Source organism: Pongo pygmaeus, chromosome 2 (genome assembly GCF_028885625.2).
Source record: "Pongo pygmaeus isolate AG05252 chromosome 2, NHGRI_mPonPyg2-v2.0_pri, whole genome shotgun sequence".
Taxonomy (NCBI): Eukaryota; Metazoa; Chordata; class Mammalia; order Primates; family Hominidae; genus Pongo; species Pongo pygmaeus.
In genome coordinates, this window is record NC_085930.1 from 206,002,308 (window position 1) to 206,104,916 (window position 102,609).

The 102,609-nt window shown below is 43.3% G+C and overlaps 1 protein-coding gene, 2 long non-coding RNA genes and 1 other non-coding gene across 4 annotated transcripts; 1 reads left to right on the forward strand and 3 right to left on the reverse strand.

The window, feature by feature from the left end:
* Window positions 1-10,035: 10,035 nt before the first annotated feature.
* On the reverse strand, window positions 10,036-19,433 carry LOC134739107 (uncharacterized). The gene is made up of 3 exons (XR_010125617.1): window positions 19,065-19,433; window positions 13,271-13,505; window positions 10,036-10,460 (listed from the first exon to the last, which is right to left on the reverse strand). It is a non-coding gene; the product is annotated as an uncharacterized LOC134739107 (long non-coding RNA).
* Window positions 12,540-12,643, reverse strand: LOC129034353 (U6 spliceosomal RNA). Its single transcript, XR_008501853.1, has one exon. It is a non-coding gene; the product is annotated as a U6 spliceosomal RNA (small nuclear RNA).
* A 12,970-nt stretch (window positions 19,434-32,403) lies between the features above and the next one.
* Window positions 32,404-91,826, forward strand: LOC129032744 (uncharacterized). Its single transcript, XM_063661429.1, has 7 exons — window positions 32,404-32,436; window positions 32,982-33,086; window positions 33,275-33,642; window positions 87,998-88,061; window positions 90,297-90,467; window positions 90,806-90,910; window positions 91,173-91,826. The coding sequence occupies exons 1-7, from the start codon at window positions 32,404-32,406 to the stop codon at window positions 91,266-91,268; spliced, it is 942 nt and encodes a 313-aa protein (XP_063517499.1). The 3' UTR covers window positions 91,269-91,826.
* On the reverse strand, window positions 35,591-86,452 carry LOC134739109 (uncharacterized). Its single transcript, XR_010125619.1, has 3 exons — window positions 85,873-86,452; window positions 55,684-55,757; window positions 35,591-40,831 (listed from the first exon to the last, which is right to left on the reverse strand). It is a non-coding gene; the product is annotated as an uncharacterized LOC134739109 (long non-coding RNA).
* Window positions 91,827-102,609: the final 10,783 nt, after the last annotated feature.

Below are 102,609 nucleotides of genomic sequence, written 5' to 3' on the forward strand. Positions count from 1 at the left end.
TAAATTACTCAAACTTCTTCTGTTTAAAAAACCTCTCCCTAAACTCAGTGAGAGGTCTCCTGCACACCCATTGAGCCATCCGCTCTCCCTGGTGCCTTCTCTACAGCAGCCTGAGCCATGTCTCTAATCCATGAATCTCATCATGTTACTCCCCCATTTACATCACTTCTCCTTGCCTCAGGGATTAAGTCCAAACTCCTTAACAGCCCCTGCTCTGCCCTGCCTTGCAAGGCAGCCTCACTGCTTGCCCCTCTCCATTTCATCTGCTGTGGAGTCCAACTGAGCCTCATCTGCCCCTTCAATGCAAACTCTTTCTCCTCTGGGAGTCTCTGAAGTGGGTGATATCCTCTGCTTATAATATGTTTCCCCTTAAACCTCTACTCTCTTCCTAGCTAGCTTTGACTCCTCTGTCACTTGTCCGCTTTGGCATCACCTCCTCATGGAAGACTTCTTTGACTCCCCAGATTCTCAGGAGCATGGCAGGTGAGGTGCTCCTCCCAAGAATGGATGGAGATTAGGGAGTGTGTGTTATTCATGCTTAATTCACCAGTGCTTAGCTGAGTACCTGGCATAAAATAGTTACTGTGGTGGCCAAAGTAATAACCCCCACCCCCACCAATTGCTCATGTCCTATGTTACACAGCACAATTACATAGAAAGGTGGAATTAAGAGTGCAGATAAAATTAATGTTGCTCGTCAGCTGACCTTAAAACAAGATTATCCTGGAGTATCTAGGAGAGCCCATGTAATTACACACATTCTTTAAAACTGGACGAGGGAGGCAGAAGGTTAAGAACCAGAGACGGTGGGCACAATGGCTCATGCCTGTAATACCAATACTTTGGGAGGCCAGGTCAGGAAAATCCCTTGAGTGTAGGAGTTCAAGGTCAGCCGTGGCAACATACTGAGGCCCCATCTCTACAAAAAAATAAAAACGAAATTCACTGAGTGTCACGATGCTTGCCTGTAGTCCCAGCTACTGGGAAGGCTGACATGGTAGGACTGCTTGAGCCTGGGAGTTTGAGGCTAAAATGAGCCATGATTGGACCACTGAACTCCATCCTGAGTGACAGGGCAAGGTCCTGTTTCGAAAGAAAAAAAGGACATTGGAATCAGGGTCCTCTCCATCCTGAGGTGCCTACAAGGCATCTCTCTCTGCAAACGAGTAAACATCACCCTCCAACTCCTTACAGAGTGGAGCAGCAGGAAAACTCCTTCACCTCATTTCTGTGCTGCTTGGGAGGCCTGGACAGCCCAATAACAAGCTCCTTGCTGATGAAGCAATCAGGAAATGGCTCGAGTTGAGCTAAGGAGAATTTGGATCCTTCTTTTGGTTCTCAATAGGCAGGGTAGGGGCCAGGCATGGTGGCTCATACCTGTAATCTTTGCCCTGTGGGGGGCCAAGGTGAGAGGATTGCTTGAGGCCAGGAGCTCAAGACCAGTCTGGGCAACATAGCAAGACCTGGGTGGCATACACCTGTGGTCCCTACTACTTGGTAGGATGAGGAGGGAGGATCAATCACTTGATCCCAGGAGTTTCAGGCTGCAGTGAGCCATGATCACACTACTGCACTTCAGCCTGGGTGACAGAGCCAGACCATGTCACAAAAAGTTAGAAAGAAAAAAAAAAGAGAGAGGGAGAGAGACTATACACAGGCACCACCACATTTGGCTAATTTTTAAATATTCTGTAGAGACAAGGTCTTGCTAGGTTGCCCAGGCTAGTCTAAAACTCCTGGCGTCAGGTTGGGCATGGTGGCTCATGCTTGTAATCCCAGCACTTTGGGAGGCTGAGGCAGGCAAATCACCTGAAGTCTGGAGTTCAAGACCAGCCTGGCCAACATGGTGAAACTCTGACTCTATCAAAAATACAAAAATTAGCTGGGCAGTAGTGGCGTGTACCTGTAGTCTCAGCTACTCGGGAGGCTGAGGCAGGAGAATCACTTGAACCTGGGAGGCGGAGGTTGCAGTGGACCCCATCACTGCACTCCACCCTGGGTGACAGAGCGAGACTCTGTCAAAAACAACAACAACAACAAAAACTCCTGGCATCAAGACATCTTCCTGTCAGCCTCCCAATGCCCTGGGATTATACTGTTTCCTATAATTGAAGACACTTGTTCTCATACTGCTTTAAGGTATAAAGGAAAAAAAAAAAACACAGATAATGGCAAATGTTGGTGAAGGCCGGGCATGGTGGCAGCCTGTAATTCCAGAACTTAGGGAGGCTGAGGTGGGCAGATCACTTGAGACCAGGAGTATGAGATCAGCCTGGGCAACATGGTAAAATCCCATCACTACAGAAAAAAATATAAAAATTAGCCAGGCATGGTGGCGTACACCTGCAATTTTCAGCTACTCAGGAGGCTGAGATGAGAGAATCACTTGTGCCTGGGAGGTCAAGGCTGCAGTGAACTGTGATGGCATCATTGCACTGCAGCCTGAGAGACAGAGCAAGCCCCTATCTAGAAAAAAAAAAAAAAAATGTCAGTGAAGATGTGGAGGAATTGGAACCCACATATATTACTGGTGGGAACATAAAATCGTGTAACCATTTTGTTTGGGTATTTCTTTTCTTGTCATTTTAATTGGATTTTTTAAAAATCAAGACCGGGTTTCACTATCTTGCCCAGGCTGGTCTTGAATTCATGGGCTCAAGCCATCCTCCTAGCTGAGCCTCCTGAGTAGCTGGGATTACAGGTGTGAGCCATTGCACCCAACTGGTGTAGCCACTTTAGAAAACAGTCTGGCAGTTTCTCAAAAGGCTAAATGTACAGTCATCCTATAATGCAACAATTTCACTCTTAGGCATATATCCCAGAAAAATAAAAATATACGTCCACACAAAAACTTGTACAACAATCTTCATAGCAGCATTATTCATAATGACCAATACATAGAATACATGGAAACAAGCCAAATATCCACCAACTGATGAACAGATAAACAAAATGCAGTGTGTCTCTACCATGGAATACTGCCATAGAAGGAATGAAATATTGATACACACTATGACATAAAGGAACTTTGAAAACACTGTGCTAAGAGGGAAAAAAAGCCACAAAAGATCACACATTGTACAATTCTATTTGTCCAGATTAGGCAAATCTATAGCGACAAAAAAATTAATCAATGGTTGCCTAAGGCTGGGGGCGAAGGTAGGTGGGGAGAGTAGGAGGTAGTGGCTAAGGGGTATGGATTTCTCTACAGGGTAATGAAAGCTTCTAAAAGTGACTGTGGTGATCGATGCACAGCTCTGTGAATATTCTAAAACCTATTGAATTGCAGATTTCAATAAATAAAGTGAATGGTATGTGAATCATATTTTAATAAAGCTATTATTTAAAATAATGATAATAGGGGGCTTGGCACAGGTGGTCATGCCTGCCTGTAATCCCAGCACTTTGGGAGGCTGAGGCAGGAGGATCACTTGAGGTCAGGAGTTTTGAGCCCAGTCTGAGCAACCTGGCAAGATCCCGTCTCTATGATAAAAAATGAAAACATTAGCTGGACATGGTGGCACATGTCTGTAGTCCCAGCTACTTGGGAGACTGAAGTGAGAAAACTGCTTGAGCCCAGGAGTTTGAGGCTACAGTGAACCATGATCATGTCACTGTACTGTAGCCTGAGCAACAGAGCAAGACCCTGTCTCTGAAAAGGAAAGAAAACAAATGCAGGTTTTTATCACTTTGTGAATGTAGCCAAGTTGGAGGAGAAATAGACAATAGTAAAAGAGCACTGAATAACGAGGGTGAGTGGCTGGTTAGGCTCAGTTGCTAGCTAAATGGCTTCTAAAAAATTCATTAATAAAGTTACGGCTCTGGGGACAGTCATGTAGTCAAAGAATAAATGCTAAATTCATTACAAATGCCCATGGTCCTTCTTTACATGCCTTCTAGTGAAAAATTCCTAAGTGCCTAAATAGCAAGTCTGCAATGATAGCAGCTGTTTATTAAAGACTACAAAAAAGAAATGGAGGCCAGGCGTGGTTGCTCACATCTGTACACCTTGCATTTTGGGAGGCTGAGGCAGGCAGATTGCCTGAGGTCAGGAGCTCCAGACGAGCCTGGCCAACATGGTGAAACCCCATCTCTACTAAAAATACAAAAATTAGCTGGGTGTGGTGGCGGGCGCCTGTAATCCCAGCTACTCGGGAGGCTGAGGCAGGAGAATTGCTTGAACCCAGAAGGTGAAGGTTGCAGTGAGCCAAAATCGTACCATTGCACTCCAGCCTGGGTGACAAGAGAAAGACTCTATCTTAAAAAAAAAAAAAAAAAAAAAAGAAATGGCATCTTCTTCAAGAATTACATTGTGTTTCATGATAAGCTCTAATTTTGCATTTGTTCAAGTATTGATGAGATGTAGCCAATATGACAGCCAACTTGGATAAAATGCAAACAACACAATTTCATTTTCTCATTAACGAAACTGATTAGGTAGTCTAATATCAACTCTGATCTTATTAAAAACTGATCAGATTTTAAAAATTACGGAATTATGGAGCCAATAAGATGTTACAACCTGTTCCAAGGGGAACTCCAAAATCCACACATATCTGAGACCATCAAGTATGATGAAATATATTTGATTACTATATTGAAAAATAAACTGATTACAAAGCCGACAATTGGACAGGGGTCTCCTCATCCACAGCCACACAAACCTGATCATACAGCTATGTGGTTACAAGGCCTACATAGCCTAGAAGGGACTGGTCTGACTTGAGATTTCATGTGTATTTGTATTTTGAGACAGGGTCCCACTCTGTCACCCAGGATGGAGTGCAGTTGTATAATCATAGCTCACTGCAACCTTGACCAACTGGGCTCAAGAGATGCTCCTGCCTCAGCTGCCCCCATACCTGGGAATACAGGAAAGTACCACCATGTCAGGCATTTTTTTTCATTTTTGTAGAGAGAGAAGTCTTGCTATGTTGCCCAAGCTGGCCTCAAACTCCTAGAATCAAGAGATCTGCCCATCTCAGCCACATGAGTAACTGGGGCCATAGGTACATACCATCATGTCTGGCTATATTTATTTTTTTAAATTTATTTTTTTGTTGTTTTTTTAGAGAGGAGGTCTTGCTATGTTGCCCAGGCTGCTCTCAAACTCATGGCCTTCAAACATACTCCCATCTCTGCCTCTCAAACTGTTGGAACTATAGGTGTGAGCCACTGCACCTGGCCTGACTTGAGATTTCTTTTATCTAGCATCCTTTACTTGGTAGGATTGGGAAAGGCAGTAGTGTTTTTTAAAATTACTTAATAATTCAATTAGAATCAAACTCAACCTTGGCCACTGCCTTCTCTCACAGCTCACATCCAGTCTGTCAGGAAATCCTACTGACTGACTTCAACATGTATCCATGCTCTGACCATCTCTCACCACCACCGTGAACCCGGTCAGGATCACTATCATCTCCCACCGGGATGCTGCCACAGCTTGGCCCCCACGCTTCTACCCAAATCTTCCCATAGTCTTTCTCAACTTGGCAGCCAGGTCGTGCTTTTAAATCAGGAGACAGACCATGTCGCCTCTCTGCTCAGAAGCCCTCGGTGGTTCCCATTTTAGTCAGAGTAAAAGCCAAAGCCCCAGCAATAGCATCCCAGGGCTTACACGATCTGAACCAATCCCAGCCCAGTAACTCCCTGGCCTCCTTGCTGACTTTGCTCCCTCTATCTCTTTGCTCCACTGGCCTCCTTCCAGAGCCTCAGACACACCAGAGAGTTTCCTCCTTTATCCAACAGGATAAAGATCCTGTTGACTCAGCCTACAATGCTCTTCCCTCAGCACCTTGGCCAGCTCCATCACCTGCTTCAAACTTTTGCTCAATATTCACTTATGAGGCCGACCCTGACCACTCTACTTAACATTGTCATCTGTCCCCATTCCCACCATGCTCATTGCTTTCTTTCTTTTTGAAACAAGGTCTTGCTTTATTGCCCAGGCTGGAGTACACTGGTGCAATCACAGCTCACAGCAACTTCAACCTCCCAGGCTTAAACAATCCTCCCGCCTCAGCCTCCCTAGGAACTGAGACTACAGCTGCATGCCACAACACCTGGCTTTTTTTTTTTTTTTTTTTGAGATGGAGTTTTGGTCGCCCAGGCTGAAGTGTAAGGGTGCGATGTCAGCTCACTGCAATGTCTGCCTTTTGGGTTCAAGTGATTCTCTGCCTCAGCTTCCTGAGTAGCTGGGATTACAGGCACCCACCACCACACCTGGCTAATGTTTGTATTTTTAGTAGAGATGGGGTTTCACCATCTTGGCTAGGCTGGTCTTGAACTTCTGACCTTGTGATCCACCTTCCTCGGCCTCCCAAAGTGCTGGGATTACAAATGTGAGCCACTGAGCCTGGCCTTTTAAAAAAATTTTTTTTAGACATGAGGTCTCATTATGTTGCCCAGGCTGGTCTTAAGCTCCTGGGCTTAAGCGATCCTCCTACCTCAGCCTCCTAAAATTCTGGGATTACAGGCGTCAGCAACTGTAACATGAGGTCCCAGCTTCACGTTCATTTTTGGTTGTTGCTACAACAAAGTACCCTACATTTAGTGGCTTCAAACACCACAAATCTACCATCTTACAGTTCTGGGGGCCAGAAGTCCAACTAGGTCTATTAAGGCTAAAGTCAAGGTGTCAGAGGGGCTGCATTCCTTCTGGGGGAGGCTCTAGACAGAATGTGCTCCTTTGCCTTTTCCAGCTTCTAGAAGCCACCCCCATTCCTTGACTTACCTCGTGACTCCATATTCAAGGCCAGAAGTACAGCATCTTCAAATCTCCCTCTCTGACCTCTTCTTCCATTACCACATCACTTTCTCTAATTCTGACTCTCCTACCTCCTTCTCTTATAAAGATCCTTGTGATTGGTAGGTATGGGGGCTCCCATCTGTAATCCCAACATTTTGGGAGGCCAAAGAGGAAGGATTGCTTGAGGCCAAGAGTTAGAGATCAGCCTGGGGAAAATAGGAAGACCCTGTCTTTACAAAATTAAAATTAAAATCAGCTGGACATGGTGATGCACGCCTGTAGTTCCAGTTACTGGAGAGGCTAATGTGGGAGGATTGCTTTAGCCTAGGAGGTCAAGGCTGCAGTGAGCTATGATCACATCACTGCACTCCAGCCTCAGTGGCAGAGTGAGACTCTGTCTCAAATATAAGAAAAGAAATATACATTTGGTCTCTGCCCCTGGTTCCTGGCACAGAGCTTCCAAAGCTCTTAAAAAGCCCTTTGTGACAGAGGTAATAGCAGCATTTTCTGTTTTGATATTTAGTCTTAGTCCCAGGTTCCTGACACAAGGGCCTCTAAGGTCTTTCAGATCTGCAGCATGGTAAGAATGCATGTGGGATGCTGTTGAGCTAACACGGTGGCTGCAAGCTCCTAGACTGCTTCAGGAGGAGGGCTAGCTGCCAGAGAAAGCAACCGCATTTTTTTTTAAATGGAGTTTGGCTCTTGTAGCCCAAGCTGGAGTGCAATGGCACAATCTCAGCTCACTGCAACCTCCACCTCCCGGGTTCAAGCAATTCTCCTGCCTCGGCCTCCCGAGTAGCTGGAATTATAGGGATGTGCCACAACTTCTAGCTAATTGTTGTTATTTTTAGTAGAAACGGGGTTTCACCATGTTGGTCAGGCTGGTCTCAAACTCCTGACCTCAAGTGGTCCATGTGCCTCAGCCTTCCAAACTGCTAGCATTACAGGAGTGAGCCACCGCACCTGACCCCAACCACATTTTTTGAGGCTTGGAACTTTCAGCCTCACCTGCTGAACTCCAGGAGGCAAAAGGAACTGGAAATTGACTTAACTACCAATGGCCAACGATTTTATCAAACATGCCTCCATAAAAACCCAAACAGCAGGGTTTGGAGAGCTTCTGTGTTGCTAAACACAAGGAGGTCCTGGGAGGGTAGTGTGCCCAACAGAGAGCATGGAAGCTCTGTGCCCCTCCCCACTTACCTTGTCCTGTGCATCTCTTTCATTGGCTGTTCCTGAGATGGAGCCATTACATTGGGCCAGTAATAGAAAATAAGGTGGCCAGATGCGCTGGCTCATGCCTGTAATCCCAGCACTTTGGGAGGCAGAGGTGGGTGGAATCACCTGAGCCTAGGCATTTGAGACCAGCCTGGGCAACATAAGAAGACCCCATCTATACAAAAAATAAAAGAAATTAGCCAGATGTGGTGGTGGGAACCCTATAATTCCAGCTATGTGAGAGGCTGAAGCAGGAGAATCACTTGAGCCCTGGAGGTTGAGGCTTCAATGAGCTATGATTGCACCACTGCACACCAGCCTGGACAACAGAGCGAGGCCCTGTCTCTTAAAAAGAAAAGAAAAAAACCTGTTTTTCTAAGTTCTGTGAGTTGTCCTAGTAAATAATTAAACTCAAGAAGAAGGTCATGGGAAACCCTGATTTCTAACTGGTTGGTCAAAATACAGGTGACAACCTAGGACTTGCAACTGGCATCTGAAGTGAGGGTGGTCTTGTGGGACTGAGCCCCTAACCTGTGGGTTCTGCGCTAACTCTAGGTAGTGTCAGAATGCAATTGCGGGATATGCGGTTGGTATCCAGAGAGTTGGAGAATCGGTGTAGAAACTCTGCACATACATTTGGTCAGAAGTCTGTGAGTAGAGAGAAACGTGTTGTGGGAAGTCAGGGACCCCGAATGGAGGGACCTGCTGAAGCCACGGATGAAGAACATAAATTGTGAAGATTTCATGGACATTTATTAGTTCCCCAAATTAATAATTCTATAATTTCTTACGCCTGTCTTTACTGCAATCTCTGAAGATAAATTGTGAAGATTTCATGGACACTTATCACTTCCCCAATCAATACCCTTGTGATTTCCTATGCCTGTCTTTACTTTAATCTCTTAATCCGGTCATCTTCGTAAGCTGAGGATGAATGTCCCCGCAGGACCCTGTGATAATTGCATAAACTGCACAAGTTGTTTAAACAATATGAAACCTGGGCACCTTGAAAAAAGAACAGGATAACAGCAATTTCAGGGAACAAGGGAGATAACCTTAAACTCTGGCTGCCTGTGGGCCGGGTGGAACAGAGCCATATTTCTCTTCTTTCAAAAGCAAATAGGAGAAATATTGCTGAATTCTTTTTCTCAGGAAAGAACATCCCTGAGAAAGAGAATGCATCCCTAAGGGGAGGCCTCCGAAATGGCCGCTTTGGGGACGGCTGTCTTTTACAGTCATAGATAAGGGATGAAATAAGCCCCGGGCTCGTGTGGCGCTCCCAGACTTATCAAGACGAGGAAATTCCCACCTAATAAATTTTGGTCAGATGGGTTGTCTGCTCTCAAACCCTTTCTCCTGATAAGATGTTATCAATGACAATGCGTGCCCGAAACTTGATTAGCAATTTTAATTTTGCCCCAGTCCTGTGGTCCTGTGATCTTGCCCTGCCTCCATTTGCCTTGTGATATTTTATTACCTTGTGAAGCATGTGATCTCTGTGACCCAAACCCTATTCGTACACTCCCTCCCCTTTTGAAAATCACTAATAAAAACTTGTTGGTTTTGCGGCTTGGGGGGCATGACGGAACCTGCCGACATGTGATGTCTCCCCTGGACACCCAGCTTTAAAATTTCTCTCTTTTGCACTCTTTCCCTTTATTTCTCAGACCGGCTGACACTCAGGGAAAATAGAAAAGAACCTACATGAAATATCAGGGGTGAATTTCCCCCGATATCACACAGGCTCTTCTCTCACCTGTCTACCTGCTTAACTGCATAGGAGAGGCAATGGATGGTGCTCATGAACAAGGCAAGCATTAAAGTCAGACCAGACTAACATTTGACTCAGTCTTAATATTCAGGTGAGCTTGGGCAAATCGCTCATTAACCCCAAGTCTTCATCATTTTGTGCACATAATGGGGATAACTGTGGCACCCACCTGTTTTTGTGAGAATCAATGAAATATTATGCTTGATGTTATTGTGATCATGATACTATCTGACAAGGGCAGTGATGCATGATAACATCAAAAAATTAGAAACTGTAATGAGGTCTCTCGGGCAAAATTCCATACAAGCAAATGACCGTCTCTCCAAAGCATTCCTGCCACACTTAATTCACCATTCCCTGAACAAAATGTGCCATCTTCATTGTTCAGGTCTGTATAGTGCTGGTTTCCCTGCCTGGGCAGCTCACTCCATCCCATCCCAGCCCAATCCCCATCCCTCCACCTCCCCCTTCCCTCCCCTCCCTACTCTCATACAACTCTTCCTCATCTTACAGGACTTGGCTTCAATGTCACCTTAACTGGAAGCTTCTCTCCCTCTCCAGAAGAGCTTCCCATTGCACTTGATGCATGCACTATTATTTGATCATTTTTGAGTTACAGTCCAAGTCTTTTTGTACCTGAATAACATGTTGCCCAGTCAGTCTCTCTTCCTGGATTCAGAAGTCTTTCATGGTAGGTCCAGCTAGAAGTGACAAAAAGACATTCTAAAAAAAAAAAAAAAAAAAGAGGGATGACACAGACAGACATCAGCACTTAAAAGTTTTAAATGGTATGTGGAAAACAAAATTTAAGGGCTTCTAGGAGAAACGTAGGAGGGAAGGTGTTACTGGGAAATATGATAGAAGATTAATTTTTATTTTATTTTATTTTTAGAGAAAGGGTCTTGCTCTATCACCTAGGCTGGACTGCAGTGGTGAAATCACAGTTAACTGCAGCCTCAACCTCCAGGGCTTGAGCAATATTCCCATCTAATTTTTATTTTGTTTAAGAAATGCAGTCTTGCTCTTAGCAAAGCTAAAGTGCAATGGTGTGATCATAGCTTACTGCAGCCTCAACCTTCTAGACTCAAGTGATCCTCCAGTCTTAGCCTCCCCAGTAGCTGGGACTACAGGTGTGCACTGCAACGTGTAGCTCATTTTTTTTTTTTTTAATTTTTAGTAGAGACAAAGTGTCGCTATGTTGACCAGGTTGGTGGTGATCTCCCACACTCAGGCAGTTCTCTCACCTCAGCCTTCCAAAGTGCTTGGATTACAGGTATGAGCTGCCACACCCGGCTGAGGGGGTTAATTTTTAATTATATAAAGAGCTCAAAGCAAATATTAGAAGGAGCCTAAATGCCTCCAGCAGTTGACTGGTACTGGTAAATTGTGATACACCCATATAATAAAATATTATGCAACCATGAAAAGGATTAAGATAGATCAATAGCTATTGGCACAACTGTCCACGAAATATGAAAATGTGAAGTGATGTTCAATCACCATGTACGTATCTTGAAGGATATGGCCCATTTTCTCAATAGCAATTATTTCCTGAGATAAGATTATGGGTCCAAAGAGTGAAGGAAATTTTTCACTTATTTAAAAGTATTTACTATTTTTCTAATTTAATAAAAGATTAAACAGATCATTGAATTAGTAAAAGACAAAGTAACTCTATAAATAAATGGAAAAGACACAGATACCCCAGGCATGGTGGCTCATGCTTATAATACCAGTACTTTGGGAGGGGGTGGTGGGGGGATTGCTTGAGGCCAGGAGTTCCAGACCAGCCTAAGAAACAAAGCAAGACCTCGTCTCTAGTAAAAATAAAAAAATAAAAATAATTGGCCAGGCATAGTGGCATGTACCTATAGTCCCAACTACTGAGGTGGAAGGATCACCTGAGCCTAGGAGGTCAAGGCTGCAGTGAGTTGAGACTGTGCCACTACACTCAGGCCTAGGAGACAGAGCGAGACTTCATCTCAAAAAAAAAAGGACAATAAAGAAATAAAGCTAATAAGCTAACATAAGGAAAGATAAAATATGTGACAAATAGGCTGGGCGCATGGCTCACAGCTGTAATCAAGCACTTTGGGAGGCCGAGGCAGGTAGATCACGAGGTCAGGAGTTCGAGACCAGCCTGATCAACATGGTGAAACCCCGTTTCTACTAAAAATACAAAAATTAGCTGGGCATGGTGGCATGTGCCTGTAATCCCAGCTACTCAGGAGGCTGAGGCAGGAGAATCACTTGAACCTGGGAGGCAGAGGTTGCAGTGAGCCGAGATCACACCACTGCACTCCAGCCTGGTTGACAGAGCGAGACTGCGTCTCAAAAAAAAAAAAAAAATGGGTGACAAAGTAAAAGTAATAATATGAGGTCTTTCATTTATCACACAGAAAATAACTTGTTAAATTATAATACCTGTGTGGGCGAAGGTGCAGTGAAATGGCCATTTTCTTGCAGTATTAGTGGTGTTTAAAATGTATATAAGCCTTCCAGGATAAAGCTTGGAAATTTTTTTTAAATCATACAGACAGTGACTCATTATACTGCCTCCTCCAACTCCTGGCCTCAAGCAATCCTCCCACCTCAGCCTCCCAAAGTGCTGGAATTACAGGCTGACAGCCACCATGCCTGAAAGCTTTGCAATTTACATCAAGGGTAATAAGAATGCTCATGCCCTGTGACTCACACTAATCTCACTTCTGGAAATTTCATCTTTGGATATAATTCAACTTAAACAAAAGGTCGTATGCACAAACACAGTGAAAATCTGGGAGTAATTTTTTTCTTTTTTTAAAAAATATGGAATGCTTCACAAATTTGCATGTCATTCTTTCACAGAGGCCATGCCAATCTCTCTATTGTTCCAACTTAAGTATGTGTGCTACTGAGGCAAGCATGAGTAATTTAAGATAGAGTGGTTAAGTGAAATAAGGAAGAATTATGGAGAATTTAAAAATCTATGCTATTTATAGGCACCTAGTAACAGCTCAGTAAATATTAGCTGCTATTATTATTTTTATGGTAATTTCACTCAATTAAAAATTGTCATTAAAAATTACCATTGTCATGGAACATAATGTCTCCTACAGTATAATTGTAAAAACAGATACAATTAGTCCCTTGGTATATGGGGGGATTAGTTCCAGCTCTCCCATTTCTGTGTATACCAAAATCCACGCATACTCAAGTTTTCGAAGTCAGTCCTGTGGAATCCACATATAACACAAATGGGAAAATTAGTGAGGTGTGGTGACAAGCACCTGTAGTCCCAGCTACTTGTGAGGCTGAGGCAGGAGGATTGCTTGAGCCCAGGAGGTTGAGGCTGCAGTGAGCCGTAATTGCACCACCGCACTCCAGTCTGGGCAACAGAGTGAGACAGAAGGTTGACTTTTTAATAGAATTTTTCTGTTCACTTGAAGATATGGTCAGGATTGTGGCATATGAAAATTCTTCATAAAATAACTATCTAATTCAATTAATGCTGGAATTGGGAACAGCAGAAGTGTCATCTCAGAGCTACTCACAATGAAAGGTGATGTCTGGGGCTCAGGTGTGTTGAGGTCCCCATGCCTGGACTATGGGTGCTGAGTGGGATTTACTTGTCCATCATTTTCTATATTCCAGCACTGGGAAACTAGGGTTTATCCATCTTGATAAGATGTCATTTAAATTCCACTTCACAAGAACCACAAATGGAAGAAAGGTCATGAAACCACAGGACAGTACTTGTTCTCAAGGGAATCTTCAGCTTAGGTGGTTCTGTAAAAGAGAAATTACATTGTTGAAAAATCGTTGCAGGTCAGGTGAGGTGGCTCATACCTATAATCCCAGCCCACTGGGAGACTAAGGCAGGAGGATCCCGTGAGGCCAGGAGTTCAAGACCAGCCTGAGCAACACGGTGAAACCTCATCTCTACAAAAAATTAGAAAATGAACTGGGTGCGGTAAAACATTCGTATAGTCCCAGCTACTCTGGAGGCTGAAATAGGAGGATCGCTTGAGCCCAGGAAGTGGAAGCTGCAGTGAGCTCTGATCTCACCACTGCACTCCAGCCTGGGTGACAGAGTGAGACCCTGTCTCAAGACAGACACACAAACACACACACACACACACACACCCCCCTAATCTCAGTCTGCCCAGCCTTGACTAATCAAAAGGGCCTTCTGGGTTACAGAAGACGTATGCTCTTTTGTAGGACAGGGAGAAACCAGCAAGCTTGTTCACAGACTTTTCCTCATCCTCTGCTTAGTTTTCCAAGAACCCTCACAGTGGAAATGGAGTCTCTGGGAAAACGACCTAAATCTTTGGGTTACCAGGGGAGAAATATGCCTCCTTTGTCAATTAATAAATGGAACACCTGCCTTAAAATCCAGGGAGTTCTGCTAGAATGAATCACTCCCTAAGACCCTGCCCTATGCATGGAACATGAAAAACTGAAGTTTAACTGGGCACGGTGGATCACACCTGTAATCCCAACACTTTGGGAGGCTGAGGCAGGCGGATCACCTGAGGTCAAAAGTTCTAGACCAGCCTGGCCGACATGGTGAAACCCCATCTCTACTAAAAATACAAAAATTAGTTGAGCATAGTGGTGGACGCCTGTAATCCCAGCTACTCGGGAGGCTGAGGCAGGAAAATCGCTTGACCCTGGAAGGCGGAGGTTGCAGTTACTTCTAGAAGAATTTCCATTAGCCCTTTGAAATCCTTCAACATTCATGAAGGCCAAAGAGTTTTCACCTGATTTAATCTGATGGGTATGTGACCAAAGTCTTTCAAGGGAATACAGACTCCCAAACCGTTCAGCTGGGAAGTGAGGAGAGAATTTATTACTCAAAATCAAAGGGAAATGAAAAGAGGCCAACATAGAATTGTCATTATTCTTTCTTGGCGGGGAATGGATTCCAGAGTCATTCTGTGACCTTTACATGACCTCCTTATTAGCATCTAAAAGCTTCCAGTGTAGGACGCAGCCAGCTAGGTTCTCTTCTAATGTAATAAAATTTGCTTCAGCAAACCTTATGCAGAGCCATCTCCAGGCTCCAGAAATAATAGGCTATAAATTACTGGATCTCCCATTTGATACAATGAAGTATAAGCACGGTCCTGAATGACTCCTCTACATACTACTCTGGGTGGCTTGAAGTGAATTTGATACAAGAACTGGAGCGAGCGCAAAGCAGAGCTAGATCTAGGATTAATGTGCTTGGGCCCAGCTCTTCACTACTCACCTATGAGTCCAGTTCCAGAACCCAAGCAGAGGGTGGGGAAACAAGGCTCCTGACTTTTTTCCTTAATGTCTGCATCTCTTTCACATTTCTTATCTCCTTGCAAAGAAACTAAACAGGCTCAACTGAAATAACTAAATGATTAAACCCTATACAGAGAATCTCCAAAGACTGACAAAACATCATTCAAGACTGTTACACACACAACCTTGAGGATGACTTGATGTACCAATACCATATTTGGGATCATTCCAAATTCCCATCAAGGATCTGCCTATATCAACACAGGAGCCAAGGACCAACCATTCAAATGGGCCCTGCTGCCAAGCCTTTTTTTTTTTTTTTTTTTTTTTTTTACAATGCCATCACTTCATGTTGTTCCATTTAACAAAACTGCAGCCCTTCATCTATCCTTAACTCCCTTGGCCAATGGTACAGAGCCAGAGTATGCTACTCCCTAGCAGGAAATCAACAGGATGACCTACTAAATACCATTCAGAAGATGCTAAGACCCATGAATTGCAACAAGAAAGAAAAGACGGAGAATTAGTCAGATAGGTACATGCTGTGCCAAAAATGCACTACAGCCCCCACCCAATTCTGCCTAATCCTAGCTGGGCTGACACCAACCTGATGAGACAGGCCTATAAGATCTCAAACTAAAACAGAAACTCCTGAACTGGGTTCTTTCGAACCCAGGAAGCAGCAGTAAATCATTAAAGAACAGATAAGTTCTTAAGGTGAGGGAGAGTTTCAGATAAATGGAATGCTGGTAGAACACAGGGCCCAAAGGAGCAAAAGTTAACCTAAGCCCAGGTAGAACCTTGTTTACTAGAGTATTAGGCATGGGTTGGGGCAACGATTCTAACCAGAGAAACTGGCTTCAGTGAGGGCAAGTTGGCAATCCAAGGTATAGCATGCATAGGGCTGGCAAAATTCAGGGTGACTGAAGCAAAAGCTTCAGAACCAGAAAGACCACATCTGGGGGTAGAGCATAAAACTCTCAAGAGATGAATCTTTGTAAGAGTGAGGCAGAACTATATAGCAGTTTTAGGAGACCTGTTGGTGCCCAGCAAGAGCTCCAAACAGGCTATATGCAGGGATGCAGGCTGTAGTCTCAGGAGAGGAGGTTCACAAAAGTCATTCAGTCCAAGACCTCAAACTGTGTTCTCTACTAAAAGGAATCAAGGTTCCCTAGAGAAATGGCTGACTCCATGTATGGTGCAGTATATTGATCCTGGAACATCTTTTTTGCCAGAAAGCAAGGAAGCCATCAAAGTCCAACAGGATCACATCAAAAAGACATGAAAGTCAACTTGAAGAGATAATTATTAACCTAGATGAGACAATGTAAGCATCCAAAACAATAAAGACTGCAATGGCCTGAAATACATCAAATGCAAACAATAATCTATGAGTTTATAATGGTATTCAGAAAAAAAACTACTGGTCATTAGAGGGAAGGTTACTAGGTCACTAACTCACTACTCTGAAAAGTGACTTAAGATGAGAGGTAGGGTGGAGAATTAGCCATTTATTCAGTTTTTCCTGTACAAACATAAATTTTTAGGGAGATTGAAGCAGATGAAACAAATCTGGAAAAATGGAGGTAACTGCTTAATCTGCGGGTTGGGTGCATGGAGGTTCAACATATTTCTTTTGTGTGTATTTGAACCCCCTACAAAAAAAGCACATGATAGAATGTGAGCCAAGCAGCTTAGGGTTTAGGCAAGGCTTCTGCCTACAAGAGACACTAGGATATGAGGGGTAGTTTTAGCCCTGATGGGCTGAGCCAACTGGAGGTATATACAGAGGTGCTAAATTGCAGCCGTATCATGTTGCCCAGCACTTGATCAAATCCTAGATCCTAGGTCTCCTTGGTAGCATGCTTCCTAGGTAGTGGATCTGAGGCTATCTATAGAACTTCCTTTGCAGTCATAATTCGCTCAGAAACTACAAAAGTGCTTGCTCTTGAAAATGGAGTCTGTCTTTGTCCATTTCATGCTTCTATAAAAGAATACCACAGACTGCATAATTTATAAAAAGGAAAAAAGGAAGGAAGGAGGGAAGGAGGGAAGGAAAGGAAGGAAGAGAAGGAAGGAAAGGAAGGAAGGGAAAGAGGGAAAGAGGGAAGGAGGAAGGGAGGGAAGGAGGGAGGGAGAGAGAGAGGGAGGGAGGGGAAGGGAAAAAAAGGGAGGAGAAGGGAAAGGAGGAAGAAAAGGAAAGGAAAGGAAAGGAATAAATTTTATTTCTTAACAGTTCTGGATGTTAGGAAGTCCAAGGTTGAGGGGCCTGCATCTGGTAAGGGTCTTCTTGCTGCACCATCCCACTACAGAAGGCAGAAGGAAAAGAGAGTGCAAGAAAGCAAGAGGGTAAAAGGGGCTGAATTCTGTTTTATAATGCACCCACTCTGTGATTACTAATCTATTACCACATTAACAACATTAACTCATTCATAAAGGCTATTTTATTAGGCCCCACACCCCAACTGCTGCATTGAGGATTGAGTTTCCAGCACACAAACTTTGGGGGACACATTTAAACCATAGCAGAGCACTTAATTCAACCAAGAGGAGCTGGGAAAATCAAAGGCATGAGAAAGACAGAGAAAGCTAGCAGACAGAAATGCACAGGTTAAGGGAAAAAGGCACAATGAATCCTGTAGTGCAGGCTACTTTATCAAAAGCACCTAAAAAAGATCTCATTAACTCCCCCAGCTCACCTCCAACCACATCTAAAGAGCCACACACAGCACCACCAAAGACAGCACAATGAGAACAGCATTTTCCTCAACAGACAAGCTGGGAGTATCTAGACACCTGACCTCTATAGCTCCGGAACAGCCCTAAAACAGCTCCTCCCTAACCACCACTCAAGTCACCAGCTTGGAAAGTATTCAGAAAACCCAAATCCTGACACAACACTATGAAACAACTTAAAACAGCAAAGAACAACCCATTTAAACAGCAATGCCAGCTGCTGGGAAAAAAAGGAACAATAAGTAGAGGAGAAACAGACCTCTTGTGGTCCACCAAGACCCAGTCTCTCAGCTCCAGCACTTTCAAATGCAGAATCCATACCCCTCTGGGGCCTGTGGAGCTCCACAAGGCATGTCGTCCTCAAAGATAAATGAGCAGGCAAGCTGGCTAGAAAACCACTAAGGGTATTATTCTTTAAAGAATCTTTATAGGGCCAAAGAGGAATGGGTCTTAACTGGCTATGTGAACTCCCCACAGATTCTGAGGATGATGTCAGTATCCCTTTCCAGATGTGTTTAACACTTTGCAGTCACTTGTATTCCTGCCACCGAGTGCCAGTGCTTTGCTAATTTGAACTGATTCCAGCTCACGCTGACCCCAGCTCCCTGGATGTTACCATTAGCCAAGACTGTCACCCATACTGTACCCTTTCAAAGAGTCCTAAAAACAGCTCTTCACCTACTCTTCCAAGACAAGTAAAAATGTCTGCCAAAGAAATGGGGAAAAAAGATTCAGAGAGTGAAAACAATTAACATACTAACAAGAGAGCAAAAAGCAAAGGGGGAGGAGAAACTAGGAAAATCATATATGGGCTCACATCTATTTCCAAAGCTGGGCTAATGTCCTTTTGCTTGTGTCTGAATAAGGCACCAATTTTAAGCTGCTAATGAAAAAAAAGAAAAAGAGAAAGAAGCAGGCCCAGGCCGGGCGTGGTGGCTCATGCCTGTAATCCCAGCACTTTGGGAGGCCGAGGCGGGTGGATCACCCAAGGTCAGGAGTTCTAGACCAGCCTGGTCAACATGGTGAAACACCATCTCTACTAAAAATACAAAAACTTAGCCAGGCATGGTGGCGCATGCCTGTAAATCCAGCTACTCAGGAGGCTGAGGCAGGAGAATTGCTTGAACCGGGAAGGCAGAGAATGTGGTGACCTGAGATCACGCCATTGCCCTCAAGCCAGGGCAATGAGAACAAAATTCGGTAAAAACAAAACAAACAAAACAAAACCACCATAAAATAACTCAGACTTAATTAAATACAACCCTAGTGGTGAATGACTAAAGATGGATTACTCATAACAGAGATAATAGTCCAATAAGAATCTAAGAATCTGACCTTTAAATAACAGAAAAATCCTTTCCTTCGAAAGTAATATCCTCTCAAGGCCAGGAATTCCATTAGTAGAAAGCCTTTCTAAAAAACAAAATTCCTGGCCAGGCATGGGTTCACATCTGTCATCTCAGCACTCTGGGAGGCCGAGGCGGGAAGATCACTTGATGTCAGGAGTTTGAGACTGGCCTGGCCAACATGGTGAAACCCCATCTCCACTAAAAATACAAAAATTAGCCTGGTGTGGTGGTGGGCACCTGTAATCCCAGCGACTTGGGAGGCTAAGGCAGGAGAATTTCTTGAACCCAGGAGGCAGAGGTTGCAGTGACCAGCAAGGTTGCGCCATTGCACCCCAGCCTGGGCGTTAAGAGTGAAAACTCCATCTCAAACAAAAAAAAAAAAAAAAAAAAAAAAAAAAAAAAAAAAAATTCATTTGGGAAGGCCTTCTACATAAAAATCTTCAACGTGAGACTGGAAAAAAGGGTATGGGATCATCACCGGATCTTTGGCTTTTACAGCTCGAGCTATAAGAACAAAAAGAAAAAGGGATATCATTTAAACACAGTATGTAGAAAAGAATAATTATTGAATCTGTACTGCTCTTTAACTTTTACGCTTTGATCTTTAATTCTGTTATTGTGATTGAGTCCAAAGAAAAATAGTATGAGTAAAATAAAAAGAACACCAAAAATGCTAATATTCTGTTTACCAAAGTCTGTAGTGAAATATCCCATTAAATCCAAGTGCAGTGACTCACACCCATAATCCCAGCACTTTGGGAGGCTGAGGCTGGTCAATCTCCTGAAGTCAGGAGTTCGAGGCCAGCCTGGCCAACATGGTGAAACCCCAACTCTACTACAAATACAAAAATTAGGCAGGCGTGGTGGCAGAGGCCTGTAATCCCAGCTACTTAGGAGGCCGAGGCAGGGAGAATTGCTTGAACCCAGGAGGTGAGCTTGCCATGAGCTGAGATCATACCACTGCACTCCAGCGTGAGCGACAGAACAAAACTTCAACTTACCAAAAAAAAAAAACCAACAAAAAAAAAAAAACAGCTAGCAGGTGACATTTGCTACGGGGAGACTACAGATATGATCTTGCTGCAATCCTTCCATTTTAGTAAATCTAAACAGTGTGAATCCATTCTGTTTCATCCCCACTCCACTCCAGAGCCAAAACAAGAAAATCAATTATATTTCTATTTCTTTAAAAACATATCTAACTAAATCATCTAATTAAAAGATAATATGCATGGTTCCATACTCTAAAAGAAAACTTATGTCCTGCATATCATGGACATTTGATGAATGCTTATTCAGTTGACTGGTGTAGACTTCAATAATAACCTGTTCAATGCATTATGCCAGATGAATCTTGCATCTCAAAGGTAGAACAAATAGTGTTCTTTCAGTTTTGTCTACCCATAAATGCAATATCTACTAATAAAAAGAAAATGAGTTCATTGTTCTAGAGAGTATGAGAATTTTGACAACATGAATTCTCCTGTCCTAGGACATAATTAATACTTAGAGGCATACTATTTCATGTGGAAGCTACCATTAAATCAATGTTAAGTGTTAATTACTTCACATAATCTTCTAATCTGACTTAAGACTGAAGATGTACCTCACAAAGCTGATTTATCAAGTTGTAAATCTTCACCTGTTGAATTCATAAGTTCATGTCTGAAAGGTGAGAATACTTAATATTCACTAGGCAATATTCAGCAAAGTAATATCCACTAGTACATATTTAATATTTCATCATGAACTGTGGGTGTGAAGAGAAAAGACAGGCTGGGCACAGTGGCTCACATCTGTAATCCCAGCAGTTTGGGAGGCCGAGGCAGGCAGATCATGAGGTTGGGAGTTCGAGACCAGCCTGGCCAACATGGTAAAACCCCATCTGTACTAAAAATACAATAATTAGCTGGGCATGGTGGCAGGCACCTGTAATCCCAGCTACTCGCGAGGCTGAGGCAGGAGAATTGCCTGAACCCAGGAGGTGGAGGTTGCAGAAACCACGATCACGCCACTGCATTCCAGCCTGGGCAAAAGAGCAAGATTCTGTCTCAATCAATTAATCAATAAAAATATAAGGAGGAAGCATTTACTGTGTATTTATATGTCTGGTATTATGCGAAGCACTTTACTATCTTATGAAATCTTCGGGACAGATCTTCAGTTCTCATGACCGCAAAAGAGGATACTAAAGCTCAGACAGGAGAGGAGACATGGCCAGCCTGTGTCCCCAGGGCCTATGGTCTTACCACTAGGTTACAGTGTTTCCAGGTGTCACATGTTGTGAGATTGTTGTTTTAAAATCAACCAAAAAAAAACCAAAGGCAAAAAAGGCATAAGCTATTAAAAAGTGGGAGAAACACTAAGAGAACCTTAAGCATGTAACTAAAAATATTATGGAAATGTTATTGAATTCATTAGCAAATTTAATGCTAGGTTTTCATTGAGGAGTAGGTTATATTACTCATGATGAAGAAAAATGTTCATTTTAAGTATATTAACGTAAATACCATCAATATGGTTTATCATGTTTAAATGTCCACTTAAAGCAATTCAGTTAAAATTCTGCATATCATACAATTTTATAGTTTGCTAGTAGGTTACAAGTAGTCATCCAAATAAAAACATCATGTGTTTTCCACTGGTTGTTGCTCTTTTTAGGTGAGCATTTGATGTATACCAACAGAGAGGATAATAACAAATCGCTAATTTCTTTCATCATTATATAAAGGTGGCTTCAGCATAGAATAGTATAAGGGCAATGATGAATTTGAAATCTAACATCAATTCAGTGATGCATCAAGATAAAAGTAGAGACAACAGGGGCATCTTGGTGAGTACTGAACATTTTATTTATTTATTTATTTTGAGATGGAGTTTTGCTCTTTTTGCCCAGGCTAGAGTGCAATGGTGCAACCTCGGCTCACCGCAACCTCTGCCTCCTGGGTTCAAGTGATTCTCCTGCCTTGGCCTTCCGAATAGCTGGGATTACAGACATGCACCACCACGCTCGTCTAATTTTGTATTTTCAGTAGAGACGGGGTTTCTCCATGTTGGTCAGGCTAGCCTCGAACTCCTGACCTAGATATCTGCCTGCCTTGGCCTCCCAAAGTGCTGGGATTACAGGTGTGAGCCACTGCGCCCAGATGAATTCCAAATTTAACAAAGCAGACTAAGAGAAACAATTCATTTAAAAACAAAACATTTGGCCAGGCATGGCGGCTCACACCTGTAATCCCAGCACTTTGGGAGGCTGAGGTGAGTGGATCAGGAGGTCAGCAGTTCAAGACCAGCCTAGCCAAGATCATGAAACCCTGTCTCTACCAAAAATACAAAAATCAGCCAGGCGCGGTGGCTGGCGCCTGTAATCCCAGCTGCTCGGGAGGCTGAGGCAGAGAACTGCTTGAACCCGGGAGGTGGAGGTTGCAGTGAGCCGAGATCGTGCCACTGCACTCCAGCCTGGGCGACAGAGTGAGGCTCCGTCTCAAAAAAAATAAATAAATAATTCAATGAAATCCCTAAGATCCAGGGCTTTGCAATAAATATGTAAATAAATTTCCAATCTCCATACTGAAAGTTTAAAAGAAATGCTAACTAATAATTAAAGAAATACAACATTTCCTCAGCTTTGCAGCAATCTAGAAACAAAGTGTGTAGACACTACAAACCACCTTACAAGGAGAAACGTGTAAGGATGGCATGACTCGCCGGCAGCCCTGGGCTTGTCCATGGTACCCCCATGATGAACAGTAACTCCATTGTGCAAATGCCCATGAACATAAGATTACAGGACTTTTCCAGTTTAGACATACCATATTTTCTTTCAGACAATTCTTGAATTTGTTTACGTAGATCAGCAACACGATTATTCCATTTCTCTGAAAATCAAGCAAAAGTTGATTCTCAATAATGCGTCCCTATGTCAGAGCAGCACTAACATATAATGACTTATTTCATATACTTTACATTCTAACAGTCCATGTCATTTTACTGCTTTCAAAAAAAAAATTTTCCTTTTTTGGTGGTTCTTAGAATTGATTTAATGGGAGACTATTAGAGAAGCTGAAAAGCAGGAGGGCAGAAAAGTTCAATCAAATTAAACACAACAACAGGGAGGTCACAATGAGGAGGTCTCCAGGGGGCTTTTAGCAAACTTCCTAAAACGTGTGTCAGCTGTGTGAAATAAGACTTTACAGCAGCCAGGTGCAGTGGTGCAGGCCTGGAATCCCAACACTTTGGCAGCAGAGGCAGGCGGATCGCTTTGAGCTCAGGGCAACATAGCCAAAACCCCCCCTCCCTAGCCCGACCCCCACCCCGTCCCTACCAAAAATACAAAACAGCAGGGCATGGTGGCGGGCGCCTGTAGTCCCAGCTACTCAGGAGGCTGAGGCAGGAGAATCACTTGAACCCAGGAGGCAGACATTGCAGTGAGCCAAGACCACGCCACTGCCAGCCTGGATGATAGAGCAAGACTCCACCTCAAAAAAACAAAAACAAAAACACAAGGTTAAGTGGGACCCCAGACCTTACAGATACAAGTTTAAGAGGGACCCCTAAGCAAAAAATGCCAACCCTTTTTCTCCCAATCACTGAAACACCAGGAGGGTGTAACCGTTTTGCAGCCTAGCTGTAGCGGGCTGATGCCCCCAAGATGCCCATATCCTAATCCCGGGAACTGGTGAACATGACCTTATATGGCAAAATGGGCTTTGCAGATATAATGAAGTTAAGGGTCTTTGGCTTTTGGGGTTGATGTACTCACCTGGATCCTTATAAGAGCAGAGCAGGTGATGGAGAGGGTGGGAGGTGTAGTGACAGAGCAGGAATCTCCAGTCCTTTGAGACGGGCAGCACAAGCTGAGGAGAGCAGGCCACCTCCACGGCCAGGAAACGGATTCTCCCGCAGAGCCTCGGAAGCCACCAACCCTGCTCCCACCTTGACTCAGCAGGACTTACTGGAGAATTCTGGCCTTCAGACCTGTAAGGGAATACATTTTGGTTGTTTTAAGTCACTAAGTTTGTGGTAATTTGTTGCAGCAGCCACAGGAAACTGGTATTGTAGTGAAGCCTCAAAACCCCCCTGAAGGGGCTGGGCTCAGTGGCTCATGCCTGTCATCCCAGCACTTTGGGAGGCTGAGGTGGGTGGATCACTCGAGGTCAGGAGTTCGAGACCAGCCTGGCCAACATGGCGAAATGCCATCTATACAAAAAATACAAAAATTAGCCGGGCATGGTGGCACATGCCTGTAATCTCAGCTACTCAGGAGGCTGAGACAGGAGAACTGTTTGAACCCACAGGTGCGGAGGTTGCAGTGAACTGAGATTCCACCACTGCACTCCAGCCTGGGTGACAGAGCGACACTCCATCTCGAAAACAAAACAAAACAAAAAAACCCCACCTGAAGGTTTCCAGTTCTGCCAGCAGTCTCCCACCCAACCCCCAGAAGCAGACATTCCATTGCTGTGGGCCACGGACAGGCAGAAGGAAGCGCCTCCTCATGGCAGAGGCCTACCCAGGAGAAACCCAAGGAAAGGCACTGCCGGGCTGGCCCCTCTCTGCCAAGGCCATATTCTTTTCTTTTTTTGAGGCCCAGTTTCACTCTGTCTCCCAGACTGGAGTGCAGGGGCACAATCTTGGCTCACTTCGACCTCTGCCTCCCCAGTTCAAGTGATTCTCCTGCCTCAGCCTCCTGAGTAGCTGGGATTACAGGAGTGTAGCATGCCTAGCTAATTTTTGTATTTCTAGTAGAGATGGGGTTTTGCCATGTTGCCTAGGCTTGACTCGAACTCCTTGCCTCAAGTAGTCCACCTGTCTCAGCCCCGCAAAGTGCTGGGATTACAGGAGTGAGCCACCGCACCCAGCATTTGCCAAGATCTTTGATGGCAGGCTTTTTCCAGGTGATCAGTCTTTGTCTGGTCTGGCTCTGCCCCACTCTCCTACTTACCTAGTTGGAATCCCTAGCTACTTTTCAGTAGAGGAGAGTGTGTACCTCAATCCCAGCTTGGTTCAGATCTGCATTTAACTCATGGAACCTGGCTGCTCCCCAGGTCCTGAAGAAAAAAAGGGTCTCTCTGTGGGTATGATAAAGGATGGGCCTGTCCCCAGGACCCTGTAAGAGGGAAGCCCAATGTCCCACCAGGTTGGCAGGGCTGGGGAAGGGAAAGTGTTATGGTAGCCCCAAGGAAAAAAAGAGGCAGCAGAGGGAGCAGGACAGTGCTCACATGGAACTCATGCCACTGCCTGAGTGAGGGGAGGGAGGAGTGCACGCCAGTGACATCGGGGGCAGAGAGGCACAGTTCCAGGGCGGCTTTCCCCCTCACTTCCTGCCATGTTACTCTGATCACCTCCAGGTGAGCCTGCCTACTTTGTGCCCAGGGGCCTGTAGAAAACCACAGCTCCCCATGGTTATAGCCCCAGGAGTGGGGCACAGCAGGGAGGAGTCCTGGACAGAGGAGAGGCAGGGGCAGGAGGGAGTGGGCCTCAAACTCCAGGAGGGGGCCCTTCTCATGGGTCCTGCTTTCTGGCTTCTCCTTCCTTACCCCTGGGCTGATCACTCGGGGAAAACTGAGACAAAGTTTCTCACCCTCAGGCCCAGGGGGTTTAATTACTGGGCCCTTAGGGAGGTGTGAGCCCTCTGAAAGGATGCAAGGTTTTGTTTTGTTTTGTTTTTTTGAGACAGAGTTTCGCTCCTGTCGCCCAGGCTGGAGTGCAGTGGCGTGATCTCACCACACTATAACCTGCGCCTCCCGGGTTCAAGTGATTCTCCTGTCTCAGCTGCCGGAGTAGCTGGGATTACAGGTGGCTGCCACCACGCCTGGCTAATTTTTTGTATTTTTAGTAGAGATAGGGTTTTGCCATGTTGGGCAGGCTGGTCTTGAACTCCTGACCTCAGGTGATCCGACTGGCTCCACCTCCCAAAGTTCTGGGATTACATGAGCCACTGTGCTTGGCCACGATGAAAGGTTTTGTGTGGAGAGCATGAACATGCCTTTCTGGGAAAACAGTCCACAGCTCTTATTCTCAGCAGGCTTCAGGGTCAAAAAAGGTTAGAACTCTTGCTACACAGCTGTGGAAGCAGCTAGGTGAGAGGCCTGCCAAGGGCACTCTGGGCACTACCTGGGCACTCTCGAGCCCATCATCCCCTAGGCAGGCTGCACTACTTGGTATTTGCAGAGCTGAGGGGGTGGGGCATGTGGGGACTGTGAAATCGTCCTGAGATGACCCACAGTCCTCAGCTGGGAAGTGAGCGGTGCATCTCCTGCAGCATCCTCCATCCCTAGAGCCATGGGGCCAGGAGAACTGGCCCTTGCAGCAAGTGAAAAGCCTATTATTGACTCCCTCCCTAGCCATGTAGACAGTGAACCAAGACACTCATATCAGGTAAATGCCTTGGTCTCTGTCACCGAGGTCACCAGTAGGCATTCCCAGATACAGTGAAGGGCCTCACACCAAGATAGGCACCTGGCCACCTGAGGAAAGAGAAAGGACTCTCTGAGGGGATGGGGCTGAGCTGGGTGTGGAGTGGTCCTTGTGGGTCTTGGTGAGAGGGAGGGGGTGCAGCATGAGCCAGGCCTCGAGGCAGAAGGACAACCAGGAGACAGCCTGGAAAAAGTGCTGGGCCCACAAGGGCTCAAGGCTGGACAGAGGGGAGGTGGGATAGGCTGCAAAGTCCTGAGGTCTGAAGATTGGCCCTGGCAGGAAGAAACCAGGTAAGGTGGGGAGTTACCTACACCCTCGGGGCCAGATGCAGGCCAGAGCCAGCCAATTACCAGGCCCTTAGGGAGGTGTGAGCCCCTTGAAATGATGCAAGGGTTTTTGTTTTTGTTTTGGAGACGGAGTTTCACTCTTGTCGCACAGGCTGGCACCTTTGCCCAGAGCAGGCACCAAGATTTCTGGCTCTGGGTGTGACCTCAGTCTGGCGAAAAGCCCCAGCCCCCACCAGGACCACCTACCCCCTAGACTACTTCAGGTGCTGAGCCCAAGCCAGGGGCAGGAAGCTAGACTGATGCCTAGGGTAATCCCAACAAAGTCCCTGGTTCCCTGCAGCTATGCGGCTGACGGGGAATTACAGCCCAAGCCCCAGATGCTGGCTCTCAAACTAACACTGAGCCCTCAGTGCCCACAGGGAGATACAATCAGCACACTTTCCAGATGGGGAAATGGGCTCAGAGAAGTGCAACAGCCTTGCCCAATGCCCCAGACCAGGGCTCCAGGCCCAGAGTGTTCTTTTGTCACTATGTCCAGAGGGCAGCAGCTGCTGTGATGTACCCACCTGAGCCTGGCAGCTTTCTCCAACTTTCGAAGCCCAGGAGCATGGCCCCTGTCCACAGATGCAACCTGGCATGAGGCGTGCCCAGAGGAACAGAGGCAGATGATTTTCGTCTCCTCCACTGGATTGTGAGGGCCTAGAAGGAGACAAGGGTCTGCTTGAGAAGGCAGTGAATAGTGAGCAACCTGAGGCAGTGCCCCTCTGGATGGATCCGCAGTGCCTGGATGGAACCTGGCTCAGACAGAGCTCAGTTCTGCAGGTCCCTGAGGCATGGAGAGTTCACAGCTACCAAGTGTAGGAGTCTGGATTCAAAACCAACAGCGTGACTCCAAAGTCCCTGCCCTAGCCCCTGAACCACCCTTGCAGGCCCATCAGATGCTCAGGCCAGCAGCACAGCCGGCCAAGACCAGGGAAACTTGGGGAGCCTCAGAGCACCCCCAGGTATTCCAACCTAATCCTGGTACCCCTGCCTCTCACCACCCTTCTTCCTGCTTTAACCTCAACCCCTACACAAAGCCTGGGCCACTCAATGTGGCATCAAACAAATGCCTCAATAAATCAGAGTCTAATCTTGAAAAAAAAAAAAAAAAGACTTAACAGATATACAATTGCACATTAGAATGCTAAAGACCATAAACATATAACAACTTAAAGTACATATAAATTCAATATCTATCCAATCATTGTGACTATGACACAGTAGAATATTAAAATACTATTTTCAAAATGTATACAAGCTTAATGTTCTGTGTATTCAAACTATTTATTCAAAATACAAATCATCAACATAATTTGCCACTAATACTGAGTGCCTTCACGGGACACATGATTCACTGGGAGTCAATAAATTAGCAGCCGGCAGGCAGTGACACACAGCAAAAATGAAAACCAAGAGGTGAAATAGTTCTGAAATAAAGGTCTTAACGCTAACAGAAATCACTGAATTACTAACTCATTAGCACTAATTTTGAGCCAACTAACTAATTAATATGAGATGATACAATGTCCTATACTTTGGTAAGTACGGACTATGTTTAAACAATGTCTGTAACGTGACTTTCAAAATGCTCCTGGCTTTACAAAGATGTGATTAAAATGTAGTAATACATGCTAAACCATTTCCCCCTGCAGAGCATGTGGTAACTTTCATCAGTCACATTGAGAGTCCAGAAGATAAAGGAAAAGGTCGTGGATTTTGCTGAGAACTTACCAGAGTTGAACTCCCTCATTTTCCGTTCCCCAGCATTGGCAGGTTCTGGGACTGGTAGCTGTGGTGGCTCGTTGATCTCTGTCTCTTAGAAGGTGGGGAATAATCATCATCTTGAAAAAGAAAAAATGGTCATTACTGAAGGAATCATCTTTGGTTACAGCCACCTCTGGGTCAATTCCCAACATTCAAAAGCTGAGCAGGGCTTTAAAGCTATCTTATTAATAATTATTTCTGTATTGCGAACTTCAGCATACTTTTTTCTAGTTACATTTGAAATGTTATTCTTTTGGGATGTGCTCAAGTGAATACTGCTTTTTCCTCTCTCTTGCTTCATTACTTTTTAGTTTGCTTCATTTGAATCATCACTGTAAGTCTCCCCTTCTCCTCAAATAACTTTCAAATTGCTGCCAAGAACTATGTTCTATTTTAAGGCTTTTGAGAAAAAACTTTCAATGAAGATAGCCACCTGAAGTTATACAAATATAGAAGAAACAGGATAAAATAAAGCTTAGATTGGAAAAAATATTTAAGATTATACAAAATTCAAGCTAAACAAGGGAAGCTGAGTAATTGTATGTTCAAATACTTTTAACAAGTGCAAAACATGTAGGCTTAAAGAAATAGAGCTGGCCAGGCACGGTGGTTCACGCCTGTAATTCCAACACTTTGGGAGGCCGAGGCAGGCAGATAACTTGAGGTCAGGAATTCGAGACCAGCCTGGCCAACATAGTGAAACCCCCTCTCTACTAAAAATACAAAAATTAGGCCAGGAGCGATGGCTCATGCCTGTGATCCCAGCACTTTGAGAGGCTGAGGCGTGTAGATCACCTGAGGTCAGGAGTTTGAGACCAGCCTAACCAACATAGAGAAACCCCGTCTCTACTAAAAAGACAACATTAGCCGGGTGTGGTGGCACATGCCTGTAATCCCAGCTACTCGGGAGGCTGAGGCAGGAGAATCCCTTGAACCCGAAAGGCAAAGATTGTGGTGAGCCGAGATTGTGCCATTGCACTCCAGCCTGGGCAACAACAGCGAAACTCCATCTCAAAAAAAAAAAAAAAGAAAAAATTAGCCAGGCGTGGTGGCGCATGCCTGTAATCCCAGCTACTTGGGAGGCTGAGGCAGGAGAATCGCTTGAACCCAGGAGGCTGAAGTTGCAGTGAGCCAAGACTGCACCATTGCACTCCAGCCTGGGTAACAGAGCAAGACCCTGTCTCAAAAAAAAAAAAAAAAAAAAAAAGAGAGAGAGAGAAAGAAAGAAAGAAAGAAAGAGGGCTACATTATTTATGAAACAGATACTGTTAACTCAGTCACCAGAAAGCCTGTGTATAAATGAGCAGTGAGATATTCAAGCACAGCACACACACACTTCTCAGGACAGCTGTCGTGAGAGTTCCATGCTTGTTTCCTTCTGGATACATCAGCAACTCACTCTGCTATGATCCTGCAATACATCTCATGTTAGAATTAGAGACATCTGGGCCAGGCACAGTGGCTGACGCCTGTAATCCTAACACTTTGGGAAGCCGAGGCAGGCAGATCACCTAAGGTCAGGAGTTCGAGACCAGCCTGGCCAACATGGTGAAACGCTGTCTCTACCAAAAATACAAAAAATTAGCTGGGCATGGTGGCAGACGCCTGTAATCCCAGCTACTCGGGAGCCTGAGGCAGGAGAATCTCTTGAACCCGGGAGGTGGAGGTTGCAGTGAGCCAAGATCGTGCCACTGAACTCCGGCATGGGTAACAGAGCAAGGCTGTCAAAAAAAAAAAAAAAAAAAAAAAAAAAGAACAGAAAAAGAAAAAGAAAAAAGAATTAGAGACATCTGGATCAAATCAGCTGCCAGTCTCGCAAAGTGTTGGGTAACATCCTATTAAGATTGCTGCTTACACATCATCTATAAAATACTGAAAATATCATTTTAAGAAATCTTTTTTTTATTTTGAGACAGAGTTTTGTTCTTGTTGCCCAGGCTGGAGTGCAATGGTGCGATCTCAGCTCACTGCAACCTCTGCCCCCTGGGTTCAAGCAATTCTCTTTCCTCAGCCTCCTGAGTAGCTGGGATTACAGGCATGCACCACCACACCTGGCTAATTTTGTATTTTCAGTAGAGACAGGGTTTCTCCATATTGGTCAGGCTGGTCTCGAACTCCTGACCTCAGGTGATCCACTGACCTTGGCCTCCCAAAGTGCTGGGATTACAGGCGTGAGCCACCATGCCTAGCCAAGAAACCCTTATTTGAAAACAAGCCAGGCGCGGTGGCTCATGCCTATAATCCCAGCACTTGGGAAGCCAAGGCGGGTGGATCACTTGACGTCAGTAGTTTGAGACCAGCCTGGGCAACATGTTATAACCCCATCTCTACTAAAAATATATTTAAAAAATTAGCTGGGTGTGGGGGCGGGCACCTGTAATCCCAGCTTCTCAGGAAGCTGAGGCAGGAGAATCACTTGAACCTGGGAGGTGGAGGTTGCAGTGAGCAGAGATCATGCCACTGCACTCCAGCCTGGGTGACAATAGAAAGACTCCATCTCAAAAACAAAACAAAACAAAACAAAACGAAAAACCACTAAAAAAAAGACTCCATTTCAAAAACAAAACTAAAACCAAAAACACAACACAAATGAAGTATACAAATGAAAATAATTACTGTGTTAAACACAGTTTCATAGAAAATAAAAGACCAATCAAATACAATAAGCTGCCTTCTTAGATGGGTATGTTATTCTTTTACAGCTAAAGAAACGGGCTCAGAGAATGTTCTTTGATTGGACTGTGTTGCATCTCTGGACAGTGCAGCTGAGATCAGACTTTGTGTGTAACTCCACTAGCCTATCAGGGTGCCTCTCATAAAGGTAAGCAATGTAAATTTGGCCTAATATACAAAGTTGCCAGGGCAGCACTGGGTCAATTCTACATACAGTACTTCTATGTTCATCAAGGGAAACCTTAAAGGAAAGTGAAAATGCTTCTAGAAGGCGACTGGACACCAGCGCCTTTGCTTGTTGCCTTTGGGCTCTTCTTCTAAGGCCAACAGTGACCTGAAATTATTGACTAACTTTTCCAATCAAGTGGACAAAATGGTACCAAGGTTGCCAACATCAGACAAATTCACTTGAGGGCCTTATCTATGTACTTTGAAAGACAAAACTGCTTTTGTAAAGGATACTGTATTTCAGAAAAAAATCATATTAACAACTAATAACACTGTAAAATGCTGATGTGTTGAATGCTACTTTAGAAAAACATGTTCAAATCTAGGGAAAAAATTTGATTCAAAACTACATATCAATTATCTAGCTAGCTAGCTATCTAGAGACATGCTTTCATTCTATTGCTCAGGATGGGAAGCAGTGGGATTACCATAGCTCACTGCAGCCTTGAGCTCCTGGCCTCAAGTGATCCTCCTGCCTCAGCCTCCTAACTAGCTAGGGCCACAGGTGGACACAGTTACGCCTGGGTTTTTGTTTGTTTTGTAGAGACAGGGTTTCACTATATTGCCCAGGCTGGTGTCAAACTGGAGTCTCGCTGTGTCGCCCAGGCTGGGGTGCAGTGGTGTGATCTCGGCCCAATGCAACCTCCGCCTCCCGGGTTCAAGTAATTCTCCTTTTATCAGCCTCCCAAGCAGCTGGGACTACAGGCATGCGCCACCACGCCTGGCTAATTTTTGTATTTTTTGTAGAGACTGGATTTCACCATGGCCAGGCTGGTCTCCAACTCCCGACCTCAGGTGATCCACCCGCCTCGGCCTCCCAAAGTGTTGGGATTACAAGCGTCAGCCACTGAGCCTGGCGAAGCACTTTCTTCTGTTATTAAGTAGCCTAACCCAGGTGGGGCGCGGTCCCTCATGCCTGTAATCCCGACAACTCTGACGGCCAAGGTGAGAAGATCGCTTCAACTCAGGAGTTCGAAACTGGCCCGGGCAACATAGCGAGCCCCCCCCACCCCCATCTCTAGAAAAATACAAAAATTAGGCCAGGTGCGCACCACGCCCGGCTAATTTTTGTATCTTTTGTAGAGACAGGGTTTCGTCATGTTGCCCAGGCTGGTCTCGAACTCCTGAGCCCAAGCCATCCATCCTCCCGCCTCGGCCTCCCAAAGTGCTGGGATTACAGTAGGGCCCAGCCAGCCTCATGTTTTATTTAGCAGTCCCTCCCTGTTGCACACTTGGATAGTTTCTTAATTTTTTTAGACAGGGTTTACCTCAATCTCGCAGGCTGGAATGCTATGGTTGGATCATAGCTCACTGGAGCCTTGAACCTTTGGGCTCAAGTAGCTGGGGGGCTGAGGTAGGACTACAGAGATGGGGTTGCACCATGTTGCTAGGCTGCTCTTGCCCTGAAGGGTCCTCTCGCCTCAGCGGCGTCAGACATAGTTTTCTATTTTTGACGAACATAAACACTGTGCTGGGTCTGAATTTTTCAGCTACCCTTCTTCAGCCCGCAACACACAGACCTGGCGGGGAGGTCGCTGTTACCAGCCCCCACTCTGACGAGAAGACTGCCCAGCCCCAAGCGCTGTAGCGCCCCGGTGATGTCGCCGAACACCCGGCGCCTGTGACGTCGCCGAACGCCCACCTCTACGGTGTCGGCGAAGACGCGCCCTTGTGACGTCACGGAAGGCGCGCCCTTGTGACGTCACGGAAGGCGCGCGCTTGTGACGTCACGGAAGGCGCGCCCTTGTGACGTCACGGAAGGCGCGCCCTTGTGACGTCTCAGGGGACCGCCACTCACGCGGAGCCAATCGGAACTCGCGGCGGGGCTGCTGGGTCTTCCAGGAGCGCGCATGAGCGGACGCTGGCTACGGGTGGCCGGTCGGGATGTAACCGGCTGCTGAGCTGGCAGTTCTGTGTCCCGAGGCTTCCGCCCGGCCGCAGCCGCACATACGCTGCGAGGAGGAGCTTTACGACTTCCCGGTCTTCGGGGCCAGGCGCAGCAAGGGCCAGACTCTGCCCTAGCAGGCGCTGCGCGCCAACCGGCTGGCACCTGTCGCAGAAGGTGCAACCGATCGCACTGTCGCGCGGAAGCTCCTCAATGGCCAGCTCCAGCTGCAGCCCCAGCCGCCCACTCGCCTCTCCTGAGCCTGGGTAAGTGCGTCCCACAACACCTCCCCCAGCCAGGGCCCGGGGACCCCCGGGAGCGTCCCCGGCTACCTGGCGCCGCTCATCCTGGGCAGGGTCGGCCCCCTGTGAGGCTGCCGGGCATGAGGGAGCTGCACCGCTGAGCTTGACCTCTGACGGCCTTTTGTAATAGCATTAAGTCTTTGAAACTTTGTGGCGAGGTAGAAGGGGCTAGGAAACGAAGAAAACATCTTTTTAAAAATATAAGCGATCGGCTGGGCGAGGTAGCCCACGCCTGTAATCCCAGCACTTTGGGAGGTCGAGGCGGGTGGATCACGAGGTCAGGAGTTCAAGACCAGCCTGGCCAGCATGGTTTCACTGAAACCCCATCTGTACTAAAAACACAAAAATTAGTCGGGCGTGGTGGCGGGTGCCTGTAATCCCAGCTACTCGGGAGGCTGAGGCAGAGAATTGTTTGAACCCGGGATGCGGAGGTTGCAGTGAGCGGAGATCGGGCCACTGCACTCCAGCCTGGGCAACAGACCAAGACTCTGCCTAAACAAACAAATATATGTGTGTATATATGCGATCGAGCCCGGGAGGTTGAGATTACAGTGAGCTGAGATTATATAAGCGATCAAGCACGGGAGGTTGAGGTTACAGTGAGCTGAGATTGCGCCGTTGCACTCCAGCCCGTGTAACAGAGGGAGACTCTGTCTCTAAAAAATTATATGCAAGTGAGAGCTTTTCTTCCAGCCTTCACGCTCAGACTGAAGAAAGTAATTAGGCCAGCCCCCGTGGCTCACGCCTGTAATCCCAGCATTTTGGGAGGTGGAGGCGGAAGCGGAAGCGAGTGGATCGCTTGAGATCAGGAGTTCCAGACTAGTTTGGGCAACATGGTGAAACCCTGTCTCTACAAAAATATAAAAAATTAGCTGGGCATGGTGGCACGCACTTGTAGTCTCTGCTACTTGCCGGGCTGAGGCGGGAGGATCGCTCAGCTGCAGCCTCGACCTCCTGGGGCAATCCATTTCAGCCTCCCAAAGTGCTGAGATTACAGGAATGAGCCATCGTGCCTGGCTTTACACTATATTTTAATACTTTTTTTGAAAATGGAAACTTTTACAGGCAATTCACTTCCTTCAAACTAATGATAAGGAAGTGATGCTGTTCTGTTCTGTTTTGTTTTTTGTTTTTGTGGGGTTTTTTTTCTTTTTTGAGATGGGGTCTTGCCCAAGTTGGAGTGAGGTGGTGCAAACAAGGCTCACTGCAGCCTTGACCTTCGGGCTCAAGGAATCCTTCCCCGTCAGCCTCCCCGGTAGCTAGGACTACAGGTGCATGCTACCACGCTTGGCTAATTCTTTTTTTGAAATGGAGTCTCACTCTGTCTCCCAGGCTGGAGTGCAGTGGTGCAATCTCGGCTCACTGCAGGCTGGTCTCAACCTCTGACTCGGATGGTCCACCCACTTCTGCATCCCAAAGTGCTGGGATTACAAGTGTGACCCACTGTGCCTGGCGATATTGCTCATTTTAGATACTAGAACTTTTTAATTTAATTTTTTTTTTTTTTTTTTTTCTGAGATGGAGTCTTACTTTGTCTCCAGGCTGGAGTGCAGTGGTGTAATCTCGGCTCACTGCAACCTCCACCTCCTGAGTTCAAGCGATTCTCCTGCCTCAGCCTGCCAGAGTTGCTGGGACTACAGGTGCGCACCACCACACCCAGGAGTTCAAGGCTGCAGTGAGCCATGGTCGTGCCACTGCACTCCAGCCTGGGCAACACAGCGAGACCCTGACTCCACAAATAAATCAATCAACATCGTATGATCTGTACCAGGGTATAGGCAGGTGCTATGATCCCCACTTTTCATCCTCAACTCTAAGTTGAGTCATACATCAACCTCTAGTAACAAGTGGCATGTTCTCAGTCAAAGGGGTAAGCCCAAACCACGTGGAGAGAATCTTATCTCTTTTGAGAGCTAATATAAAAAGAATTCCTCCTAGGCGTAAAAATATTGTGACATCAGTTACTTAGGCTAAACATGCCTATTATGCTAAGTGAGTTATTAACAATAAATACTTTAACTCTGTGCCATGTTAATTATCATAATCTGATTTATAATTTGTTTTAACGTTAGGTTAAACAATAACCTAAGTAATAAAGTAAACAATATCTTCAAACTTGAAATATATGCTTATTTGTTAAAATAAAAAACAGTTTAATTTGTTTGGGACATTTAATTTGTTTGGCATGATTATTTCTTTTCTCATAAAATATATATTAGTGCTTAAGAATTTTAAGAGGTATAGTCTTTCCTTTTATAATGGTGGTTGTTTTTAAAATGAATCTGTTATTTCTGTTACATGAATACAGATACTCCTTGACTTACGATGGAGTTACATCGCAATAAACCCATCGTAAGTTGAAAATACTGTAAGTCAAAAATGCACTTAATACACCTAACTTACAAACATCACACCTTTGCATAGCCTATCGTAAACATCCTCACAACACTTACATTAATATTTGGGCAAAATTATCTATCACAAAGCCTATTTAATAATAAAGTGCTGAATATCTCATGCAATTTATTGAATAGTGAACTGAAAGTAAACAACAGAATGATTGTATGGGTACTCTTAAGTATGTTTTTAAATGTGGATCACTGCATGCAGATGGCATTCATACTATTGTACAGTCAAAAAAAAGTAAATTGTACCATCATAACTGAGGAAGTCTGCAGTTTATGATAATGTAAGGATTTTGGAAAACTGTTGCAAATATGTTAAAATTAATTTGTGCTAATCTCTTGCACATTTGTATATTAATTGATTAAATGCTTCACCTATAGTTTTTTTCACAGAATTCATTTCATTTAAAATTTTAAGCTCAACTTTGAAAATTATAAACTGTGGGTTGAAATATTATAAATAATACTTTTTGCTTATTTTCTTTAAAAATATAAACCTATATCAAAATATATACATGATATATGTGTGTTTTTATGTATAGACACTCTGAATGCAACACATATTTTTATTTTACACTACATCTTTTCTTTTATTCCACAAATCTTGTATTAATACTAAATATCAGTCGAATTCCCAAGATACTTTTTTATGTGCCTGCAAATAAGAATTATCCTACCTGATCTTTTCAAAGTAACTTTACCAATGAAATAAATTTGACTTTGTTTAAACATTTCCAATCTTGAGAGCTTCAGAAATCTCATGACAGAAGGTGTCCATCCATTTAGTATTTGGCAAGTTACAATTTCCGAGTTTCTTGTTTCCCTTCTGAGACACATCAGGCAAATGAGCTTTTTACTTGGAATTAAACAGATTGTTTTGTACGTTGTGCTTCTATTGTGTTAATAAAAAGTTTCATTAGTCTGTCCCTAGTGACTAAATGTGGTAATTAATAGCAACAGTATTGGGTGGGTGACTGTGTGAGTGTGCATGTAGTATATATTTGTGGTCTTTAAAGCTATTTGTTTCAATAAAGATGACAGCATCCAAGATCCCCAAAGTTTCCACTCTGAAAGTATTTTAACAATACAGTTTCTAAAACAACCTGCTAACTTTTCTGTTAATGCACCTGTTGTTCTCTGACATGAGAAATGCTGCACTCACATAAATTGAACTGAAAATGTTTAAGTTCTTCCTTAAAGTGAGAAATTAGCTTCCCCTCAAAATCATCAGCATAATAAAAATATTATATCATGAGATGAAAGTAATTCAGCAACTAATATTCTCTAAAGAGCTAGGCCAAGATGTATTTGACACATAATGTGCTAGACATTTTGAAGAAAGTAATACAGTTCTTGACTTAACCAGAGTATAGCTAGGCACCTTCAGTGCTCAACTTCACTGAAATATCACCCATCTATTAAGAAACTTGACGCATAGTGGGCAAAGTTTAATATGTTTCAGATATGGAAGGGAATCTAAAGTAGTGAGGGGACAAGTGCAAGTTATAAGACACAGAATGAATATTGTTTTGTGTCACTAAGTGAAAAGCCAAATGTACACTATGAGATTTATGACATAAGCCAAAAACAAGAAAACATTTGCAGTCCTGAACATCAATATTTTCTTCAACTATGTGAGCCAATGAAAGAGAAACTCTGAAGAAAGATTTATACAAAATTCACAGCTTAAAAGGGGCCAATGGAAAGATTTATACAAAATTCACAGCTTGAAAGGGGCCAATGGTAATAGTAATCTTTTAAATAACTCTATAAAACATAACAATTCAGGTGAAAGACGGGCCGTGGACATAGACCACATATTCTATCTCTGTCACCAAATGAGTTAGTTTTCTACCCCAATATAGGTATCTTAGATTATATATACACAATAATTTAGCAAAGAAGGGAGTGGCCATTAAGGGAACAAATCTATAACTAGGAAGAAATTTTCCCGGATAAAAGGTCCTGACAGTAGCTTTAAAAATACAAAACTGATGACTGCTATCACTCTGCTAACTTTCCATTATTACAGCTGTTTTGATAGACATGTAACTATCTTCAGCTATGAAGCATAAATTTTATGTCAAGCAAGGTACTGTCTGTTAGTGACAACCTAGCCATATTTCAAAAACTGTTGCTGCAGCGCAGGCAATGAAATGTTTAACTCTAGTAACTCTTTTAAGTGATATGGTCAAGGCAACTCAGTGGAGTATGTCCAAGGGGCTTGCAACTTTCATAGCAACCATCACTTGATGGCATGTTACCTCCTCATTCATGAGAAGCTGTGGACAGAGACAGAAAAATCAAGGAAACTGGAGCAAAGTAAACCTGTGTTCTCCAGACTGCTTAATAGGGGTGGTAGCATAGCGTTTTAGTTTAGTTTTGTTTTGTTTTCAGCTTTGGCATTAATTACAGAGATAAAGAGAGGAAAACGATTACAGATACACTAGGATTCTTCATTTTAGCAGTTGTGTTTTCTGAATACAATAGGCAACGAGCCATATGTTTAAATACCGTAACCTAATGACCCCTTTGCACACTCAAACCCCTTACAGGACGGGGAGGACGGGGAGCGTGCAGACTGGCAGGTACATGAGCTTAGACGAGTGCTTTGGGGCTCCAGCCCCGTGGTAGCATTTAGAGGTGAGTGCCTGTGACTCCCAAAGCCCACATGGGTGTGGCCTGTCTTACCGTGTGCTCTTTTAGCTTTGCCATCCACATACGGCTTAAGTGTTCACCAGCTCAGTGCCCTCTTGGCACCCAGGTCTTTGTCCAATATCCAGGAAGAATCAGGTCACACATCAACGTGAAGATTGTGAATGCAGGGGTTTTACTGAGTGGTGGAGGTGGCGCTCAGCAGGATGGATGGGGAGCTGGAAGGGGATGGAGTAGGGAAGATGATCTTCCCTAGGAATTTGGCTGTCCGGTGGCCAATCTCCTCTCTGACCACCGACAGCCAAACTCCTCTCAGCATTCAGACGCTCTTTCTCTTCTTTCTGCTGCGCCGCTCTGCTGTTCTCCGGCTCTTCTGTTTGTCTCCTTCTCATCTGCTTCTAGAGCCTGGGGTCTGGGGTTTATATGAGTATAGGATGGGGGTCATGACAGGCCAAAAGGTAACTTTTGGGAACAAAAATAGGAATGTCTGTTCTCATTTAGGGCCACAGGTTTCCAGGATTGAAGGCGGGGCCTTTGCCAGGGAACTACCCTCTTCAACCCAATATTTCCCTGTCTCCTGTCCATATCAATTGCTGGGAGAATTAATTTGAATTTAATAGCTTTTCTGAAGCCTGTGAGTCCTTCTAGTGAGTCAGTGAGCCTTCATGTTGTATTGAGAATCCCTGACACCCTATGCAATTTTAATTGTTTTCTTCTACACAATTGAAAATTTTAATTACTTTTAAAGGAATGGGGTTTTACATTGATTCATTCATTAATAAATTATTATTGAGTGCCTTCTATGTATCAGTCTTATTTTAGGTTGTAGAAATACCACAAAGTATGAAATAAAATTTCTATCTTTAATATCCATTTAAAACACAGAATAAAAAAGGAAACAAATTAAAATAATATTCTAATATAATTTGCATTTTACCAAATAAATAGACTTTGTGTGAAGAATTTATATTAAAGCTATTGGAGAGAACTGATCCCCCTTAAGGAATTTCTTTTTTGTATAGCAGATTATCTGAAGGTGTAATATCAGGGCTTTCTTCCCTGCTAGGAGTTTGATTTCAATTAATGCAAGTATCAGATGTAAAGAAGGGCAATAGCAAGTGATAAAGACTTACACTCAAGTGCTACTCTGTTATACTTGGGGATGAATATTTCATGGTCAATTCTGGAAGGGGTTAAGTATAGAAATTGAACAGTGGTAAGTGGCTGCCTCAGGAGAAAAGGTAGCAGTAATTACCTCTGAAGGGAAGAAGATTCAATAAACAAGGATGTTGGAGAGCTTTGGAAATAAGCTTTACATATCACAAACTATCTATTAGTGGAATGTGCCTAGTAAAAAAGAATAAAAAATGTAATTTCCACAGGATTCTCTATGCAGAAACAAAACACAAAAAGGGGAAAAAAATGGCCTTTTCTTCCCACCCACTCAGGGTAATTTCTTACGTGGTTTATGATCTGATAAGAAATGGAAGAGAAATTCAATTTGTAGTTAGAAAAGAAACTAAAAATTAATCACCTAAAGAAAAAAGTTTACAAATTTTTCATAGGTATAATTTTTTAAAGGTTCCGTTGTGCTTCATTTAGAAAACTTAAATATGATTTAACAATTTGTCATTTTGGTGAAAGAACTATTTTATTTCTTTTATAGACCCATTGATTTTGTCCTCTAAATTACTGCAACTAAATGGTTTTCTTCTCAACAAATCATGATTTTTTCTTCCTTTTGTTCAAAGTTGTGAGGGTTTTTCTTTGCTATTTACATCTGTGAATTCCATTCATTTGAACAAAGTGTAAAAATGTAAATGAAAATAAAGGAGTAGGTGTGGAGAATTATAAGTTTGTAGTAGAGTGGGATTTCTCAGCCTCAAATCTGTTCATACTTATTGAAATTTATTTAAAGTTTAACACTTTGGAAAAAATCAAAATTAACAAAAACATTCTTAACACCTACAAATTTCTATTTACCACTTAATTTTACTTTCAAAAACATTTTAATCCATATATTTTATTAGAATGTATTCAATAAAGAAGAGAAATATTTTTCTGTGGTACATATTCCCAGGTCTTCTTATTTCCTATAACGAAATAAAATGAGAATGGAAAATAGTCAGTGAAGATTGAACTTCTCTTCCACTAAAAGAAGATATCAAAATATTTTATTAGAAATCACAAAGAAACTGGTGAGTTCACTGTTCCTATTTTAAGTATGAAAACTAAAAACAGGTACACAAAATAATTTATAATCTTTAATTTTCTAAGTTAACTATATTCATTTATTTCTTTGTATATTTTATGTTATTACTCACATGCATATAAATATGTTTAAGCAAAAATTTATGTAAAATACCATTGTTACCGGCTGAATTGTTCCTGTCTTGTCCCCCTCCTCAAAAACATTTCTATGTTGAACCTCCCGGTATCTCAGAATGTGACTGTATGTGGAGACAGGTGTGGGGTTGAGATAGGTAAGTAAGCAGGAAGGAGGAAGGGGCCCCGGGTTGGGACAAACAATTGTTCTGAGAGACAGCTAATCACAATCCATTGGCACAACATTCTGTTCCCAAATACCTGGTTCCCCACATAGTCTCTTCAGCACCACCTTATAAAACTTCCCTCCAGCCCCTGCCACTTTCCAGGCAGTCCCTTCTCTGCCATACTGCCCATTGCTTTTTTGCAATGTACTTTTCCTCTAATAAATCTGCCTCTCTTCCCCAACAACTGTGTTGCTAGATTCCTTTACCAACAGCAATGCTGGCCGTGGCCATTGCACCCATGACAATAGGGTAGTTGCAGAAGTGGTTAAGTTAAAATAAGGCCCTTAGGGTGGGACCTAATCCAATATAACTGGTGTCCTTATAAGAAAAGGAAACTTGGACACACAAAGAGACACCAGAAATGTGCACACACTGAATACCATGTGAATATATAGCAAGAAGGTAGCCATCTGCTAACCAAAGACAGTGGCCTCAGGAGAAACCAGACAAATCAATCCTTTGGTCTTGGACTTTCAGTCTCCAGAACTTTGAGAAATAAATTTCTAGTGTTTTTTGTTGTTTTAGCCAAGCAATCTGTGGCATTTTCTTATGACATCCTGGCAAACTAATACAATTATTAAACAATTAAACTTTCTATAAAAATTACGCTTAATGTTCTATTATGATGATTAAAGAATACTCTATCAAAGAGTGTTATATTTAATGTAAAAAAGTAAGACATATACAAATATAAAGAACAAAAGTAAAATAAGGTACTCTCTTACTCCAAAGATCCAAGAATCTATTGTAAATTTCAATATGACAGTGGAAGCCCCAGTGTATTTGGTTCCTAAAGAAAGAGAGATTTGGGGCACTTTGGAACATTTCATAACTGTGGGCCAAATAGGAATGTGACTAGACCATGTGAAAAATAACAGTAAAGGAATCATCATATTTTAGAATCTTGGAACAGAGCTAAAGTAGTATACAAATGAAAACAGAGCATAAAATACATGTTCTACAAGAATATAAGCCTTGTATAAGAAAAATAGATTAATGGAATGTCTGACTCCAGTAAACACTCAAAAAAGAAACAGTGACATAAACTCTAGGAAAGAAAATGAAAGAGGTAGTAGAACATACGGATGAATAAGATTATAGTAAAATAGCAAAACTATAAAAAGTTTTATTTTTAGAGGAAATGATTAACATGTGTAAACTGACAATTAATATGCATTGGAGGGGAAAAATTAAGAAGGTATAACTTGCTCCAGAAGAGAAAGATCACCTAAAAAGGATTGAGTGAAATTTAAAAAAAAAAGAAAAACAAATTGCTGAAGAGGCTCATGAAACATGTTCACCGTGCATCAATTACCAACTTGTCTGAGCCCAGTGACACTGGACACCCCCCAACTCACAGAAGGAAATAGAACCAGTTTACTGGAACACAGGTCAGTAGTGCACATACAAACTAAAGTGCCAAGAAAAAAATATGAGAACAATTCAGAAACATTGCAAGAGGCATGAGGAGCATGCTGAATAAATCTGACTCATGTGTATTTGCGATTTAAGAGGAGAGGACAGGGACTACGGAGCAGAAGCAATGTTTGAAAAGATAATGAATAAGAATGTTCTAAAACTCATTAAAGTCAGCAACTCACATACTGAAGAATTCTGCAAACTTCAAGCAGGGTAAATAAACAGAAAAACACATTTAGGCCCAATGTGGTAAGAATGTGTAAAATAAGTACAAAGAAAAACATCTAAAAGCCTGAGATAAAAGGCAGATTACAATGAAAAGATAAACAATCAAATGAACCATGACTTTATTACAAGAAATTACGATTTCAATGCCACTCAGTCATATATCACCAGGAACACACCTGTAGTTGAACAAATTGGGTTTATTCTTTTCAGTGAGCAAGGACACACATCATGGGAAGTCAGCTGGCTTTTCAGTAGTGAGTATTAGGGAGGACTTTGATGGGATGATTTTGGAGACCATCCAAGGAAGCAGGCACTCACTATGCATTGGGTGCTCTTAGGAAGTAAGGACCATTCTATGACTGGTTATTTCAGTAAATCTTACCTAGGAAGAGGAGCCCCTAGAATGAAAATAGAGCTTCAATTTGCAAAGAAGAGCAGTCATATTAGCCAGGAGAGGATTGTGTTTGCTATTTTGTGGGTTGCACAGTGACTTTGGTTTTGCCCACTCTCAGACACAAAATTATAAAGTGAGCTCTTGTGTCTCACCTTCCCATGGCTGCAGAGTGGGCTTTGCTGGTGGTGGTGTGGGGTGAGAGTGTGTGCATCTAACAGGAAGACAGCATATCCTAGTTGTTTCCTTGCCAGGCCAGCCTTAAATGACACTGAGTCTAACAGTAAGTGCAGACCAGTTCCAGATGCCACCACTGCTTTTGAAAATTATAAAATAATTGAGTGTCACCTTCAAAGTGTGAAGAAACAAAAACTGGAAATCCAGTATTCCAAACTAATGAAAGTATCTTTCAAAATTAAAGAAGGCTGAAGACATTCTCAGACAGACAAAAAACTTTGGGAGCACTGTCTTCATTGGGTCTGCCCTGAAATTACTAAAAAGAACATCTGTCAGGCAGAAGAAAAATGATTCAAAATTATGAATCAAGGATAAAGAAAGAATTAAATGTAATATAAAAGATAAAGCTACAGATACATCTAAATAAATACTGACTATATTAAAATAAGAATACTAATGTCTGGTGGAGTGTTTGTGTGTTTACATATATACTTATGTATATGTGTGTGTGTATATATATACTTATGTATATATGTATACATGTGTATATACATGTGTTTATATATACATGTATATATGTGTATATATACATATACTTAACATAATATCTAGTGTGGCAAAAGTGAAAGTAATACAATTAAAATATTCCAAGAGTCTTTTATTTTTTGGAAGGAAGAAAAAGTCCTAATTTGTTTTAGACTAAGGTAAGTTAGGATAAACTTTATGATGTCTACTAAAATAATAAAGAAATAGCAATAGTCTAATTATCACATTAATAAAATTGCAAAAGAAATGATAAATAGCTGATAAGGAGGAATAAATTCAAGAGATATATTACTCAACATGGGGACTATAGTTAATAACAATATAAAAATGAAAGTAATAGATTAATCAAAAAGAGACAAGAAAGTAGAAAAAAAGTAACATAGAAAAGTGGCCTCAGTAGAAAAAGAATAGTAAGTTGGTATTAATCATGATATTAAAAACAAATGTATCACATGCTGAAATTAAAAGGCAAAGATTTACGTATATACACCTATACATAAATCATTTCTGTTCGACTTTCAAAATAAGGATGTTGTAAGTAAAAAGTATATAAAAAGGTATTTATGATTAGTAACCTAAGGAAATGGGTGCCTTTATACTAAAGCAAACTAACGTCTTCTTGAAACCAAGAAGCACAGCTAGAGTTAAGGTAGGACATTTCACAATAATGAATCAATTCATTGTGGAAATATTACAATTTTATACTGCTATGTACATAACATAGCTTCGTAGCCTTAAAATCTTAAAGAAATTCAAAGTAGCTAACACAAAATAGTAAGAAAAGCAGACTAAAGAAGTCAGTAAGGAAATAGAAAATTGGAATGTCATTAAGAAATGTAAGACAATAATGTCAAAAGTGAACATATGACTCCAGCACTCACGCTTGTCAACTGCACAAGGAGCACTTAGCAAACTTTTGTGCTGAACAGCAGGCTGTAAAGCAAAAACTTCAGTAATGTTGAGGAACTGAAATCATAATGGGTAGGTTGTCTTACCATTGTAGAATTAATCCAGAAATTAAGTACAAAACAATAACTTTTAAAATTCGAAAATGTTTAGTAATTAGCAATGCATTTAAACATAAAACATGTATCATAAAGGAATGATTAAGTTAGGACATATATTCCACTGAGTACACGCACACAAAAAATAGATACTTAAGGATGTGAAAGTCACCAAACACATCCAAAAGAGAAATATTTATAGACATTCATGCATCTATGATCAAAGAAAAGCTGCAAATCAGTGATTCAAGCATTTTGTTCAAAGAAGAGAGATGTAATCTTAAAGAGAATAGCAGATAGATAATGAAATATAAAATATAATATGGATAATTAAATCAAAGGTGGGTCTTTTGAAAAGACTAATACATACTCTTCAAAATGCTGACAGTGTGGGCTAATAAAATGAAAAACAAATGCACAACACTCCCTCCCCTAAAGTAGTCTAGAGGCATAATTTGTCAGTACCAATAATAGAAACAGAGATATCCTTTAAAATTTATGGTCATCAAAAGAACAATGAGAGAATGGGATAAACACATGTATGCTAAAAATAAGTGAAATGAGGCCAGGTACATGGTTCACACCTATAATCTCAACATTTTGGGAGGCCCAGGTGGGTGGAGCACTTGAGGCCAGGAGTTCGAGACCAGTCTGGCCAACATGGTGAAACCCTGACTCTACTAAAAATACAAAAATTAGCAATGCACGGTGGTGCACAACTGTAGTCTCAGCTACTAGGGAGGCTGAGGCAGGAGAATCGCTTGAACCCGGGAGGCAGAGGTTGCAGTGAGCCAAGATTGCCCCACTGCATTCCAGCCTGGGTGACAGAGTGAGACTCTATCACAAATAATAATAATAATAATAATAATAATAATAATAAAATGAAATTAATCCTCATATAAAAATGAATGCAGTGACAGAAATGACAAAATGCTGCATCTTAATCAAGCTGGGATTATTCTCGAAATGCAAGAAGGATTTAGCATTCATATATCAACCAATATAATATGCCATATTCACAAAAGATAAGTAAACAATAGAATAGAAGCTAAGACAAATAGAAAACTTCTGTCGTATTTTCAATAAAGGCAGAAACAATCCATTTCATAAAATTCATAATATTATCATAACATTTCTTATCCACCTAAAGATTGAAGAAACTTCCTATTTAAGAGCTTCAGTTTTGTTTTTTTGTTTTTTTGACGGAGTCTCGCTTTGTCGCCCAGGCTGGAGTGCAGTGGCATGATCTTGGCTCACTTCAACCTCTGCTTCCCGGGTTCACATCATTCTCCTGCCTCGGCCTCCTGTGTAGCTGGGACTGTAGGCACCCGCCACTACACCCGGCTAATTTTTTGTATTTTTTAGTAGAGACGGGGTTTCACCCTGTTAGCCAGGATGGTCTGGATCTCCTGACTTCGTGATCCGCCCGCCTCGGCCTCCCAAAGTGCTGGGATTACAGGCATGAGCCACCGCACCTGCCAGAGCTTCAGTTTTTGTTAGAGCCGAGGTGGGGTAGGGGGAAGAGGCAAAAAAAAAAAAAAAAAAAAAAAAAAAAATCCTACGGTAAATATCAGATTAAATTAAAACAAATTAAAAACTTTCCTTGCAAGATCAGAAATAACACATTGCTGTCCCCTGTTACTACTTTTATTCTCCTATGTAATATTGTAGTGAAGCCTCAGCTAGTTTAATCAAGCAAATAAATAAATGATAAATAAATATCAAATAGAAATATATAAATAGTATTACTTGAAAGTTACATAAATATAAAATAGGATATTAAAAATCTACAAATAGGCTATTAGAATTTCTAAAGAAATTTAGCAAACTTACTGGATGCAAGTAAATATTTTTAAAAACTGTGTTTCTAAACACCGTACCAACAACAGTTTAAGAAAAAAATATGGCTATTACTTCCAGTAACATCAAAAACATCCCATTCCTAGGAATAAGTTGAATGAAAGAGCTACAAAATCTCTATGCCAAAAATAACAAAAATAAGGGAGTAAAATTAAAGAACCAAATCAATGTAAAGACTATGTTCATTATTGAAAGACTCCGTATTCCAAAGGACAGAATTTTACCCACGTTGTTCTTCAGATTCCATGAAATCCCAATCAACATTTCAACACGTTGTGTGTGTGTGTGTGTGTGTGTGTGTGTAAATTAAGAAGATGATTTGTATGGAAATACAGTGCTCAGAATAGCTAAGAAAATCTAAAAGAAAGAATAGAATAAAGAACTTTCACTTCCAGAGCTTAATACTTATTAGAAAGATCAGTAAATTGACTGTGTGATACTAGTGTAAGCATAAACATTTAAGCCACCAAAATTGAATGACAAGCCCCCAAACAGAACCACACATGGACAGAGTCTTGATTTGTAATTAAGGTAGCACAACAGGACACTTAGGAAAGATTAGACTTTCCAATAAACCTTGCTGAGTAAACTGGTTAGCCATATCAGGAAAACAAAGCAAAAGAGAACAAGACATAAAGTTTGCCTAACTGTACACCCCCAAACACTTTAATTACAGATATCATTGTAGAAGATAAAAATATATAAATATTTTGGAATATAATATAGAAAAATATGTTTATGCCTTTGCCAAGACTAAACACCAGGAGCAATAAAAATAAAGAAGAATAAAACACAAAGAGCAATAAAAATAAATAAAAATTAAAAAAAAATAGAGCAATAAAAATAAAGAAAAAGATTGGTAAATTTAGCCTTTAAAATTTAAAACAACTTTTCATAAAAAAACTATCTACAAAAAGAACAGAATATATTTATAGTACCATACCTAGCAAAGGACTTGTTTCTAGAATATAAAAAACCCTTTAAATAATCAAGAAATAGAAATGTGGTAGAGCAAATGGAGAGACATTGGAAAAAGGACTTCAGCTAAAACGCTTTGTAGATTAACAAAGACATACGAAAAGCTCCACCACCTGGTCATCAGGAAAATGCAAAATAAAACAACAGTGAAGTACGAACACATACATCAGTGCAGGTAATACATTCTTTTTTCAAAGACCGAAAACACCAATTTTAAGTGAGGACCTGAAGTAAGCAGAGCTCTTATACACTGCTGAGGGGAGTATCCATTTGGAGGATTTTTGATGTTATTGAGTGAATTGAACATGCATATCCCCAGCCATCCCTTACCAGCTTTATTGGACCCATTGATTTCCCTGGGATGACTCACCTGTGCTTGCACACAGTGGCTGTGCCCCAGGAACCACACATGGTCCTTCCTCTTGTTTCTCTACTCTTAATAAGTAACTCTTGCTTGCTTTCAAATACTCTTCTAATATTCTTACATAAAATGTTTTAAGACAGGTTGGAAACGTTTGTCATAAATTCTCAATACTGGCAGGGGGTGGTGGCTCAAGCTTATAATTCAAACACTTTGGGAGGCTCAACCAAAAGGATCATTTGAGACCAGCCTGTGCAACATAGCCAGACCCTGTCTCCACAAAAATAAATAAACAAATACACAATCAACGTCTTATGTTAAATACAACAAATCAGAAAACAGACCTTATTTTCATGTTGGAGATTTATCAGAAAAACTGTTCTAGCTAAGATAGTGAGGCAGCATGCCTATTACTTAAGAGAAGAAGCATCATAGTGAAGTTCCTTGGAGATCAAATCCTCATTCTGCTATGTTCTGAGTCAGTGAACCTGGGCAAATTCTTTAATCTACCAGTGGGAACTCATGGCTACATTCTACACAGCCTGCAGCAAACTGAGAACTGTGTGTGATCCTGTGGCATGAACACATAGGTGTGTTCATATTGTGGAATACATAGAGCTGCATTTTTATAATTTCTGTATTTTTCTGAAATAAAGGTTTATTTTAATATTCAAAATTATGTTTTCAACTTAAGGATTTCATAGATTTTCATAAAGTTTACTGCACTAAACTCCAGTGCTGAGCATCGCTCAGTGCTTCAGTTCAGGTGTGAAAATCTAGCAAGGAGAACCTGACCTGATTGGTTGCTCAGAATTTGGGGCAATTACATTTGCAGTTCCAATTTCCCACTGGGTGGGGGAGGGCTAATATAATTGGCGGTACTAACAGAATCTTCTAACGGGTGCATGGTAGATCAGCCCCCTAAGTTATCTGTGATGGTAATAATGTTGCCAAGAATCAATACTAGGCATGGAAAATGAATGAAAATCAAGAGGTGTCTACAACCCTAAATGTTCATCAACAGGCAGTGTTTAAATTAATTATTTTATGTCTACTCTATGTTGTATTAAAAAAAGATATATACGGCAAATAGTGACAAAGAATCACACCAGATTCAGGGGAAGATGAAATGTAAATTTTATGGAAGTATTCATAGGCAGAAACATCAGTGTAGTCCACAGCTCTCTGATGTCTCAGCTTTCCTTGAAAGTGACATACCAGATACCACTGTGGAAATTGCTCCAAGGGAAGGATCCAACCTTCCTACCACTATATAAATCTATAGGCAAGTTGAGAAGAGCCCATGGCACATCCCTTGAGTAGTTCATTGTATAACAAAGGAACATCTCTCAACAGAGATATGGGCTTGTTAATCTAGAGTTCAGGTACCAGCTAGAGGTCTCCGGTTCTTCTGCTCTGATAATTCTGCAGATCTATCAAATTAGACAAGAGGAGAAAAAATTAGCCTCTGGGGACATCCAGGTTTGTCTCTCCTCTGACTGTCCTCTGTCCCTTGAGGACTTATTGGATACACGATCCTACATTCCAGTAAATGTCAGGTTGTAACAATTTCTACAACATGGTCTGTAAGTGGATAAATCAAAATGTTTTCTTGCAGCTGGGTCCAGTACACTAAGTAACTTTCGTACCAACATTGCTACAAGTTCCCTTTATGTGCAAAGGTCTAATGGCACTCAACTACCTGTAATCTCTCTTTTTCAACTTTTTTCCTCACCCATGGATATATATTTTATACATCTTTATGTAATCATAAATTCTCCTTTATCTTTCCCATATTTAACTTCATTTTAATATTGAAGTAATGCTATATTTATGAATGTTTTATATGTTGTATAATATCACGATCTCATGCTATCCTAAAACGTGAAACGTTTTTGCCTTTTCTCAAATAGTTTGAGCTTTGGCTCAAAAATATTGTCATTATTTTTAAACTGTTTTCTAGTTTTTTGGTAGTTTAAAAATATTTTTATGATCAATTACATAGCTTTTAATTGAAATATTGATGGAATTGAAATATAAATCCTTTATTTTTCAAAATGTTGTATGGTGTAAAACATCATGGGGTCATAGAAACAAGGAACAAATGTGACATTTAAAATATTTTATTTCATGTTTACCATAGCACAATATAACAATAATAACCAAAATAACAACAATAATAATATATAATATTTTAATTGATATTTACTCTTTTGGGCGTTATTGTAAGGGTTTTAGTTCAACCTATCATTTAAACTTCAAAAGACCTACCTGAACATATTATTATAATCATTTAACAGGTAGGTGAACCAATAACTGAAACACAGAGATTAAACAATTTGCCCAAGTTCACTTAATTGGAACATATTAGAAAGAGGGTGTTACCCCAACTAGCCTTTCTCCAACACCTCTTCTGTTAACTAACATTGCCCAAAAGGCAACCATGTTCTCTAAATAGTAGAAAAGAGAGCTTTATTGGTGACATCAGTTTGCACACTGGGAAGTGAAAGCCTCCATCATGGGTTAAAGGTGCTCTCTTTTTTTTATTTCCAACTTTTATTTTAAGTTCAGGGGTACATGTGCAGGATGTGGAGGTTTGTTACATCGGTAAATGTGTGCCATTGTGGTTTACTGAGTAGATCATCCCGTCACCTAGGTTTTAAGCCCAGCATCCACTAGCTATTCTTCCTAATACTCTCCCTCCTTCCACCCTCAACCCTCCAACAGGTCCCAGTGTGTGTTATTCCCCCGAATGTGTCCGTATGTTCTCATAATTCAGTTCCCGTTTACAAGTGAGAACATGTGGTGTTTGGTTTTCTGTTCCTGTGTGAGTTTGCTGGGTGGTCTCTCTTCAAAACAGGTTGGTTTCATGCCTCACAGAACCTGTATCACACAGTAGAGTCATACATATTCAGCAGGTTTGAAGGTAAAAGCTATAGATATTTATGAGGTGAGCCAAGCACACGTGGAATGGATGAACATATATGTAACATATATCCCATGTTCACTTTGGGGCAGGTTTTAGTATTAAAATATGGTGGACTTTGGCTATTTAAACCAAAAGGTGAACTGGAGCACACAAAGACAGTTTGTGCACAGCCTCTGTAAGCTGCTGGAATGGGCTTAAGACCTGCAATTGCTTATCAGGAAAGAATGTCTGTAAGGCTGGTCATCTCTCCAATCAGAGTTGTAGTGGTCCAGGTTGTAAGTCAGAATTGGGAGGGGTCTAATAAATTGCATGACAGCTCTCATTATTAGGGTGTTTAGCAAGAGAGTGTTTTTGTCTTGTAACTGTAGGAACTTGGAGAGTTGCCATGCCAGCAAACACCTGAGCCCTCAAACTGTAGAGAACTTTTGTTTCTTGAACTTCAGAGTCCACCTTGGTTGATAAAAGGGCATCTGTTTTTGTCTCTCAGATCACACTAATATGCAACCTACCTTCATAACTATCTTAGCTACCATGATGTTTCTGCTAAAGAGGAATAGACAAGACTTGTTGAAGTAGGAAAAGAAGAGGAATGAGGAGAAGGGAATGTGTAGTTCCCAGGGTAGTCACCATAGTAGTGTCAAGAAGGAACATCATATCAAATCAGTAGATCCAATAAAATCAAAGCTTAGTTGGGGGATGAGTCCAAGAAGACGTCTACTGACTGTCATCTTTCTCTCTTTCAAAAATGTTCTTTAATCTGGTCCAATTTTCATGTCAACTGAAAAAAGAAAGGATAGCAGAAAACACTTTTTTTCTAAAAATGAAAACAATAACCAAATGGGACATTATATGTTGGCAGAAATGGGGTAAATAGAGTTAAAAAAAAAACAAACATGAACACACACACACAGAGACACACACACACATACAAACTGAGAATTGAGATGCTTGACTGCCAGAAGGGAAATAACATCCTAGGAGACAAACAGGCAGAACATCAGACATGGGGAAGTGGAGAGAAGCCTGTGGGCAGAGAAGAGAGCCTGTGTTCCTTTGTAGAAGAGAGAGAATAAGAAGACAGAAAAATTAGACATTACCTGATGTGAATTAAAAAAGAAAGGAAAGGTATGTTAGGCGCGGTGGCTCATGCCTGTAATCCCAGCACTTTGGGAGGCCGAGGCTGGTTGATCACGAGGTCAAGGGATCAAGACCATCCTGTCTAACATGGTGAAACCCTGTCTCTATTAAACATACAAAAATGAGCTGGGTGTGGTGGTGGGTGCCTGTAGTCCCAGCTACTCAGGAGGCTGAGGCAGGAGAATCGCTTGAACTCGGGAGGCGGAGGTTGCAGTGAGCCAAGATCGCACCACTGTACTCCAGCCTGGCAACAAAATGAGACTCCGTCTCAAAAAAAGAAAAAAACAAAACAAAAAAGAGAGAGAAAAAGGAAAGGAAAGGTAAGGGAAAAGTGATGTAACTGGAATTCTAAAAGATGCAAAAGTGAAGGGAATATATTCAAAAATCCAAATGAAAGCATAATTAGGTATAGTAAATGAATTCATAAGTAATTTGCACAGTAAATTTGAAATAATTTTACCAGCAAATTTAACTATAGACTGACCTATATAAGGTGATAAAACACATGCTAGATAATAAACAAAGGTAAATTATAGATAGGCAACTTCAATAGGATATGTGAATGGCATGATTCAATAAGAGCTTAATTTTCAAACAGTAAGCTTAATTTTTTAATTGTGAGAAATGTACATAACATAAAATTTACCATTTTAACCATTTCAAGTGTTCAGTTTAGTGGCATTAAATGCATTCACAGTGTTGCACAATCATCACCACCATCCTTCTCCATAAATCTTTTCATCTTGTAAATATTAAGTTTTATAAGCTACCAAGTTTAATTTTTTAAAAATGTGTGCAGTATGCAAACCTCTATCATTTGAGGATTGCAACTAAAATGCCCAAACCTTAATTAACTAGACCAAATACATTTATTTATATAATTTTTTAATTTACTCTCCATGTAAGTAAAGCTGACTTAATTCTCTTCAAATAGCTTTTATTTAGAAAGAGAAGAGACGTCATTATTACTCTTATTTTAAAATAATAATGAAAAATTTGAAGAACTATGGTAAAATTGGTGCTGGGTTATCTCAATCCCTATCTGAAAAAATATTTTCATATGTCTCTGCCGATTATCAAGTTATTCAAAATAATTAAAATATAGCAGCTATCAGTGAAGTTGCTACACATTTGGCCCCATCAATTTCTCCAAGAACTTTAAAGGCAATGTCATGGACTTTTAATCAAATAGTATGGATGACATATTAATCTTTTCTGTACATAGAGCTTTTCTGATTACTAGAAGACCTCATTCTTTTCAGATCCTAACCTTGGTGAAGCTCCATTTAATCTAGAATTGCTTACATATATCTTTACATTTTGGACTGGATTTATCTGATGTTATCACTTACTGCTGTTTGTTAACACCAAAATCAGTAAATTCATCTCAAGGACAAGAATTTTGTTGATATTTTAATGAATATAGGAATATTTGACTTGGAAATTTTTAATTTTGAAGGGGTGTGAATGCTGTTTACATTCAAATGTGACATTTGAAATATTTTATTTCATATTCACCCATATTGTAATTTGTGGATGCTTTCCAGAACTTCTGCCATAGCACAATATAAAAATAATAACCAAGAATAACAATGATAATAAAAAATAATATTTTAATTGATATTTACATTTTTGGGCTTTATTGTAAAGGTTTTAGTTCAACCTCTGATTTAAATTTCAAAAACCTACCTGAACATATTATTATAATCATTTAACAGGTAAGTGAACTAATAACTGAAACACAGAGATTAAACAGTTTGCTCAAGGTCACTTCTCATTGGAACATATTAGAAACAGGGTGTGACCCCAAGACACATTACAACATTATGGAAGATGGTTTAACATAAGCAGCAAACATTATTATTATCCCATATTGTGACTTTCATGTTAGAATTACCATACATCCAAATCCTAGGAATTTGAGTCTCTGTTTTATTTTTTGAATTAGAGCCTTTGTTTTATTGTTGAATTTATAAATATAACAACTGGTCTTAGCTTAACATGTTTACTTATTGAAATTACATTAATAAAATTTACAGCACTTGGGAAGTGAAGCACTGTGTGAAATTACCATTTACCTTAAATTTAAGTATAAAAATACAATCATGTTAATAACTTGTATTTTGCAGTAAGTGTGATATGCCAATATCAAAATTAGTACATTGTATCAAAAAGAAAATGTGTTCACTACCAGCTTAACAGCCTATAGGAAGGGAGAAGAAAACATTTTTACATAAGATGCTATGTAAAGCCATTTTCCACTGTCTGAATCATAAATCACAGGACTAACCTAAAATAAAGAAATAGATTTGATTAGCATTAAGGGATCACTACATCAAGTTATTAAAATTTTGCAAAGTGCCGGGTTGTATATGGATTAATTTTAGCTATTCTAAGACTTATGAGTTATGCTTGAAAAATTAAATCTAAAAATGTATTTTAAAAAGTATGTAGGATATTTTCAGGGTTACACGGTATTAACCACTAGTGTAAATTAGAAAAATGAGATATTGGCCTTCTTACTAGTTATACATAACCCTATAAAAAATCATCAAAATATGCACAGATATATTAAATAAATGTTCTGTTATAAATACTATAATCCTAAGTAATGACAGATTAATAAATACTATAATCCTAAGTAATTACAGATTTTCAAATTTATATATTTTAGACTTATTATTAAAGTATAATACACATGTAGGAAAGTGCACATGTACATGTAATAAATAAATATGCAGTCCTTCAAAATTACAAAATTTCCATGGCTAATGATAAAAGCTTATTTAAAATATTATGATATAATCTATGTATATATTCATTCTCTATTAACATAGAAGATATACATTGTTTTGTTCATGAAAAATTTACCTAAATAAAAATATAAAGTAAAAACATTATAGTTAATAATGTGTAAAACTTTAAAAATAGTAATTTTTAAGTGTCTTGATAATAATTACTTTTATAAGTAAACTATATACACATAGATTTCAGTTCTCTTCCACACAGCCTTCAAGTGGACCTCATTGTGTAGTGTGGACCCATATGAGGGACCATGATATGTGTATGTGTGATTAGCAAGATTCTTTTCAGTTTATTGTCTTTTTGAAGTTCGTTGTATTGCATATCACATCTGTCAAGACATCTGTATCCTCCAGGTGATATTCTGAATTTATAGTTCTGTAGTTACAGAATTTCTTTTTTATTTTAAAGGCATTATGATCATTAATACTTCTGTAAGGAAATATTCTACTTGTTGTTTTTCAAAAGAACATATGTTCTCATACATATTTTCATAAACAACTTACTTTATTAAACTTCAGTTTTTGTTTTACTGAGAAAATTATTATTTGAAATTCTTACCATCATGCTGGAAAAGCTTTTGTACAATACAGCAGTTGAAGTGACAACTTCATATTCACAAGTGTTTGTAATTCCTATAAAATAAGGAGGAATGATCCATGTTTGATTAATGTTGTAATATAAAGCTACCTATAAGAAACAATATAAAGGACACTTTGATATTTGCCACAATTATACTGCTTAAATTTCTTTTAAACACTCTAAGCTTGTCATTTTAAAATAATTAAGAAAACATTGAAAATTTATTTTGCCATTATTTATTTCTTTCTCATTTGTATATTAATTATAAGAAATTACAACATCTTAATTAAAATATTACGTATCCACTAAGTACTAACTCTTCATGTAGAGTATACTGGCACATAATTCATTTTCTCATGTTTGCAATTAGATATTTTCCATTATATAATTTTTTTTAAAAAATGCATAACCAAAACAAAATATTCTGTATAATAATTATATCTGATGAAGTCAGCTTATAATTGTCTTTAACAATAATATATTTGGATTTGACACATAATGTTTAGTTTTTATAGTTAAACATTAGTATTTTAAAGTTTAAGATAAATTAATATTTTAATTTTCACTGTTATTTTCCTTGAATAATAACATTCATTACCTTAGATGTTATCAACTATTACCATCAACCAGTGCTTCTGCAGTATAACAGTATTATAGCAGTTTCAATTCAAAGTAAAGCTAATGTTCTGTCAATCAAAGGAGATGCTGTAAAAACCTAACATTTGTTTATACTCATCACAGAAAATATAATATAAATCAGTAAAGTTTAATATGTTATTAAATTCTTATTCTTTGAACATAAGTAATCTATGCATTATGTACACTGAACCTTCCAATTAACTCTCATATTTGATTTATCACAGAGCTCAATAGTTTAACTCTTTTGCTTATAACTCATTGCAAGTAAATGTCTTTTGACATTAACAGAGACCACGGTATGTGTTTAAGAAATGAACACACATAGTCTATTTTTGTTTTGTTTAAACCCTTTTCCTCCTATTGTCATTCTTTACTTTGTCAACTTTTTTATTACACTGGTAGCTACTATCTTTTGAATATATTTCACACATCTTAATTTGTAAGGGGTAGCAATCCTCATTAATTACATTAAATAGTTAAATAATAAAACTGATATTTGTTAAATACTGCTATATACTGGGGACTGTATTAGATTACTTATTCTCCCATTAAATTAATTACTATTTTTTAAAATCTGGGAAGTTTTGACTGTAATTGGGAGTTGAGATTCACATGGGTTTACCATGGCTTCCTTTGCACCATGATGATCATTGGAGAGTAATAGTGATATTAGAACAAAGAAAATCTAAGTGAAGTGATATGATACAAAAACATGTCATGTAATTTTGAAGGGGATGGATACTACACATTATATTATATAGTGAGCTGAAGTACATAAATTTTAAACTAAGATAATGGAATGCCTTGGACAATGACACTAAACATCGGCTGAGTGAGAAAAAGTGGCCTACACTGTAGTGTATGTGGCCATAAAATTGATTTTTCCATTTTGTGCAAAAGCTTATCACTAAGCATGACTTTCAGGGACAAAACTATAAGTAATAACATTGGAGCATTAATCTGCTGTCATTCTATTTATAGAGAGCTGATAGAATTGGCCATAATATTTTGGTATTTCTAGTAAAATATAATTTCTGCTGATAAAACTATAATTATTCACCATTGTAAAATTCCAATTAGAAAGATTTTATGTCAGAAAACATATGCTGGAAATAAATATAATGTCTAGAAATATATAGAATGTTATCTATGTAGAAATATGTATATAGAGAGTATACAGTCGCCCCTTGAACAACATGAATTTGAACTGTGCACATTCACTTATACATGCATTTTCTTCTGCCTCTGCCACCCCGAGACAGCAAGACCAACCCCACTTCCTCTTTTCCCTCAGCCTACTCAGCATGAAGATGATGAGGGTGAACATCTTTATGATAATCCACTTCCATCCAATGAAGAGTCAATGTATTTTCTCTTTTTTGTGATTTTCTTAATAACGTACATAAACACACATAATAATATACATACACACACATTTCTAAACATTGAAGAAAAGATCAAGCCCACTTAGTTATAATTGGATTTCTTTCCTAATTTCATAATAAAATAAAGATTAGTGATTTGATGTAGTATTCACCAAATTATTATTTGAAGCAATGGAAATTACAGTTATGAAAATACAGTTTTAGCACATTTCTTAGTGAGAGAAAAATCAGAATAACATGCAAGGATAATGAAAAGAGGATTACCATTAATGAAAATGAATTTATAACAATACTTTTTAATTTAGTGTGAGATCCCTAAAATTGTGTGGCTACTAAAAACATGACTGGTGAAAATGTTGATGAGGAGTTTTTTAGGTTTCAGAAGAGAATGCTTTACCAATTGAAAATTCTACAGTTTGGATATTTGTTTCCAAAACCTCATGTTGAAATTTGATCCCCAGTGTTGGAGGTGGAACCTTGTGGGAGGTTTGTGACAGATCTCCCATGAATGGCTTGATGCCTTTCTCACAGTAAGAGGTGTGTTCTCATTCTATTACTTCCCTTGAGAACAGGTTGTTAAAGACAGCCTGGCACTTCCCTGCTCTCTCTCTCTTGCTTTCTCTCTCACCATATGATCTCTGCACATGCTGGCTTAAACATCCTGCATGAGTGAGAGCAACCTGAGGCTTTCACCTGATGTCCAATCTTCTAGCCTACAGAATACATAAAAGCCAAATAAACTTTTCTTTATAAATTAACTAGCCTCAGGTATTTTTTTTAATAGCAGCATTAAACATACTAAGACAGAAAGCAACGGAAAGACTGATTAGTTTTAAAATTTGTTACCAGATGTTTATAAAATTATAAACATAGAATCTAAGAATTAAGATATTCTATTAACTCAGGTATTCCTTCAAATATTGCCACAACTTAAAATTCTATTTGGTTTGTTTCCCATTTACTGAGGCTGAACCATTCACACACCCACCCACACACACACACTTTATAATGTATATGGCTAGAAGTCACCTAAACCTTACAATGCAAATTTATTTACAAAAATTCATCAAACAATAAGAAATTACTAAGAAAATCAGAAAATTTGTTTGTATAAGACTTTTACAAAAAGCATTTGTACATTAAGAATTAAAAAAGTAATTTTCAACTAAATGATTTAACCACATATTCAGAAATTAAAAAGCTTGACTTTGTATTTATATTATAATTGTAGTAAGTATGAGAAATTATCATTGTGTTGTTAATTTGCAGTATTTAGGTGATTTCTGTAGGGACTTGTAGTAGAAAAAGCTTAAAAATATGACTACTATTGTCAGTGCTGGTTTTGACAAGTCAACGTGGATGTCTCTCCATCCCTCTATGAATTCTAGGGATTAATATAGGGCTTTGGTTCCCTTCTTGTCAATCAATTTCTCATCTTTCTCTATCAATAAGTTCAACTTTATTAAGAAATAGATGTGTTCCCTGAAACATGTGCCCTTCTGGGATTTTAATTATTTGTCTTATTTCATTTCTGTCAATTCTCCTCAGTCTTCATCGTTGACCATTTTTTTTTTAACACTAATTAGGTCCACAGATTGTATAGAAATAGTTTATATTGCATATAGTTTTAAAAATATTTGACACTTTCTCCTGAACACATTTCTGAAAATATTGATTTCAATATAGTCCAGAGAACTCATTTCACTTGCCAGCCAAGTATATTATTTAAGAATTCAATATTTTCTACTCTTGTATTTACACAAAGTATATCTTCAAAACCATCAAAAGTCTGATTATTATGGGCACTCATCTCTAAACAAGGCTCAGATCTAGAATTATTTATTTTACTATATTCAATTCCTAAGTTCCAAAAATTAAAATTGAATTAGTTCTTAAATTGTAAAATAAAATAGCTTTATTTTCCGATGGGAATAATGTTCTGAACCTCAAATATTTTGCTTTATTTGATATTGTGATTAAATAATAGTCACTGAGTTAGTTTTTAATGTGTGTATGAATATCTTAATACCTATTTTTATATTTAAGAAATACATTATTTTTATAAATATTGCTAACTCATTTTTTCTTTCATTTACCAAATATTTATTGACCACTTATAATGTACCAGTTATTTCTTCTCTGTATAGAGGTAATAGCAGTAAACAAGATAAGCCTTGCTACTTTCATATTTTTCCTATGAAGTTTTAAATATTTAATGATTAGTACTTTTTTTTGTATTATATTACTCTTATTACAGTCAAGGTTAACTTTGGGTAATTGTACATAAATTTTTTTTAACTTATATTTCTGTTTCCTTTAAATGTATTCTCTTTCACAACACATCTTTTAAAAATGTATACCAAATGAATGTAGTTTTCAAAGCCAAGCAAAGAACAACCTCATTGCATATACCTACAAAATTAATAGTGGCACAAAAATTATGCGCAGCCAGCAAAACTAGCAAAATTAATGTGCTGATTCTGACCAGATTTGCAGAAATGCAAATACTGCAGTTTTCATCTCACATAGTTTAAAGAGAGAAACTTTAAGAGCAACTTTTTTTTATAAAGTAATAATAAGTTTAAATAATTTTTGATACCAAAATATTTATAATGGCAAAATATGAAGACACTATTTGTCTGAGCCTTAGTGTCTCCCTCAGGAACAGATACTGTCCCAAATCTGTTTGAATAGGAAAAAATATATATGTATACATTTATTTATTTGTTTATAGGACTTTATTGTCCACATTATTTATTTATGAATACTACTGAACTTATAAGTAGGAGCATGTAGTTTTCAACAATTCATTTAACAGTTTAACTACTTATCTCTAATTACTATATGTTTGTGTATGTAACAGGGGATCTAATGTGAAAGCTAATTACAAATTAGAACTTAAAATATGATGTCCTAAACATGCAGTAAGAATATTTTTTAGAAAGCTTCTTATCTATAATAAAGAAATAAATCAAATAGCTAGACTAGACTTCATGATTAGTAGAATAAGAAGGAATGGGGTACTAAAAAATAAAGATTTGGCTTCAACTAAGAAAAAAGGAAAGAAGTAATCTCCTTTAAAATTTATCGTCATACAGAAGGCACTTCTGAACCTGTGGGGGAAGGGGCATAAGAAAGAACTGGATGCTTGTATACTCCCCTCCCCTCCCCTCCCCTCCCCTCCCCTCCCCTCCTCTCCTCTCCTTGTATGCTCCCCTCCCTTCCCCTCTCCCCCCTCCCCTCCCGTCTCCCCTCTCCCCTCCCATCTCCCCTCTTCCCTCCACTCCCCTCCCCTCTCCTCCCCTCCCCTCTCCTCCCCTCCCCTCTCCTCCCCTCCCCTCCCCTCCTCTCCTCTCCTCTCCTCTCTTTTTCTTTTTAAGACAGAGTCCCACTCTCTAGCCCAGGCTGGAGTGCAGTGGTGCGATCTCAGCTCACTGCAACCTCCACCTCCCGGCTTCAAGTAATTCTCCTGCCTCAGTCTCTCACGTAGCTGAATTACAGGCGCCAGCCTCCACGCCTGAGCCACCGCACCTGTCTGCTTTTATTTTCATAGTTTCACAGATTTCTATATAACTTTATACACAAAGACACTTCTCAAATATGAATAATAAACTGGTAGAAGCCAAGAAAAGATAAATATTCTAAGAAAATTTTACCCAGAAGAGGTGTAAGAGCAATAACATGGAACATATATGACATAAAATTAAACACCAAGAGCTAAGAGTTGGCCGGGTGCAGTGGCTCAAGCCTGTAATCCCAGCACTTTGGGAGGCCGAGGTGGGCGGATCACGAAGTCAGGAGATCGAGACTATCCTGGCTAACACGGTGAAACTCCGTCTCTACTAAAAATAACAAAAAAGTTAGCCGGGCGTGGTGTTGGGCGCCTGTAGTCCCAGCTACTCGGGAGGCTGAGGCAGGAGAATGGTGTGAACCCAGGAGGTGGAGCTTGCAGTCAGCTGAGATTGTGCCACTGCACTCCAGCCTGGGCAACACAGCCAGACTTCGTCTCACAAAAAAAAAAAAAAAAAAAGTAACAGTTTCTTTTTCTCTGAAAATGAAATTTGGGAGCTAAGTAATTTATATTTGGTTTTAATGTCATGGAATTTGGAGGATCAAGATTAGAAAAGTTCTTAGCTGGTAGATAACAGCTGAGATCATTGAATAAATAAAGGTTTTGTTAGAATTTTCTGCATAGAAAATTAGCTAAATGACAGTAGAGATGTAGAGGTTAAGATCTCTCTATGTCTACCTCAAGATACATCAGAAACAGACAGTCAGATAGATAGATAGATAGATAGATAGATAGATAGATAGATAGATAGAAACTTAAACATATATGATTGACAGCAGTGGTGGCCCATCTGGAGCAGCCTCTGTGGGGATTCCTGCTGCAGCTGGGGAGGTGTGGCCGGCGCTGCATGCCCCGTGGAGTTGGAGGGAGCCCAGAGCAGGTGGGAGCCCTGACCCTTTCCAAGTTGGCAGGTGAAGCCCTGCACTCCTGGGTACAGCTGCAGCCCCCTAGCTATGGCTGTCAACTTAAGGACCCGAGCATTCCTGTGCTCTCAAGGGCCTGGGAAGCCCCGCTTCCCTCACAGGCTCAGAAGTGTCTGCTGCCACTGCCTTGTCTCTCCCCAACTCCCAGCACCCACTGTGATTTTGGAGCAAAGTTAAAGCCAAGCATGGGTGCTGTCCCAACCTGGCCAGGTGTGTGCTTGAGGAGGCACTGACATGCCAGCCCCCTGCAGCCTTGGCTTTCTCTGGAATTTGGCACCAACGAGCACAAGAGGGCAGTCAAGGGGGCACTGAGGATGGCTCTGCACAGGCCTTCTGGACTCCCTTGGCACAAACAGCCTGGGCCCCATGAATGACATGATTAATGGCAGCAGGAGGCAGAAACGTTCCTGGATGGAAAGGCATGGATCCTTGGTGAAGCCCCACCTTCAAGCCAGGGATGGCCTGAAGCCCAGAGCCAAGCTGTCAGTTCCGGGTAAGTCAGCCACTTATGGTGCTTTTTTTGTGCCCAGCCATGGCTGCCCATGGACCAATCAGCAGGCACTTCCTACCTTCTGAGCCCATAAAAACCCCCAGACCCAGCCAGACTCACACAGAGGGGACTACCAGCTGCGGGAAGGAGCTACCCATTTGGCACCTCCTCAGCCAGTCAGAAGGACCTGCCTGCAGAAAGGAGCTACCCACTGTGGGTCTTCTGTTTGCTGAGAGCTGGACACTCATCAGGATGACCTGCCTGTGGAAAGGAGCTACCCACTTTGGGTCTCCTGAGAACTGTTCTGCCACTCAATGAAGCTCCTCTACACCTTGCTTACCCTTCACTCCAGTTGTCTGTGTACCTCATTCTTCCTGGATGTGGGACAAGAACTCGGGAACTCCTAAATGGCAGGACTAAAAGAGCTGTAACACAAACAGGCCTGAAATATGCCCCCAGCTTGCCACATTGTAGATGAGGAGAAGGAGAGAAGAGCTTTAGCCCTTCAGGTTGCCTAGACCTAGGAGCCCCCCAAGCTAGGCCTGTGACACTCTCTTTGGGCTCTGCAGCTCCTGGCATCTCCAAACTTCCAGGTGCCACCGCATTCTCCTCATCCAGATATGGGTGCCCACAGTGGAAACCACGTGCAATACATCTGGTCCAGGCACACAGCTTGGCACAGAACTGGTACCTGTGCCAGCACCTGTAGCTGCCCACCCCACTGTGCACAGTAGCCAGACCATGCGCTTGCTTGCCCACACACTCCTCTCCACTACGTGCCTGGCACACCCTTGACAGGTGTGTGATTCTGGCTGGTAGCACAAACCGAGCACAGCCTGCTGGGATGAGTGGACATAACAAGCCCAGGGGCACAATCAATTACTCAGGCAGACATGCTGCTGGCCACAGAGGTTTCTAGCTCGTGAAGTGACAGTCCAAGGATTCTGTGACAGGGGTAACAAGGAAGATATGGTGAAATGGTAATAATCACATATTGGGGGGCCAAGGTAGGCATTAGGGAAGGAATCAAAATCTTAGGCAGATTAAGTTTAAGAAACTTTCTCTGCAAGAGGTGGAAATGTAGAGAAAAATAAAGTTACCTCAAGAGAATGATTAAAAAACAAAACAAAACATAAACTCACAGTCGGTGAAATTGTGCCTCTCATTAAGCTAGGTCATCTATTGCAAATGAGAACTGTTGCAAAGAGAAACTAAAGTTGAGAAGAGTTGTAAAGTATCTGAGAGAAATTTACAATTTGGTGACTAAAACAAGCCTCTTGTGTCTTTCGTAGTTGTGATTTGAAATATCTTCTCCCATAAGAACATGGGAATGCCAAGAACTATTATATAGGATAAAGAACTTGCTTATATTGTGACTTAGAAGAATGATATCAATTTTAAACATACAGATTGGATTTCATAAAACTTTTTAAAAAGTTTTTTCTTAAAGAAATGATTGAACCAGAAGTACCCATTCTGGGTAAAATAAAGCAAACATGCATCGACATTTCTCTCCCACTACCTCCAGAAAACACTACATCTAGAAAACCTAGTTAAAATATGTGGAATAACTATTTGAGGTCTTGCTAACATAAATATAAGTAGGTAGAGTCAGGAGAAGCACCAAAATTCAAAATACTAAAGAAATGGCAGCTAATTTGACTTTTTTTGTTGTTGTTCCTTGGGTATTCACTACCCTGGAACTGAGAAGTGAGCACTGTGATACACACAGAGAGAGAAACTCTCTAGTTCTGGCTTGAGGAGTTAAAAATGGAGACTTCTAGGCTCAGAAAGATTTGGGAAAATTTTTCACATTTTCACTTACTTATATTCCATGCCCCAGGCCACCTTAAGCTGGGAGCGAGATGGCAACAAAAGTAGCCAACTGTAGAGGCAGCAATGCCATAGGAGTTGAAATTTCCTCTGTGAGATGGAGCCGTGGCTTTCAGAGTGGGGTCAAACCCATTGATTCTTTTTCTTCCTTTGTTTTTTCTTCAAAAATTACAGGACAATCACAGAAGTGATGGTTTTAGCCAGCCTGGCCAACATGGTGAAACCCCGTCTCTACTAAGAATACAAAAATTAGCTGGGGATGGTGGTGGATGCCTGTAATCCCAGCTACTTGGGAGGCTGAGGCAGGAGAATTGCTTGAACCTGGGAGGTGAAGGTTGCAGTGAGCTGACATCGTGCCATTGCACTCCAGCCTGGGCAACAGAGCAAGACTCTGTCTCAAAAAAAAAAAAAAAAAAAAAGCAGTGATGGTTTTAGAATATTTAACTTTTTCATTAGCCTCCAGCCAACTAGACAGTGCTAGGAGACAGCAGAGAGAAATCTTGGGAAAGCGAGGCTGTTTATGAATTCTTAGGCTCAACCCAAGCTGCCCATGTGTGACTATGTCCCTAATTAGAATACAATAGACACTGAAAACTGTGGTAGCAGATAGACCTCCACACAGAGGTAAGGCTGACCACTGGGTAGCATGCATGGTGGAAGAGAGATAACAGCACAGCCTAAAAACTGAATTGCCATTGGAATCATGGCCTCAGAATAGAACCATGACAATCTCCACTTGCATGGGAAAAGATAATGGATACCCACAAATAGACAGAGATGTTGGCAATACCTTACACAGACTTTAATTTTTTACAAAAATGTTTGCCCAAGCAGTCCTGAAAACAAATGTCAAAATAGAAAAAGTAATTAAAATAGGTATAAAGAGGAAAAAAATTTAGAACTGAAAAAATACAACTAAAATAAAAAATAACTCATTAAATAAACTCAGTAACAGAAAGTAGGAGGAATGAGTCAGTCAGATTGAAGAGAAGTCAACAGAAAGTATTCAATTTAACAACACAGACAAAACATGTTGAATAAAAATGAGCTACGGAACCATAGCAAATGCTGTGAAATTTGTGTCTCAGAGTCCCAGAAGGAGAGGAAAACAATGTAGGACTGAAAAAAAGTTAAATATGAGGAAATATTTCTAAGTTTGGGCAAGGCATAATCTCACATACTCCAGAAGCTGAAGGGGCCCAAAACTGTACATGCAGACACATCACAATCAAACTGGCGAAAATTTAACAATAAGACAGTTTTAAAGACAGCCAAAGGAAAATGACATATTCGCTGTAGGGGTCCAATTATTTGAATTTCTGTGGACTCATCATTTAAAAGTATGTAGGCTAGAAGGAATTAGCATAGTATTTTAAAGTACTCAAAGAAAAACAAAATAGAACTCTCAACCCATAACTCTATATCCAGCACAAAATATTTTTCAGGAGTAAAGGGTAATTAAAACATTCTCTGCTGGAAGAAAACTCAGAGAATCTTTAGTGAGCAGACTTGTTTTAATGAATTATTACTCAGCAATCCCATTACTGGGTATATACACAAAGGATTATAAATCATTCTGCTATAAAGACACATGCACATGTATGTTTATTGCAGCACTATAGCAAAGACTTGGAATCAACCCAAATGCCCATCACTGATAGACTGGATAAAGAAAATATGGCACATATACACCAAGGAATACTATACAGCCTTAAAAATGAATGAGTTCATGTCCTTTGCAGGGACATGGATGAAGCTGGAAGCCGTCATTCTCAGCAAACTAACACAGGAACAGAAAACCAAACACCGCATGTTCTCACTCATAAGTGGGAGCTGAAAAATGAGAACACATGGACACAGGGAGGGGAACATCACACGCTGGGCCTGTCCTGGGTGAGGTCAAGGGGAGGGAAAGCATTAGGACAAATGCCTAACGCATGTGGGGCTTAAAGCCTAGACGATGGGTTGACAGGTGCAGCAAACCACCATGGCACATGGATACCTATATAACAAACCACCACATTCAGCACATGTATCCCAGAACTTAAAGTAAAATTTAAAAAAATTAAAAATTTTAAAAAATTAGCGGAAGTTCTTCATACAGAATAGACATGATACCAGCAGGACACTTGAACATTAAGAATAAAGGAAGAGAAAAAAATATGCATACAGTGGACTTTTGAATAAGACAGAGGCTAAAGAAACTGACCCTGCACAAAGTTAAAAATCTGCTTATGATTTTTGACTATACCAAAACGTAACTACTGAGTAGCCTACTATTGACTGGAAGTTTTACCAATAACATAAACAGTTGATTAACTTTTTTTTGTGTTAAATGTATCATATACTGTATTCTTACAATAAAGTAAGCTAGAAGAAAGAAAATGTTATTAAGAAAATCACAGGGAAGATGAAACATTTACTATTCATTAAGTGGAAGTGGATCATCAAAAGGTCTTCATCCTCACAGTCTTCACATTGACTAGGCAGAGGAGGAGGAAGAGAAGGGGTTGGTCTCGTTGACTCAGGGGTGGCAGAAGTGGAATAGGTGGAGGAGGCGGAAGGGGAGGCAGGAGAGGCGGGCACACTTGGTATAACTTTACAAAAATACATTGCAAATTCTGTCTGTTTTTTTGCCTTTTCATTTCTCTAAATATGTTTCTATAGAGTACCAATCTTTTTACCATTTGCTTTAATTTTGGTGCCCATATCATAGAAGAATCCATATTGTAAAATAAATCAAAAGCAGTCTAGAATATCAAAAGCCTTCTGCCAGATTGTCTAATGTCAACTTGTTTTCTGGCCCTGGTTCCTCTATGTCTTCTTGAACTTCTGGCACTGTTTTGGAAGTACTTGTCTCCATCAAGTCATCTTTTGTTAATTCCTCTGCTGTGGTGTCTAATAGCTTTCAAATTTCTCCATGATTCATATATTGAAACTTATAACCCAGTCGTTTTTTGCCACATTTACAATCTCTTTCATTATTTCCTCGATTGACTCTGTCATAAATCCTGTGAATTCACACACAATATGTGGACACAGCTTTCTCCAGCAGGAATTTATTGTTTGGGGCTTCATGTCTTTCGTAGACTTTCTATAACAATGATGACATCTTCAGTGTTGCAATCCCTCCGGATTTTCATCATATTCTCTCTATTAGGATTCTCTTCCATATGATTGACAAGCCTTTACTGTAAAGTATCATGTGTAATGAGCCTTAAAGTTCTATATTACCTTCTGATCTAGAGGCTGAATTGGAAACATTGTGTTTGAGGGCAAGTAGACCACTTTGTTGACTTTGGTGTTGAACTCATGGAGTTCTGGGTGGCCAGGGGCATTGTCCAATATGAAAAGAACTTTAGAAGGCAGTCCTTTACTGGCAGGGTACATCCTGACTTCAGGAACAAAGCATCGGCGGAATCAATGCAGAAAACGTGTTCTGGTTGTTGAGGCCTTCTTGTTGTACAATCAAAAGACTGGCAGCTGGTATTTAACTTTTTCTTTCAGCGCTCAGAAATTTGCAGCTTTATAGATAAGGGTAGTCCTAGTCATAATCCTTATTGCATTTGAACAAAGCAGTAGAGTTAGCCTATCCCTTTCTGCCTTAAATCCTGGTCCTCACTTCTCTTCCTTACTAATACATACCCTTTGTAGAATTTTTTTTCCCCCGGAATAGGTCACTTACGTCTGCATTAATAACCTATGCAGGCAGATATTCATTCTTCTCAGGGATTTTCTTTTTTTTTTTTCCTGCTATTTATTTATTTGTCTATTTGTTTTTCTTTCTACTTTTTTTTTATATTTGAAGTATTTGATTTATAAAAATCTGAGTTTAAATAATTTTAAGAAAATATCTAGGGTATAAAATAAGTCTTTGACAAAGTTTCTCCATATAAAATGTTTGTACATAATTGCAAACCTGATATAATCACCTCTGTTATTTAGAAAGGAGTTATCAATTGGAACTACAATATCAGTGTTGAAATCATGTTCTTTTTTTTATTATTATTATTATACTTTAGACTCTATGGTACATGTGCGCAACGTGCAGGTAAGTTAAATATGTATACATGTGCCATGCTGGTGCGCTGCACCCACCAACTCGTCATCTAGCATTAGGTATATCTCCCAATGCTATCCCTCCCCCCTCCCCCCACCCCACAACAGTCCCCGAAGTGTGATGTTCCCCTTCCTGTGTCCATGTGTTCTCATTGTTCAATTCCCACCTATGAGTGAGAATATGCGGTGTTTGGTTTTTTGTTCTTGCGATAGTTTACTGAGAATGATGATTTTCAATTTCATCCATGTCCCTACAAAGGACGTGAACTCATCATTTTTTATGGCTGCATAGTATTCCATGGTGTATATGTGCCACATTTTCTTAATCCAGTCTGTCATTGTTAGACATTTGGGTTGGTTCCAAGTCTTTGCTATTGTGAATAATGCTGCAATAAACATACGTGTGCATGTGTCTTTATAGCAGCATGATTTATAGTCCTTTGGGTATATACCCAGTAATGGGATGGCTGGGTCAAATGGAATTTCTAGTTCTAGATCCCTGAGGAATCACCACACTGACTTCCACAAGGGTTGAACTAGTTTACAGTCCCACCAACAGTGTAAAAGTGTTCCTATTTCTCCACATCCTCTCCAGCACCTGTTGTTTCCTGACTTTTTAATGATTGCCATTCTAACTGGTGTGAGATGGTATCTCATTGTGGTTTTGATTTGCATTTCTCTGATGGCCAGTGATGGTGAGCATTTTTTCATGTGTTTTTTGGCTGCATACATGTCTTCTTTTGAGAAGTGTCTGTTCAAGTCCTTCACCCACTTTTTGATGGGGTTGTTTGTTTTTTTCTTGTAAACTTGTTGGAGTTCATTGTAGATTCTGGATATTAGCCCTTTGTCAGATGAGTAGGTTGTGAAAATTTTCTCCCATTTTGTAGGTTGCCTGTTCACTCTGATGGTAGTTTCCTTTGCTGTGCAGAAGCTCTTTAGTTTAATTAGATCCCATTTGTCAATTTTGGCTTCTGTTGCCATTGCTTTTGGTGTTTTAGACATGAAGTCCTTGCCCATGCCTATGTCCTGAATGGTATTGCCTAGGTTTTCTTCTAGGGTTTTTATGGTTTTAGGTCTAACATTTAAGTCTTTAATCCATCTTGAATTGATTTTTGTATAAGGTGTAAGGAAGGGATCCAGTTTCAGCTTTCTACATATGGCTAGCCAGTTTTCCCAGCACCATTTATTAAATAGGGAATCCTTTCCCCATTTCTTGTTTTTGTCAGGTTTGTCAAAGATCAGATACTTGTAGATATGTGGCATTATTTCTGATGACTCTGTTCTGTTCCATTGATCTATACCTCTGTTTTGGTACCAGTACCATGCTGTTTTGGTTACTGTAGCCTTGTAGTATAGTTTGAAGTCAGGTAGCGTGATGCCTCCAGCTTTGTTCTTTTGGCTTAGGATTGACTTGGCGATGCGGGCTCTTTTTGGTTCCATATGAACTTTAAAGTGGTTTTTTCCAATTCTGTGAAGAAAGTCATTGGTAACTTGATGGGGATGGCATTGAATCTGTAAATTACCTTGGGAAGGATGGCCATTTTCATGATATTGATTCTTCCTACCCATGAGCATGGAATGTTCTTCCATTTGTTTGTATCCTCTTTTATTTCCTTGAGCAGTGGTTGGTAGTTCTCCTTGAAGAGGTCCTTCACATCCCTTGTAAGTTGGATTCCTAGGTATTTTATTCTCTTTGAAGCAATTGTGAATGGGAGTTCACTCATGATTTGGCTCTCTGTTTGTCTGTTATTGATGTATAAGAATGCTTGTGATTTTTGTACATTGATTTTGTATCCTGAGACTTTGCTGAAGTTGCTTATCAGCTTAAGGAGATTTTGGGCTGAGACAATGGGGTTTTCTAGATATACTATCATGTCATCTGCAAACAGGGACAATTTGACTTCCTCTTTTCCTAATTGAATACCCTTGATTTCCTTCTCCTGCCTGATTGCCCTCTTCTCAGGGATTTTCTTAATGGCATCTGAAAATTCTGCTGCCTCTTGGTTGGCAGAAACTTTTCTTGAAATGTTTTCTTGAAAAAAAAATTTAAGCCAAACCTCTTTCCAAAATTATGAAACTATCCTTCGCTGACATTAAATTCTCCAGCTTCAGATCTGTCACTGAAAATTCTAACCAGTGCAGTCAGGTAATAAAAATAAATTAAGATGGCTGCCCCATCTGGGAAGTGAGGAGCGCTTCTGCCCAGCCGCCACACCATCTGGGAAGTGAGGAGCGCCTCTGCCTGGCCACTCCATCTGGGAGGTGAGGAGTGCCTCTGCCTGGCCGCCCAGTGTGGGAAGTGAGGAGCACCTCTGCCCGGCCGCCCTGTCTGGGAGGTGAGGAGCGCCTCTGCCCAGCGGCCCATCGTCTGGGAGGTGAGGAGCACCTCTGCCCGGTGGCCCATCGTCTGGGAAGTGAGGAGCGCCTCTGCCCGGCCACCCCGTCTGGGAGGTGAGGAGAGCCTCTGCCCGGCTGCCCCATCTGGGAGGTTTACCCAACATCTCCGAAGAGACAGCGACCATCGGGAGCGGGCCATGAGGTCGATGGCAGTTTTGTTGAAAAGAAGGGGGGGAAGTGTGGGGAAAGGAAGGAGAGATCAGATTGTTGCTGCGTCTGTGTAGAAAGAAGTGGGGCATTTTGTTCTGACTAGAAGAAGTTCTTCTGCCTTGGGATGCTGTTGATCTATGGCCTTTCCCCCAGCCCCGTGCTCTCTGAAACATGTGCTGCATCAACTCAGGGTTAAATGGACTAAGGGCGGTGCAAGATGTGCTTTGTTAAACAGATGCTTGAAGGCAGCATGCTCTTTAAGAGTCATCACCACTCCCTAATCTCAAGTACCCAGGGGCACAAACACTGCAGAAGGCTGCAGGGTCCTCTGCCTAGGAAACCCAGAGACCTTTGTTCATGTGTTTATCTCCTCACCTTCTCTCCACTATTATCCTATGACCCTGCCATATCCCCCTCTCCGAGAAACACCCAAGAATGATCAATAAATACTAAAAAAAAAAAAAAAAAAAAAAAAGAAATTTCTTATAAATGGCTGTCAGGGGTCCAGGGAAATGGTGCTCAGGCTACAGTTATTTTGGCACTGACAACAGGAACTGGTTTGGTTTGGTTGTGGAAGGGAGATCTTGTGATACTTTTATAACATCTTTCTGAGAACACAGAGTACATGAAGGCTCTGTCACCCAGCTATGGCTGCCTGGTTCCATTTTAACTTTGAGCACCTCAGTTAGTCTCCTGGGAGTCATTTTGTCTTTCTACAGGGGGCTTACTTTAACAGGTCTTTCGTCAATTTTGTAATTGGATTTTGAAGAAAAATACCATTGCATTTTGAATTTTTTTTTACACATTCCTGTAGAACATATGGTTTGTAAATATATTCTTCTGATCTATAATTTGTTTTCCTCCTCTTAAAAGGACCTTTCAGCTGGGTGTGGTGGCTCACACCTGTAATCCCAGCACTTTGGGAGGCCAAGGCAGGCAGATCACGAGGTCAGGAGTTCAAAACCAGCCTGACCAATATGGTGAAACCCCGTCCATTCAAAAAATACAAAAATTAGCTGGGAGTGGTGGTGCGCACCTGTAGTCCCAGCTACCTGGAGGCTGAGGCAGGAGAATCGCTTGAGCCCGGGAGGAGGAGGTTGCACTGAGCTGAGATTGCATCACTGCACTCCAGCCTGGGTGACAGAGCCAGACTCCATCTCGGGGGGGCGGGGGTGAAGAGAACTTTTCACAGAGCCTAGGGTTTTAATTTTGATGACTTCCAATTTATCCATCTCTCTTTATGAATCATGCTTTTGATGTCAAGTATAAAATCTCCTTTTTTAGCCTAGATCCCAATTTTCTCTAAGAATTTTTTTCCTAAAATTTTATAGTTTTACATTTTACATTGAAATATGTGATCCATTTGGAGTTAAGGTTTGCATGAGGTGTGAGGGTAGAACCCCCACAATTTATCCATTTAGAAACATGAGGAGACTTTATTTCTCATAAGGATTACAGACTTCAAGGTGGCCAGCTCAGCCAAGGGACCAGAAACAGGCACTTTGAAGGAGGAGGGGTTAGGGTAGGAGCTTTATGCTGGGCAGGTTGGCTAAACATACATATTCAACAGGTTATAGGAGGAGCTATGAGTATTCATGAAGGTGGTCCTGACACATGCATATTGAACAGACATGCATGTAGCATATGACCCATGTTCACTTTGGGGTGGAGTCTTAACATTTAAATGTATTACAGTTAGGTCCTATATTTCAACAGGTCTTTTCAGGGCATGAAGACACACAAGCGTGCAGCCTCTGTAAACCAGCCAAAGACAATCCACGGTTGGTGGTCTTATCAGGAAGTTATGGCTGGTAGAGCAGGGGTTCAGTAAGTCAGTGGGTGGTGGAGCTAGAAATTGTTTTAATCTTGTCTATCTCGAGGCCAGTGGTTGTTTAGCTGCTAGAGAAAAAGAAAAGCCTTGTGGTCCTTAGAACACAGTTTATTCTTTAGGCGTAGGGTTAGTGACTTAACCCTTGCCTGGCATGGCCTTAGGTCCTGTTTATAATTTGGTATTTTATTGCCACAGAGTCTATTCTGTCAGTCTTCTGATCTCTATGTTAACATTAATGCTGGTCTAAACCCCAAAAGGCAGGGGGTATAATGAGGCATGTTTGACCTCCCACCCTGTCATGACTAGAACTAAACATTTAAGATTTTCCTGAGGTCCCCTTGGCCAAGAGGGGGTCCATTCATTTGGTGGGGGCTTAGGATTCTAAAGTTGACAGTGTTTAGGTCAAGGGTTTTGGTTTGCCTGCTTGTTTGCTGTGCCTGTGATGTGCAATTGCCCTACTCCCATTTGAATGGAAAGGCTACCTTTCCTCCCACGAGGTGCTTTTGCATGCTTGTCCAAAACCAGCTGGGTGCATTTGTTTTGGTCTCTTTTCTGTTCTATAGATCATCTCCCTCTGTCCATACCACACGATCTTTACTAGCTATTTAATGTGTTGAAATAGGGGTAACTTAATACTTGTTTTAAATTCTTCATTTAACATTTCATCATCAACATTTATCTCATCTAAAACAAACAACAAATTCACACAGTGTACGGTGTGGATGTACTGGAGTTTATTTAACCCGACCCCTCTTAATCAATGGCTATTATCCCCCACCCCAGTTTTTTTGTTATTATAGTAAATAATGCTGAAATATTTTTAAAAGATTTTTTAAAGTTATTTTTAATTGACAAATCATAATTGTATATATTCATGGGATACAATGTGATGTTTTGATATATGTACACATTGGTGGAACAATTACTTTAAGCTAATTAAGATATCCATCACCAACACATCTAATTTTGTGGTGAGAATATTTAAAATCTACTATTTAAGGAATTTTGACATATAAAATGCATTAACTACAAAAAAAATAAAATAAATAAATTAAGAATTCAGATTGCAAAACAAAAAATAAGACAGACTCTATTATATACATCGTGGTTGTATACGTAGAAAACCCAAAAGAATCTACAGAATACCTCCAGAACTAATAAGTGAGTTTTGCAAGATTGGAAGATACACAGTCAACACACAGGCAAAACAAACCATTTTAATCATTCCAAGTACAGTAATAATTCAAGAATAAATGATTTCAGATGATCTTATTTATTTATTTATTTATTTATTTTTAGAGACAGGGTCTTGCTCTGTCACCCAGGCTGGAGTGCAGTAGCACAATCGAAGCCCACTACAGCTTCAACCTCCTGGGCTCAAGTGATCCTCAGCACCCCCAGGTAGCTGGAACTACAAGCATGTGGCACTATGCCAGGCTAATTTTTTAATTTTTATTTTGTAGAGATGGGGGTCTTAATATTTTGCCCATGCTGGTCTCAAAGTCTTGGGCTCCAGGGATCCACCCACCTTGGTGTTCCAAAGTGCTGAGATTATATGTGTGAGCCACCACACCTGGCCTATAATCTCATTTAGTATGTCTTGAGACATCTGAAAATTTTCTAAAATTAAACTATAAAGAGACATTAAAAAACATATCCAAATCTCCAAATAAATTTATATAGTTTATTTATCAATTATGAAAGTATTTCCTCAGTTTTCTTGGTGATAATCCTACAATATAGACAAGATTTAGCACCAGCTCACTTTTTAGATACATATAATTTCTTTTGCTAGAAATTAGGAAACAATTTTCTTTTATTTACCTCCTGTTTTATTCCTGTACTGAAATCTTTGTCCTTCCTTTTTTCTAAAACTATTGGTTATTTTAATGCATACACTGAGAGGAGAGATTGATTGTTTTCCCATATTTTCACAAATGGGACTATCAAGAATAGCCTGAAAAATTCCACATTTGAGAAATGTTTCTATGGCTAATATGAAAATTCTCTAAAGACTTAGGAAAACTCATATCTTTACCCATTTAACATTTTAAAGAGACAAATCAAAACAGCAGAAAGTTATGACAGGCAATCTGATCAAAATTCAAAAATTTTTACTTTTACCTTTTTTTGTTTGGGTAGATGAGTATGCTATGCAGATTTTTCCTCTATTTTTAAGATACCAAAATTAATAATATATTTTACTCTCTTGTTTTTTCTAGCCATTTTTTTTGGTCAAAAATATGTTTCCATTAAGAATTGCTATTGAAATTTTAAACTTTTATTTACTAATACTTGAAATGGAGTCTGGATCCAATAGATATTTGGGAAAAAATGCTATTTTTTCCAACATTTTCATAAAGTGTTACTCCATTTCATGACATTTGCTTTTTATATATGTACTAATTCTCACTCTTCTTAAAAGTAAAACATCTATACTTACTTCCTAGCTACATGTGAACATTGATTTAGTGTCTTGTAGATAATGTATAACCAGTGGTAGATAAGGTTGTATGATGACTAATGATATAGCTATAACATTATCTTGTTTTCACTGCTAAAAAATTTTTACTTCACACACTCAGGGACAGATATCCAATGCTTCCTTGTTGTTTCTTATGTAATCTTGACAGTTAATTGATAAAAATATTGATAGTTAGTTAAAAATATTGATAGCATTGTTGCATTTAGTCATCTTCACTGCTTTTCAGAAGTAAGTTTCATGTAAACTGATCAGTAGGTTGAGACCCTAGTGATATGTTTCAAAGCAGCATATAAAACATGATGCTACACTGTTGTTTTTTAAAATACCTTTTCCAGAGACTTGTCATAGTTGCACTGCTTTTTTCTAAAGAGGATGTTAAAATTTCAGTGTGCATGTCTATGAAATAAATGTTTTTAAATATAAACATTAATTATTGTAGTTATGCAGTATTTCTAAGGCAATTCCGAAACTAAAACATACTGTCATTATAACATTTGTCAATCAGCATTTTTACCTTTAGGAAGTAATTCTTTTTTAGAACACTGTAAATATATTTGGACTTAAGACATTCATAAGAAAAGAAGAAAGTGTTTGGTAGATCATAACATAGTTTGTTTTCTTACTGTAAAGCCTTTTTCTGTTTATGGAGGTTCAAACAGCAATTGAGAAAATAACTGACTCTGCTGTCTATTAGATTAATTTCAAGTAGTCAATATTGCTTTTCATTTGTAGTCTTCATTTTTACTCCAGTTTAGTTTATGTGGGGTTTAGTTTATTTTTGTTTTTTATTCTTCCTAGCTTTATTATGGTATAATTGACAAGTAAAAATTATATCTATTTAGTATGTAAAATGTGATGTTTGGATATGTGTACACATTGTGAAATAATTAAATCAAGATAATTAACATATACATCCCCTCTCATATTTACAAATTTTTGGAGGTGAGAACATTGAACATCTACTCTGTTAACAATTTTCATGTATACAATACATTATTAGCTATTGTCTTTATGCTGTACAATAGATACCCAGAGTTTATTCATCTTGTCTCGCTTGTCTCACTTGTTCGTCTTTGACTAACATTTCACCATTTTCCCCCATCCAGTCTTAGTATTTAGAATTCCACGGGACTGAGATATTTCTGAACTCAGTTTCCCGAGTTGATTTTGTGGCAGAAACCTGGTTAGAGAAAAACATCAACACTTTGAGAGTCACTAAAGTTGCATAAAACATAATAAGAAAAAATATTTTGTATAGTAATGCTAAAACAAAACAAAACAAAAGCTAACTTACTAATAACTTTTGCTTATGTTTTTATTTCTCCTAAAAAATGCTGACTAGAGCACTCTTGTTCCCTACAAATCTTAATTCTAACTTTTAAGAAGCATAATTACACCCACATACATACACACACAGATACACACACACACACACACACACATACGAAGCAAATTTAAATATGAACTTTATTTAAATATGAACTTTCTAAACCTCTTTTACCTCATCTGTAAAGGAATTCATTTCTATCTCCCTGTGTCCCAGAGTTGTTTGAGAATCAGATGAGATAACTAATATGCAAACTATAAATCCAAGTACTAAATTCTGACCTTTTATCTCTCTTGCCCAAATTCCCATCTAAGGGGCCTGGGGAGTCATGCCCTAAAAGTCAGAAAATCTCATCAGATGGTTCTATCTAACCCCATATAAAGTGGCTTACTTTCCAGGCTGACTCTGGCATCACATCACGTGACAGATAAAGAAGGAAATCAAACTATTTAGCCCCAAAATATGTTTCTTTGCCATATTTTGAAGTGGCCCTGAAAAGCCATTTTCATTTTTATTGGGAGAAGATTTGCATTTGTAAAGAATCTCTTAACATAACTAGGTCTTTTCTCTTCCAGATCCTCCCAGTCCTGAAGAGACTGACTGATAGTCTAACACCTGAAAAGGTGAGAATAGAAAACATTTGCCATCTGTTATCTCTAAGGGTGGCCACCTATGATACTTCATCTACATAATAAGAACTTTGATCTTCAAGACCCCTTATCTTAACCCAGAAATTCCTTTCTATTGATTGAAGTTTTAAATAATAACTTGTTCAACCAATTGCCAGTAAGAAAATCTTTGAATCCACTGATGACCTCTAAGCCTCCTCAACCCACCCTGACTTCGAGTTGTCCCGCCTTCCCAGACCAAACCAATGTCTACCTCACATGTATTGATTGATGTCTTAGGTCTCCCCAAAACATATACAACCGAGCTGCAACCCAACCACCTTGTGCCCATGTTCTCAGAGACTCTGCCTCATGCCATGGTCACTTATGTTTGGCTCAGAATATATCTCTTTAAATATTTTACAGATTTTGCTCTTTTCATCAACAAAACCCAAGTCAAATGCAAAATAGACTATAATCATTTAGAAAGAAGTATAGACATTGTCTCTCAAATGGTGGGAGGGCTTATTATTAATTTTCATATGTTAAATTGTTTTATAATTTTGTTGATAGCTATCTTACAGTCTTCCAAATAGAAGCACAAATTTCAGTACTATTAAGTGATGAGTATATTTGATACATTCAGGTGTAATTAATAGTCATCAAGAGTCTATTTTGGACCAATAAATTTGCTTATTTATATTGGGTAGGCACCGACAAATACAGTACATGATGTTTTCTGTAAGAAGAGGCTATAGAATACAACACAAAATGATGCCATTTAGAAATGCACCAATGAAATTTGTGAGATGGTTTGCACTGGACCATTTTATAATAAATCAGTGATTCATGAAATATAAACTCAATAAAGATAGATGCCAACTTTCGTAACTATTTAAGAAACAGCCTGAAGATTACATTAAAATGCCTTCCAAAATCACACTCTACAACTCAGATAAAACATAAATAAGCAGTTTTTGCAGTATTGAGATGAAAAAACAAATCCATTCCATGAAATAGTTTTTTAAATACAAGTTACAAAAAATGGTAGTGTAACCATGATTTAAATTATAATAATATTTAAAATTATTTCCCTTTGAAGATTTTAAAGATTATATCTGAAGCATATTTCCTTTCTTTCAGTATTACTCTTCTATAAGTATAAAGAGAAAGCTTTAGCTTGCTACATTTGTATAATCTATGTACCTTTAAAAAATCAAAGTTATTATGAAAAGATAGTGTCTCAACTTAAGCAGCATCTGTCAAATGGGATTTTATAAAGGATTGAGAATTTAAGAAATAGATATTTCTAGACTGGTCATCAGAAATGATTTCATGCTTCTACTGCCACCTTCAATACATAATCACAAAAATGTCAGTGATAAAGTCATAATCCCTGCTCAATAAGTCAAGCCATGGAACCTCAGACTAAGTGAAATTTAAATCCCTTAAAACTTTGATTTTACCACCCTTGCTCATAACTGCTTGGAGGGTTTCTGCTATTTCTCTTATTAGTAAATATTTTTATCTGTAAGTTATTTTCTATGTGATGCATGGCCTATTGCATACTCTATTCCTAAGTATATGATATGAATTTTGTTATTCCTTAATTCTTAAGACGGCATTGAGGAGTGGGGCTGTATTTAACATGCACACACAAACACACACACACACACAAGAAATGGAAGGATAATAATATATAACAAAAATGTGTGAGTTATTCTGCTTAAGAATATCAACTTCTGCTACTACAGCAATGTTGCAGAATTTCATTTAATTAACAGAGAGGTCAAAAGGCATATTGAAGGCAGACTATTTAAAACCAGATAGATCTGTATTTAAATTCTAGCTTTGTAAGTAGCTAAAACCAAAAAGAAATTCAGGAAATTTAATTAATTTATCTCAACTTCAGATTTCTCATCTGTAGTATCAAAATATGTATACTTTCCTACCAGATATCTATGATTTTGGAATGTGATATATGACACAAGCTGATAATATTAGTGACAATATGTCTACTTGTTCTTCCATTCCATTAGACACATTAGAAATAAAACATTGGTGTTAATGGGAATGAAATCCTCAAACATTTACTTTTGACCTATTTTGTCTGAGTTTCACTGCTTTCATTTCAATATGCAATCCTGCTAAGGTGAACCATGACCTCCATGTCATTTAATGCAATGAGTCATCACGCTGTTGGATCTACCATAGCATCCAATATTGTGGCCTCTTTCAAAATCTTTTTTTTTTTTTTTTTGAGATGGAGTTTTGCTCTTGTCGCCCAAGCTGGAATCCAGTGGTATGATCTCGGCTCACTGCAACCCTCCTGGGTTCAAACGATTCTCGTGCCTCAGCCTCCCGAGTAGCTAGGACTATAGGCACACTACACCACACTTGGCTAATTTTATATTTTTTGTAGAGACAGGGTTTCACCATGTTGGCCAGGCTGGTCTCAAACTCCTGGCCTCAAGTGATCCGCCCACTTCAGCTTCCCAGAGTGCTGGGATGACAGGCATGAGCCACCATGCCCGGCCTTGTCTGTCATTTTAATTACTCAAAATCCATAATCTGGGCCGGGCGCAGTGGCTTACACTGGTAATCCCAGCACTTTGGAAGGCCAAGGTAAGCAGATCACTTGAGGTCAGGAGTTTGAGACTAGCCTGACCAACATGGCAAAACCCCATTTCTACTAAAAATACAAAAATCAGCAGAGCATGGTGGCATGTGCCTGTAATCCCAGCTACTCGGGAGGCTGAGGCACGATAATCTCTTGAACCCTGGAGGCAGAGGTTGCAGTGAGCCGAGATCACGCCACTGCACTTCAGCCTGGGTGACACAGTGAGACTCTGTCTCAAAAATATAAATAAATAAAATAACATAAAATTCATAATCTATTCCACAGCTTGCAAAGCCCTGCACAATCTAACATCTGCCTTCTGTTTCAAGCCCTCCAAGGGGCCAAGCTCTTTCCTGCATCTCCGTGAGCTCCGCCTCTGCCTGCTCAGGCCTGGCACCTTCTCCACCTGGCACCTTCTCCACCTGGCACCTTCTCCACCTGGCTGTCCTCAGCCTCAGGCCTCAGCTCCCCACACAGCAGTTCCTCGCAGGGGCCTTCCTGACTTGTCAGTCAGATGCAGCTCCCGTACTCTCTGGCTATTCAAAATGCAGCTCTCAGCACACCCTGTACTTTTCCACACTGCATTTATCGCATGTGCAGTTGAGAACATTTCTGTAATTATTTGATGTTTGTCTGCACCAAGATTTTAGTGCCAAGAGACTGGGCCACGTCTGTTTCACTCTGTGTCCTAGAACAATGTCAGGAACTTAAGGCAGTTCCTAAATGGTTGTTTAATTAACAAATGAATGAATGAATGAATGAATGGCGGTCTCAGCAGGGTGTGTGAATGCTTCTGTTCTTCCCTCCATTGGTGGGCTGGGCTGGTTTGGAGACTGCCGAAAGGCTGTGTGCTGCAGTGGGTCAGGAGACCTTGGTTCTAGTCCCAGCTGCCTCACTTATGGGTTCTATGACCTTAAACAAGTCACTTAACTTAGAGAGCTTTGAAAAGCAGGAACTGTGACGTGTTCATCTTCCTGTCCAGAGCAGCTGGCATGAGTAGGAATTCTGCAAGTGAATGAACAACTCCAAAGTCTAGGCTGTTTCTTATTCCAAATTCCCCCAAAATCCACTGGCAACCGGACTTTTGGAACCTAAACTGCAACCTGGGCGGGGCGGCATCTCTACAGAGAGTCGATGTCTGCTGCGGTCCCTAAACACACATACACGGGGAGTGGAGCTGCTGGCAACTCAGGCCAGTGCCCTTTCTCCGAGCAGGGCTGCCATTGCAGGGCCTCATGTGCAACACAAATGCCCAGTTCCTGAGGCCTCTTCAGAGTCTCCAGGAAAAGGGTGAAAAGGCATTTAAACCTCTATGAGGTAGGGCCGGGCGCAGTAGCTCACGCCTATAACCCCAGCACTTTCGGAGCCGAGGCGAGCGGATCACTTGAGGTCAGGAGTTCAAGACCAGCCTGGCCAACATGGTGAAGCCCCATCTCTACTAAAAATACAAACATTAGCCACTGTGGTGTTGGGCATCTGCAATCCCAGCTACTCGGGAGGCTGAGGCAGGAGAATCTCTTGAACCCGGGAGGCAGAGGCTGCAGTGAGCTGAGATCGTGCCACTGCACTCCAGCCTGGGGGACAGAGAGAAACTCTGTCTCAGAAAACAAACAAACAAACCCAAAAAACCAGCAACAACAACAAAAAAACCGTCTATGAAGAAACCGTCTATGAAGTGCCAATAGACTCAGTTATTTTGACTCAATTTCTCAGAACATGCTGGGCCATGAACTCAGCCTAGCAGAAAGAAAGACGTATATTTAAGGTAAAAGGTTGAAACTAGGGGGACAGAGAGCCTATAGGTCTCTGTCCTGGCCTTCAGAGAAGTGGCTCTGTGAGCTACACGATGTGCATATTTTAAGCATTTAACAGCACCGTCAAATCAGAGAAAAGATACAGTAGCAAAACCACCCGTTGAGCATACAAAAGGCCAACCACTTCTTGTCCTCTCATTGCCTCTTGTCCTTGGCAATGAAGACACAAATCACTCACGTGTCAAGCATTGTCAGGCCAGCCTCTGCCAGGCCAGCCTCTGCCTCCACGGCCGAGCCCAGAAACCAAGGGTGTGGCAGGACTCACAGGCAGGGAGCGGTGAGGCAGAGCCGTCGGCTGGAGCGAGCCCCTGTTCTAGGGCCATGGCCCTCGGGGTCCGTTCATGCAATAAGCCACATTCTGAATACACCAAGCCAGCCCTTGCAAACCCACAGGAAGCACAGGGTGGCTTTTTAGAGGCACGAGGATCCTTAGATGAAGGGATATGACCCCGGGCCAACACAAGTGCCATTCCGGGTTCCATCAGCCTCCTTCCCCATCTTCCCAGGCCTCTCTCTCAAGCACGTCTTTATGGCTTTTCTTTTTTTTTCTTCTTTTTTTTTTTTAGACAGAGTCTTGCTCTGTCACCCAAGCTAGAGTGCAGTGCTGCCATATCAGCTCACTGCAACCTCTGCCTCCCAGGTTCAAGCGATTCTCCTGCCTCAGCCACCCGAGTAGCTGGAATTACAGGCGCCGCCACTACGCGCGGCAAAAATTTTTTATTTTTAGTGGAGACGGGGTTAGCCAGGCTGGTCTTGAACTCCTGACCTCAGGTGATCCACCCACCTGGGCCTCCGAAAGTGCTGGGATTACAGCGTGAGCCACCGCGCCTGGCCCTTTATGCGTTTTCTACTTTACACCAGATGCTGTCTCGTTTCATCCTCATGACAACCCTACGTAGTAGCCCCTTCCCCCTGGGCACAGTTTGCCGATGAAGAGCCTGAGACTCCAGAGCCAAAGGGTGTTGCCTGTGCTCCCCGGGCTGCTAAGGGCGTCGCTGATGCTGGATCTTTGAGTTTCAGCCCCTGCTCTTCCCTGTGCACCTTGCTGGTCATTGGCCAAAATTTGGCTGATTTTCCTGGCAGGACCTCTTGTCCAGGGATCCTTTCCTTCTGAGTGTCCTGGAGCACAGTGGGGTTTCCCAGAGGGGCAGAGGGGTCTGTGGAGAGTTTTGGTGTCCTTGGTGGCAAGCTGAGGTGGCCTGTCCCAGACTGACAGACAGACGGGGGGTTCTCCGAGGAGGGGCCCATAAAGACCCTTCCCCGCAGGGTGCACTGCAGCCGGCGTCCCCTCCCCTGCCTGTCCTGCACTTGCTCCAGCCTGTCACCTCCCCGGGGTCACTGATAGTGCTGGAGACCAAGGCCTATTTCGACCCAGTTGCCTTTCCCTGTGGCATGGAACCAGGACAGCCAGGCTTCCTTCTGAGTCATTCCTGCCTGGGGTGACCAGTAGACGCCAAATTTCCATTTGTCCTTGTCTAGCCCACCTCTGTCTGCTGTGCCTTATCCTTTAACCTTCGAGAGCCAGGGCTGTTCCTTAAGGAAACCCTCATTGCAGCGGCTCCTTTGTGGAAACTCTGGGTTTTTCCTCTGGCCTGGGGCTTCAGCGTGACCCAGCCTGGGTGAGGGTCCTGCCGGCAAGTGTGCAAGCAGACCCTAGACTCAAATATAGGCAGGTCATCTGTAAGCCCCCTCAGGGAGCCAAAAGGAACGGGGCTGGCTGGCTGCCAGTCCTCCAGCGGCTGCCCTGTGGGGGTGGGGGCTGCCCGCCTGCCCTTGGTGACTGCTTGTCCTGCCAAAGCCCTGGTCATGCCCGGTCAGATGTGTGGGTGCCATCTCCCAGCCACTACCACCTCCTCTCCTGGCCCAGCTCCTCAAATGACTCAGCGCTCCAGGACATGCCTAGCTTCTTCGGGTTGTCACGGAGACGCCCTTGCACACCAACAGTCCTTCACTCCTTCTCCAGGTCATGCCCCCGTGCTTTTTCCACGCCCACCCCAGGTCTTGCCCCTCTGGGCTCCTATCTACAGACCCCACTTCCTGGCCCCACATGGAGCTGAGTGTCCAGCTGGTACCCAACACATTTGGGGTCAGCTTTAAATCGCAGATTTTGAAACTCAAGAACTTAGGCATCAGGAGGTCCAGCATTCACCACTGCTTTTTACACAGGGGACCGGGGCCCTGGGGAGACACCAGGCAGGGCCTGGTCACAGGGGCCAGAACGGTTCATGGCAAAGACTTGGCACTGGGGCTTCTAAATCCAAGCTGCCTCCCTGGCGCCCCAACCCCCAGCCTCGCTCTGGGAGTCGTGATTCCCGTGGAGACCCCTTCAACCACATCTGCAGGGCAAGGCCATGTGGTGGCTCCTTCCGGCCTCCACGTCCTCACGGTGGGATGAGCACTCGAGCGGGGGTGTGTGGCCAGGGTGGGGTGAGGGGGCTGGAGGGTAGGGAGGTGTAAGGAGGTGGTGGCAGTTTCCATTGCCTGCAGCCAAGTCCTGAAACATTCCGAGGTGGAAGGGCCCGCTTCACCAGCATGGTTTCTCTTGCAGCCTTTAAACGGCATATTCACCTTCTGACTCACTCCCAGGAAGCTCCTCGAAAATGCGCCCCAGAAATATTTTCCCTCGGCGGATGTTCCCAGCCTGCTGGGAGGCAGGGCAGGAGCTGAGACTCTAACCCCAGCTTGAACTCCGGACCCCTTACCCTCTCCTGGACCCCAGACTCTCCCCCAAAGACTCAGACACCCAGAAATACAGAATGAAAACTTGGTCCTGAAGCCAGAGGGACAGCCTGGAAAGTGTGGGGAAGAGGATGGGGGCCCCCAAGGGAACGGCTCCCACAGGCCTGGCATCCCCTCCACTCCCAGCTCTGTACATAGAGGAGCCAAGGCCAATGCCGGGGCTACGAGCCCCAGGGAAGGCCGTGACCCAAGTGGTGGCTTTTAAACCCAAGCTCAGAAGTAAGAAGCCCACGGCCAGCACCTCCCGGCCCTCTGCGCCCTGCCGCCTCCTCCGCACCGCCCTCCCGGCCGGCCTGCCCCTCTCCTCCTTGTCGCTTCTCTCGCTTGCTGCTGTCTCCTGATCTTCTCCTCTCTCCATTCCCAGGGGCCTCAGTTTGTCTGTCTCTCACCTGTCTCGTCGTCTCACCCTGTGGCTTTATATGAGTTTCCTTCCGTCTCCATCACCCAGCTTTCCTGGCATCCCCTCTACCTCCGGCTCTGTACACAAGGGTGTACATCTTTCTCCTTAACTCTGTTCCTCTTGCTCTGGCTCTGCCTGTCTTTCTCTCCACGAGTAAGCCCGGGCTGTCACCATGGATCCTTCCAGACATCGCCGGGCTGCTCTCTGGCCCTCTGTCCTCTTTTCTCTCTCTTTTGAGCATTCTCCCTCTGTCTTTCCCCTCAGATCTTGTCCCGAATCTGCCAATTCACGCCTCCTCTTCCCCACTTTTCTCCTCTTCTTATTTTTTATTTTATTTTATATTTATTTATTTATTTATTTTGAGACAAAGTCTCGCTCTCTCTCCCAGGCTGGAGTGCAGTGGCACCATCTTGGCTCACTGCAACCTCCACCTCCCAGGTTCAAGTGATTCTCCTGCCTCAGCCTCCTGAGTAGCTGGAATTAGAGGCGCCCGAAACCACGCCCAGCTAATTTTTGTATATTTAGTAGAGACGGGGTTTCACCACGTGGGCCAGGCTGGTCTCGAACTCCTGACCTCAGGTGATCGCCTGCCTCGGCCTCCCAAAGTGCTGGGATTACAGGCGTGAGCCACCGTGCCCGGCCTCCACTCTTCCTTCTCTCTCCCTCTTGTCTTCCTCTTCTTTCCCTCTCTGGGTCTGTCTCCACCTTCCCCCCATGTTGTCACATTCATCTCTTTCTCCTTTCTCTCTCCCTCTTTTTCTCTCTCTTCTCTTCCTCTTCACTGTCTCCCTTTCCCCTATTCTCTCTCTCTCTCCCCAGACCTCTCTTTCTCTGACAGCTCCCACCTCCCCCAAGTGCTCCCCGCAGCCAGCCTCACCTGCTGTCTCCATCACTTACCCGAGACCACATGTGGAAGGAGGCAGAGACACAGGCAGCTCAGGGGCACCCAGGGGACCCTCCTCCAGTGTGTCCCCTTCATGGCTGAGGCAGAAGTCTCCCTGGCTCCCTGGGGAAGCTCCACGGCCCAGCAGCTGCAGCGTGAGGAGCAGACGTGAGCCCGTCCCTCCCCTCAGGCGGCTGGCCCGAACCAAGTGCGTTTGTTTCTCCGAAGGGGCCAGAGAACCTGGGAAGAGGACAAAAGAGGGCGGGGCCCCACGCTAATCACCCCTTTCTCTCCTCAGCCCCTCACCACTCCCCCACCAGGAAAGAAAACACCGATACACCCATTGCTCTGCTCCTCATCAGCCTGAGCTGAGTGGCGGGAGGGATGGGAGGAGACATGGGGGAATGGGAACAGGTCACACTGGAAATGGGGGGGCCACCCTCCTAGCTGGGTTCCTGGGCCCTCCCCTCCCTCCCCTCTCTCCCCAGGGGCTGCCCTTGTCCCGCCAGAGCTTTGGACTGCTGGGAAGAATGGGGAAGAAAGGGCCCCAGAGGGAGCGACCTTGCGGGTGTATGAATGGAGGATAGAGAGTGAGATTTAAGCAGATCCCAGGGAATTGGGAAGCGCGGAAGCATGTGGGTGAGAGGCAGGAACAGAAATGCACTGTATGCCGTCTTTCGGAAAGGGGTGGTGTGCTTAGAATATCTGCTCAGTGCAGACACGTGGCAGACTCCAGACGCATGGCAGACTCCAGACGCGTGGCAGACCCTCAGTGCAGATGCGTGGCAGACCCCAGACGCGTGGCAGACCCCAGACGCATGGCAGACTCCAGACGCGTGGCAGACCCTCAGTGCAGATGCGTGGCAGACCCCAGACGCGTAGCAGAACCTCAGTGCAGACGCGTGGCAGACCCCAGACGCATGGCAGACCCCAGACACATGGCAGACCCTCACCAGATGGTGGACTTCTTCTTTCCAGGGCAGGGAGCTGGAGCCAGGGTGCAGGGAGCCCGGGACAATCTGGGAGACTGGCCTGAGGGAGCTGGCATGGACAGTGGGTTGAAGGTGGAACCTGGGTAGGAGGGAGCGACTGTAACCTCTGAGGAGGTGGAGCTGCTCCTGGAGACCTGGGGGCTCTGCTCACCCCAGTTCCACCTCTTGGAATTCACAGGCACAAGCGAGGAGGGACAGGGACCCCAAGCAGGTTGTGAACGTGAAGAGGGCAGTTGGTGTAGCTCTCAGCAAAGGAAAACGGGGATACCTCCGCTCCCCTCTTTGCCACAGTGTGAATCTCTGCTTCTGATTCCTCAAGACTTGATTCCCGAATGTGGGGTGTCTGTGGGGTGACTGGTCCCAGAGCAGGGACCTTCGATGCTCCGACACCGTGGAGCCCAGGACAAGGACTCAGGGTTTCTGCGTTCCCAAGCAGAGCCAGCCTTGTCCAGCGAGGAGTAGGCAGCTGACGCTGCGGTGCCATCTCCGAGGGTCATGGAGGCCCTGTGACTTCTTGCTTCTAGAAGCTGAAAGTCTGTTCATGGCCCCAGGCCAAAGCCTGGGCCACGCCATAATAATGCGGATACCGTGGGGAAGTGGCATGGTCCCCCAACAGTCCCTCCAGCTCTGGATGGATGAGCTGATCCTGTTCTTCCTGGAGGTAAGAAAATCATAAAGGTAAAGAGGGATGTGGAGCATCCTGTGGGCGCCTGGACAGGGCAGCAGGAGGGACCTACTGAAGGGAATTTGCAGACACTAAGGCCCAGCTTGGCCTTCGTGAACATTTTGCGCTTTTTTTTTTTTTGAGACGGAGTCTTGCTCTGTTGCCCAGGCTGGAGTGCAGTGGCACCATCTCAGCTCACTGCGAGCTCTGCCTCCCAGGTTCATGCCATTCCCCTGCCTCAGCCTCCCTAGTAGCTGGAACTACAGGCACCTGCCACCACGCCCAGCTAACTTTTTTTGTATTTTTAGTAGGGACGAGGTTTCACCATGTTGGCCAGGTTGGTCTCGAACCCCTGACCTCAGATGATCCGCCCGCCTTGGCCTCCCAAAGTGCTGGGATTACAGGCGTGAGCCACTGCACCCGGCCCGTGGTCATTTTTCTATGTCAGCTCTTGCTCATGGGTCCCCCATTACCTTTCCACAGGTTTTGTTTGGTGACGCTTTCAGGACCACAGTTTTCCATCTCTAGAGGAGAAAGAAGCATCCAGGTGAGACCAAACTAAGCACTGGACATCTTGTTGACCGAGCACAGGTAGCTGACCTCTTTCCAATGCCAGGAAGGCGAGGCTGCTGTGACGGCCAAGACTCCAGGAGGGCGTTACAAACCCAGGCTTGATCCCAGCTCTGCCACCGCATCGCCACAAAGTCACAGCCTCTTCGAGCTGTTTTCCTCGTTCATCTGTAAAATGGGGATAACACCTATCTGAAAGGTTGTAGGGTGGGAGTGAGCCTGTAGATGCTGAGGGGCTGCGGGAGTGTTAGGACACCTGTTGTGAGGACACCTGTTGTGAGGACACCTGTGGAGGAACGTGGCTCCTCCTTCCATCCGGGCATCATCCCTGGAGGGAGACACACGAGGCCAGAAGCCAGGATGCAGGAGGGAGACACACACGGGGCCAGCCAGGAGCCAGGATGCAGGAGGGAGACACACACGGGGCCAGCCAGGAGCCAGGATGCAGGAGGGAGACACACACGAGGCAAGCCAGGAGCCAGGATGCAGGAGGGAGACACACACGGGGCCAGCCAGGAGCCAGGATGCAGGAGGGAGACACACACGGGGCCAGCCAGGAGCCAGGATGCAGGAGGGAGACACACACGGGGCCAGCCAGGAGCCAGGATGCAGGAGGGAGACACACACGGGGCCAGCCAGGAGCCAGGATGCAGGAGGGAGACACACACGGGGCCAGCCAGGAGCCAGGATGCAGGAGGGAGACACACACGAGGCCAGGAGCCAGGATGCAGGAGGGAGACACACACGAGGCCAGCCAGGAGCCAGGATGCAGGAGGGAGACACACACGGGGCCAGCCAGGATACAGGAGGAGTCCGGAAGTGAATTTCCAGGCCCAGGTCTTTCGTGCATCCCCTTTGACTCTTACAGGATCCTGATTAGAAGCATGAGATCCTGGAGAACTGGGCGTGCGCGCTCCTGTTCACCTCTTCCCTGCCCACGCCCGTTTCCCTTCTGCTTTCCAGCTCCCCTCAACATGCCTATCTTCGAGTTAGGATGCGTCAGGGTCTCTGTGATAAATGGCTCTGTCTTCATCCGGGTTGGGTCACGGGACACCCATTTGTCCTTCCTTCTCCCATCCCAAGGCATCTGATGGGGACAGAATGGGGTGAATGAGAGCGGACAAAATGAGTGGCTTCTCTAGTTCCTTGGGGCCGAAAAACCTCCTAGGCCCGCATACTGCTGGGTTTGCATAGGGGCAGGAGTCTGGAGTCAGTTGTAAGTTAATATTCCGTGGGAGGCAGGAAGAGCTTAGTGTGGGTGTGGGGTGTAAGTAAACTGGAGCAACGGTAAAAGATCATGAGATTCTCCCAGACTTGGCTTGAATAGACAGCTGGATTTGAGGCAGCAAAGCCAGGATCTCCAAGACAGATTCCCCTTCTAAGCTACCCAAGTAGGAGTCCCTCGTTTTTTGGGTCCCCTAAAATTGCTTACCTTTATATCATTTATGCCTCGTGCTGTGAATAAAGTTCAGTCAGACTTAGGACAATTAGGCTGACCTCGGGCAGGAAGCTGGATGTTTATTAAGTTTGATTTGCCTACTCAGTCTGGACTAAAAAGGTGTGTGGATTCTCTAGTCAGTGACCCAGCATGAAGCCGGTCACTAGAGTGCCAGGCCCTGAGCCTGTCCCCATGGCCCCGTGAAGTACAAAGCGCTGCCCCACCTCTCATGTGAGCACACTGAGGCTCCAGGAGACGAGCACGTGCGCCCATCATCCCCGAGTCACGGGCCAGGTCGGGCCATCTAGGGAAACTGGAGAGTGTAACTCTGCAGTTACAGCCTTCTGGGCCACATACTGTCCCAAAGCTGGAATTTGAGCTCTGTTCTGTCTGGCTCCAAAGCAAAAGAAGGGCAATCACCTGGGCTGAGTGCCCACGACATCCTTTGCTCCGGGTCCTTTCATGGTGGCAGGTGGAGACGGCCTTTCAGAGGGGCCTCGCTGTCCAGCTGCAAGGATAGTGGTTAGTGGACAGCCCCCAGCTGCGGCCCCTTCAGGGTGGGCCTTGCCTTTATGATGAGCTCATGCTCTTCTCTAGGTGACCCTGTGGCCGATGACTAAGCAAAGTGGCATCACAGTGACCTCACCATTTCCACCCCACAAGACTCCTCCAACAGGCGGTCTGCCCCCCAGAGCGCCCCATGAGTAGGAGCTCTGTGGCTGTGTCGGCTGTGCCACATCCTCCTGCCCGGCCCGGCCTCCTTCTCCTCACCAGGTGCCACATCCTCCTGCCCGGCCCGGCCTCCTTCTCCTCAGCAGATGCCACATCCTCCTGCCCGGCCTCCTTCTCCTCACCAGATGCCACATCCTCCTGCCCGGCCCGGCCTCCTTCTCCTCACCAGATGCCACATCCTCCTGCCCGGCCCGGCCTCCTTCTTCTCACCAGGTGCCACATCCTCCTGCCCGGCCTCCTTCTCCTCACCAGATGCCACATCCTCCTGCCCGGCCTCCGCCCTTCTCCTTACCAGATGCCACATCCTCCTGCCCGGCCCGGCCTCCTTCTCCTTAAGCAGGTGCCACATCCTCCTGCCCGGCCCGGCCTCCTTCTCCTTAAGCAGGTGCCACATCCTCCTGCCCAGCCTCCTTCTCCTCACCAGATACCACATCCTCCTGTCCGGCCCGGCCTCCTTCTCCTTACCAGATGCCACATCCTCCTGCCCGGCCCGGCCTCCTTCTCCTTAAGCAGGTGCCACTCCCCTATAGCCTTCGCATTCCTTCCACCAGCTCAGCATTTGCTTCTGGGAGGACTCAACCCTAGACACTCACGTAAAAGAGGATGCCCATGTACAGATGTGGAAGCCGGCCCTCCAAGCTGGGATTCAGACCCAGGTCAGCATGACTCCAAAACCTGTCCTCCTCTGCGGCTCCTTATTCCACAGTTCAGGAAGGAGGCGGGTTGGCTGGAGGCCCCGGCACCTGCTGTATGTGGTCCCTGTCCGAGGCCACGGTGAAAGCAGGCGCCCTGGTACTAGGGTCACACAAAGGCCACTGTCATTCTCTTGGGACTCGGTTTCTCCTTTCTCTAAAAATGCCAAGCATTCTCACACAATTAGCTCATTTCCCGTCTCATCTCACCTCTGTGGTGGAGCAGGGCATGAGGCCTACGCACGCAACATCTTCTTACCGGCATCCCCGTGGAGCAGGGCCACCCCGGGGCACAGGAGGGCCTGGAGGTCTAGGGATCTAAACTCATTCCATTCACCCAGCCTTAAGTCAGCGAGAACATGAAGTCGGTGACCCAGCATCCAGGTCCCCGGATTTGCCACCTGTGTCCTTTGGTGGGGCTTCCCTTTGTAAAGCTTGAAAGAATAAGAGGATCTTAACATAATTTTAAAACTGGAAGAGACCCTGGTGACTGTGTCATCTGAAGTCCTCATTCTACCGTGGAGGAAGTGCGGGCCCAGAGAGAAGGGAGGTCCTCGTTGGCACAGCCGGTGAGCGGCAGGTGCATCCCGGAGCCCGGGTTTCCGGCGCCCTCTCTGTCTGCTGCCGAGCGTCCACGTCTGTTCGGTTGTTTTTGCACACTCCTGGCTCCCAGTTAGACCGCTGCTCCCAGGCGGAACCTCTGCCACAGGGGACACATACATGCGGTCACCATGGGGACCAAATGAGGGTGGGCCATCTTCTCAGACAGGGTGGGCCCACAAAGCTCTCCAACGCGGGGTTCTGACAGAAAGCCCAACCCAGGCCGAAAGCCGTCTTTTAAAATAAAGTTTACTGGGTTTCTTTTTTCATTATAAAGTAATGCACACTGTCCACGGAGATATGAAAATACTTAAAAGTAGAGAGAAGAAAAACATCATCAATGTTTCACCACCCAGGAACAACCCTATTAATGCGTTGAGAGATTTCTGGCTTGTTCCTCATACATAGCTCATATCCATAGTTTAAATCTATCATATCCTAGATATAGTTCGATCTCCTCTTTACCACCTAACTTTATTTATTTATTTATTTATTTTTATTATCTATTTATTTATTTTGAGACAGAGTCTCGCTCTGTCACCCAGGCTGGAGTGCAGTGGTGCGATCTCGGCTCACTGAAACCTCCGCCTCCTGGGTTCACACCATTCTCCTGCCTCAGCCTCCCGAGTAGCTGGGATTATAGGCTCGTGCCCCTGTGCCTGGCTAATTTTTGTATTTTTAGTGGAGACGGGGTTTCACCACATTGTTCAGGCTGGTCCCAAACTCCTGACCTTGTGATCCGCCCGCCTCAGCCTCCCAAAGTGCTGGGATTACAGGCGTGAGCCACGGCGCCCGGCCATGACCTAGCTTTAAACCTAAATGTCTCCCCAATTATTACAAAACTCCATTCACACATTTCTGAAGGCCACGTGATACTGCATTGGCTGCCACCATAACTGAACTAACTTGGACACTGGGTTACTCTCGGCGTCCCTGTTACAGGTAATGCCCAGATCAGAGGCTTTGTACCCAAAGTGCCTTCTGTGTTTAGGATCATTTCCTGAACCTGGAAGCAGAGCTGGTGTGTTCTGATCAGCGGCTCTGACCCTCCTTCTACAGTCAGAAGTCCGTGAACATGAGCTTGCTCTGTCCAGGACATCGTCACTTTTTTGGACACTTGTGGTCAATTAACTCTTTTAATGTTGATGGTCTAATGGTGGAGGCAAAGCCGACAATGGAGCCGGGCGCGGTGGCTCACGCCTGTAATCCCAGCACTTTGGGAGGCCGAGGCGGGCAGATCACCTGAGGTCAGGAGTTCAAGACCAGCCTGACAAACATGGAGAAACCCCATCTCTACTAAAAATACAAACTTAGTAGAAATGTTGGTGGTGTGCACCTGTAGTCCCAGCTACTTGGGAGGCTGAGGGAGGAGAATCGCTTGAACCTGGGAGGCAGAAGTTGCAGTGAGCTGAGATCACACCACTGCACTCCAGCCTGGGCAACAAGAGTGAAACTCCGTCTCAAAAAAATAAAACAAAATAAATAGAATAATTACTCAGGAAGCCTAAAAATGATGGGTGGATTAAAGACTCTGCAGGTGGTTGGGAAAAGGTGGAGACCCCCTCCCCATCCCAGCTCTTTCCTGGGTGAGCTCCCAGCCACGATCCAGGACCAACTGCCAGGCCTCTCATTTTGATACTGGACACTATGCTTAGCCCAGGTGACTATCCTGAAGAAAGTGATCCAGACAAAATTTGAAAAGAGAAAAAAGGGAGTGAGATTAGCCCATCAGGCTGGAAAGTGAGACTTGTTCCTTAGTCCCCTTGCTCCCTGGGGAGAGGAGCCACCAGCTGAAGCTGGCCAGGGGACAGAAGAGGGGTCTGATGAGCTCTGCTCCCCAGTGTGCACGGGCGGCAGAATGCAGGCAGAGGAGCAGCCCGGCAATGGACAGCCACATTCTCACGTGGTCCTGTGTGCCGGGCCCACACCCTCACGGGGTCACGAGCTAGTGGAATCTACACATGGAAGGAGGAGCATTTTAGCAACAGGGTCTGTGGCCCTGGGCATGACTGTGTGCCGGGCAACAGACAAGAATCAGTGAGGGCCATCCAGGAAGGCCTCTGCCTTAGTGTTCACAAACTTGGTGGCTTCAAACAAACAGGAATTTATTCTTTTACAGTTTGGAACCCAGAAGTCCAAAATCAAGGCATGGGCAGAACCACACTCCCTCCGGAGGTTCTGGGGTGGAGCCGTCCTGGCCTCGCTCCTGGTTTTCAGGGGTGGCTGGCCATTCTCCACATTCCCGGGCTGGCAGCCGTGTCCCTCCAGCCTCTGCCTCCATCGTGTTGCGTGGCCATCTTCTCCCCTGTGCGTGTGTCTCTGTTTCCTCTTCTCATAAGGACACCAGTCACTGGATTAGGCTTTGCCTCAATTCGGCATGACCTCAGTTTAACTTAACTAATAACCTCTGCAAAGACCCTATTTCCAAATAAGGTCATGTTCTGAGTGACATGAATTTTGGGGGACATGCATTCACCCCAGTACAACCTCCTTGAAGACAATTTGGGGCAGGGTAGGTGTATGGGACATGACAATAGATGATTCTTGCCGAACGATGACCTATTTGGGAAGACCAGCAGGTGTGCCCACGTCACCCTGGGCTGGCTCTGGAAATCCCCCAAATCTCGGCTCTTGTCACCACTGCGTCAGGAGCCAGGCTGCGTGACCAAGGGACCAGCTTGACTATCCCTCGATCTAACTTCTTGGGTCACGAGGCCGGGCAGATGGCAGCCCCAGGAGCCCCCAGCTGTAGCTCATCAGGCCCATGCTGAGACCACCCCCTCCCCTGCCCAGGAGGGCAGAAGAGCAGGGCCCAGGCGGCACTGGCCACACCAGCCTCCATGGTTTCAGCCCTGCTCTTTCAAAGGTGGACCTGCTATTGACTGGAAGGTATCACATTCCCTCGTTTCCTTCCATAACCAGAGAAGAGGGTAAGGGTGGGAGAGGGGAGAGAGACAGGACAGTATATCTAAAAATAAACGTACCCCACCTCAACCTCAAGCATTCCACAGAAAGGTGTGTCCACCTGCTTCACCCACCTGTGACCCTCGTGTTCCCTCCAGGTGAGGAGGAGCCAGACCTGGACACTCTCTTCAGCCCACACATGCCAGACTCTCCCTTTAGAGGAAAAAGGGACATCTTACCAAGCCACACCCCTTGAAACTGCTTCCTCAGGTGCACCTGGAGTGTTCTCACTCCTCGGCCTCAGTTCCCACTCACACTTCCTGGAGCTGGAGGAGGGGGCAAGAGGGTGATGACTAATAAGCCTGCAGGGACATTGTCACTGAAGTGAAAGCTCAGCTTCCAGGGTCCGGAGACGGCTTTGGCCCCAAGGTGCCAGGGACAGCATAAGCTGCCGGGACCTGGCGAGGCCCGGGGGTGAGCTTTCAGGCAACATCTAGCCTGGCCCTCCTGGTTTCCCGCTGGAGGAGCAGGGTGAGAGAGGGGCTACTGTTGAGCTGTAGGAGGCAGAGTGGGTGCTGGGGGAAAAGCAGGAGCTTTGGAGTCACTGTGGGCAAGCCACGTCCTAGCTGAGCCTCAGTCTCCATGTCTGCACAGTGGGGAGAGTAGATGTAATTCCTATTAGCTTAGCACATCGTAGATTCTCAGCAAATGTTAGTGTCCCCGCCCCACCGCCCCCCAAATGTGGGCATGGAAAGAGAAACAATTTGGAAGGAGAATCTGGGGTGGTTCTGGGTGGAGGGCCAGATCACTGACATGATGGCATGGCAAAGCCTGATTCTGGCTGAGGGAATCATTCTGGAAGGGTGAGGGGGTGGGTCTGGCCACAGGGCTCAGGAGACTGTTGTCCCTTCAAGGATCCTCGCAGACTGGCTGGGCCAGATGAGCTGGTGTTTCTCATACACAGGTAAAGGTGTTTCTCATACGCGGGTAAAGGTGTCTCTCATACATGGGTAAAGGTGTTTCTCATACGTGGGTAAAGGTGTTTCTCATACGCGGGTAAAGGTGTTTCTCATACGCGGGTGAAGGTGTTTCTCATACGTGGGTAAAGGTGTTTCTCATGCAGGTAAAGGTGTTTCTCACATGCAGGTAAAGGTGTTTTCTCATATGCGGGTAAAAGGTTTTTCATGCAGCAGTTGGCAAGTTGGTAACTTCTTCAAGCACCGTGATTTCGAGATGGGGAGAGAAGTCTGTGAGAATGCAGTTTTGAGAAGCAGAAGCATTGAGTTCGAATCAGCCTACTGCCGAGCATAACGCACAAGGGCAAAGAAGACGGGGGTCTGGATTGGAGGGCTTCCTAAAATTCTGACACTATACCAACTCTCCAAGTTGTTAAAGCCTGCAGAGCCCAGATGTAATCTGACTGTGTGAGAGGAGTTAAATGTCAGCTCCAATATCTACATTATAATAATTGATACATATTACCTAAGAATCAATATATTGTGATGTTATATCATAGCATTTATTACATATAACACAGTTACTATTATATTAGCTTCATCTAAATATGAGATCTGCTTTTTAAAAAACATTTTATTTTTTATAGAGATAGGGTCTTACTTTGTTGCCCAGGCTGGTCTTTTTTTTTTTTTTTTGAGACAGAGTCTCGCTCTGTTGCCCGGGCTGGAGTGCATGATCGCTCTGCCTCCTGGGTTCAAGCAATTCTCCTGCCTCAGCCTCCCGAGTAGCTGGGATTACAGGCGTGTGCCACGACGCCCAGGTAATTTTTGTATTTTTAGTAGAGACGGGGTTTTACCGTGCTGGCCAGGCTGGTCTCAATCCCCTGACCTCAAGTGATCCACCTGCCTTGGCCTCCGAAAATGCTGGGATTACAGGCGTGAGCCACCACGCCTGGCCGAGATTAACTTAAAAAAAAAAAAACTGCTTTAAAAACATTCATAAGCCGTTATTGCCTGGAGAGTCTTTGAATGTGTCACACCCTTTAACACGCACGGGCAGCCAATCCCCACAGCCCTGGTCACATGATGACAATTAGGCCACCTACCTTCAGTTATTCTGGCCCCTCTGCCAAGAGGCAGGCCCTCACCCAACTGACCCTACCAGCACAGGGGCCTGAGTGCGGCTCTCCAAAGAAACTGGATGTTGACATTCAGCCACAAGCCTGGCTTTCAGAGGAACCTGGTGTGGGAAAGACGCCCCCACCTCCAGCCCCTGTGCCTTCAGAGTCAAGATCACTGTATTTTGCATAAAGTATTAGGAAAAACCCAAACTCTTGCTCTTTGATTAGAGCCTCTCCTTCTTTCCCCACCAGCCCTCTGCAGAAGTGAGAGGCAAAACTAAAACTCAGGTGTTTTTATCCATATCTGTGAGTCTGTGTTTCTGTATAAGTGATCAATTCATTTAAAAACCAATAACCTACTTTATCCTTCTGAGGACCTGAAGTATATGGTCTTTCATCAGATGCCTACAGAGGGTTAGGAAGGCTAGGAGGAGGTGGGGAAGGCAGGAGGGGAGCGCTGAGCAAATGTACAGGTTGGATCCAGGTGTGCGGACCAGACCTTGAACTAAGGAGAGCGCAGAGCCCCCAGGGACACGGGAAGACGGTTGTCCTGGGTAGATGGCAGCTCCAGGAGCCCCCAGCTGTGCCTCATCAGGCCCATGCTGAGACTACCATCTCCTCTGTCCAGGAGGGCCAAAGACAAGCGGAGAAAGCAGAAAAGCAGGGCCCGGGTGGCGCTGGCCTCACCTGCCTCCGTGAGGCGGACAGGAGCCTCGCAGCTGTGGACTCAGCCCAGGCTAGGGCATGCCGGGAGCAGTAACAAGAATAAATGAAGCCGTGAAGCCAGGGCCCCTTTGGCAGGGCGCTTGTGCAACTGCCAACCTGCATAGTGCTGTGAGCACTGGGACACGTGTTGGTGTTGACTCATCAAAGTCCCGGGACTGTGCGGCTTTTGGGCACTGCTGGAGTCCAGGAGCTCTGTGTGGCTTTTGGGCACTGCTGGCGTCCAGGTGCTGGAGCCCAGGTGCTCTGTGTGGTTTTGGACACTGCTGGAGTCCAAGCTCTGCTGGGGCTGCCTCAGGGAGGAGGGAAGTTTCCAGAAGAGCATGAGGAAGAGCCTGCCGCTTGGGAGCAGCATCCTCCAGCTCTCGTGCTGGGTGGGAAGTGCCGAGGGGCTGTGCAGAGGGCTCTCATGTTTGGGGATTTTCTCCGGACGGCTGTTTTCTACTTGAAATGGGGGTCCTCGAGCTCATGGGGAATGAGAGAGGTGAGCAGGACCCAGAACGGGAAAGTCCTTGTCTGGGGGCTTCTGCAGGAGCCCCCTTGGCCCCTGGCCAGACACTTCCAGCTTCCCTCTGGCGCCCAGAGATTCCCCTCGGGGTCAGGCCCTGCCTGCCGGCCTCGGCCTCGCTGTCACCTTCCTGCCTCTCGAGAAGCCCTGCCCAGGTCCCCTGAAGGCCTGCAAGCTTGCCCGGGGGAGGCCCCTCCTCACATTGCCCCAGGGACTGCTCCCCAAGGCTTCCTTCTTCAGGGAAGAGGCGGCTCTCGGCCAGGGAGTTGTTGGGGCTGTTTCCAACCCAGGCAAACCTTCGCTTCCTTTCCTGCCCTCCTGCCTCCCCAGACAGACCTACGGGTGCCAGTGCCCCAGCCTCGCCTCCCCTGCAGCTCCCTCCTGGGCCAGGCAGAACACCATCGCTCCACAGTCCACTTACTGAGCTGAAAAGACCTCCTCGTATGAAGATCTGGGAAGGCCTGAGCTTTCACTGGCCTGCAAGCTCACAGGCGAGCCTGCCGTGGTTGAAGGACACTGGCAGAAGACCAGAGACCCTGGCCCAGGGCAAAGGACTCTGTCACTCACGGCTCGGCACATTGCTGTGTGAACGAGCTTCCTCTTCACTCCCGTTTCCTTTGCTCCCCAAACCCCACAGGGGCTACGCAGAGGCCCAAGTGGATTGTGTGGCACAGGGGGTTTGCTTCACCACCGAGGATCCCCGCGCTTAGGAAACGCTGGTCTCTCATGAGTGGCTGCGAAGCAAACCTGCCCAACCTTTCCCGGGGTAGACGTTATCTTTGTTACACGGGACAGCGAGCAAATCTCCCTTCCGCCCCAGAGGGAGGCACTGTCCCTGTGCGCCAAGACTTTCACTGTATACACATCCTTGACAAGAGTCCAGAACAAAAGGCCATCGGCGCGTCTGCTCCTGAGACTTGCAGAAATGTGGGAAACCAGTGAAAAACTGTCTCCTGACATCCGAGACCCAGAGGAAACCCAGGCCAACGGGCACAGGGTGCTGGCTTTTTCCGCTGCCGTAGGTTTCACCTCGGGTGCCATCTACCCCCGTTCCCCAGGTCTCCATGGCCAGCACAATGCCCGAAATGAAACTGCCCATAAATAATTGAAAAATTCACACTTACCTCAAATTGTACCCTACTATGTCAATCATGTTGGAACAAATTAGCTTTTCTGAAACAAGAGTTATAGCAGAAGTAACTGCAATGCTCTGACGTTTATAGGTGTTGGCACAGATACTGTTCGGTCGTAACCCCAGGAGGTAGTTACTGGGAGCCATTCTGAGGAGGGAGTGCTGAGGACCCTCCTCAATAAAGGGCTGTGGCCAAGGAAAGGGATCCTGAGAGACCTCACACAGAGTCCACCGTTCACATACGGCGCGGCTGAACTCTCCTGGCTTCCCAGAGAATCCAGAAGGCAAGGGCGGCCTCCCACAGCCCCCGCCAGCCAGCTCAGGGGCAGACAGCCTAGTGGGGCCTTGCCCAGCCACCCACCTATCTATTGGCTAAAAAAGTGTAAAAACAAAAATCACTCTTCCCGTACTACTCTTTTTCTCCTTCCCTCTTTTTAAAATCCTGTTTTTGCTTTTGTTCATTGACAGCAGCCTAAAAAGTGTTCTTCCTCATATATGGGAGTTAATTCTTTTTGTTTTTTTGAGATGGAGTGTCACTCTGAATCCCAGGCTGGAGTGCAGTGGTGTGATCTCAGCTCGCTGCAACTTCCGCCTCCTGGGTTCAAGTGATTCTCCTGCCTCAGCCTCCTGAGTAGCTGGGATTACAGGCGTGTGCCACCACGCCCGGCTAATTTTTTGTATTTTTAGTAGAGATGGGGTTTCACCATGTTGACCAGTCTGGTCTTGAACTCCTGATCTCAAGGCTCACTGCAACCTCCACCTCCCAGGTTCAAGGAATTCTCCTGCCTCAGCCTCCTGAGTAGCTGGGATTACAGGTGCCCGCCACCACGCCCGGCCAATTTTTTTATTTTCAGTAGAGACGGGGTTTCACCATGTTGGCCAGGCTGGTCTCAATCTCTTGACCTCAGCATCCTCCCACCTCGGCCTCCCAAAGTGCTGGGATTACAGGCGTGAGTCACTGTGCCCAGCCTAATTTTTGTATTTCTGGTAGAGACTGGGTTTCACCGTCTGGTCTGGTCTGAAACTCCAGACCTCAAGTGATCCGCCAGGGTTGGCCTCCCAAAATGCTGGGATTATAGGCGTGAGCCACTGCACCCGGCCTGACATGGTGAAAGTCTTAAGATTCTACATCTACTCCTTAAAATTTACTTCTAGGAATTCACTCAAAGGAAATAGCCAGCCAAGTATACAAAAATGTTTGCGCATGGCAGCACTTGGAAACTACCTGCTGGCTTATGACTGGAGTTTGGTTATTACAATGCATTAGTGCAGTGGAATATAAAATATTCTTTAAAATGATCTTGTGGAAGGCCAGGAGTGGCAGCTCACGCCTGTAATCCCAGCACTTTGGGAGACCAAGGCAGGTGGATGAATTGAGCCCAGGAGTTTGAGACCAGCCTGGCCAACACGATAAAACCCTGTCTCTACTAAAAATACAAAAATTAGCTGGGCGTGGTGGATGTGCCTGTAATCCCAGCTACTCGAGAGGCTGAGATGGGAGGATCTCTGGAGCCCCAGAGGCAGAGGTTGCAGTGAGTGGGGATGGCACCACTGCACTCCAGCCTGGACGACAGAGAGCGACCCTGTCTCAAAAAATAACAATAATAATAAACAGTAAATAAATAAACAAAATTTAAAGCTGATCTTGTGGAAAAATACAGTTGACTGTTGAACAATTCAGGGGTTAAAGGACACCAACCCCCATGCAGCTGAAAATCCATTGATAACCTTTGACTCCCCAAAAACTTAACTACTAATAGTCTACTGTTGACCAGAAACCTTGCTGATGACATAAAGTTAATTAACACATAATTGGTCTATGTATTATATCCTGTATTCTTACAGTAAAGTAAGCTAGAGAAGAGGAGCTGTTGTTAGGAAAATCATAAGAAGGAGAATATATTTATTATTCATTATGTGGAAGTGGATCATCACGAGGGTCTTCCTTCTCGTCGACGTCACACTGAGCCGGCTGAGGAGGAGGGGAGGGTCAGGGGTTGGTCCTGCTGTCTCAGGAATGGCAGAGGTGGAAGAAGATCTGTGTGTAAGTGACCTGCCCCGTTCAAACCCACATTGTTCCAAGATCTACTGTATGTAGCAATCGGGGGAAAGGTAATAAAACAGTGTGAAGTGACACGTTTATCAAATGGCTTATGCAATATGATCCCAACTTGTTTTAAAAGCTACATAACATGAAAAAAAGCCCAGAATGAAATGTACTAAGGTGCAACATTGGCATTCTCTGAGTGGTAGGGTTAGAGGTAACTTTCATTTTGCTCATTTTGCTTGTCGATCTTTTCAACACTAAGTATTATTTTATAATACAAAAGTCTTGTGGGTTTTTAAAATGAAGCTCTATCTTCCCAGTTGAGTTTTTCTCAGGTTAGTATTAACAGAAGCCTGACTTGCTTGAGAAGACGGCCGCTGCTGGTAAAGGGACAAGAGGAATCCAGGGAGGAAGGAGGCAGGAAGGAACGGGGCCTGCAGAGAACCCCAGGCCGAAAGGACTCCCCAGGGCCAACCGGCTTGAAGCCTTCCCTGGACTTGTGCCAGGCACCGGGCACTGCAAAAAGCTGTGTGTCTGCATGTGTAGAGAACTGCGTTATGAATCTTTTTCCTTTTTTGAGACAGTGTCTTGCTCTGTTGGCCAGGCTGGAATGCAGTGGTGTGATCACAGCTCACTTAACCACCAGGCTCAAGTGATCTTCCCACCTCAGCCTCCTGAGTAGCTAGGACCACAGGTATGTGCCATCATGCCCAGCTAATTAAAAAATGTTTTTTTGTGTAGAGACAGAGTCTTACTATGTTACCCAGGCTGGTCTTGAGCTCCTGACCTGAAGCAATCCGCCCGCCTCGGCCTCCCAAAGTGCTGGGATTACAGGCATGAGCCACCGCGCCCCAGGCAGAAATGTATTTTTATGTGAGTTGTAGTTTAAAAAAAAAAAGTTGTGCAGTAAGACTCTACAGTAGCCCCCACCAAGCCTTACTGTAGCCCCTGCCAAGCCCTGCCCAGCCCTGGCTGAGCCCTTCTAGTAATAGGGAACTTGAGAACTCCCGAACTTTATGATGTTTCTTGACAATACAAACTGTTAGGCATTTTTATTATTATTATATTTAACAAGCGTTGGTTCCTCATCGTGCCCAGCCAGCTCCCCGCACCCCCTCTCTGGGGCAGCAGCTTAGATGTTGGGAGGCAGCCACTGTGTCACCCCCCAAGTCCAGGCTTGCCTCCCCATCCCATCCCCAGCTCCTTAACCACCCTCCACCACGAAGTTTTGAGCCACTTCCTTTTCTAAGGACACCCTCCCCACACCCAGGCCACCTGGTCCATTAAAATATGATCTCCACCCTAGGACCGAGGCACCAAGCCAGGCCATTTTACTCATTTATTAACCCATAGGTTCATTTGCAGATCATTAAGTAAGCACTGGCCGTGTTCTTGGCATAGTGCTGGGTGCAGGGGAGTCACCCCAAGAACAAAAAAGGCCCAGCCCCCTGCCTTGGGGAGCCCCCCATTGGGTGGGGTGAGGCAAGTTGGCCCAGGGCATCTTTGTCACAAGGAAGCTGTGCTCCCCATGAGGGCTGGCTGAGGTCCGACGGGACTGATACTCATCCTGGTCATCAGCCGAGAGAAGCCAGCCAGCCTCAACTGCACAGCCACCGCCTGCCGCCCGCCCTCCAGCTCCTCTGGGCCAGCTCCCAGTCATGGCATGTTCCTC

Excerpts from the sequence above, each read along its gene's own strand:
- LOC129032744 (XM_063661429.1), top strand. The coding sequence starts at position 32,404 with ATGCCTGTAATCCCGACAACTCTGACGGCCAAG. Across the intron at positions 32,437-32,981 it reads CGACAACTCTGACGGCCAAG|CTACCCTTCTTCAGCCCGCA; the intron begins GTGAGAAGATCG and ends TGAATTTTTCAG. Across the intron at positions 33,643-87,997 it reads CTCGCCTCTCCTGAGCCTGG|GTTTTGTTTGGTGACGCTTT; the intron begins GTAAGTGCGTCC and ends ACCTTTCCACAG.